Consider the following 122,391-nt stretch of genomic DNA (forward strand, 5'->3'; position numbering starts at 1 on the left):
GAGAAGCCAGCGCGGAAGGGCCCGCACCGTCTGGTTCCGTTGTAAGACCCTCCGAGAATAGTCAAATTCCCGGACACAGAAAGCAGGACACCAGCCCGGGGAGCTCGGGGCCGGGAGGGTGTCAGCATTTAACAGGGACAGAATTTCAGCTGGGAAAGATGATGAGGTTACGGGGACGGATGGAGCGGACGGACACACACCAGCGTGAATGTGTTTCGTGCCACTGAGTCATACCCTTTAAAGTGGCTGAAATGAAGGGGCGTCTGGGCAGCTCACGCAGTGGGTGACTGACTCTTGGTTTCTGCTCAGGTCATGACCTCGGGGCTCCGTGTGGGCTCTGGGCTCCGAGGAGAGTCTGCCCCTCCCCCACCCTGCTCATAAGCTCTCTCTCTCGAATAAATACATCTTTAAAAAATAAAGAAAAGAAAAAGACAACAATTGTCGGAATCGATGGGAAAATCACCATGGGCCAGGGACCGCTCTGGACGCATGGTCGGCAAACCGCCTTGCCCGCCCCCAGCCCCACTCCCCTGCATGGAGGGACCCGCGACGCAGACACCTGGGACAGCTCCCGACTCTCGGGAAGAAGGGAGGAGCGACAGGCACAAGGCTTCGCTTCTGGGGGCCGTGAGGCCCATGGGTGCCCAGAGGAGGCGCGGGGCCAAGGGAGCTCAGGGCTGGGCCCCGCGTGGCCCATGTTAGCAACAATATTTATCGCAGCGAGGAGACAGCGTCCTCTCAAACGTCTACGTGTGGGGGACACCATTAAGGGTTTTATGCTGCAACCAGTCCGCTGGGGATTTTGCAGCCATTGAAGGGTGTTGACGAACTTGGGAAGATGTCTGTTGCCGTGAGCACAAAACAGGAAACTGACCATGTGCCACATTATGCCACGGCGCCCGCGGCGCGTGTCCACACAGCTACGCACTCACACATGCACGGACACACACGTGTGCACGGACACGGAGACGTGCTTGCACGCACACGCACACTCATGCGCACCGGCACACACAGACACACGCACGCACGCACGGGCACACCCCTCCACTCACACGGGCACACACAGATGCGCACGCGTGTACTCACACGGGCGCACGCGCAGACACACACCACACACAGCCGCCATCTCCCCCACTCTGCAGAGGAGGACTTGAGCCACGGGCCCTGCTGGGCCACGGTCCGGAGCGTGACTCTGGGATCGCTCCCTCCCCCAGGCTGGCCCCAGGGTCAACCCGCGGTCTGAGGGCGTCCCCTGGTTGCTCCGCCGCACCCCCCACCAGCAGGCCTTGCCCACGGCCTGTGTAAGGACATGTAAGCAACGAGGCCGCTGCCGGACCCTCGATGCGCAGGGGCTGCGTCCCAGGAACGAATGAGACTCTTCCTCGGACCCAGCGGCCCCGAGGAAGACGGGGACCAAGGGGAAGGGGGTGGAGAGAGCCGGGATCCACCACTAATTCTTTCAAACTGCTGTTTATTGAAATGAGGCACCAGGGATAAACCAGAGGTGGGTCGATAATGGTCTGTCTAACACAATCAGCCCGGCCTCCGCCACCGCACCCCCTCCCCATGCCGGGTGAAGCCCGGGAGGACAGAGGCCAGCCCGGCCCCAGGCCTGGGTCCCCGCCGCCCCGCCCAGGGAAGTGGTGCAGCCCCCCCCCCCCAACCCTGGGCCCTCGTCCCCTCCCTCTCTCCCGCCCCACAGGCAGGCGTCTTCTTCCCAGGGTCACCCAGAGATAGGAGCAGCTCGTGGGGAGCAGGGCTCCCACCTGGCCTGAGGCTGGGTTGCCCTGGGTGCTGCTCCGGGTGCTCCAGCCTGCCCACGATCCTCGCTCCTCGCCGCCCCAGGGCCCAGTGCTGGGAGTCCTTGGCCACAACCAGCCCTGGGTAGCCTGTGCCCAGCCTGGGGCCTCTGTGCCTCACGTCTGAATGCCTGGGTCCCACGGAGCAGCGGGATGGGGCCCACGTGAGACTCCTCCTGGAGGCTGTGCCTCCCCAAAAGGGACTTGACTCTGCTGGCGGCCTAGGCGCAGACCGTCCTGCCCCTCTCGCTCAGGCCCAGGCTCCGCGGGGCCTCAGGAGTCCCGGGGTGGGGGGTGCCGGTTGCCCGAACCCAGCCCTGTGGGGTAGAGACCCCGGCCTGTCCCAGCTCCCTGCTCCCCAGAGCCAGTCCTGCTCTCTGTGCACAGGGCCCACTCCCGGCCTCCAGGCTGACGTCCGAGCGCAGCTGCCAGTGAGGACGGCGGAGGTCTGGGGCAGGATGGCGGCAGGCGGGGCTGCGAGCAGGTGAGGCAGGGCCCAGGCAGGGGCTCACAGCTCATCTGTCCTTTGGAAAATGCGCCCATGGGCCACCCGTGCGCTGGCTTCCCAGGACAGGCCGGCCAGTCTGTGGTCAGAGTGGGACGACACAGGTCAGGGCGTGGCAAGGGCGTCTTGGAGGAGCCCAGAAATACGGTGGAATCGCCCCTTCCCGCCGGCACACCAGGCCCAGCTGCGGGGACGTCTACTCCTTCCCAAGTGACGAGGGGGGATATTCGAACCCCCCGTCCTGCCAGCCCTCTGGGGTGAGGGGGTGGGGGGCTTTCTAGCGTGCTGGGCCTCAGGCAGGTCCACGGACGCAGCAGGTCCCATATGCCCCGCTTTGCCTGAGCTCGGGGGCCAAACTCAGCTTGTACTTGACCCTGAACTCGACCTTGTACTTGAACTTGTCGGGGGAACACTTTGAAGGTTCAGAGTAGGGTGACCCCAGAAGGCTCCGAGCACGTCCCGCGTTCAGCTCCTGTAGGGGGGGCGACAGCGCAGACCACCGAGGAGACAGGTGTGTTAGCCCCAGAGCTAACGGGGGAGCGGGCACGGGGCTCTGCGCAGTGGAAGGGGAAATGGGCTGACCCCCCGGGTTTCACTTCTCCAGCAGGACGCGGACACCTTCCCCTGAGGGCAGCCTTTCCCAGAGCCGAGTGGCCCAAGTAGGGTTTGCCGTGACCCCCTGCAGGGACGCGGGCAGTGGGGCGCTCAGCCACAAGGCAAGCTGCCTGGCTTCTACAGGAGCACGAGGAGCTGCCGGCCTTCTGGCCCTGTCTTCCCCTGGGAATGTCTTCCCTGGGACCGGCCCCACGTACTTCCCCCCAAGCAAGAGCACAGGACAGGGGCCTCAGAGCGACCTTGCCACCTGAAGCAGGGAAGGCCACCTCTCCCCCGGGGGACCCACGGCCAGCCACCTCTAGGCACCTGCTCCTAGAGGCCTAGGCTCCAGCGCCTTTGGTCTGAGCTCCGCAGGCAGCTGCCCCCCCGCCACCCCGAGGGCCTAGAAACAAGGCTGCCACGGGAATGAGGGCAGGCGGGCTGACACCTTCGGGGCCCAGACCTGCCCGCAACGTTTCATCTGCAGCTCCGGCCCCCAGGAGAGGTCCACAGAATCACAGAATCGGAAAGATGTGGTCAAACAGGATGTGCTGGGCGTGGCTCACCAGGAGAGCAAGGGACCGCCGCCTCCCGTAGCCTGGAGACCCCCACTCAGTGGGCCTGGGCACGAGCAGGGGTCCACAGCCTCACGAGCTCCAGGCCTCCAGGCAGCCGGATGCTCTGGGGGCGTCCCCTGGCCTGGCGGTCCCCAGGACACAGCTCAGTCCACAGACGGCCAACCCTCCAGGGCCGTCCCCATGCAGGCTGGATTCCAGCGCTCCTGTCCGTGCACAAAACCAAGCTCTCCCTGGGTGTAGATGTGCTTCTGACTCTTCCCGACCACCGTCCCCTTGGGCCTCAGTTTCCCCATCTGCAGGGGAGGGGTCCGGAGTGGCCGCGTTGGTTCTGGGTGCTGATCCAAGGGCTCGCAGTTCACCCAGGAGGGGATTCCGCGCGCTCTCCCAGGAGATGAGGCGGTGAGGCTGGGTTCCTGCGCCTCCTTCTAAGCGCCCCGGCCCGGGGGGCAGCTCCTGGAAACACGGGGCGCCTCCCGTCGCAGGGCGGGTGCCACCGGCAGCGTGGCCGCCGCCTGAGCCCCCAGCGCGGGGAGGGGAGCGGCCGAGACTGAGAGGAAATCAAAAGCAAATTATTTTCGGGATTATGGCTCTGGAGCCCTGGCTGGATATGGCCCATTTTTCAGAGCAGACAAAGCCATTTTCCGAGGGATCAATTTTGCCCGAGCGAGTCGCCTCCTCTCAGCCCACAATCCATCATATCTCCTCATTTGCAATTTCTCGTGTCTGAGTGTTTTAAGTTTCCGATGAATTGTTTCATAAAGCTTTCTTTCCTGCCACCCAAGCAGGGCGCCCGGGGCCGGCCGGAGCCGCGGGCCGCACACGCGGTCAGCCCGGTCCTGGCGCGCAGGCCGGGCCGCAGGGGCGGGAGCCGGTGGGGCGGCAGCGGGGGCCGGGCTCGGCCACGCGGAGGCGGCCGGGCGGGTGCGGGGAAAGTTTTGAAGAGATTTATTCTGATGTGCTGCGGAGGGAGGGCCATCCTTCAAGAGGCGGCGAGTGTAAAAACCCCCGGCCTGTTGATTGGTCTGTCATAGTGATTTGTGGCTCTTCCCCTGAGGTAATGGGGAGCAACTGGGCCCTTGAAAGGCAGCCGGACAGATTGCTGAGCGGAGCGGGCGGGAGGCCGTGGCGGCCGGCAAGATTTATTGACCTCGACCCTCCGAGGTCCCCTCAGTGCTTTTAATCTGGCCTTTAAGCTTGTCACCAGCCCTGATTGCAGCCGGGCAGGCTCCCCGGGGCCCCACAGGGTAGAGGCACGGGGCCACCCGGGGGCCTTGCCATCTGGCCCGCTGCCCCCATGGCTGCCCTACCCCGCAGAGGAGGCGCGGTGACCCCCTGCTGCCCGGATCCGCTGCCAGCCAGGGCCGCTGCTCTCGTGCAAATGACTTCGCGGAGCTCTGCGTCTCTTCCCATGCGGCTGGCCCAGTCACTTGAGCGTCCGGAGGTCCCGGCGGTGCTCCCGGGGCCGCGCAGCCCCCACCACAGTCCACGGCAGACGCGCTCTCCACCCCGGAGAGCATCTGGGGGCGTCTCGGCGGCTCCTGTCCTGCTCAGCAGACCCTCAGCACACAGTCCAGCCGCCGCGCTCCTTGACTTTTTTACCCAAAGGAGCGGAAAGCTCGGGTCCGCACAAAGACCTGCGCGGCTCTGGAGCACGTGTGCTCGTGGCGGCCGTAGCTGGAAGCAGCCAGGATGCCCTTCAGCAGGGGCTCGGAATGTCCACGTTGAGCCGCGGTCCTTGTGGGCCACAGAATACGATTCAGCACTAAACAGGAACGTGCTGCAAGTCCGGGACACAGCACGGAGGCCGCTTATGGGCTCCCAGAGATTGACAGAGGCCGACTGAGAAACCGCTGCGTGTGGATCGAAACCACCCTGAGCTGCCGGTGACCACGGCCATCACGACGCAGACAAGGGGACAGGTGTCGGCCAGGGCTCGGAGACAGGGCCCTGGAGCACGGCTGGGGAACACACACGGGGGCAGCCACTGTGGGAGACGGCTTGGAGCTTCCCTGAGAACTGAGAACTGGAACCTCCGTCCGGTCCTGGATACCCCCTGGCCTGGGTGCTCATCCGAAGGACGGGAAACCCCGTCGTCCAGCGGCGTCTGCAGCCCATGCTCACAGGGGCTGGCCCGGAAACAAGCCGCGTGTCCACGGACGGACGGATGGAGAGGACGCGGCTCCGCGTGGGACAGTGGAATATGCCACAAGAAAGAAGGAAATCCTGCCGCTTTTGACACCACGGACGCTCCCGGAGGGCGTCACACTGGCGACCATGTCTGACAAAGATGGACGCTGGGGCCCCCACTCGGATGTGGGTCCTAAGACCCCTGAGCCCGTAGAGGCAGGTGCCTCTGTGAGCAGAGCAGGCCGGTGTGAGCAGAGCAGGTGCCGGGGGGCTGGAGGCGGCGGAGGACGCGCTTCCACGCGCTGACGGATGGGGTGGGGTTCGGGACGCGCGGCCCCAGCACCGCAGTTTACAATGTCACAGCTTTGGAAGTGGCTATGGGAGTAGGTCTTTGAAGTTCTCATCACAGGACGGAAGGGCCATGACCCTGAGAGGTGAGGGCGTCCACCGCACACGCACGTGCCCACCGTGGGTCACGTGGCCCAGTGACCCCATGCGGCGTGTGGCCCTTCACGGGACCGTGACGCCTCTGAGGGCTGCCGGGCTGCGCTGAGCGGTCAGGGTCATGTCCTTCCCTCCCCTGCACAGGCTTCTCTGGTTCGTCTGTCATCTGTGGAGGGCACGTGGGCTGTTCCCCTTTGGCGATGGCGTGGTGCCGCCGTGGACACTTGTGGACATGTTTTCCCGTGGGGGGCCGTTGCCGTGTCTCTCGGGGGCACACCCAGGGCTGGAGGTGCCGCGCGTCGGGTGGCCCACGTGTGGCTATTTGGGAGCTGCCAGGGTGTGGCTGCCACGAGTCCCCTGACAGCGGAATCGAGCGTGCTCGTCGTCCCGCTCGGCAGGGGACAGGAGAGTGTGAAGGAGCAAAGCAAACAGCGTGTGCGCCGTGGGCCCGCGGGCCGGCGCCTCTTCCCGTCGGGCCTTGACCTTGTTCCTCCTCACCGCCAGCTCTGCCCCTCGCCTGTCCTGGCTGCGCGCCGTGTGCTCGGTGCTGAGCGGAAGGCTTTCCTGCACGCGTTTCAAACCGCTGTCGGATGTTCCGGGTGCTGGAGGCCCCGCTGTGCCTAACGGCATTCGGGGGCCCCAAGAGGTGCTGTCCATGCCCCGCGGCCGTGTGGGCCCGGGGTCTTCTTGGGGCCCGGGTCGTGGCGTGGCCATCAGCCGGTTCGAGGGCCAATGGTGGAGACCAGGGCAGACCCTCGGGGCCCAGCGTGCCCCTCAGACGTACCGCTCTCTGTGAGCACCCCATTTTCCCAGGGCAGCCCAGAGGGCGAGGTCCACACCTCCCTGACCTCTGAGGGACCAGACCCGTCATGGGCCCCCTGGGAGGTGGTGCGCTGCGGGGGCCGGGGGCCTTGTAGCCCAGGTTCATGGGGCAAGGGGGATGTCGTGGGGCAGCCCGTCTGTCACCTTCACGGCGACCAAGTTCCCTTTCCTTTCCTCCAGAAGACTGGGAAGCCTCTGGCGTTTGAAAATCAATAATAACTCCAGCGACACCAGGGGCTGGGCAGGGACACCGGAGGGAGGTGACACAGAGCCAACACGCTTCGCCTCCTTAAAGACACTGTTTCTGAGCCCCTCCCGCGGACGGGACGGCTCAATCTATTCCGAGCTCGCACTGAGAAATTAAATTCCCTTTAGCCGAATAGGAGCCTGGCTTCAATCAACGGGGGGCCTGTCCCCCTCCCCCGCCCGCCCTCCCTCCCCTCCTCTCCTGTAAGTATGCAAATACGGGCACCTTGCGGGCGGCCATCGATCCTGGTGCTCGCAAGGAAATGAGATTAAAACGGAGCTGCGGCCACGGGCTGCCCTGCTCGTGGCCCTCGGCTGCTTGGGTATTCTCGGGCATGGCTCTCCTGCCCGCCTGGCCCCTGACCCTGCTGCCCTGGCGGGGGCCTGTCCTGGCAATGGATGGCCCTGACCTTGAGAACTTCCTGCAGTAGGAACCGCCTCCACCCGGAACACCCCCGCCCCCAGCCGGGTCAGGTTCCATGAACACCTCGGGCCCTGGTGTGGGAATGCGCGTCCCGAAAGTGAGTGTCCCTCCCAGCAGGGCCCGTGACAGAGTTCAGGTCCCAGACCCCACGGAGGACCCCAGAATGGGTGGCCTGCGGTCCCCACCCCCGGGGCTTTGGCACACACCCCAAACACCATTGTTTTCATCCCGGCGCCCACTCTCACCCCACAGATGGCCTGCACGTCCGTGGGGGCAGGGCCTGGTGCCGGACCCCGGAGACATGGGAAAGACGGATGTCTGCCCTGCACTCTGCCACCCCCGAGATGATCAGAATGTGTCTGCTGGTGAGGGGCCTCCAGGAGGGGAAGGGTCTTCAGGACCGACAGGAGGCTCTGTGGTGGGGTGGGGTTTTGGGCTGGGAGCCTCTGCGTGGGACCACTGACACCAGCCCCTTGGCCGACGGAAGCAGGTCTTGGTCTCTGCTGAGGATCCCTGCCATTCGTCCCAAGCCAGAACAGGACCCAGAGCCGCTTGTGGGCTCATGGCTCCCTCCCTCCCGGCGGGGCCCCCAAGCCAGGAGGTGGATGCTCCAGGGGCAGAAACAAGTGAGGAAGTTGGGACACACTTGGTGTGAGGGGGGCCGACTTTCCCGAGCCGTTCTTGGGCCCTGTTCCCACTCAAGCAGCCCTGGGGGGCTATAGGTGGGGGCCAGACCCACCCCAGGCCACGTGGAGGGTCTCGTGGAGACAAGGGCCAGAGCGAGGAGACACCGTGAGCTGGTGCTCCCTGGGAAGGAGGCAGGACGAGAGACTGGCCAGGGCGGAAGGCCCAGGGTGGCCCCATTCTCCTCACCCCAGTCCACCAGCCCCCTCAGGTGTCTCCTGTCCCTACCTCCGGGCCTTTGTACCCGCTGCTCCCTGCCCCCAGGGCCCTGTGTGATGGGCTCCTTCTTGCCCCTGAGGATTCAGCTCTCAGGTCACAGCCTCCCACCGGTCTGGATCAGCACCCTGACCTGCACCGTCCTAGAGCTCCGTCTCTGCTTCTCCCCACCCTCCCGCTGGCTCTCTGGGCTTGTTTCTGCTGTGACCCCGTTTTACAGGGAGGGACCCCTCTAGTGAGGGGCAGAACCGGACCCAGAGCCCCGCCGCTGCCTCTGCAGGCTGCCCAAGGCCTGTCTGTCCGAAACGGGGCCTGCGGGTAGAGCTTCAGAGGGTTAAGTGAGGCTGGGAGTCGGGGGAGCCCCGTCCCCCCGTGCCAGGGTGAGGAGCACAGCCCGTCTTCGATGTAGAGCTGTGACGTTCATTGTGATGTGTGGCGCTCGCCGTAATGAAACTGATTCATTCCCAACAATCAAGGCTACACTGAATAATATATTTAATTAGCCAGATTTCCTGTGCACGTTGGCAGGACGGAACTGGCAAGTTCTCGGTGTAATACACTTAATTCTGAAATAAATCATTGTTTGCAGAGGCACACGCAAGGCCCGCCCCCCAGGGGGCCAAGGGCACTGTGCCGGGGGGGGGGGGGTGCGGGTCTGCCATTGCTGGTCACCCCGTGGGCATAGACGTTCGGGGAAGTCCTTCCTGCTGTGGGGAGGGTGAGTGAGGAGGGCTGGCTGCCTGGGCCGGGCGTGGGTGGCGGCCAGGAGCCTGCTCTGCCCAGTGACAGCTGCCAGGGCCCCGGGGAAAGTGTGCGGAGTCGTCAGGCTGTCCAGTAGGAAAACCGTCCTGTGGGTGTCAGCGGGGGGTCAGAGAGCTGGGGAGGGGTCCCCCAGTCCCAGGCTCATCCGGACCCCATGTCCCCAGGTACAGCCCAGCCCCGCCGCCCAGCTGGTGCCAGTGCAGCTCAGAGGGCCCCGGGCCTGGGCCGGCTCCCTTCCCCGGGCTGGGGCCTGGCGTCCACCCTTGGGAGCACCCATGTCCCCACCCGAGCTCTGTGAGGACCCACACGGCTTCCACCACTGACAGCCTGAACAAGGACTGAGAGACTTTTCCAGAACCAAAGCCGGCAGGCTCTGTCCCTCCCAGCAGAGTCCCCGGGACAGGAGGGGTCCTTGGGCGTGTCCTCCACACCCCCCCATGAGGGCAGGAGGGGCTTTGGCGTGCCTCCCTCTCGGGCAGCCCTCCCGCCCCGGGCTCTGGTTACCACGTGCGCCGCCATCTGCCACCTGCGGGGCTGGCCTCGTGCATAATTCAGGCATCTTGGAGCGGTCCCCACGAATGGGCTTTGACGAGGCCTGACTAGCCCGATCGGGTGTCGAGGAGACATTGGACCCACCAGCAACAGGACCTGTGTCCCATGCCCTGTCTGGGCTTCGGTGACAGGCCAGGCAGGGAGCAGGCATGGGAGCTGTCCTGCTGTGGGGGTCACACTCTGCCTTCTCCACGGCCGCGGGCCGCTCGAGCAGGGGGCGGGGCGTGTGCTCGGGTCCAGCCCGTCCCTCACCTGCCCTGTGGCCTCCGTCATGGGGTCACACCCCAGCCTTTGGGCCTCGGTTCCCATTTGCTAAAGAGACCCGGGGGGTTGGAGGGGAGTGAGATGACCTTCGGGTGGGGCTGCCCCGAGGTGCCCACCAGCCCCGGGAGGCCCAGCCGCCTGGAGACCTGTCCTTGAACCTGAGCCTGGTGCTTCGCTCCCCAGGCCACGCCCCCTCGCTCTGTGCAACTGGAGAGGAAATTCGGGCCTCTCAGGACTGACCCTAAAACGAGATCTCAGACCATGGCCTCCGACACCCAGAATCCATGACCGCCCCGACGTGGGCCACTGCAGAGGACCCACCGCTGCGGCCACTGTGCCTAGGAGCTTCCGGGCATTGTGGCTCAGCCGGGGGACACTGGGAGGCTGCCAGGGAGGCTGCGGGCGGGGCGGACCCCTAAAGGCCCTTCCTGGCCTGCATCTCGGGTGTGACCGCAGGACCTTGTGTGCGTGCAGGCCTGCCCCGCGTGCTCACCGCCTGCTGCAGGCCGGTCCTGCAGGCCCCGAGCCCGGGATCAGAGGACAAGCCTCCAGGACCACAAAGCTGCCCTCACCGCGTCCCCCAGATATGCCGGTCCCGGCAGCAGAGGGGGGCACGGCGACTGCAGACAAGGCCGGGTGGGCGGCTTCCCGGGCTCTGCCTGCGCCCCCCGGGCCGTCTGCCGGGCCCGTTTGAAGGCTGCTGAGAGGACATGGACGAGAGAGCCAAGGGCAGAGAGGGGCTCACCAGGAACCCTGAGGGCCCCGCCAGGCCTGCGCGGGGCCCAGAAGTGGCTCCCAGGATGGGGACCCCGTCCTTTTGGGGACACACATCTCGCGTGGGCACCTGCAGACCAGGTAACCCGAGCCCTCTGCTCCGGCTGTCATTGCTGTTGAGAAAAGAGGGATCCCTGCCCTTGAATAATTGATGACAGGCAGGAACAATGGACCGTGGGGAGCATCTGGCAGGCAGGGGTCCCCCCCCTTCCGTGCTGGCATCAGACGAAACTGCCTTTCGGGAGGGGTCGCTGGCCGGTGGGGGCAGAGCCCGGCGTGCCTGCTCCGTGCCCCGGCGCCGACTTGTGGGCTCTGCCCTCTCGCGGTTCCCAGGGGGCACGTGTGTGTTCCCAGAGCGGACGTGTAAGCCACACACTGGACGTGCTCGTGTTTGTGCCCCCCCACATCACCGGAGCCCTCGTTCACATGCGTGTTTGCACGCACACACACCCGACGCACACGCCACACACACGAGAACACGTCCTTCCGTGAGGGCAACCTGCCATTGCAACCCTGGCCCTGGGGGCCTCAGGGACCTCTCCAAGCCGGCGGGAAGCTTCCCTTCCATGACGGCCGTGTGCTTCCTACTGAGGCCTGAGGACTCGGCGTGGGGCGAGGGGAGCAGGGGGAGGAGGGGCAGGGGGGCCAGGTGTGTCCTGGTGAGCCTGACCTTGGCCAACCCCCTCACCCTGAGTGGCTGCTCTCGGGACAGACGAGCTGGCACCTGACCCTTCCTCTCACGTCATTCCACTTACTCCTCTCAGCTGGGCATCGTCGTCTGGGGAAACTGAGGCCCACGTGGGGAAGAACGTCCCCGGAGCTGCCCGATGTCCGGATCCTCGCTCACACTGGCGAGCTGGCCGGGGCCGGGACCTCTGCCCTCCCGGCGCTTGTCTGCGCCCACGTGGACCATGGTGACTCCCTGCTTCTGAGCTTGGTCATGGCCATCAGGCAGAGTCCCGGCAGCTCTGCCTGCAGGCCCTGGGGGTGGGCAGCCTGAGCAGAGGGCTTCCCACCCGGGACGGGAAGCCAGGGTCCCGCTCTGGGCTGAGGCTGGGCGGGGCATCCCAGCTCCGGAACCTTCCAGGGCTGGGGTACTGAGTCTAGGAGTGGTGTCTGGGCAGAAGAAACGGGGACGCTCCCCAGAGCCCGGCAGCAGCCCTGGGTGCGGGGATGAGGTGAGGGAGGAGCGGGCTTGCACCCCTGCCCGGGGCCCCAGGTGGGGGTTTGAGGAGAGAACAGCCCATGCCAGCGGGCACCTCTGCAGTGTTGGCCTTGAGGCACCAGAGTCCTGCCCAGAGCAGGCACGGCCTGGGGCCCGATGACTCCTCTGGCTTCCTCGCTGTCCCCGGCCCGGCCTCACCGAGGGGGGACTCACACTCTGTCCCCCGCGTCAGTGGTCCCCTCGCTGCAGGGCACCGGCACTGCAGCCCTTAACCGTGCGTCTTGTTGGACTCCCAAGACCATGTCCTGGTCGACGTCTCTGAGGACACCGACGCGGGGCCGAGGGCCCGGGCAGGGGCGGCAGGTGCCGAGAGCACCGGCCTCCGGGAGCTGGTGGGCCTCAAAGCTCCCCCAGGCTTGCGCTGGGAGCCAGGGTGCAGGCGGCAGCTGTGTCCCCACTGCCCAGCAGTGACCAGGGCAGACTTAGCTGCCGGGGGTGGGGGTGGGGGACATGGGACCACCGAGATCTGGGAAAGAGCCCCTGCTCAGAAGCGGCCTGTGCCTTGAGATGGAAACGGATATTTTGTCCAAATTCTCCAACGCCGGGGGCTGTGCGGAGCGCGGCTGGGTTGGCGATGGGAAGAGCAGAACGGGCCGCCGGCCTGCGACCCACGCAGCTGCCCGAGGGGAGGGGCCCGGGCTGGCTGGAGCGGCTTCCCCGCCCACTGTGGAGGCTCGTGGACATTCCCGGGCCGGCTTCACCAGCTGACGCTCTGATTTCCCAAAAATGTTCCCGCGGGCCCGAAACCTTCCCAAGTGATGCTCGCGGGCGGTGGAGGTGTGAGCCCCCCCAGGGAGAGCCTGACCCGGCTTGACCCTGACCCTTGGGAAGGACAAGAAGGGGACTCTCTGGGCATCTCGCTCGGGAGGACCTGCCTGTCTCCCCTCCTGCAAGGTTGTGGACAGATCTGGAAGGGGCCACTCCCGGTCCCCACCCTGCTCCTCTCCCCGCCACCCCTGTGCCCCATCCTCGTGGCTGGGCTGCCGGCCCATCGGGTTTGAGAACACAGATTGGCAGAAGCAAGCTCCTCGGAGTCCCCGGAGGGCCCACGAGCCTGCAGCCCTGGGAGGCGGGTGCCTCACTGCAGGTCTCACGGGAGGGGACAGTTGGGACTGCCTGTCCAGAGCCTGCCTTGGCTTCCCCTTCCCAAAACAGACCGGCAGGGCTGCTGGCCCGAAACCCTCTGGGAGATCCCGGGAGGCAGTGAGGTCGTGGGGCAGCCTCCAGACCCGGCGAGAGGAGCAGCGGGAGGGGCCCTGTTCCTGCTCTGCAGGCCCCCACCTGCCTTGGTCCTAGCCATCGGAGAGGGAGACCCCCGTGTCACTCGGGCCGGGGGCCCCGATGTTCCAGTGTTTCCATACGCCTCCAGCATCCGTGACCACACCCAGGGCAGGGCTGCTGTGTGCTGGGGTGTCTGCCGCGGGGTGGCCGCAGCTTATGCTGCCCCTGCTTCCCCAGAAGAGATCATAAGCAGGCCCGTTTCCCAAACCCCGCCGAGCGGCTGCCCACGCGAGCCAAGCTCAGAAGGAGGCCGCTCCTCCCTGGGCATCTGCCCCCTGGCCTGCCCGGGACGCCTCTGGTGACCCTCGGAGGCCACTGAGGGTAAAGGAGGCTTGGAAACATGAATAATGTTTAGATTCTCTGTCTTACGACCTGGAGACAGGCTTCCAAGTGGTGAGACCCCTGCTTTGCGGGGGTCAGGCATGCAGGCCCTGCCCCCATGGCAGGACGCCCTCCTGGTTCCCCGGGGACCGCGTGGCCGCGGGGGACCGTCCCTTCAGCTCGTAGAATAGTGATTCCATTCCCACTCATTGATCTCCCTGAGTTTTTGAAGGAAATTTTATTTGTCTGGGGTTTCTAGTCATTAAGTTAAAACCAGTAAAACAGCAAAATCAACGCACATGGGGCGCGGCCCGGCCCGAGCGTGACGAGGGGAAACAGCTGAATAAGTTGCAACGAGGACCCGGCCTGGGGGGGCCGGCCTGGGGGGGCCCCGGCGCTCACGGGGGACGACGGTCCTCCGGGCCTCGGACCTCACCGGGAGCCACTTGGGGGCCAGCGGGGGAAGGCAGTGCAGGGCCTGTGGGGCCGGGAGCGGCGGGGCTGGACCTCGAAGCCCGGCGCCCTGGGCCTCCCGCCGTGCAGGCAGCCCTCCACAAAGACGAGGGTCGTTTCCTTGGAATTCGGGATGCACATCTGAGCACGCGAGTGGTTTGTGATTCTCAGCTCCTGGGACGCCCTCGAGCTTTGCAGACGGTGCCAGTGGCACGAGGCCACCTTTGCCCTGGCGTGCGTGGGGACAGCCTGGCCTAGATGCGCCAGGAGGAGGCCCGGCCAAGCACCAGGGCTCCCATCTGCCTGCTCACCTGCCCCTGAGCCCACTGGGCTGTGAGTGCCACGTGGGTGCAGTGGACTGGGACCATGTGACAGCAGGACCCTCTGTGACAAGTGACAGGAAGGCTCCCCGTGCTGCTGGGGAGGCCAGAGCTGCCCGGTGCTGAGGGTGCCTGGACGCAAAGGGGTGGGGGACAGAGACGGCAGAGGGGCCCCACCAGGGCAGGGCAGGTCCCAGCTGGGAGCAAAGCTGGCTTGGTCCTCGGTGTCCGGAGTTCCTAGAAGCTTCTCATCACGGGAGAGCCTCGTGTGTGCCTCTGCTGATGGAACTAGCTAGAAAACCCAGGGCCTCCGGTTTCTCAAGCCCAGCACCTCGCAGGATGGGGACGGAGGCGGGCAGACGGCTTCCCTCCTTTATGGTTCACGCGTCACAATTCACCCCGCTGCGGTGGGCGGCTCCGTGGTTTTCAGTACATCCGTGGATGCGTGCAAGCATCGCCAAGGTCAGCTGGAGAACATTTTTATCACCCCAGACAGACACCAGCTACACCGCGGATGGACCTGGAGGGCGGGGCGCGGAGTGAGGTCAGCCCAGCACAGAGGGACTGATCCTAAAGGATTGGATCCCAGGAGGCCCAAGAGGAGTCGGACCCACAGACACGGGGAGTGGGAAGGACCGTGTTCCATGGGGACAGAGGCTCAGTGTGGGCAGGTGGAGAGCCCTGGGACGGGCAGAGGGACAGGATGGCTGCACGGCGGCATGAGTGTCTTGACCGTGGCCAAGCACTTAAAAAAAGGTGAAGATGAGGGGCGCCTGGGGGGCTCCGTCAGGGAAGCGTCTGCCTTCGGCTCAGGCCACGATCTCAGGGTCCTGGAATCAAGTCCCGCATTGGGCTCCCGGCTCAGCAGGACGCCTGCTTCTTTTCCTCTCCCTCTGCTGCTCCCCCTGCTTATGCTCTCTCTCTCCCTCGAATAAATAAAATTAAAAAAAAATTTTTTAAGGTGTTCCCAAGATGTACCCCAATCCAGGAGGAGAAAGTCCCCTCTCCAGAGCTGCTCTCTGGCCTGGGAGGACCCGGGGGTCCAAGGTCGCCATTGTATATGGATCGGAAGGATGCCCAGTCCCTCCGTGGCTTCAAATAATGAAAAGTCGCCGCCCACAACACCCCTGGATGTGCGGGGATTTTAATCTCACAGGTGACCTTGAGGCCCGTATCTCCTGCTGCGGGGGACGGCGGTCTCGGGAGACAGAGGAGGGAACGTTCTCTGCGTGCAAGCCCTGGCCTCTGTCCCGTGTACCCCGCTTCCCAGTGCTGCCAACACTGGGCGCTCTGCCCTCAGGGGATCTGTGGCGGGGCAGGGGACAGTCAACGCGGGTGTCCAACTCCCAGGCCCACGCCCGTCCCATCCACTGGGCAGGGCTTGAAGGGCAGGAATTCCCCATCCAGAGGCCCACCAAGTCAGAACACGCGTCACCGTCTTCTGGGATCCCTGGAGGAGACCCAGTCTCCCTGCAGGCCAGGGGCAATGCCACGGCCGGAGCCGCCGTAGGAGCTTCGATGAGGGGTTTCCAGAACCCCGTCTGCAGCGGCGGTGCAGCCTGCCAGGCCCTGCCCATCTTTCCCATCAGGGAGAACTCGTGGTTTCGAGGACCCCCCAGCTCGGGAGGGATCCGCAAATGACAAAGCCCAAAGCATGTGTGGGGGACCTGGGAAAGGGGAGGGGAGAAGACAGGGAGCGGGGAGGGCGGCTCGTGGGCCTGTCTGCTGGGCTCCGGGGGCAGAGCTCTCCCTCCTGGGAGCTCCGGGGCACGGCCGTCCGCATGTCTCCTCCCCCCGGAATCTGGGACTTCACGTGGCAGCGGTGTTTGACACTTGAATTCCATAGGAAATTAAATCAATTACAGAGTCTAATAAAGGATCCCAGGTTTTTAATTAAACTAAGCTTAATTAAATGGTGAGCACGGCTCTGTCGATGCCCTGATCAGGCCCTGGGGAGCCAGGAGCATCTGGGGAGGCCATGGGGGCGTTGGCGGGAGGGGGTCGATAGCCACACGCCTGCCGGCTCTGGCTGTCCGACGGCAGGGGTGGTGGGTGTCACGGGGCAGGGAAGGGGGGATCCTGCCCTGCAGAAGCTCAGCCACTTCCGGCCCAGCCGCCGAGAGTCTGGAGATGCCCCGTTATACAGAGGAGGAGAGGCCCCCGAGAGCCAGCAACACGCAGAGGTCACCCAGCAGCCCGGTGTCAGCGTCTCCCCTCTACGCTGTCCCGGGGCACCCTGCCACGGAACCACCTCTGCCTCTCCTTGCGGCAGGTGTGACCACAGGGCCTTCACTGGCACCCCACCTCCCCGGGCCCTGCCTCCAGCTGGCCCCTCTGCCCACAGCCCTGGGCTGGGCCTCCCTCCCCTGCCCACCTGGGCTCCCCACCCTTCCTGGCCCTGAACCTTAGCAGTTGACAGATGAAAACACCCGGCCTAGCCAGAGTTGATGGGCTGCCCGAGAAGCCATCTGTGCTGGGACCCGGATGCTGGGTACGGCCCCTCTCTTGCCCCCACGTGACCTGGAGCCTGGCCCTAGGCACCAAGCACCATGGGGACGACTGGGCAGCCAAGCAGTTTGGGGTAGCTGCCTGGCTGCCGTGGGCCAGGGAACAGACCTGGGGAGGCTTTTTGGGGATAGAGCCCTGGGGGGACCATGGGAGTGGTTTGGCCCCAGAGGCTGGGGAGGGACTGGGCAGGGGAGCCAGTGAAGGCTGTGTGTGGACAGTAAATAGACTGCGTGGGAGTCCGATCACCCTGAAGCCCCCAGTTTGTGACTTTTCATCTCTGTGCTTGTACTTACCGGGAGTAAAGTCGTGGCGTTTGCCGGACAGGCTCAGGGCCATCCTGGGTGCATACGTGCGAAGCAGGTGTCCACGATGGTGAAGAGAACAGAAGCTAAAATCAACAAAGACAGCCAGGTTGACCAAAAGGGTTCCTAACAGGACTGGTCCCGGACCCTTCCACTGCAGTGTCCCGAGCCAGCCTGAAACCAGCGGACGTCAGGATGCTCACTCCGTTGCTGCTGAACTGCCCTCACCTCCCGGACAGACGGAGCAGAAATGGTCAGCCTCAGGCAGCCCCAGGGCCACAGAGCGGACCCCTCAGTCCAGACACCGCTGGCTGGGTAGGACCATGCATCCTGGGGCAATTCCGACTCCCTGTGCCTCGTGACTCCGGCGGAAGCAGCCCACAGGGGACCGGGGGTCCCTCCTGGACAGTGCTATCCGTCCAGCTGTGGGAATCCCTTCCGGCCTGCCGAGGATGCCTGGAACCTCCAGCCCCTCCCCCACAGCTCTGTCTCCCTGTCCCTCCCTGTCCTCAGGCTCTGGGCTCGGAGCACCTCCCTGCACCCCGCCCAGGTGCCCAGAACCTGATGGATGTCTGTCAGCGAGACACCGTGTGCGTTCTACCCCGGCGCCTGGAGCCAAACTGCATAATAAAAACACAACCTTCACGGCGATTGCCTGATCTGTATTTATTGCATAACACGCAGAATTAATAAGAACCCGACTTCAGACAGCCATGGCAAACGGGTGCAGAAAGACTTGCCCCGGTGAACAAATGAATTCATAAATGACCCCAAAACACTGAGATCACCGGTCTCGGGACCCTACTGCCATGCTAAGGCGTCCTCCTGTCCCTGGGCTCGAGTCCAGGCCCGGGAATCGGTGCTGCACCCCGCAAAGGGTGACGGCCCCCCCGGCTGTTACCTGGAGCTGCCGTGAGACAGGTGGGTGTTCTGCAGCGGCTCAGACGGGAGCCCTGTGGGGTCTGGGGGTGCAGGTCAGTGGCCCCCAAGGTTATTGGGGGACACAGGGGAGTGCCAGCATCTCCCTGCATCTCTGACAGCTCTGTGGTGGGGCCCTCGTCCTGCCTTCCAGGAGCACCCAGGAGACTCACACAGGAAGCCAATCATCCACTCAGCAGAAGTCCACTGGCCACCAAGAATGTGGGGCTACAGCAGTGAGCCCTGTGAGCCAGGCAGGGGCATCTGGGGGAGTCCCTGGACACCCCAGCAGGTAACCCCTGCCAGCTGGGGGAAGGGCTGGGTGTCCTCCAAGCCGCCCACCCAGTGCTGGGACAGCCCCCTGCAGACTCTCCCTGAGCACCTGGCAGAGAGTCAAGCAGGTGCCATGGCCCCCAGGGGCCACTGTGTTCCCTGCCTCGGTCCTTCGATCTCGCCCTCGACGGTGAAACCACTCAGCACGGCACAAGGGACCAACACAGGCCACTGGGCCACCCGCAGGGCATGGCTAGGCCACGCTTCCAATGTGCGTGTCCCCCGCATGAGTCTGGGCGGTGCTTCAGCGGCGGTGTGCCCAGGTCACTGTCAGGCCTCAACCTGGCTGGCCCGTCCCGGGGGCACAGGTCCCTTCGCCGCCGAACCCACATCTCCTCCTCTGAAGACTGAGAACCCCGGCCTGGAGCCCGGGCCAGAGTCCCAGGAGAGAATGAAAATGAGAGAGTGAAGCCTGCATCTGGGGGAGGCAGGGAGGGTTCTCAGGGCAGCGAAACGACTCTGGCCGTCTTGAACGGCAGGCCCGGGGCCCCGCGCGTGTGTCCAAACCCACAGACCATGGCACACCAAGAGTGAGCACAAAGGTGAACTGTGGACTCTGGGTGACAATGACGTGTCGACAGGGGGTCCTCAGCCGTAGCAAGGGGGCCGCTGCAGCGGGTGCCGGTGACGGCGGAGGCCGTACGCGTGTGGGGCCTCTGCTCCTGTCTGTCTGTCTGTCTGCTGGGAACCGAAGAGTGTTCTCAAAGATTGCGGGGGGCGCCTGGGGGCGCAGTGGGTTAAGCCTCTGCCTTCAGCTCAGGTCATGATCCCAGGGTCCTGGGATCGAGCCCCACATCGGGCTCTGCTCAGTGGGGAGCCTGCTTCTCCCTCCCCTGCTCCCTCTGCTTGGGTTCCCTCTCACTGTGTCTCTGTCAAATAAATAAATAAAATCTTTTAAAAAATAACAAAATAAAACAAAGCGAACCCCACAGGGATATAATCCTTTTGCGAATCACTGGGACACACTTATCAGACCACCCCCTTCTAAGAGGTCTTTCTGAGCTCATGGGGTGGCCCCCGCCCCCCGCCCCCCTGCCAGTGGAGCTCTTTCCAGGCAGCGCTGGTCTGCGCGTCCCTTTTGTGACTGCAAGACTCATTGGCCAACAGATGCTGGTGTCAGACCCCGGGAGCTGGGTGGGACAGGATGGGGGGGCAGGGGCGGAGCTGTCTGGGGCAGGGGTGACCCAGCCTGTGCCCAGAAGCCCCCAGGGAGAGGACAGCGTGAGCCACTCAGCAGGGCTTTGAGACTCCCATCTGCAGCCGCCTCTGCAGCCCGGACCACCCAGGGGGAGACGAAGGGCCAACGGGGGCCCGCGGGGGCCAGCAGCCCCAGAGATGTGGAGGGCAGATGTGGGGGACCGTCTCGGAGAGCTGGCGGCTTGTCCTCAGGACCCCCGACTTCGTCAGCAGCATCACCAGTGGCTGGGCCCTGAGGGCTCCCCCCGCCCCCAGAAGCATGTGCAGCCCGGCCACACTCACCCCCTTCAACAGCGGGGCCCCACCCACAGCGGGAGGAGTCCCCGGGAGCCAGGACCCTTGACCCCGCCCTGTCCCCTTGGTAGCCGCCTGGTGCCAGCGCACCCATCCGAGCCCCGTGTCCACAGTCACGGTTCTTATCAAAGGTTCCGTCCCTCGTTTTCTTACCTGTGAATTGGGTCTCCCACCCTCTGAGAGCGTCTCCCTCTGTCTCTCCCCGTCTGTCTCTCCGCCGCGGATCAAAGGATGACCCTAGGCACCGTGTAGAGCCCACACAGCCCCCGCCTGCGCTGGGGACTCACCCCGGGCCTGCGCCGCTGCATTCCTGCTGGAACACCTGCGCCCCGCACGCCCACCTGCGCCCCGCACGCCCACCTGCGCCCCGCACGCCCACCTGCGCTGTTCCAGGACAAGTCAGCGGGCGCCCCCTGCAGGCCTCTGGGGGGACGGTCTGGGCGCCGGAAGCCGCGGCCGCGGAGGGAGTCCTGACACCCCGCCCCGGCCCGGGCCACCGGCCAGGGGTCCCAGGACCCAGGCGGGAGGGCAGGGCCGCCCCCCTAGCGCCGGAGGCGGAGCGCGGGAGCAGGGCTTGCCCGCGCGACCCCTCGCCCGGGTCAGGCGGGCAATGGCGATCCCAGGAGGGCCGGGTCAGGGCGCTCAGCCCTCTGCTCGGAGCCCCCCGCCCGCTGTGCTCGGGGACCCTCGTGTACAGGGCGTGCGAGTCCCTTCTGGGCTCGGGGCTCTGTTCACCCCTAAAGTGGGGCGCCCAGGGTGCCCCGAGAAAGCCTGCGCTCGGGAAGCGGCCGCAGCAGCGCGGGCCCCGCTTCGCAGGCGTCTGACCCCAAGAGGAAACTGAGGCCCGGCGAGAGGGAGCGACCCGCCTGGGTCCGTGGGAGGGACAGGGCAGCTGGCGGGCCCCGCGGTGAGCCCGAGTGCGGAGCGGCGCCCCCGACGGCGATGAGCTGCGGTGAGGAGGGCCCCGGGGTGCGCCCTCGCGGTCCCCGGGGCCGCACCCAGGCTGCGCGGACCGGGCGGACCGCGGACCCCGGCGCCTGCTGCCCGGGGGCGCCCTCTGCCGGCCGCCGCGCGCACCCGCCGGGCCCGGGGAGCGGGGCGCTGGGGGGCGCCGCGGGGATTCTCCCGGGTCTTCCCTTGCGGCTCCGTCACCTGCGGGCGCTGGCGGGGGGCGGGGCAGGACGCCGGCTCCTTAGAGACGCTGGCCGGCCCGCGCTGTCGCCCCTGCAGCGCGACCCTCTTCCCGGAGCCGCGGCGGGACAGTGCTGTCCTTCCGCCGTCGGCTGCGAACCAACGCCGACCTGCAGTCCGCCGGGTCTCAGGTCCGCGGAAAGCGGTGCGCAGGCCGCACCGTGGGCACCGGCGCCACGGTTACCCCCACCCAACGCGGGGAGCCTGCCCCAGGATGCCGGCCGGTTGCCCACATGCCCTTACCCCTGGGAGCAGGCGGCGAGGGAGGCAGCTCCTCCTGACCCAGACCACAGGCCCAGAGCCTGGAGCGGGAAACCGGACCGGCTGAGAAGTGTCGGCAGCAGCAAAACACAAGGTCGGCGCGCTGGTCCCGGGCTGCGTTCAGGCCGGGTTGGATCCAGCACCTGAGTCCTGCGCCTGCACACCTCTGGGGCTCCCGGGAGCCAGCAGCAGGTTCTTCTGGTGGGAGGTGAGGGAAGGGAGCAGCCACTTGGTCAGCTCTGAGGCCAGCCCAGCACAGAGGAGAGTTAAGACTCGTTCGTGGCAGACCCTGGCCCAGTGCCCACAGCAGATGGTCTGGACAGTGGCCTTGCCGTGGCACCAGCCGTCCGGTGATGTGGAGGGTTGCCCCGCGTGCATCTGTGCCGTCGGTTCCCACCTGTCCCAGTCAGAGGCACTGCCCACCGCACCGCACAGAGGCGGAAGCTGGGCCCCGGGTCCAGCGAGACCCTGGAGGTCCAGCCAGGATGTGGGGCACCGGAGGTCAGTCTGGCCCCAGCGCCCCTGCCCAGGGAATCGGGGCTCAGTGACCAGGGCTGGGAGTGTCACTTCTCAGGGGACACCGCGTTCATCTGGACAGAGGACAGGAGCATTTTCAGTGTTCAGGACACATGGTTTCTGCCGCTGTCCTCAGAGGGTCAGCGAGCCAGGCTCAGTGTCCTTTTGCTGCTCATGACGCCTCCACCAAGCGATTTCCAAGTCCTGAGAGCTCTTCCTCTCCACGGGGCCAGGGGCCCCGCGAGGACACAGGCCAGTCACTGTCACCTGGGGCGGGGCGGGTGCCTTGGACAGAAACCTGGACAGGCTCGGGGTCCCTCAGCACCAGCCTCCCTCCACGTGGTGAGGGAGGTGGTGACCGGGGCTTCTGTCCCTCCCAAGGTCCAGCACCATTTCTTTGTTTCTAGTAAACCCCCAAGCCCCGGGGGAGCTGGCAGGCCTGGGACCCGTGGTGACGCCGAGGCCCGCTGCAGGACGAGGAGGGCCGGCACGGATGTGGCGGCCACGCGTCATCCCCCGGACCCCACCCAGCCGCATGCCCCAGGCCCCAGCACGCCGCAAGCAAAGCCTCCTGAACGCACTCCCAGAAGACCCCCTGGCTAAGCCCCCACTCGCCCTCCAGCCTGCCCACAGCGCGCTCCTGCCGGGCCCTTCCCTCGCCCCCGGCCCCGGGCTGTGGGGTTGGCTGCTGCCTCGGCGTCCGCCCACGCCCTTCCCGGCCTCGACCCTCGGAGCCAGGGCCAGCCTCGCCGTGGCCTCAGGGAGCCCTGGTGGGAAGGAGGACCGAGGGTTCTGGGGAGCAGTCATGCCCTTGGGACACTGGACAAACACTGCTGTCAAGCGTGCCACTTTTAGGGACTCTGGGAGGTGACTTTGGCTCATTCTGGCCAGACAAGCCCTGTGCTGGGCATAGGGTCGTACAGCTCAACCAGACCCAGGCCCTACTGGAGTGCCAGGAGCTCACGCCCAGCAGGCAGTCCCACCGGGGAGGTCCTGAGACAGGCACCCGAGGCATGCACTTGGTCCAGCCCTGGGGGTCAGGAAGGCTTCCTGGAAGAGGAGGGATCTTGAGCTGACTCTTTTTTTTTTTTTTTTTAAAGATTTATTTATTTATTTGACAGAGAGAGATCACAAGTAGGCAGAGAGGCAGACAGAGAGGAGGAGGCAGGCTCACCGCCAAGCAGAGAGCCCGATGCGGGGCTCGATCCCAGGACCCCGAGGTCATGACCTGAGCCGAAGGCAGAGGCTTTAACCCACGGAGCCACCCAGGCACCCCTTGAGCTGACTCTTGAAGGGTCTGAAGGGACACCTCTGCGAGGCGAATTGCCCCAGAAGAGGAAGACCTCGAAGTCACGGCCCTCGTCGGGGGGTGCCAGCTGCTAGGTTTCCTGGGGTGGGGTGGCCTGGGTGACGGTGGCCAGGGTGCAGAACCTCTAGGCCTGCGGGTCGGGGAGTCTTCGAGAAGACTCCTTCCACAGTGGGAGCAACTGCAGGAAGACGCATTGGAAGGAAATGTCTGGAAGGACGGAAGCTTCTGGAAGGGTGGCAGGGTGTGACGGAGGAGGAAGGACAGATCGTGATCTGAGAGGCATGAACACCGCAGGTTCCCGTACTGGGCCATGCACTGGGTCCAGAGTCTGGAAACCCCTCGGCGTCCAGCCCCATCACCCCTCCCCGCCCGCTGGGAGCCCTCCCGCCCGCCTCCACCCACTCTTCTGGAGTTTTTCATGTGAATCGAAGCTCTCAGAAATACGGTTTTATCTGCCCCCCCTTCCGTATTTAACATTTTTTAATTTTTATTTTCTCTAAGATTGGAGAGATTGAACACGAGCAGGGGGAGGGGCGGAGGGAGCAGCATCCTCCCCACTGACTGTGGAGCCCGGACGCGGGGCTCGATCCTAGGGCCCTGGGATCACGACCTGAGCCCCCTGGGTACCCCCCTTTTCTTCTCATCGCGGTGGAACTCAGAACATTCTCCGTCTGAAGTTCTGAGCGCACAGCCCCAGGGCGTCAAGCACATTCGCCCTGTTGTTGTATTCGTCCCTAGGACGTGGTCCTCTTCCCGAACGGAAGCTCTGGCCCGTCACACACGGGCCCCCTTCCCCTCTGTGCCGGTGGGTCCCACTCCTCTGGGGCCTCTTGGGAGTGGATCCTTCAGGATCTGGGACTCGAGTCTGGACGATGCTTTCTGAGATCACGGTCTCCGATCCAATTAATCTGGTGCCTCTGTGTGCTAAGCTGCGGGGGCCGGGCTGCCCTTCCAGCAGGGCCTCGGGCCTCTCCTCCCAGAGGCGCCTGAGCCCCCAGACTGAGCGTGACATCAGCACAGGCCTGCTCGCGGACCCGCGCTGGTGAGGACGAGCCAGCTGCCCCTCTCCGAGCGGCGGGCCCTCTTTGCTGCATGCTGGGGCAATGACGGGAGGCACGACTCCCCCGGCGGTTCTCGGGAGACTGCGTCCGTGCCAGGGAGGCCGGCTGAGGGGTGGTGAGGGCAGGAGCTCGGGCAGGGAGCCCCGAGCATGGAACCTCGGCCCTGGGTCGTCTGCTGCAGCAAGCGGGTCGGGGGGCTTGCCGCGGCCGGGGGGGCTTGCTGCAGCCGGGGTCAGGAGCCTCCCGCGGTCCGCCCGCATCGGCAATCCGCCCGCAAGAAACAGGGATGTGCGCTGCGGTGTTATCTATAAGCACAAAACACGGGCACCGACACCCGCGTCCTGTCAGAGAGGAATTGATGGCGTCATAACGGAGCCCGGAAGGCCAGATTCGTGAAGCGCGTTCATTGGCACAGAAGAATGTTCGTGACGTAGCAAGGTCAAGGTTGGGAAGGACAGAATGCAACCCTGGGTGTGCAACATAACCCCGACTTTGACAATAAAGATGAAGCGTTTTGCCTGGCAGAGAACGGCGTGAGCTCTGGGGGTTCAGTGGTGCGACATCCGGGGGGCCGGGCCTGGAGCTGAGAGCCCCGCCTCCCCCTGCAGGCCCAGGCGAGGGCTTGGGCTCCTCCACAGTCCTTCTCCCCGTCACTGTCCACCCGCGCTGCCCCGGCAGGAAGGACAAAGCACACTGGAGTCAAAACCCTCAGTTGTTATTTTTTAAAGATACGTTTGTTTATTTTAGACGGAGAGACAGCGGGCGGGAGGGGCAGAGGGGGAGGGAGAGAGAGTCTTTTTTTTTTTTTTTTAAGATTTTATTTATTTATTTGACAGAGATCACAAGTAGGCAGAGAGGCAGGCAGAGAGAGAATGAGAGGGAAGCAGGCTCCCCGCGGAGCAGAGAGCCCGATGCAGGACTCGATCCCAGGACCCTGAGATCATGACCTGAGCCGAAGGCAGCGGCTTAAACCACTGAGCCACCCAGGCGCCCGGGAGAGAGAGTCTTAAGCAGACTCGCTGCTTAGGCCTGAGCCCAACATGGGGCTCGATCCCATGACCCTGAGATCATGACCCGAGCCGAAACGGACGGTCCGATGCTTCACTGACTGAGCCACCCGGTGCCTCTCAAAGCCCTCGTTTAATCAAGAATCAGAGGTTGGAATGGGCAGGCTCCGGGGCAGATGCCGGGGACAGACCATCCCAAGCACGTTCTGGAAGGGGCTGGTATCCGCAGCTGAGGCGAGCCCGGGGCATCTGGAGCCAAGCAGAGCGAGCGTGGACTTCACTCCAGACGGCCACGTCCAGGCCTGGCTCCTCCCAGTGACCCAGGTGGACGCTGCCGAGTTCCCAGGACGGCACGTCCGTGAGGCTCTGAGCGGAGGGCCCGGCCACTAGCCCTCCGGCTGGGCCAACCACTGCCCTCGTGCGACACAGCCCCTTCCTCGGTGGCCCCGACCTCCGCGCTCTGTCCTCGCCCACGGCGCGCACGCCCGCACTCACTCATCAGCTCCCGGCCTCCAGATTACTCTGGGGCTGATGAAATTAGCGAGTGCAATCATGACCCGAAGCAAGTTAGTCGGGAGAATTTATTGGACCTGCCAGTTTTATGCATGTCTGATTAAGTATTATAAGGTTTGTTTTTGATTTTGCATAATTTAACTTTACATCCTGCACTGGGGGGGCCCATCAACCATTAACGACCCAAATAAACCTCTTTTAAGACACATCTACTTATAATTTACTTCTGGATGCGGTCTCTTCCAGGTTTTTTTGGTGTTGTTGCCAAAGAGACAAATACGTTAAAAGTAACATTTTGCGCCGTTCCGCTCCCCCTATAAATCTCTCCGCGTGTGTACAATTCGTTACAAGTTCTGAAAGGAGTACAAGTCAGCACTTGTATCGCAACAAGCGACATGTAAATGCGCGTGTTTGTCTCCCCACGGGCCCTAAAACATGCGGGCGGCCTGGGCTGCTCCACCGGCCGCCCCGTCCCGCCCCGCTCCGGGCCGTGATGAGCTGCGCCGCAAATCTCCTCCCGTCAGCCCAGAAGCGCTCCATCAGCGGGAGCAGGAACGGTGTCGCGGGGAGATCAGCGCGGGAGGAAACACAGCCAGGCCCTGGGGGTGCAGGCGCTCACCTTGAAGGCGGTCCCGGGGTGGCCAGGACCCGGGTTTCGGGAGGGCACATCCACGAAGTGGCGTAAAGGCTGCAGACCAGGAGGGCAGGGCCACGCAGAAGCCGGCCACGCGGCCTCCTCCTCTCCGCAGAGAAGAGGCGGAGTGTCCGCGCGCCCGCGGACTCCGAGGCTGGGGTGCAGTGGGCATTTCTCTGCGGCTCGATGGCAGCGCCGCACAGCCCTACTCTGCCCGGCCTTGGCGAAGGCCACACCTCGCTAAACCCTCCAACAGCCCCTGGGGCTGCAGGGCCTCCTTGGCTGATGAAGAAGAACCGCCAGGACGGGCCAGTGACTCATCCAACCACAGACCCACCTCCTGTGGCTCGGCGCCGGGCACCGGTGACATCGGGCGGGTCTGTCATCTAAAGCCGTCATCCAGCAGCCCCCGACGGCCCCCAGCACCACTCACGATGGCCCCCAATGTGGCCTGAGTGCTTCCCCAGCACCCACCGCAGTCCACTTCCCGCAGGCTGTGGGCATGGGCGCCGGACCGAAGCCTGGCGGGGCAAGGGCTCACGGTGATGCCAGGCCTCTGGGCAGTCCCACCCATCCTGGGCCCTCTACAGGCCACAGACACAGCAGGGCACAGCCGCTCCCTCCCCTTAGCAGCTTCAGCTTAGGGCCGGGGGAGGGGGTGGGGGGACGGCGGGAAGAAGCAGCCAGGCCCAGGCACAGCCACGCCAGACCGGAACCCAGCTCAAGCCTGCCCTGGACCGGGAGATGGCAGAGCGCCGGCCCGCTGGGGGACGGTGAGGGGAGGAGGAGAGGTGGCATGAAAGGCCACATTCCCTCTCCTGAAGCAGGCCTGCTGACGACGGACGACCTGTCTGTCTGTCCCTCCCGCTCTGGCCGCGCCCCTGCCAGGGAGCCAACATCAGAAGACGAACGCTTCCGCGGACATTCAGACCGGCACAGCACAGAGTCCCAGCCTCGGCCTGCCCCCCCTCGCAGCCCACGGGGGCCCGAGTCAGGGGCTGAGCCCCCAGAGCGCCCGCAACACGGGTACAGGGGCCCCCGCGCGGGCCGTGACCGACGTTCTCAGGAGACGGACGACCGGAGGTGATGGGTGTGGCCGGTGCTGTCCTCAGAGCCGCGCCGGTCACCTGCGGCCACCCCACAGGCGGTCCCGGAATAGGCCGGCTAACGTGTTCGTTCGCCAGCGCGGCCGCCCAGAGCGTCACAGAGCCCGGCTCGAACCACAGAAGCGCATCTCCTCACCTCCCGGAGGCCAGACGCCTGAGAGCCGGGTGCGGGCAGGGCTGGCTCCTCCCAAGGCCCCCAGGAATGCCGTCTACCACTTCCACGGTGACCGACCTCTGGGCGCGTCCAGTGGGCCCTACCGGCAGGGCGTGCCCTGGACTCCAGGCCTGGGGCCGCCCCGAGGAGAGCACCCTGTCCGGGGTCACAGAGGCCGAGCAGCCGTCCCGGCGGGGATGGGAGATGCTGTGCCACCCACACCGAGGGGACAGGGTCACCGGACAGACAAGCAGAGGTCGGATGGAGCGCCAGACCCCACAGGGAGGCCTGCCGGCCGCTGGGAGGAGGCGTCTCAGTGCGCGTGCCGCCCAGTGGCCCCTGGGGGTGCGGGGCGCGTCCGGGTCAGAGCCGGGCCCGCCGGCCAACAGTGTCTCCTCAGGCACGAAGTGGGCGCGAGGCCGTGTGCCGGCAGGTGGTGTAAGGACCGGAAACCACGGGCTCCGCTCACACGGTTTGGTGAGACTGAGAACAGCAGTCTCTTCCCTCGGCCCGCCTGCAGGCCGGGATGCAGACCCGGCCCACCCAGGCTTCTCTGCCCTGTGCCATCTGGGGTCTCCGCCCCAGCCCCGCGGCCTCGCGCCCAGCTGCGCTCCTGCTCCCACGGGGAAAGCCGTGGCCACGGCGCTCAGCGCGGAGCCCCTCCCCACGGCCTCTCCAAACGCCCCCGTGTGCCCGTGTGTGTGCCCCAGAGACCCCGAGTACCCTCCACCGAACACCCCACACGCCATCCGCGTGGCCCCCCCCGGCCCTGCCACGTGGCCCATTAACTCCACACATGACCTCTGTCCCCCCTCCCCCCACGAATCCCTCCCTCCCATGCCCACACCGTGGCCTGCACGTGACCACCTTACAGACACCGTGTGCCGCCCACGTGCTCGCTCCACGGAACCACCACAGACCCCCTGTGCTGCCACTCTTATCCACGCTGCTGCCACAGCCCTGCCGTGGGGCCCAAGGTGACCCCCACTGGACCCACGTGCCCCCCTCCACAAACCCCTCCTCACCGCCTCCCTTCGCTTCCGGCGTGGCCCACGCAACCACTGCGGGATCCCGTGAGCCTCCTCCGCTCACGTCTGCTGCCTTTCCCGGGCACTCGAAAGCTGCGCTCAGAAGAGCCTGGCCCCGGGGCGCCTGGGGGCACAGTGGGTTAAAGCCTCTGCCTTCAGCTCAGGTCATGATCCCAGGGTCCTGGGATCGAGCCCCGCATTGGGCTCTCTGCTCAACGGGGGGCCTGCTTCCCTTCCTCTCTCTGCCTGCCTCTGCCTGCTTGTGATCTCTGTCAAGCGCCTGGGTGGCTCAGTGGGTTAAGCTGCTGCCTTCGGCTCAGGTCATGATCTCAGGGTCCTGGGATCGAGTCCCGCATCGGGCTCTCTGCTCAGCAGCGAGCCTGCTTCCCTCTCTCTCTCTCTGCCTGCCTCTCTGTCTGCTTGTGATCTCTCTCTGTCAAGTAAATAAATAAAATCTTTAAAAAAAAAAAAAAAAATAAAGTAAAATAAAAAAAAATTAAAAAAAAGAGCCCAGCCCAGAGCCCCGAATGGCGTCCCCCACATGCGCCTCACATGCCTGTCACGTGTCCCCCGCCTCCCGTGGCCCAGCGTCCACCAGCTCGGCAGCTGGGTTCCGGGGGGGAGCATTAGGACATCGAGGGGGGTGGTGTGTGGCTTCTCTGACCCAACCCGGGAGACGCCACAGGGTCACCTGGGCCTCAGGATCTGGTCGCTGAGGCAGCCCGTGCACTGGTGCCGGGAGACTGTGGGGTGTGTATGAGGACCCCGGAGGTGGGGCCCCTCTGGGAGCTGGGGGCTCGCTCGGGCCTCGAACTGGGGCAAGCACGCTGCCCGGCGTCCAGCAGACGTCACTGTGACCACGAGCTGGACGCCACGCGGACCCCTGCCAAGGACGGGTGAGTTAAACGTGACCCCAAGGGTGACGCTCCTCCCCGTTTAAAGTGGGGAGCAGGGCCCTGCGAACCGTAAAGGCCGAAGGGTAGAGGATCTCGGGTTTGTCGGCCTTTGGGTGTCCTCCCGGGAGCCCACTCCATTCTGCCACGGGAGCTCGAAAGCAGCCCCGACCGCACAGGGGCCGGGCGGGCCCAGGACAGCGGCTTTAAGGCCTGGAAGCCCCCGGCGGACTCAGAGCCGCTCTGCAGCTACGGAAACCGCCCGGCAGGTGGCGCGCGGCCACTGCCCGCCGCCCAGCCCCGCGGGGACGCCTGGGGACCGGGTGCTCAGGAGGGTGGAGAGCGGGATCCCCACCGGGGCCCCAAACGAGGACCTGCAAACCGACAGCAGGGTCGGAGGCTTCCCCTGGCCCTGCCCCAAGGCAGCGCTGAGGACACAGCCCGCCGGGCTCCTTACCTGCGAGCCTGCGCGGCCCGTGGGGACGGACCAGACTGGCTCAGAGGGCTCGTTGGTGAGGCTTCTGGGGTTGGGGGACCAGGGTTCGTGCGCACCGGCCCGAAGCAGGAGCACGTCGCACCGTGGCGGGCAGAAGACTGGGCTGACGGGCGCGTGGGCCTGTCCGCGAGACGTGTGCGGCGCGGGACGGACGACGGCGCAGAGCAGGCGGCAGCCCGCGCACACCCGGGGACGGCGCGGGTGCCGGGGACGGCGCGGGTGCCGGGGACGGATGCCGCGCGGGCGGAGGCGGCTTTCCGGAGGGGAGCAGGAGCGCGGCACGCGGCTGAGGCGGAAGCGAGCCGGCGGGAAGGCACAGGTCGTGTACCGAGCAACGCGACCTCCGCACAGACCTGGAGGGGCCGACGGGGTGCCCCGGGGGACGGGGCTGGAGCGGCGCGGCGAGGGCCCGAGTGCGGCGCGGGCGGTTACTGCAGAACCCAGCCGGCAGAGGCTGCATTTTGAGGAACATTTACTGAAATATCCTCCTTTTCTGCCACCTGCTGCCCCTCACGCCGCTCGGGCCCCTTTCCGGGCTTCCCCCGCTCCCTCCGCGGGCGCGGCCCCGCCTCCTCCCCGAGGGCCCGGAGCGCAAAGGCCGGGACGCAGGAGCCCGCCGCAGGGACGCGCAGCAGGGACGGGTGCGGCAGGCGGGCCGGAGGCGAGGGCCGGGGGCTTCGGGCCTGGGACGCGGCGGACCGGCAGCGCGGAGGGGAGCCCGGCGGCGGCCCCCAGCGTCGGGGACGCGGAGCCGCATCTACGAGGGAGCGACCCGGAACCCGGCAGGCCTGAAACCCTTCACGAGTCCGCGCGCGAGCCTCCGGGTCCCGCTGGGGCAACGCCGGGCGCCGCGGCGGCAGTGGGCCCCGCCCGGCCGCAGCTCCGCGGGCCGCGGACACGTGAGGACGGCGCGCGCGTGCGCAGAGGGGGCTGCCCACGGTCGCACGCGCAGGCCCACCATCGGCGCCTGCGCAGTACAGACCGAGCAGCCGGCGGCGTACGCGGGACGAGGCGTCGGGCGGCAGTGCTAAGGACGGCGCGCACGCAGGCACGTAAGCACGCACGCCCTGGGGAAGTGTCGAGTTCCGGCTGCTCAGAGTCTCTCCGAGCCGGGGGGAAGGGAGGCGCTCTCGGTGACGGCTCGGGCGGAGGGGGTGGAAGGGAAGTGCTACGGTGGCCGCAGAGGGACGGCGGTACGGCTCCCGCGCTGGGCCAAACGCCGCCGGCCGCCGGGCGCGCAAGCCCCGGGCCCTTCGGGGCGGCCTCGGTCAGGGACGTGTGAGCGGCTGGGCCCCGCAGCCGCCGCGCCGTGGGCACCATGCGGCCGCCCTGCTCCTGGAGCCCCGTGGGCCGGGGGAGGCCGCACGCTCTGCCGCCCGCACCGCCGGCCTTCCCCGGCGCCGGCACGGAGAGGGCACCTGGTGAGCGGCGGACGGGCCTGCCCGGGGGTGGCTCGCGGGTCCGCGCCAGAGCCCGCCGCCTGCCTGCCCCGGGAGCCCGCGGCGCGGACGCTGGGGCGGGGGTGGGGGGCGTAGCGGCGGCGGGCCCGGGGCGGGAGGGAGGCGGGCAGGGAGCCTAGCGGGGTCCAGCGGACGAGGCCCGCCGGTGCAGGTGCGGCCGGACCGAGGCAAGCGCGCGGAGCCGCCCGGGGCTCAGACCAGGCTCTGAGGTCTGACGCACGCGTCTCCCGAGCCCGTAGCCCCCCGGCTGCCCCGCTGTCCACACGTCCGCACGTGCAGCCGTCCCCCCACGAGGGGTTTAGGCGGTCAGCAGAGACCACTCGGCGTGTGTCCTTTCCTGGTGCCCGGTCCGCAGGCCTGCGATGTCCTCTGATTGCCAGGCGTGGTCCCCAGCGTCCCCCCCCCACCCCCGCGGGAGCCCTGGACGGGCAGGGAGGGGAGGGGGGCGGACCGGCTTCAGGTCACTCCTAGGGAGCCTCAGCGCCAGGCTCCGGACCCCCCCGTCTGGTCTTCGCGCTTGGCTCCTCGGTCTGCGTCCGGTGCCTCTGTAGCGTCCGTGCTTCTTGTGGCGAGAGCGGCCCCCGGGCACGTGAGCCGAGGGGGCAGGTTCCCCGTGGCCCCGGGGCTCACCCCGCTCCTGTCTTTGTCGCTTCCCCGCAGGCCGCGGCACCCCCCGGGGCTCAGCTGCCGCGCGCGGGCCTGGGTGCCCATGACGCCTGTGCCGACCGCTGCGCGGACACCGTGCTGCCACCAGCTCGCCGCAGCGCCCGGGCCCCGATGCCGGTCATGCCCATCCCGCGGCGGGTGCGCTCCTTCCACGGCCCGCACACCACCTGCCTGCACGCGGCCTGCGGGCCGGCGCGCGCCTCCCGCCTGGCGCGCACCAAGTACAACAACTTCGACGTGTACGTGCGCGCGCGCTGGCTGTACGGCTTCATCCGCTTCCTGCTGTACTTCAGCTGCAGCCTGTTCACCGCCGCGCTCTGGGGCGCGCTGGCCGCGCTCTTCTGCCTGCAGTACGCGGGCGTGCGCGTGCTGCTGCGCTTCCAGCTCAAGCTGTCGGTGCTGCTGCTGCTGCTGGGCCGCCGGCGCGTGGACTTCCGCCTCCTCAACGAGCTGCTCATCTACGGCATCCGCGTGACCGTGCTGCTGGTCGGGGGCCTGGGCTGGTGCTTCATGGTCTTCGTGGACATGTGAGGGCCCGGCCTGGGCCTCCGCCGCGGGCTGTCTTCCCCGCGGCCCCTGCTTCTCCTGACCGGCGGGGTCGGGACTCCTCCCGTCTCGCGGGTCTGGGCGGGGAGGTGCTGAGACTGCTCCGGGAAGGGGACGCGGGCGCCCCCTCTGCCGCTCGTTTTCTGCCCTGACCCTCCTTGTGTGTCCCTGGGGGGTCAGCGCCTCGCGGCCGCCAGCCCTCGCTTTCCCAGGCCGTGCCAGGGTGAGGCCCGTTGGCCCCCCCGCCCTTGGAGAGCCTCTGTGTCCCTGCTTCCTCCCCGGGACAGGGCATCCCAGGCTGCGAGCGAGGGCCTCCTGGCCAGCTGCACCGCCCCTCCCCATGAGCCGCCAGCCCCAGCCTTAGGGCAGTGTCAGGCTCAAGTGGCTGGCGTGCACACTGCCAGAAAGCTGCTCGCTCTGCCCTGGGCCGCCCACGTCCCGGCACAGTGCTCAGGCACTCCGTCTGTCCCCCTGAATGGCCGCGGGGTCCTGAGTCCCAGGCCCGGCTTCTGGGCCACGTTGGTTTGCTTAGAGGCGGTTGAGTGGGAGTCACAGGCATCCTTGGCCAGTTCCCAGATCGGGGACCAGCCCTGCTCCAGGGCGATCTGCGTTCCTCTCGGGCAGGTTTGCTGAAAACGTCAGGCGGGATCCCATAGTCTCTCCAAGTGTAGAATTCTGGGAGGCCCCTGAACTTCTGGCTGGGGGTGGGGAGGGGAGCCGAGCTTTGGCCTCTCTCCCTCTGAGGGATGGCTGGCATTGAGACGTGCGTGCTGGGAGCTGACGTCCGCGGTCTGGAGAAGCACCACAGTCTCTGTGCGCCTGTCCCCGGGACACGAGCGGAGCTGCTGCTGAAGGAGGCCCTCTTGGGCGTGCGTGTGCACGGGCTGGGCTGCCCCTGTGTTCTTGCCCCCGTTGAGAGCCGCTGTTGAGGGACAAGCAGAACTGAATGTGGGGCCGGAAGGAGCGAAGGGCCTGTTGGTCCATCCAGGGCCCCATGTCTTGTGCAGACCCCTCGCTTCTCTGTCAGAGGAGAGGGTGGCCTGGTGGCCCCGTACTCACAGCAGGTCTCCTTGGCAGGTGAGAAGCCACTCGGGATAATTGTGCTGGGACGACAGGAGAGACCGGGGACAGCAGACAGCCCCATCCTGGGGGTGACCCCTCATCCCGAGTTGTCCCTCCCCACCCCCCCAAGCATGGGCAGTGGCCCCTTTGACCTTGTGTGGCCAGGCAGTCCAGGGGCCAGGGGAGCTGTCGGACTGTTGGGTGCCCCGGGAGGAAGACTCCAAATTCAGGGAGAGAAGGTGAAGAAAGCTCGGCTGTAAACCACACTCTTTGATTTGTAGCCGGCTCCTGTCCAGCAGTTGCCACCGTGGGGACGGTGGGAGCGCTCCTGGGACAAAGTCCTTGCTCGGGTGGAGTCTGCGGGCTCCCTGGATGCCCGGCGGGGAGCTGACCTGCGTGTACCCCACTTCTCAGCGCCGCAGAGAATCTTTTGCACTAAATCATGCTGTTTCCTAAAAGTTTTGTTCTGTGTTAACTCAGATCCCCCAGAGCTCCCGCCACAGAGGTGGACACGTGTCCGTGCCGTCAGGACGGCAGGAGGGGTGTGGCCGGGCTGCCTCGACGGTGGTTGCGGCCGCATGAGCTAGCGCCGTGAACACAGGTGCTCGGTGAGGCGAGCGCATGTTAGATTCTTTACGAGATGAGCCACCTGCATTAAACTTATTTTTTTAATACGTTGACGGAGTGATTGCTTAAAGCTCAAGAGCTTTGTTCTTTCTGTAAGGGTCTGACCGACCAAAGATGCCACGGAAGGAGTCTGTGCCAGGCAAAACCAAGGACGCTTTAAAGCAGGCGTCTGCGGTGCCAAGGCAGGGATGCCCATGTGGGGCTCAAGGGGCCCACCTTGACCTTGCGACAGGGGGTCTGTCGGGACGGCAGGGACAGTGTGGCCGTGCCGGCAGCGGGTCCCAGCAAGGTCCCCGGGGCCGACTTGTACCCGCCAACAAGGGTGTAGAGTCCTCACAGGGCCGGGGAATAGGTCCCAGAGCCGAGTGCACGTGTGAGCTCCCTCCCAGGGAAGATCCGTGTGCACGGGGAGGACGGGAGGACGCTGGCTGCAAACCAAAGCGTTGGTTCTTGTTTAACCAAAAGCCTTGGAAAAACGAGAGACACATGGTTACTTAGTATCTTTATTTTGTAAACGTCTCCGAGCTTCCATGCGGGGACGCTCCTGTTCCCATGACAGCGACGCCCCACCACGCTGCTGCGCTGGCCAGAAAGTGCCACGGAAAGGCCGCCCGGCTGCAGCTTCCGGGCTTTTGTGGAACTGGGTGTTTTCCCAGCAGAAAACAGTCCTAAGTTGTTTCGGGGTTTGGCTTGCGGTGGCAGAGCTGGGAAGCGGCTGTGGTGGCCGCGGGCGCGGGGCACTGGCAGCTGCCAGGGCAGCGGCCCCAGCAGGCCGGCTTAGGATGGTGCTTGGTGAGCGCAAGTCCTCCTCCACCAGGTGGGCCTCCGGCCAACTCCCCGATCCCATCTTCAAGGACAGCCTGTGGAGCCATGGGCCAAGCAGTGGGAGAGCAGGGCTGGGACCCGAGGCTGCAGTCCGGACGCTGCCACCCAGAGAGGGGTCTCAGCCTCAGAGCATCATGGGGTGGGGGGGTGACCTGTGAGGCCAGCGGCTCCCGGTCAGCAGCATCCTGCTGAGATGTCATTTAGAGCAGAGCATGTGCTCGTTATGCGCTCCCTGTCTTGGGAAAAAGGACTGACCTTAGGCCTGAGCGCAGGTCCCAAGGCCGGGCGGGCAGGTGCCAGGAGCTGGAGCGGGCTTGGGAGCCAGGAGTCATCCTCACAAAGCTGCCAGGCCTCCGCGGCTCCTGCGCCTCCTCCCTCCCAGATGGCCCAGGCTGCCTTCAAGGTGGGTGGGGGAGGGAGTGACCCGGGACAGCCACTAGGTCAGACCGAGTGAGCTGGGAGGGCAGGGAGGGCCCCCGCTGCTCTTGCAGGACCCCCCGTGGGTGAAGATGGGCCCAAGGTGGGGCGGGAGGGAAGAGAAGAGGGAGGAGAGCGCCTGGAAGGTTCTGCAGGCGGCAGGCGGCCCCAGCGACAGTACCTGGATGCAGGTGGTGGCAAGTTTGTCCTTGATTGGGGAGGTGGGGGTGAGGAGCCGGGGCTGCGCTAGAGAGGGCGTGGGAGAGGGGGGCTCCGGGAGGTCTCCTAGCCTGGCAGGGGGATGGTCCAGTCAGGCTCAGGCTGGGTCTGGAGGTCAGGGTTAGGACAGAAGTGAGGGGGGCAGAGAGGGCGTGGGGGAGGAGGGAGGAGAGAAGCAGAAGCAGTTCCCCTGAACAAAGAGCGGAGGCGCCGAGTCCCCACGTCCCTGGGAGCTGGGTGCCGGGAGGCAGGAGGAAAAGCCTCAGTGGCCACGGCCACGCCCTCGCCCTCCGGCTGGTTTCCAGCCCGTCCCTCTGCTGAGGGCCTCCCAGGGTGCGAGGGGCTGTCAGGAGGAGGGAATCAGCCAGCAGAGGGGGCAACGGCGAGGAAGGGTGGTGCTTTGGGAACTTCCAGAAACCGGAGGTTTCTGTGAGCAAGTCTGGGCACCATCCAGACCCAGGGCAGTACGGACATCTCAGGAGATGCGCTCTCTGGCCCTGCGGGCACTCCCAGCAGCCCGCAGGAGGTCACACCTGGAGGGGCAGTTGGACTGGTGTCTTTCCCGGTCCCCCCTCCCCCCTGCAGTATGGTGGGGGGCTGGGGGGGAGGGACACAGCCCCGCCCCGGACGATGGCTGGGCAGGCGCCACCTGCTCTGGACCAGAGTGTGAGCCCAGTACCGCTGCGGAGGACAGGGCGGTCGACTGGGGCTGGCTGCACCGACATCGGATGGTCCCTGACCTTGAGAGGTCCCTGTCATTGGCAGCCTGTGATTGGAGGAGGGAGCGGGCGGAGGGCAGGCGCTCGGTGCTGAATCAGCCCTTTCTGGGCCGGAGCGAGCTTCCTTCCCTCCGCAGAGCCCAGTGCTTCTCCTTTCCCCCTCCCTGCTGCTGCTGGGAAAGGGCCTCTCTGGGCCAGCCCCTCCCGGACGGCCGGCCGCCCCATCCCCTCGAGGCCCGCCTGCCGCTCTGCACCAAGCTGCACCCTGGAGCCACTTTGCAGAAATCCCAGCAGTCTGGCACGCCTCCCTGACAGCTCCCAGAAGAGGGAGCGCCCCGCCTCACCAGCATCCTCGCCCAGAGGGGACAGGGAGGACGGGAGGGAGCCGCTGATTCAGCGGCTCGTGGGCTGCGCCCTTCCCCCCGCCCCAGCGGGCAGCGTGCCCGGGCCTGCTGGCCGCTGTGTCACACGGGGCCTCTGGCAGAGTGGCTGTGGCTCTCGCTGTGTGGCCGCCTCTGCGCCTGGTGCCGGGGGAGGGCCTGCCGGAGGGTGCGTGGCAAGACGCCTGCCTCGGCCGTAACCATGGCCTTACCCAAGAGAGCCAGAACGCCACTCCTGGCCGCCAGGCTTGGGAGCCCAGGCTGAGGCAGACCCCCTCCGCCTTTGGCCGGTTCAGCCATGTCCCCTGCCACCTTGCCCTGGGATTGGACGCCCCCTGAGCCCTGGGCTGGGGATGGGCTGCTCTGGTGGGAGGACGACGAGGCTGGGTCACTGGGTGGAGCAGGGCAGGGCCTGGGCCCCCCGCCCGAAAGTGGGCATCGCTCTAGAGGGGACAGCCATGCCCCAGCCTCTGGAGTCGGTCAGTGGGAGAACACCTCCAGAGGAGAGCCCCGCAGGCCTGTGTGCGAGCCGGAGAAGCACACGGCCACCGTTCTGCGGGGAGGGGCCAGGACTCCATTCTGCTTTCCCAGCACACGCGTGCCTCGTCCAGGCTGCGGCATGAATATTCATGTAGAAATCCGTCAGTCCAGGCTGACCGCAGTGGGTGATGGCTGGGGAGAGCAGTGGGGGGGTGGTCAGGTGGCCTCCCAGGAGGCATGTCCCCCTGCCCCAGGGGGTTGGCACCAGGTCGCCTGGAGCCCCGGGGGGCCCTTTCCTTCCAGGGGCACCCAGAAGAGGTTGTGCAGGTTTTGCTGTGGACGCCGCTTTCTCGGGTGGGCAGGGAGGGGGGCCCTTCCCGCCCTCACTCGGGTCAGGAGACCTGGAGACACAGTGTACGTGCCACTTGGGGCCTACCCTGACCCCCGTGCCGCACTGGTGGGGGTGTTTCTGCCCACGCGCAGACCTAGTGAGCAGAGACGGTGGGTGTCCAGGTCTTTGCAACGGCCCAGCCACACCCCTGCTCCAGGGCCCCTCTGCCTTCTCTCCACCCTCCACCCCTCAACCCCGGCCCCTAGGCGCTCCTCCTCCAGGACTGGAATGCTGCCCAGCAGCTGACCTGCCCTTCACCTTTCAGAGCCCAGGGGAGGGGGGGGCTCCGCACGCTCCCTGCCAGCCCACACCAGGCAGGGGCAGCCCTTGGACAATACAATTCTGAGTTTTAATTGTGAACTCGCTATTTACAACAACATCCCGACATAACGTCCTGGGAATTATCTGTGTTTTTCCAACTGAGCTTCCACCTCCCGGTCCCTGCGTTCCTGGCTCCGGGGGGCGGCGCAAGGACCCCCCCCCTCCACGGCGCCGCCTGCCGCTGAGTCAGCCCGAGCTCGGCACCACCTGCGTGGGGAGCCGCTCTCCTCTGAGCAGCTGCAGCCCCCTCGACCCGCCGAGACACTGGGGCGTGTGTGTGCCTGCACGTGCACTCACACGTGTGCGTGGTGCTGCGTGTTTGCCCGAAGTTCCGAGCCTGTCCCTGGGCACTTGAGCGCGGGCAGGGCAGGGTGGACCGGAGCTGGGCCTGCCTCCCTGCCCCTGCGGCTCCCTTTGCCCCCAGTGGCTTGCTCCCTTTGCCTTTCCCACGTTTGGCTCAGACGGCACGAGCCGACCGCATGGAGGGCATTGTGTCCTCGCCACCGCCCTGTGCCGGTCTGTGCGCCTCTCCGGGACCAGCTTTTCCTGCGACATATGGGAGTGGAAAGCAAGAGCAGCTAGACACAGTCTAGAGCGGGCAGCTCCTGGAAGGAGGCCGGGGTTTGCTCCTGGGAGAGCTTCACACGAGGGTGGGGGACTCCCGAGGAGCCCAGACTGCCGCAGGGGCTGGAGCTCCGCGTGGCCCTCCCCAGGGGCAGGTGCTGGTAGCCAGGGGCTGAGGCTGGAGCCCTGCCGGGGGGTGGGGGACATGCCTTTCTGTCCTTTGCGGCCTGGACCTCTTCCTGGTCTTGACCTCAGGGGCAGGCTGGCAGACCGTCTCCGGGGGCGCGATGCGCTCACACAGTCCTCAAATGAGCGAAGGGCCGCGGGGGCTGTGCTGTCTCAGTCCGCCCCTGGCGGCTGGGACGGGCCACCGCGGCAGGGCGCACCACCACAGCTCCGGGGGCTGCTCGTCCAGGACCCCGGCGCCCGCACAGTCCGCGTCCGGTGGGGCCGCTGCCCAGCTCACAGACGCGACTTCTCGCTGTGTCCTCCCGCGGCGGGAGGCGGACAGAGGCCTCTGGGGTCCCTTCCTGCAGCTCCGCCCTGTGACCTCCTCCCCTCCCAAGGGCGTCCTGACACCTTCACCGGGGGCGGGGTTAGGCTTCAACCCAGGACTTTGGGGAGAACACAGAGTCTTTTCTTTTTTTTTTAAGATTTATTAGTTATTTGAGAGGGAGAGAGAGACTTCATGTGTGCAGGGTGAGGGGCAGAGGGAGAGGGAGAGAGAACCGGAAGCACACTCTGCACTCAGAACCGATGCCGCGCTCCATCCCAGGACCCTGAGGTCACGCCCTGAGCCCAGGACACACATTCTGAGGACAGCAGCTCCTCGTGCCCCGAGGGAGACGGTGTCCAAGGTCGCACAGCGCCCCGCAAGCTTGGCCTCGCAGGTGGGACGCCTCCCTCCAGAAGCGTCCGTGGGGACAGGTGCCTACAGTTGGCGGACTTCTCCGGGGAAGGTAGTGCCCCCCCGCCCTGGAACTGGCCCTGGAGCGCCTGCCCTTAACTCGGCAGGGGTCCCCCGCTCTCCGCCCCGGCCGTGTGGGTGCCCGGCTCACCTGTGGCTGCCCCCAGCGGCTGCGCCCACCCTGGCATGTCCGGCCAGGCTCTGCGGTCCCTCCCGGGGGAAGGTGAGTCACCGCCGCCACCCATCCCTCCGCCTGCCCCGCGGCAGGAAGCAGCAGCTGCGTTACAGCTGCACAAAACGTTAGAGAGAAATTTAGGACAGAAGAAGAAGATTGGAGCATCCAGTTTAAACCAAGGGGAGGCACACGGAAGCCGACGCGGTGCTGCCCTAGTTCACTCGCACGGAGAGCCACGGGCTCCGCAGCCGCTGCCGCGGAACCAAAATATTCACCCAGTTTCCTTCTGTGGAAGGGCCCCGAGCCGGCCTCCGAGGACTCACAGATGTCCCCGGGCCCCAGGGCGCGGCCTCAGATGGCCCCGGGGCTGGCAGAACCCCGGGCCCGGGGTCCCAGGCAGCCCTGGCTACCACCTATGCGTCTGGCCCACAGGAGTTCGCGGCGCACCAGCCCTGCACACTCCTCATCTGTCCATCACTCCCTGCCCGAGCACGTGTCGGCCGGCCAGCCAGCTGGCTGTTCCCAGCTGGGGGAGCCAGTCTGGTGCAAACAGGGGCTGCCCTCGGAGAAGGGCTCTTCAGGAGTCTGGGTAGGTAAGTCTTCATCTCCAGGGCGGCTGTCGGGTGTCTCCAGCCACCACAGGAGAACCCACCGTCAGCGCAAGCATGGGGCCAAGGGTGGCCTGCAAGCCAGTGAGGGGGAGGCGGGCGAGCCACAGACCGAGCGCTGAGCTCCTGGTGCGCCCTCCAGCCTGGAGCGGGGAGACCATCCCTGCCAGAGCGGGCGCGGCTGCAGGCGCACCCAGCCACCGCCCAGCTCCCCACCTCTCGGGGAAGTTCAGGGACCTCTGGCCTGCACTGCGACATGTTCCAGCGACGAGAATTAACTTCCCAACAACGTGCCGGCTCTGCCTGGGGTTTGAAGGAGAGGCGGATTACAGGACAGTCTTAAAGCCCGGGGTCTGTTCAGTCCTTCAGCAAAATGCCCTGGGCAGATCATCCCCCCGGCAGCTTTGTAGGGGGTCGAGGAGAGGCGTCCGTACCCGCTCACACGCCCACCGGGAGCCGGGTGCGCCCCTGCCCAGGAGAAGCCCTGCTGTGGCAGGCGGGCCCCGCACCCTCACACATCTTCCCCCTTGTGGGGAGCCTGGCAGGGGCTCTCGCCCTGGCTCCTCCAGCCTCCCGAGTGTGTCGTTCCAAGCTCAGGGCAGACACGACCCTGTCGCTGTGCTCCCTGAGATGTATTCCTGGGCTCCCGGCAGGCGAGGTCGGGGATGGGCAGGGATGCAGTGCTGGGCCTTGCTGGCTTCGGGACCCTGCCCTGCGGCCTGTGGGATTGAAGCCAGTGCCCCTGCTGGTGCCCCCCACATTGCACAGAGGTACCAGCGCCTTCTCAAAGTGCTCTGGAATGTTCCAGGATGCATTCCCGGAAGCCTGGCTTCCCAGCGGTGTTGTAAGTGCCTTGAAGGTCCCAGGACCCAGCAGACACAGGGCTGGGGCAGCGGGGAGTTTGCTGGTGGGGCTGGGGCTCCAGCAGCCAGGGGGACTTGCCCATTAGCACAAAGCCCAGGCCTGAGTTAAGGCCACACCTGGTGACCGAAAGGCCAGCTCTGGCCCGTTCCCCAGACCGACCGCCTCATGTGGTTGGTCCGAACCGGAGCCGCCAGGTCCTTACCGAGAACCTTCCAGGACAGGGGACAGATGAAAAGGACCCACCCGCAGCCCCAAACACCACCCAGAGCAGACGGCTGAGTCCTCGAGGGGCCGGGGCTGTCTGTCCGTCCCTCACTCTTGGCTCCTTTCCCTGGGGGACCCTGTGGGCCACATGACCCATGCAGGCCGGAGAAGGGGGACAGTGCACAGCCCTTTTGACTCCTCCTGGGGGGTGAGCTTGTAAGCAGGAGGCCCCTCCCCTGGGCGGCCACATGGAGTGACTTCAGGAAGGTGCTCAGTTCACCCTCCGGCCAGCCCTGGGCCACGCTGCTCATGAGTAGCTGCGGGCCACGGCTCCCGCTCCTGCCCGCCCGAGCCCTGGAGTCTCACCTGGGTCGGGGCGGAGAGTGGAGCCCTGCCCCCGTGCTGCTCCTCTGAGCAAGACCCTTGGCCAGACTGGGGACATGGAGCCGAGGACGCAGTTCTCCCGCAAGCCAGAATGAGGGGAGGGGAAGAAGGAGTGGGAGTCACACCTGGGGTGTCCCATGGAACCCCCCGCTCACCTCCCTGGCCCCAGACCCCATGCCATCTCCAGAGGCCCCGGTCTCAGGGTCAGGCCATGGCTGTGGTGGGCCTAGGAGCAGGGACACGTCTGGTGGGGGGTTGCAGGGGCTACGCCCCACACTGTGCCCAGCTCTGAAGGGATGTGCCCATCGAGGGACATAGCCCTGAGCAGGAGCTCCCAGAGTGGGAGGGCTGAGTGGGAGCTTGTGGCGAGGGCACCGCTGCCCCCTCAGGAGGCCCTGGTTCATCTGATTCATCGTAGCCTTCACCCCCAGGGCTCCATCTGGGTGTGGTTCCTCCTGCGAGCGCGCAGACCTCCCCCGAGGTCGGGTGGGGGGCAGCCTGTCCCGGAGGGTTCTCCTGGTGGGCACCCCTCGGATCCCAGTGCAGACCCCACCACCCCTGGCTGGCCCTTGAGAATGAAGTTTAGTCTTCCTGTGCTTCCAAAACCCTAAGCACCCGGTCTTCCTGGCAAGACCAGAGCCAGGTTTGAATCTGCAGGGCCCAGCCGCCCGCGGGCTGCCTGGCGGCAGGAGGAAGCTCCTGGCGAATGTGCCGTAGTGTGTACGCGCGACCCCAGACCCAGTGCTCCTGCCTTGCCGTGCTCCATCATGTCCAGCCTGCCCCCCATCATCCCCGAGGGCTCTGGGTCCACGGCTGGCTGCCAGCCCCGCTCCTGCAGTGGGGAGAGCAGGCCAGGCCGGACCCCACGGCACTCCGCATGGATCCCAGCAAGAACAGGCACCCTCAGACCCTCATGTGCACCCTGGCCACCTGGGGGGTCCCCTCAGCAGGACAAAGGACTAGGGGTGGGCAGAGGAGGAGGGGTGGGAGGTGGGGGACCACGCAATGCAGCAGCGTGGCCCAGAAGCCACTAATGCTTGCGGAGGCGGGCGGTCCCACCCTGTGGCCAGCTGCTGAGACGTCAAGGGAAGACCGGGGCTCACCGCTGGACGTGGGGCAGTGATGACCCCCAGTGACAGGAGGGCCCCGCCATCCCCGTGCACTGAGCCCTGGCCCCATCTGGTCTGATGCCTGGGGCCGTTGACTCAAGTGGGAACCGCCCAAGGATTCCTGCAGCCCACAGAGGAGGCTTGATTCCCCCAAACTTCCTCCATCTTCCCATCTGGGGGAATGGGCATCACAGGCCTCCCACCTGGGTCCTTCTGGCTCCCTCTCCTAGGGTCCTGGGAGGATCCCTAGTAGTTCTCCTGGAAGCCAGCAACTCGGAGACCCCTTCCCCACATGCATGGGGTCAGGAGCTTGCTTGGCGTGGAAGGAGCAGAATCCCAGCTCCACTGTCCAAGCAGTCCCTTCCCTCCACCCCTCCCACCTCCCCCTGCACCACTGGGAGCCTGTCCCCCTCCACGGACACTCAGCCAACGCCTGGCAGGCTGCTTCCTCCTCTCATGTCCACGCACGGCATTTGGTGTTTTCTCGTGGAAAACGGGTATCAGATTCATGTCTTCCCTGCTTTTAACCACAGAGCTCTGGGGCAGCCCACATGCTGGGCAGCCGTCCCCCGCCGCGTTCATCTTCCCGCAGTGAACAGTCGCCATTGAACGTGGACCCCTGCACCTCCTGCCCCCCTCCAGCAGGTGACCCCTTAGGTATTTCAGTGCGTGGGATCTGGGCACGGCTCCGCTGTGCGGGGCCACGTCGGGTGTTCCGTCAAAGGAGGCCAGGTTGCGTCCAGAGGCTGTGAACGGGGCCGTGCACACGGGGGCGCAAAGAAGGCTTTGAGACCCTGCTCCCGATTTTGACTCCCATCAGAAGCGGAACTGCTGGGTCGCGTGTAATTCTCTTCAGTTCGGGAAGAACTGTACGCCTTTCCCCACGGCGGCCGCTCTGGCCGGTTCCCGGTTCCGGCTCCACGATGGCCTCTCACCGCGTGCGCATGGCTTTCTGGGCCGTGGCATTCTGGGCCTTTAACTGACTGTGCCCCCGCCTCAGACAGAAGGCCCAGGCAAGCTGCTCCGGCCCACCCTGCTCTCCCTGCCCCGTGTCCCAGGGCCGAGTCCCGGGCCTGGCGCGCGGCCCTGCTCACGGACGACCTGGCCTCCTGCTCTCTGGGGGCAGGTGTGCAGCCTGTCTACCCCCCACCATGGGACAGGCCCTGCCGGCCACCCTCCTGGGCTGCCTGCGCTCTGGCCGGGCCTGTCTCCGCAACTGTGTCTCCTCACCCTAGTGGCCAGATTCAACCATCTGCTGGGGTGTGGAAGTGCACCCCAGGAGGGAACCCAATGCTGTGAGAGCCCGCTGCGGGGTCCAAACGGCTTCCCTGAAGACCTGAGTAGGACAGAACCTAAAGTAGGGCCTAAAGGATAAACGATCAGAGTTCACGTGCCAACACAGGGAGAGGAGGGATCCCAGGCAGGGGGACTGCAGGTGCAAAGGTCCTGTGGACATGGGCACAGACTGGCGGGCCCGTGTGCTACAAGGACAGGGTGGGTGGGTGGAGGACAGAAGCTGGGCAGTGGGCAGAGGCCGGCTGCTCAGGCCTGGAGGGAATTCACTGAGCACAGGGTGAGGCCCCATCAGCCCTTCTCTCCACTCTGGCTGCCCCTTGCCCTCCTCCTTTCCCCGTGCTTCTCATCCTTGGACACCTCCCTAGTCCCCAGCTCCTGTGTCTGCAGGACAGCCAGACTCTCCACCAGAAACACGGAAGTTTGAAATGCCCCTCGTACGGGGTCTTTGTCATCTGCAGGGATGCGTGGACTGATGCAGGTGGGGGACCACGGCCTGAACCCCAGGAGTCTGTTGCCAGATTCAGTACAGAACGCCCTTGGTCCCCCTTCCGGTGTGGGCCGATGCCTCCTAATGTGGACGCCGCACAGACAGGATGCAGGGCCCGGCAGGCAGGGCCCGGAGCCGCCAGAGCTTGCACGCCGCCCTGGGCTTCTGAGAGCACTGCGATGACGCCCGAAAGGACCACCGGAGACCGCCTGTGCCCCTGTGTCTCAGGCCCCCGTGAGTACCCGCAGCCCGGCGTGTCCCCAGAGGGGAGAGGGGGACTCCCAGGGGTGGGGGGCTGCCGATTCTCCAGAGCCATGGTAGGAGGAGGAATGGCAGAAGGACCCGGGGTCCTGGCTCTGGGGCAGCCGAGTTGCTAGCCCCTTTGCTGGAGGGGTCGGGCCTGGAGCCTCAGGACCTGTTAGCACCCCCCATTGTTCTTCCCCTCCTACAGGAATGCACACGTTGCTGCCCTGCACGCAGGCCCCCCAGCGCCCAGTAGCCGGGCCAGGAACAAAGCGAGGTAGTTTCCTGGGGAGGGGTGCGGGCTGTGTTCAAGGTTGCCCCCTGACAGGAGCCAGGGCCTGATGTCTGGAGCAGGGCAGTGGCTGGATGGTGGCCCGGGGCCCTGGGGCAGATGGCCCCTGGGCGTCCCTGCCCGGTGTCCTGTGCCTTGTTGAGTCAGGGACAAGCAGGCTGGGTAGGGAGAGAGGAGCAGGGTGCTAGTGACCGGGCACAGAAACCGGATGTGAAGAAATGTGATGGACGACATTAAGGACGGTGGGGAAGGCGGGCCTTGCTTGTGCTCGCGAGGCTAGAACAGGCCGGTCCCCTTATGTGATACAGACAAGACATTTACCATGTTCTCTGGTCAGTGTTCTAAAAAAAGGCCTGACCCTGGAGGCCCTGCAGGCGAGCCATGGTGGACGGTCCCTCGAGAGAGCTCCATTTCTTTCCTTTCTGTTCTCACCTTCACTTTATAAACTTTCGCTTCACCTCCCCCTTTGGTGGCCCCGAGATCCATTCTTCGACTCCACGAGACCAGAATCCTGCAGCTCTGGGGCCCAGGGCGGCCACGAGTGCGGCAGCTCTTGTTCCCTCCATCCCGCGGACCTGGCTGCCCCCGAAGGCGTCCGCAGTGCCGCCCTGGGGTCCCGGGCAGACGTGCTGAGGGGCGCAGGCCACCGGATCCCGTGCGACCGCTTGCTGGCCTTGATTCGAATCCAAAACTGGGGATGGGGCAAAACCCGACAGGGCAAAGTGGGGGCCGGACTCGGCTGCGAGTCCTGGCTTGGGGTCTGTGGCATCGCTGGCTCCTGCCCCGCTTAGACGGACGAGGCAGGTCTGCTCCCCGAGTCTGGGGTGAGACTGGGGCTCCAACCCTGGCTGCGAGGGGATGGCCCGAGCGCCCAGGCGTTCAGCGACAACGCCCCCCCCTCCCCCCCGCTGCTCGGTTGGCACAGAGCAGGATCCTAACAAAGGGGTCCTTTGTGGACCGCTGGCGTGTGGCCGCACACGGGCGGCCAGGGCCTCTCCCGGAGCTTCCCGGGGGAGGGGCCGGAAGTTGAGCTTCATGGCTTTTCTGCCCGCTGCCCGGTCTCGGGGTCAGGGTCGTCCCTGAGTTAGCTTCTGCTGGGAAGGCGGGTGCTCGGGGCGATGGCGGGACAACCGTCCACTGGCCGCTCCCCATTGGGGCTGAAGAAGAGCCCACCCGGGGCAGCTTCCCAGGGAGGGTGAGGGACCCACCGTCACTCAGGTGTTTTCTTTGGCTCGGGTGAACTCCTCCTTGGACCATAGAGAGCAAACGCCATGGCGCCGAAGGCTTTCCAGCGTCCTTGCTTCTGTGCCGACGGGCCGGCGTGGGACAAGAAGGGCAGACACCCTCCTTCACTGCCCCTGCGCGGGCCTGGCCCTGGCGCCCAGGTGCAAGGACACGCGGTGGGCACCCAGCTCCCACTCGGCTCAGGCCAACAGGACTCTGCGCGCACCTGCTGGGGAGGCTCCGTTTTCCTGCTGGGCTGCTTGTGGGGCTGGAGTCTGTTCTCATGCCAGCAGACCCGGCCAGGGTGTGACCCTGGGGACCCCTGCCTACTGCTTCCTGTCCTGCCAACAGAAGACTCTGGACACTCAGGGACCCCCAACTCCGGCAGGTGGACATGGGCTCTGGCCCCTCATCACTGAGGGCACAGCACCCCTCAGGCTCCCACACTCTGCAGACATCTGTGGTCACCTGACCCATACCAGGCACCCCACTGGGCCAGGGCTAGGGTGGTGGACAACATGGGGAGCTGGTGCCTGTGGGGGCGGGGGAGAAGGTGGCTGTGAGTGTCAGAGTGGATTAGCACCCGGGGTGGGGTCAGGGAGAGTCCGCGGGCAACGGCCCATCTGTCACTTTTATATGGGAGGGTTGGGAAGGCCCAGTCTCCAGGGTGACTGGGCAGAGACCCAGAGGAAGTGAATCCTCTCAAAGACATGGCGGGGGGGAGGGGGGAAGGTACGGGTAGTGGGAACGGCAGGTGCAAAGTCCCTGGGGCAGAAGGAGGCCAGCAGTTGGAGGGCCCATGCAGAAACCAGTGAGGCTGGAGTGGAGCTGCGTCAGGACCAAGTGGGGGGAGTGTGGGCTGGGGACCCAGGTCTTGGCCGTTGCCAAGACTCGGGCTCAAGTTCTGTGTGGGAGGGAGATGGTGGCGTGGAGGGATCTGAGCAGAAGGGATCTGTGATCTGACATGTTTACAGGCATCTCTGTGGTCCTGCGTGGTCCAAGACCTGGACGGGCCACGGTGTGGGGGGAGCCGGGGGACCCCAGCTTTGGGGCTGCCGCAGTAACTTGAGGAGAAGGGGATTGGACGGGGAGGGTCTGCGGAGAGATGGCGGGTGTGAGAAGGGGTCAGCTGTACGGTGGAGCTGCAGGCCTAGGGGACCCATGGGACCCGGGATGGGAGAAAGTGACCCATAAGCTGGTGTCTGGCCTGAGCTTCCCAAAGGGTGAGCGGCCATTTGCTGCAGCAGAAGAGGCAGGGGGGAGCAGGTCTAGGACATGGCGAGGGACTCTGTCCGGCCATGGCACGGAGACGGCCATCAGCCACCCAAGCGGGCAGTCGAGGAGGCAGCTGGTGAGTGCGTCTTGAGTCTAGGTGTGTTTGACCGTCCTTAGTCCTTCCAGACATTGGATGGAGGTCAGTGTCTTCCAGAATGGACGCGGCGCAGTGCGCAGACCTGACCCCCGAAACCGCTCACGGAGGACGCCCAGGCCAGAACCGCGGAGGAAGCAGACTTCGGGGCATGTGTGGCTGGAGGGGCCCTGGGAGGAAAGAGGTGCCCCCCAGAACCCTCCTCGACGGATGGCCAACCCCGGGGTGCTCAGGTCTGCACAGAGCACTGAGCCACCTGCAGGACGCGCCGAGGCTTTTGGCATCCGGGGGAGGACGGACAGGTGGCCAGGCACTGGTTCTCTGCCTTGCTCCCAAGTGTCCCCGGGCCCCCACCCAAGACACCCCCCCCCCCCGTGGCTTATCTGTTTGCAGATTTAACTCTCCTCACCTCCCTCTCCCTGCCTCTGCCCGCCCCCAGCCCTATGCTCTCTGCATTCGCGAAGGACCTGACACCAGGCCGGGCCTTCCTGAGCTGAGGAAGCCCCAGTTGGCCCAGCAGAGGGGCTGCGGCGCTAATCAGATCCCTCAGGAGGGGACTGTGGCCGCCCCGCCCCTCTATCAGCCCACACCAGGCTGATGGCGCACACGTCTAACTCTCGACGCTCACTGCGGAGGCAGGAGGCGCTCGGGCCCACACCCTGAGTTCCTTGGTGACCCAGGCTGGGAGCCCTGGCTGAGCGAGCCGGGGGCTGGCTGCACGTTCGTCCAGAGCTGCGTTATTCTCACTAGCAAAACAGGAGTAGGGACAGAGCTAACCTCACAGGACTGCCGGAACAGACAGAGCGCCCAGAGCGAGCCCAGGACACGCAGCCCAGGCCTGGAAGTGAGTTAACCGGCAAAACCACTCGTATTTAAACGCCTGGGTGGCTCAGTTGTTAGGCAAATACCTTCGCTGGGGTCACAATCTCGGGCTCCTTTCTGCAGGGAGCCTGCCCCCCCCCCCAGCTTCTGTTCCCTCCCACTGTCTCTCTCCCAGTCAAATAAAAAATCTTTGTTACAAAATAAAAAACAAAACGTGCCCGTGCTGCAGACTCACACCCAGATGCCCAGAAACCGCACGGAATCCTGGTAGTTACCCTTGGGGAATGGGTTTCTGGTTCCCTGTTGTCTTTTAAAACTTCTCAGTGTTTTCCAAATGTCCTCCATTAAAGAAGAAAGACTCCTTTGATATTTAGAAAACAAAGTGAGGGAAACGTCGGAATGTGCGAAGTGTGAACCAGCTCCCCAGGTGAGCAGGGTCCCCCAGGGAGTGCGCAAATGGAGGTGGGGTGCCCAGTCTTCACTGCCTGCTGGGGGGCGGCCACCCCTCCAGACCTTCTGTGGGCCTCATGGACCACTGGGAGAGGACCTCGGGGGGCCTAGTGAATGGCTTCTGTGGCCTCACCCTGGGCTGGAAGTGCCCAGAGACTAGTCTGTCCCTGTTCACCATGTCATCCGTAGAAGCCCTGATCTCCAGAGGGCTTGAGGAGAGGGGTCAGGGCTGGGGGAGGGATGCGGGGGCGGGGCTGGGGGGTTTGTGTTTCCACTGCCCAGGTGGTCCGTAGCACTTAGGAGCCTGTGGGAATCTCAAGGCTGCAGGGGTGGCCTGGAGGCACCCAGCCCCCGGCCCCCACCTGTTCCAGAGCCTTCTGCAGACAGCCCCTGGGTGGGTGCTGGAGGTTTACCTTCCTCTCCCTCACCTTACACCTCTGGAACCACGTGACCACATGCCAAACCACATGACTGTGTCTCTAGTGGGTAGAGAGAGGCCCCCTGGACATGTCAGACTGCCCCATGGGGTTGGAAGGGGCAGTAGGCTGGACGGGTCTGGAGGTGAGGAAACCAGAACCCTGTTTGGGTCTGAGTGGTGATCTGGGGGTGTCTACTCATCCTGCCAGAGGGCAGGGCAAGGCAAGAGTGAGCTGGTGGGAGGATGTTTTCTGTGCAGACCCACAAGTTGGGGTTGGTGGTCCGTCTATGATCAGGGTGAGGGACCCAGCTTGAGGTTGGGGATGGAAGTACTTGGACCAGCTTCTGACCATTGTCCTATGAATGACCTTGGTTAACTGGCAGGGCTTTTGCCCTAGCCTCTGACTCCCAAGGGGTCTAGAACATTCTCTGGGAAGGCCAGTGGACACCTTGTTCTCCACGCTAATCCCCTCCTCCCGACCCCATACTCAAGATCACTGTTCTGGTGCCTCGCTCATTTTCCCAGGAGGACCCTTGTGGGAGGGAGGGAGCCACGCTGCCTCTGGCCCGGGAGGACCACCGTGGCCTGTCCTGACCCCAGACCCCAGATTAGGATGGGGGCGACTGAGAAGGGGGCGTTCGTGGGTCCCTTCCGATGTGCGGCCTGTTTCACTCAGAGGCGCAACTCTGTCCACGGGAGCGAACCTCGGACGGACCTGGAGCCGCAGGGCTGGGAGGGGAGCGGCGGACGGCTGGGAACGCATCCCAGTAGGCGCCAGTGTGCCCGGATCACGCCACGCCTGAAAGCAGCCCCGGCCAAGCTCCCGGCGCGAGCGGGAGGCCCGGGTGCCCGGCGTCGGGTTCGCCCGGCGGCGCTCGCGCATCCCCGCGGTCCTCGCACGCGCTCCCGCCGGCGCCGCCTCGCGGGGGCCGCTCGGGGCAGGCGGGGCCGCCGCGGGGAGGGGGCGCTGCGGGGCCCGGCCCCCCGGCCCCCCCCCCGGCCCCCCCCCCCCGCCGCCGGCTGCGCGGGTCCGTTCGGGGGTCGGTGGGCGGGCGGGGGGGGAGGGCGTGGGTCCGGCGCGGGGCGGGACGCTGTGGGGGGGACGGAGGGCGGCGCGGAGGGGCCGAGGACCCCCGCCCCCGCCCCGCGCCCCGGGACGCCCCGCGCCCCCTCCCCCCTCGGGCGCCTCCCCCGGCGCGTGCCGGCTCCCACCTGGCGGCCGCGCGCACCCCGGGGCGGCGGGTGCGCGCGCGGCCGGCGCGCTGTCCCTTTAAACGGCCCGCGGCGCCTCCCCGCGCCCCGCCCGCCGCGGTGCGGCCGGTGCTGGGCGAGGCCGGAGAAAGTCCATGTGAGCCGGAGCGCGGGGACGAGACTTCCTGCCGCCGCAGGCCGGACCGGGCCGGGCGCCCGCAGGTACGCGCAACTCGGCGCCTCCGGCCGCGCCCGCCGCCGCACTTCCCGCAAACTCCGCGGCCGCAGCCCCGCAGCCCCGCGGCCCCGCAGCCCCGCGGCCCAAGTTCGCGCGCGCCCGCCCGCCGGCCCGGGGAGGCGGCGGGGCCCGGCCTGCGGGGCCGCCGACCCGCCCGCGCCCGCCCCGAGCGGGGCCCCGGGCGCCTCCCGGCCGGCGGCCGCGGGGCCCCGCTCGGGACGCCCGGCCCCCGCCCTCCCGCGCCCTCCCGCGCCGCCCCGGCCCGGCCCTCCCGCGCGCCGAGGCCCGGGGCCAGGGTCCGAGAACGGCCGCGCGGCTGCGCCTCCGCCTCCGCCGGGCTGCGCCTCTCCCTCCCGGTCCCGGGGGTGGGGGGGCCTGGCTGGGGCGTCCCTGCCCCCCCCCCCGTCCCTCCCTCGTGCGGCCCGCGGCCCGGGGAGAACTGGGGGTCGGCTGCCCCGGGAGGGGCTCGCACCTGTCATCCGCGGCTCCGACCCTGCGGAGCTGAGGTCTTGGTGCTCAAGCCCCTTATCCGAGGACCTCAGAGGTGACCTCCGAGGCCGCTGCCCGCGCCCACGCCCGTGACCCAGGGGGACGACCCAGGTTCTTCCGAAGTCTGCGGCGTTGGGGGGGGTCATGAGGTCACAGGTCACCTCCCGGTCTCTCTTCCCCGCCTCTCAGAAGTTTGGTCTTGGGGCTGGTGATTGCCAACTCTCTCCGGCCGCCCTTTAATTAAACTGCGGGCTTGCAGGTGGTAGGTGCCCTGGGGCTGGCCCTACAGGCCGTCCCGCACCACCCTCCTCCTCCTCCCTCTCAGGTGGTGCATCCAACTCCGAGATGATGCTGGCCATGGGCAGTCGGGCTCCTCCTTTCTAGCGGTAGTTCTTGGGGCTCCCGGAGCACCCAGCTGTGTGTCCCCTTTTGGGCGTGTTCTAGCTGAGCCTATCCCCTGTGGGGGGAGCTGGGGGGACAGTGGGCCCTGGAGGCCGAGGTCCTGCCTGCCCCCAGTGTGCTGGCCCTGGAGGAAAGCTGCTGGTTCTCTGCGGCCTGCAAGCATTCTGCTGGGCCCCTCCCCAGGCAGAGGGGGCAGAGACCCAGGCCCACGGCACCCCCCTTCCTGCATCCTGCCCCACAGGCCACGGGCCCACCCTCCCAACTGGTCTGGTCTGGTCTGGTTCCCTCCGGGGGTCTTCTCTCTGCACCCCTGCCCCTTCCTCCTCCTCGTCTGGAGCCCCTGAGCACCGTCCCCTCCCCCTCCAGCGTGCCCAGAAGACGGCAGCAGGGGCTCTCTGCACTGACTCACTGAAGTCTCCTGAGGAAGCCGGAGACACGGCCTCTGTCACTGGCTCTGTTTCACAGGTGAGGAACCAGCTTGGCACGCAGCAGCCAGGCAGCAGGTCAGGCAGTGGGCGCTGCCTCCCACCTCCTGAAGAGCCACCTTGTGGCTTCTCCTGTGGCCCCCTGTGGCTCCTGTCCCTCCCAGGAGGTCCTTTGGCATTTCGGTAGGGTCATTCCATTGTTGGGTGGCACCTTGGTTGGAGCCGGAGCCAAGGAAACAGGAGGAGGAGGCCCACGGTGTGGGGCCCCTGCTGGCTCCGCGAGCCTGCTGGGAGGAGAGCTCGACACCAGGTGTCACTTGTCACCTCGCCCAGAGGTCTGAGCTCAGTAGCCACACCCAGGGCAGAGGCGGTGCTGACCAGAAGCCGGCTCGGTCCACCCCCTCCTGCAGCCCTGCAGAGGCGCCCCCGCTCCGATGCCCCCCTGCACGAGGCTGTCTCTGGGCTCTTTCCCTGGTTTCCAGCTCAATCCCGGGCGCGCGTGTCTCACTGGCCGGGGTGTCGGCACAGGCTGGTGGGCATCTGCAGCCAGGGTTCCTCGTGAAGCTTGGCCTCAGGGTCCCACCTGCCTGCCTTGCGTCCTTGGCTAAGGTGGGCCTCGTACCCACCAGGGGACAGGAGATGAAAATTGTGGCATTGACCCTTTCTAGAACTTTCCCAAGGCTCCACCCCACACCACTGCCTCTGAGGCCTGTGCTTCCTGGAATGCAGAGCTGGGGGCGGGTGGGGAGGGTCAGCCCCAGGCCTCCGGTTGCAGGCCCCGGCACTGGCCATCACCAAGGGAGAAGTCTCCATGTCCTGAGGCCTCGCTTTCAGGTGCCCCCAGCTGCCTGGCCTGCCCCTCCACCACCACCCCGCAGCGCAGGCCCTTTCCACCGGGGCGTCCCGTACCTAGGTCCTCCCTGCACTCTGTTGCCTGGAGGGGGGGCTATCGGGGGTGGGAGTGGCCCCCCAGGCTGGGGGCAGCTGTGGTCAGGGTCTGTTGAAGCGCAGCCCAGGGGGCCATGGGGAGAGGCGGGAGGCAGCGCCCACTGCCTGACCCTCTGCCTGGCTGCTGCGTGCCAAGCTGGCTCCTCACCTGTGAAACAGAGCCAGCGACAGAGGCCTTGTCTCCCGGCGGTGTCCTCGGGAGACTGAAGTGATAGTGCCAAGAGCCCCTGCTGCCCTTCTCTGGGCACCTTGGGGGGGGGGTTGGGCTCTGGAGGAGAGGATGGGGAGGGAGGGGGAGGGGTGGGGAGAGGGAAGACCTGGGGAGAGACCCACACTACCCCAGGCCACACCGGGCCCTTCACCCGGGAACGCTGCACGTTGACCTCCGTGCAGTGGGCATGCTGGGGAAGTTTGGCGGAGGCTGGGTTCCGGGGACGCCCTGAGCTGCCTTTCCGTTCAGGGTAGGGTCAGCCACTTGGTTTCTGCCTGAGGCTGGTCTTCCAGGCCTGGGCTTTTGGAAGGGAGCAGGGACCTGTGCTGTGCTGCTGCTGCTGGCGGGCGGGCGGGGGGGGGGGGGGGGGGGGGGCGGGGGTGTCCCAGTGCAGGGGCAGGCGCGGCTGGTCTGAGCTGCTGCTGGGAGCCGCGCCAGCTCTGGCCAACCGGCTTTGGGAGCTAGTGAGGTCCAGGTCTGGGCTGGGGTCTGCCTGGGGCTGGGGAGTGCCTCGGGGCGGTTGAGGGCTGGCTGGGTGGGGCCTCTTGCCTGCCCCAGCCTGCAGGGTGTCCCGGGCCCTCCCAGAGCCCCTCGTCCAGCACCCTGCTACAGCCCTGCCTGGCCTGCTCCCCGCCAGCCGCCCAGTCTTCCCCGAGATGAACAGTCGGGCTCTCGGGTGCTTCTGCGGCTCAGCTTGGGGCTACAGCCTGTTGTCCGTTTGGGTCTGCACCTCGATTCAGGGGTGTGTGGGCCCCACCCTGGGACCTGTGGGCGAGGAGGGCAGCAAGCACCGCTGTCCTTAGGGCAGGGCAGGGGTCCTGGCGATCGCGCCTTCTAGTGAACACTTGCTGTCACCAGGCCTGGCTCTCCGGCTCTTCTGCTGGCCAGGGCTCCTCTCCGTGTCTCCTGCGGCTGCTGCCTGCCGGGAGCTGGGCTTCCTCCGCCGTGACCTCTGGCCTTTGTGTTTGTGGGTTCAGGTTTTGGAAGTGGGCCTTGATGGGGCATTGGATGAGAGTCTGGCGGGCTGTGGGTGAACACAGAGGGGTCTGGACGTGGTCATAGACGTTTGGGACGTGAACTTTGGAGTGAGGCTCCCTGGTGGCCGCCGTGGTGGTAGCATCTTCAAAGCGGGGCAGTGTCCTTGAGGACAAGGGCAGCAGGAGCACATCCGAGTGGGAGAAGGCAGGGAGGAGGGTCTGACCATGACCTGGGGCTCCCCAGCCTCCTACCACGCCTGCCGGCTGGCCCTGCATCCAGGCAATGAGGCCGTGGGGCCCGACAGAGAGGCAGGGGCTCTCCCAGGTCACATCCCGCCCGGAGCTCTGTGACCTTGGATGCGGAGCGCACCCTCTCTCCACCCCACCCTGACCTGTGTGTTTCCCTGTCGTAGCTTCCTTGTTGGCTCGGCTAGAGGTGAGCGCAGCGGCCTCTCGCCTCTGCAGGTCTGCAGGTCCGGCCCAGCCTGGAGGCCCCGTCGGGGTGCCCCTCCCTGGAAGTGGGCCGGAGCCGGGGAGGGACACATGTCCCTTTAAGGGGAGGCTGCTTCTCCTTGGCTCTGGGGAGGACGCAGGCATACTTTCCTCCGAGGCCTTGTTCTCCTTCCCAGGGGGAGGAGAGGCTGGCCCCGGGTCTCTGAAGGAATCTGCCCCCTCCCCCTCGGCCCGGGGCCCTGGCATCCAGGAGGGCACATGGCCATGGATGGGCCCCGCCCAGCGCCTGCCTGTGTGCCGGGGAAGCAGGCAGGTCGGGGGCGGGACCGCAGGGGCCTGAAAGTGCCCATATATAGTCACTGGGTTTGAGCAGAGTGCCGTTGAGAGCCATGTCCCAGGCCCGGCCCCCTGCCCGACTCCCAGGTCCCCCGGAGGGAAGCCTTGCCTGGGGGTGGGGTGGGCTGGGGGGTGTTGCTGAGAGGAGGTGGATTTGGGGTGACGCCATCCTGCAGAGCTGCGGTGCTCTGTGAGTGTTTGTTGATTGCAAATAAAAATTTCTGGAGCCCGCCCTAGTCGGGACCAGGTGCATCTCTAAGAACTGTCTTGGGAGCAGGAGCGAGCGCTCTGTGGCCGCCACACCCAGGAGAGCTGCCCGGGCTCCTCGCCTGAGGGTGTTGGGGGTGGGATGCCCCAGCCTCGGCCCCACAAAACCCTTGTGTTATGGGGATGCCCCGGACGCCCGCTCCCCACCCCCTCAGCACCAGGGCCATGCACTCTGATGGCTGCGTGCTGTCCTGGTCTGCCGGACGCTGATGGGACTGAGGGGTGGCCCCGTGCCTGTGGCTCGGGAGCAAGAGGACGTTGCCCTGGGTGTTTGTGGCCTGCAGGCCTTCCTGGGGCTCTGCGGCCTGGCTTCCAGCTTCTGCCCCTGCTGTCTCCTTTCTTTGCCCCGTCCCAGTCCCTGTGCCAGGAAGGGAGAAGTACCCGCATTCCTGACTTTTGTGCCGTTAAAATATCACAGTGTTAACATAGTTCTGCTCATTTAATTTAGTTTCCATTGCGGTGCCGAGCGCCTCTGAAATTGAGCATCCTGCTACTTTTGTCCTGTCAGCAGTTTTTTCTTCCCTTTTTTTGGGTATAAAACCATTAGAGAGGCAAGATTAAAAAGATACATTACAATTAAAATGTTAATGAAATCTGCATCATACAACTTTTGGAGCCCTTTAGGCATTAATCTTGCCTCTGTCCTGTCCATTAACTTCGGCTAAGCTTGTTCCACACTGACCCCTGCTGAGAGATTTGTGCTATAATTGGATTTTTTTTTAATAAAAAGGAAAAAAAAAGGCTTTTAAGAAAATAAAGGTTGAGTGGCGGCTCTGGCTCCTAAGCCAAGGGCGGGGGGAGCAGGGGAGTACGCCGCCTCCCCCGAGGGCTTCCCCTCTGAGCAAGGTGGGGACCCCTGCCCCCCCAGCTCCAGTGCCCCCGCGGCTGCCCCAGGGTCCCTCGGACCATCCATTTTGTGGGGGGGTGGGTCCCTGGGACAGGACGTCCTCCCTGGGGTGTTGGACGAGCTTCTGTTGGGGTGTGGGTGTGCACCAGTCAAGGCTAAGCTCACCTGCCTGGGGAGAGGGTGCAGAGCCCAGGTGCTGGGTGCGGGGGGGGGGGGGGGGACGGGGGCATTGCCAGCCGGGCCCTTGGTGGGACGAGGAAGGGCCGCGGGCACCAAAGCCTGGGGTTTTCTCAGGATTGTGCCTCCCCGGAAGGCTGGCCTCCTGGGCACGGGGGTCTCCAGCAGGAGGCTAGGGCTGGGGCCTGTGGGAAAGGGGAGCCCCTCTGGCCTCCTGTCAGGGCAGTTGGGATCCCTGGTGAGTGTGGGTGGTAGGTGCCCCCGCGGAGTTCTCTGTGCGGACTCGCCCTGGCCGGGGGCGGCGCCGCAGCTGGGTAGGGTGCCCCAGCCTGGGTGAGGCTGGGGTCCGGGGTGGCCAGTGGCTGGTGGCGTCTGGGGCCAGCGGGTGGGGAGGGCTTTCCCGGACCCCAGCGCCGCAGTCACAGCCGTCACCGGGAAGCTGGTCAGGTGGTTGGCAGTGGGCTGCTACAGACAGATTTCATGTCTGTGTGTTTTTGCAACACCTTTCTATAAAGGGAAACATAATTTAAAATATGATTACTTAGTGTTGTAACAGCCGCCTCAGCGCTCCACGCTATGCCGAGATCATTATCAGAGGCTGATATTAACTTGCAAAGAATATTATGCAAATTGCCTGCTGGCTCCTCCGGGAAGCCTGCTCCCGGGATGGGCGTGGGGCACCGGCCAGTGCCTCCAGGGGGACACCGAGGGACACCAGGCGCAGGGGCAGCCCAGACCTGGTGGAGGCTTCAAGGGGTGTCGTGATGTTTGCTGAGCGCGCATCGCCTCTGTGCTGGGACCTGGCCTTCCCAGGGGTCCCTGGGATCCACGCAGACAGCCCCATGGTGTGGTTCACTGTGACCGGGTCTGGGAGGAGCTGGACCTGGGGGTTCACGAGCCCCAAGCACTTGTCATTCCCTGAGGGAGGGACTGAGGTCACAGGACACCCCCCCCCCCCTGCTGAGGCTGACTTAGCCCCCTGGCCCAGCCCCGGGGGCCTGCAGTTTAATGGCTTCAAGATTTCCTTCCAAGTCCCTTCTCCCTGTGTCTGGAAGAAGTCGGACAGAGCAAGTTTGGGGTTAAAAACACCCCTGACAAAAAAAAAAACCAAAAAAAAAAAAAAACACCCCTGACCTCATGGGGCAGACAGTGTCCACCTGGAACTGGAAACCTGGTGGCGCCCCACAACCTCAGGTCCCCCGTGCTTCCCGTGAGCGTGGTCACAAGTGGGCAGGTCAGGAAGGCAGGGACCCCCCACAGTGTGGACGGGAGACTTGCTCTCCCCGGGGTGATACGGCCAGGAAGAGGCCTGGATTGGAAGCCGCTGGGGCTGGACGGGACCGTGACTGTGCCCAGGATCCTGCCAGGGCTGTCCCTGGGCTGCGCCCCACCAGTAGCCACTTTCTGCGGAGTCTGGGCGTGTCATCTTGGGGTTTCTGAACTCCGTTCCTCACGGTGCTGCTGTGGGACCCTGGGTAAACACGGTGGCCTCCCCAGGCCTCGGTTCCCCACCTGTAAAATGGGGGAAGAGCTTTGAAGAGATGCAGAATGGGGCACATCCCCCTTCTGGCTGCCGGGATGGCGATGGTCGGGGCAAATTGAGGCTCTGGCTGGCGGGCCGGGCCGTCCCCGGCCCGCTCTTGCCCCCACTGACTGACCCGGCAGCTGCTTCTTTCTTTCCTGCAGAGATCCTCCCCCTCAGCCCTCCCATTTTGTGACTGCTGCTCTGAGGGGCTCCCTTGGGTCCTGTGGGCTCCAGGAGGGGAGTGATGTGTGCGTGTGGGGGAAGTCAGGCGGGCAGGGAGGAGGGCAGGAGCCGTGTGGGCACCTGGTGGGTGTGGCCTTGGCCACAGCTGACCCTACCCCTGGTGGCTTACAGCGACACAATTTGTTCTCGCCACCATTCTGGAGGCCGGAGCCCAGAGTCAAGGAGTGGGCCCGGCTGGCTCCTTCTGGGGGCTCAGGGCCGAATCTTGGCCTCTCCCCGCTCCTGCTGCTGCCGGCGGGCCTCGGCCTCCCTTGGCTCGTAGCCCCATCCCTGCTGTCTCTGCCTCGATGGTCACACGGCTGTCCTCCCTCTGTGTGTCTGTGTTCAAATGTCCCTCTTCTGACGAGGACACCGGTCACGGGGGCCGGGCCCGCCCTAAGTCCACGACAGCCTCGTCTCCGTCCTTAACTGATCACGTCCGCGGAGACCTGTCTCCAGGGAAGGTCCCGTCTGAGGCCCCGGGTGGACGTGAGCCTGGCGGATGCTGTCAGTCCAGTGTGTTCGGGGTGGGGGGTGGTCACAGGAATCCTCCCGTGCCTGGCGGCGAGGAGGGGGGCTTGCTGAGACAGGCCGTTTGGTTCTGCCCCGTGCTTGCCTGGGAGAGTGGGCTTCCAGACACACGGACGGTGGCCACTGCTCCGACAAGTAGCGGATGGCGGAGCGGAAGGGCCAGTATCATTTGGGATGTCTAGAAAGACCTTTGTTTTCGGGCCCGAAGCCGGGGTCGAGGGCAGGAAATGGGGCCGTGGGCGGGGGAAGAGTTTCCTGAGACAGCGTCTGGTTATATAAGTTTCGGGACGGGAGGCAGAATTTGTGTTAATTGTTGTAACCTAGTTTAGTTGGCCAGTCCCTGTCACGTGAAGGGTCCAGGAAAGGTGTGTCGGTCACAGAGGAGTCCTCAGGGCTGGGCCTGGCTGTGTGCCGGCTCCCAAATGCAGCGCAGCCCTCTGGCCTGTCCTCCATCCCCCAGAAGAAAAGTGAGCTCCTGAGGTGAGGGCCAGGTGATCCAGGAGAGGAGGCGGGTCCCCAGAGCGGGCTGGGGCCGCGGGGGGTGGGAGCAAGAGCGGGTGCTGTCCTTGGGGTCCACACCAGGCCGGACCTCGCGGGGCCCCCCACTCCTGGGCCCCCCCACTCCTGGGCCCAGGACTACAGGAAGTCGGCGGCTGGCTCTGGAGAGATGAGATGCGGGCCTGGGGCCTTCCTTGGTGGAGGAGCAGGGTCCCCAGTCTCTGCCCCTGCCCTGGGGGCCTCTCCGAGCCACGCAGACCCACCTGGGCCAGGCTGGGCTGCAGAGTGAGGGCCCCAGGTCGTGGGGGGCTGCCCTGTGGTTTTGCTTTCGGTCTCTTGTCAGATTCTTTTTTTTTTTTTTAAAGATTTTATTTATTTATTTGACAGGCAGAGATCACAAGTAGGCAGAGAGGCAGGTAGAGAGAGGAGGAAGCAGGCTCCCTGCTGAGCAGAGAGCCCGATGTGGGGCTCGATCCCAGGACGCTGGGATCATGACCTGAGCCGAAGGCAAAGGCTTAACCCACTGAGCCACCCAGGCGCCCCTCTTGTCAGATTCTTAATAACTCAGGAAAACGACTTCTGGGATGAGGTGAGAGTAAGTTGCCCTGAGTGGTCACCACGTGCCGGGTGCGCGGCCCCTGGCAGAGTCTGAGCGCGCCCCCCCGGGTCACCCCTCGCAGCTGGGGCAGTGCTGTGGGCCCGCGGTCCAAGCAAGGGCCAGGGCTGCCTTCAACGTTGTAATTCAGAAAAATTCTAGTTGCTTATGTATAAATTTTGTCATTTTAACCAGTTTTAAGAGCAGTCCAGGGGCATCAGGCCACTCACACTGTTGTGCGCCGTCCCTCTGTCCGTCCCCTCCGTTGGTCCCCCACCATGGTCCTCTGCCCAGACTGAACCGTGTCCCGGTACACATGGGCCCCTTTCCCAGCCCCGCCCCCCAGCTCTCCCCCCCCCCCCCCAATCCGCAGCCCCAGTGCCGGCTCTCCGCCTCTTGCGTCTTTTTCTTCCCGGAGCGCTGCGGGAAACACAACGTCGCGTCTGCTATCTTGACTGTTTTTGAAGTTTTGTGGTTCAGTGACGCCAAGTGACCGGCCACCGTCCACCTCCAGGACTTGTCCTCGGGCAAGTAGGAAACGGGTCCCCATGAGACAGCAGCTCGCGTCCCCGTGTCTGTGGGTCCCACGGTCCCGGAGCCTCACGGGGGCCGATCCTGCGGCGTTTGTCCCTCTGCGTCCAGCTGCTCTCGCGGAGCGTAGTGTCCTCCTTCACGGAGCACCGCGTGGGCTCCCACCTTCTAGGGCTGAGCCACGTTCCACGCCGTGCACGGACCACGTCTGCTTGCCCATTGCTCTGTCGATGGACACTTGGCTCATTTCCACGTCTGGGCTCACTGAAGAACGACGCTGTGAGCATGGGTGTGCTGTGACGTGTCTGAGCCTTCCTGTGTCTCTTAGGCTCCCTCAGTCTGGAACCTTCCATGCTCTTTCTTGGCTCTGGAATCCAGGCTGGTTTTGCGGAATGCCTCCCAGCCTGGGTTTGTCTGAGGCTAACGTGCGGTAGCCGGTGGGCAGTACATCTCGGGTGGGGAGGCCGTGGTGCGTGACTGTCCTGTCCGCCGGAGGTGGCCTCATGTCGCCGGTGGACACTCTGTCTGCTACGTGTGTTTCCACGGGTGGAGGGCAGTGGGTGCCCTCCACCCGTGGGCTCACGCCGCACCCCTCCCATCCTCCGGCCGCGCTCCTCTGTGTGTCCCAGCTCCTTCTCAGGAACCCCTCGAGCCGGTGAGACCTCCTTTTGACTGGACTGATCACATGTGCAGAGCCCGTGGCTTCGGTAAGATCACATCGTGAGCTGGCGGTGTGGGGGCGAGGGCCTGTTCCCGGTCCCGCCATGCCACCATCTCGCTCTCTCCTGCCTCTAGTCTCGGAGCAGCAGAGCTGGCCCTGACCCCCTGAGCAGGGGGATGTCCCTCTGTCCCTGGTCTGGGCTTGTGCCTCTGACCTTCCTCCTAGGCTCCCTTCTGCTGGGCGTCGGGGAGGGTCGTCTCCATCTCTGGAGCTGAGGGGGACTGCAGGGTTTCCAGCCTGGGATCGGGCCAGCATGTGGAGTCCTGCTCTCGAGTGAGGCCGCCGAGTCTGGGGACCGTCGTGTCTGCCCAGCTCAGACGGCGGAGGAGGTCCTGTGGCCAGAAGACAGGGCCATTCCTCCTGCTCCAAGATTTGATGGGATCGAGGCAGTCAGCAGAAAGTCCTAGTCCTAAAGGGGACCAGACACGAAGGTGAAGTTAGCAAAATGAAGTTAGCCACTCTTGGAAGACATGTTTCTCTTTGGGAAGAAGGAAGGACGCCAGCATCCAGGGCTCGAGGATGGCCAGAAGGACTGCTCGGCTGCCAGCCAGCCCCACGGGGAGTGTTAAGCCAGGTGCACAGGACAGGCGGCCGGGGGTCTGCATGGCCCACCGGCCGCCGAGGGGCGCTGCGCACCGTGGACCTGTCCCTAGGGCTCCAGGAGGCCCACATCTTCCTTCCGAGGGCCCTAGGGGCCATGGTGCTCTCAGGGAGGTGCTGCCCGGGGCAGGCTGGTGCCTCTCCCTGACTGTGGGTGCTGTGCTCTGGGCGTTATAGGCAAGGGCGCCCCAGGCTGGGGTGCGCATGGGTCAGCCTCCCCCGGAGTCAGGCTGCTGTCCCCAGTGAGGCATTGGGAGGAGACGGGAGCCCTGGTGTCCAAGAGGTCCAGCCACCAGCTTAGGGCTGCAGGCCGAGGCTTGGGATGGCCCTCCTGGCTGCTCGCCTTGTCTCGGACACCTGTGGCCGTTTTAAGAGGGCCCCCCTCCCCCAACAGAGGGGCTGGGCAGTCACGGCTTTACTTTTGAGTCGGCCCAGAGCTGCTGGCTGGGGGTCTCAGGAGCGCGTCTGATGCTCCCCTCATTTTGTGGAAGGGACAGAGCTGAGCAGGGGTGGTGATGACCGTCCGCACTGATGGTTTTCTTGGGGTCCCAGGGTGCTGCTCCGCGGGGGCTGGGGTGGTTGCCAGCTGCCCACCCAGCCCTGCCCCCATCCCGGACCTGCCTGGTTACATGGGCTGGTCCTCCAGCCAGGCAGGCAGGATGAACGGGGGGCTGCTGCCGGGGTCAGGACGGCCCCACCGGGGACCCTTAGGAAGGGGTGGGTGTCCTGGTCTGGGTGGGGTGGCACGGCGGTGGCTGAAGCCACGGACACAAGGTGGGGCCGCCCCTCTGCTGGCCGGCGGGTATTCCTGGTTTCCGTTAGTCCTCCCTGTTTCTTAACTGCACTTTCGTAACGGTTTTAACTGAATGGAGCCACGGGGCGGGCTCGTTCGAGCCCCAGCAGCTGTGATTACATTACAGTCGCTGATTTCCAAGAAACCCCACGAGGGAATTCGTTCGAGCCCGCCGAGGAGGCGGGCACCCTGCACATCTGAGCTGCCAGGCCTGTCCTCTGGACTGCCACCGAGCAGGGACACCGCAGGGACAGAGGCCCCCGCCAGCTCCTGGTGGCGACCATGTCGGCAGGTTCTCGGCTACCACACAGGCTGACCCCCGTCTAGCCTCCGCTCGGAGCCCCTGCTGGGGGCTGGCCTGGAGCTCCGGCCACCTCTCTCCCTCTGCGTTTCCAGTGGCTTAGGGGCCTGGAGGTTCCCCAGGTGGGCGTCTGGGTCCTGAGTTTGGTTCGGTATCCGCCCTTGGGGACTCTTTCCCAGGTTCCTTATCCTGGAATAGATGAACACGCGTGGCCACGTCATGTCGTTTCCCCCGAGACTGTTGGAGATCCTTGACCTTGGGCTATGGTGTTCTAGGTCAGCCCCTTCTGCTCGTTGGAGCAGCCACCCATGGGGTTAGCCGTCCCTGGGAGGGGCTGTCCAAGGCCGTCCCCATGCACACTGGCTCTTGCTCACGCCGCTGGGCCTGGGCTAGGGGCTGCTCATGGTGGAGGGGAGACCAGTGGGTTTTCCTGGTGCCAGCCCAGGGCCCAGAAACACTGTCCCTACGGCGATCAACAACACAGCCATGCGGTTACTGACTTGTTCTAGAATGTATAAAGTCAGCTTTCACTCATGCTGGAAACGGGGTCTGTTCACCTGTCACTGACGTCCCGGCCAGTCTGGGAGGCCGTGGTGCCCGCCTGCCGCATGGGGTGGGTGCTTTACTGAGTCCTACGGCGGCCCAGCTCGGGTCTGGCTGGCTGTACTCTCCCCGAGTTCCTTCTGTCTGGGAGACCAGAGGGCCCCGCCTGTGTCTGGAGAGGAGACCCCCCACCTGGTCTGCTCTCTGCCCCCCCCAGAGTCCTTTGGTAAATGAAATGAAATGAAAGCCCCACACAGTTTCCTTTGTCGGCTGCATTCGCACAGCCCGGGTGGGGGTGGCCTGTACGTTTCCGTAGGGTCGATGACGGTTTAAGAACCCAGTGCGGTGGGCTGACTCGGGGAGCGCTGGCCACGCAGCTTTCCCTGGACGGAGCCCCACAGGGCGGCGGAGGGCGGGCGGGCCCCATGGCCGCGAGTGGGACTCTGCTGTGCATGGACCCAGCCTCCGCCTTTGTCCCAGAGGCCATGCTGCTTCCCCCCTTTCTTGCTTGAGGGGCAGCGGAGGCAGGAGGGGCAGGCCAGGTGTCCCTTGTCCAAGCTGTACCTTGACGTCACGGGCTGGGAGCCAGGGAGCCGGGCCCACCCGAGGGTGTCCTGGGCAGCCTGGGGTCTGCGGTCTCTGCCCCACCGCAGCCGAGCCGCTGTGAGGCGTCCCCCTGTGAGAAGCCAGACGGCCACACTGGTGGCTGGTTCCATGGGGAGCTGGCTGGCTGGCCTGGCCCCGCATCCCCACAGGCTCCTTGTGGCCCTTGGCCCTCACTGTGGCTCCTTGTGGTTCCTCGTGGTTGGTCTCGTCCAGGAGGAATGCCCAGACGTTCGAGTGGGTGGTTTTCAGGTTCTCTGCCCTAAACTGAGCGTGCACTTTGTTTTAAGAAGCCACGATTGAAGTCAAATTAACATATTTACCTTCAGTGCTCCCAGGGGAACCATCAGGGACCGGGGAGGTGCGGCAGCGGCGGGCACAGTGACGGTGGCTGGCGGCGGCGGCGGTGGCGGCGGGGACGGGTGCGGGTCCTATGCTGGCCCCTGGACTCCCCACCGCGTCGTGACGTCTCTTGCGTACCTGCCCCCGGAGGAGGTGGCGACCGACTGCGCCCTGGCCCCCCATGCCTGGGCCCTTGTCCCACTTGGTCTGTGGCACTGGGCTGGGTCCCTCTGTCCCATATAGCCTCGGTGGCTTGTGGCCCAGGAGCACTTAGTCCTGGAGTCCTTTCTGGACCAGGAGGCCTGATGTCTGCTCTCAAGATGCAGGTCCTGTTCCTGGGCCACCGAGCCCGTCCCTTCCCAGCTCAGACCCACGGTTTCCCGGTCTGTAAGAGCGGGATGGGGTGTCGCTCTGGAGCTTGGGTAGAAAAGCCAGCAGGACCTGGACATTGCGGCCACAGGCAGTAAGACCGGGATCCTCGAGCCCCATATGTCAGCTTTCCCCGGGGGACATGGAGTTCTGGGGTCTTGGGAGTTTGGCTGAGGGGGTGGCCATCCTGGGGAGCCCCCCGCAGCTGCAGTGCAGGGTGGGGGTCTGGGGACACAGCCTCTGAGCCCCCAACAGTAATTTTGGAAAACGCGTGCATTGACTGCTGAGATAACTTGCAGAAATGTTCTTCGCAGAAGCGGGAATGCAGTGACATCACGTACCGATTTCCTGCCCTGAAAGGCTCGGTGTGGGGCGTGGAGTGCGCCGCGCTGTCCCCCACCCTGCGGCGCTCACCTGCTCTGTTCGGTACGGACGACGCACAGAAACCGCCACGGATCCCGAGTGCGGACTTGGATCCGTTCCTCCGCAGCTGACACAGCTGGGTGTGCGGGTGTGCGGGGGGAGGGGAGAGTCCGGGTTGGAGCACCCTCCCGGACCCTTGTCCCTGCAACCCGCCTGCCAGCCCGCCGAGCTCCCGGCACCTGGATGGGTTTGCTGGTGTTGAGTCTCCGGTGAGGGCGTGGGGTGCGGCTCCCTTCGCTCTGCGCCCCGGCCGTCACCACGTCCCCGTGGGCACCTGTTGTCCTGGGCGTGCTTGTTGGACAAGTGTCCCTTGGGGACTCCCCCCGCCCCGTCTTCAGCAGCTGATTTGTTGTGGGCTCTGGGGTTGGTCCTGCTTGGGGGTGCTGGCAGGCAGCCTCTCCTGGGGCATGGGGGGTGCAGGTAGGTGCCCCCCCCCAGGCCTTGCTCCGTCTCCCCGGTGACTAACCCTACCCTGCCTTCTGTTTGGTGCCTTCGGATGTCCCACCCCCGGTGTCTGGTCTTGGCTCCCCCCTTCCTGCTGACCGGCTTGTGGAGTTCTTGAGACGTTCTGATCGCGAGTCCTTGGCTTTACAGGTCCGACACGTGTCTCTTCCTCCTCGTCGGTCCTGTCTCCACGCCAGTCTTTCGAATTCACGATTTCTCTGCAAGGCGGTTCACCAGCCTCTTCCTTAATGGCTGGAGCTGTGTGTCCTGCTTGGGGCCTTTTTGCCAAAACCCACGTTTTTCTTCTGTGCCTGACGTTTGACTCTCGCACCTTTCACACAGAGGTTTGACGGATTATTGAAAAATTTTAATGGTGAAATAGACATGACATAAAATTTATCATTTTAAGCATTTCTAAGTGCACAGTCCGGGGGCGTCAGCCCGTTCACACCGTTGGGCACCGTCCCTCCGTCCATCCCCAGAACGTGGCCGTCTGCTCACGCTGGACTCTGTCCTGTTAGACGTTGACCCCCGCCCCCGCCCGGTGTCTGTGGGTCCGACTCCTCCAGGGCCTCCTGGGAGTCGATCCTTCGGGATCTGTCTCTCTGTGCCGGGCGGACCTCGCTGGGGACCCCGTCCTCCTCGTTCATCCGCGGTGTGGCCGGTGTCCGGATTTCCTTCCTTTTTAAGCCTGAATTATGTTCCGTGGTGTGGACGGGAAAGCTGGTTCAAAGAGCATTTGAGGAACTGAGTATTTATAGTCACTGAAGGAAGAAAGCTGGGGTCCGGCTGTTCGGTTAGTTACGAAATTGCTTAATGTCCCCAAGGACAAGAAAGCCAGAGCCTTCAGGGTTCCCTTTGCTCCTGGACAGAAATCATCATTTGTGTCTCTTTCAGGCACAAGTCTAAGAACCGACACCACATGGTCTGGGGCGTAACAGACGTCAGACAGCAGGTCAGGCGGGGATCTGAAACGATCTCTGCATGAGGCCGTCCTGGGTGGGCCTGTGACCCTTCCCCCTGCTGCACGGGAACGGCACACAGTTAACCCTCCGCTGCCTTTCCCAGCTTCGGAAAGTTCTTAGCGGGATCCTCTTGTGCTCCTGAAAGATCTCCAAATACAGTTCTATTTATTTGTTTTTTAAACTTAAAAAAAAGATGTATTTTATTTATTTGACAGAGATCACAAGTAGGCAGAGAGGCAGGCAGAGAGAGAGGGGGAAGAGAGGGGGAAGCAGGCTCCCTGTGGAGCAGAGAGCCCGATGCGGGGCTCGATCCCAAGACCCTGGGACCATGACCTGAGCCGAAGGCAGAGGCTGTAATCTATCGAGTCACCCAGGCGCCTCCAAATACAGTTTCAAAAGGCGTGGTTGGCTGCGTTCCGTCGGATCCATTGCACGGGGCGGCAGGGGCCCCGGTGGGTGCAGCTGGCAGCCGCAAGGCCCAGGTGCCGGGCACCTGCGAGCCCCAGCAGCCTCGATGACGGCAGGGGACCCTTGTGCTCTCCTCGCTCACCCCTGCAGAGCCCGGGAGCCTGTTGGTGTTCCGGAGACCCGCCTGGGCCTCGAGGTCAGCCTGTGCAGTCGCCTGGTCCAGCTCGTCAGGTGCGAGGGGGGCGGGCTCTGCAGGGCACCGCACGTGGCTCGGGAAAGGGCGAGCGGCCCCGGAAACGAGGAGCAGCCCAGGAAGGGCATTGGCTTCTGAGTTTGAGACTGGGGAGAAGGCACTCGCGCAGGGCACCGCGTTCCCATGGGACTGTCCCCACACATGGACAGAAGAGGGGCTCGGGGCTGCTCTCCGCAGGGAGGGAGGGCTTTCGGGCCCAGGATTTCAGGACCAACTCTCAGGTTCCGCGTCACCCTCCCCGTGGTCGGTGTAGGCCTTGGTCTGCGGCCCATGTCCCCGTGGACGGAGAGGCAGCTGGACGCCAGGTCCCCTTCTTAGAGGCGGCCAACGTGGCACACCTCTTCCTGGGTCACCCGCTCCCGGCCAGCGACTTCCGCGGAGTAGAAGCCCCCGCCGATGAGCACGCAGGCCCGTTCCTCTCCCTGGGACCCTGCAGCGCCAGCGGGACGGATGGGAAGGCCTGCACGTGGCTGGGGTGTGACGGCAGTGAGGCAGTGCCCCGGCCGGAGCTCCTGGAGGGCCACGCGGGAGGACTGTGCCCAGGAGCGCGCTGGCTGCAGGGCAGGCGGGGAGGTGGTTTGGAGGCTCGGGCGCAGCGAAGTTTCCTTACAAAGGCGCTCGTCATTTCTAAGATCACTTAGGATTATTCGATCCACGACACCCAGCCAGAGCCAGGCGCTGTCCCGCTCCGTAGAGCGTGGGTCTCCCCTGACGACACGGATTTTGTCTCCTCTGAATCAGGGCCTTAAGTGACGCAGCTGGACCTCCCCCCACGTGACACCCAGACCCTCTTCTGTTGTTCCCATGAGCCTCTGTCTGCCATGTGTGGTTTGGGGCCCATGGGTGCTCCCGCTGCGTCCGAGCCTTTATTCATTCATTTATTTATTTTTTAAAGTGTGCATAAATATTTTCTAAAGATTGTATTTATTTGTCAGAGAGAGAGAGAAAGAGGGAGCGCACAAGCGGGCAGAGAGGCAGGCGGTGGGGGGGGGAGTAGGCTCCCGCTGAGCAGAGAGCCTGATGTGGGCCTCAATCCCAGGACCCTGAGATCATCACCCTCTCTGAAGGCAGAGGCTTAATGACTGAGCCACTGGGGCTGCCTGAGAGAGAAGAACTTTAAGTTTAAAAAAAAAAACAGTCAAGATCTCGCCACGGTGGGGTGGGGGGGGGGGAGGACACGCCTGGGTGGCTCAGTGGGTTGAGCCTCTGCTTGCAGCTCGGGTCATGATCTCAGGGTCCTGGGATCGAGCCCCGCATCGGGCTCTCTGCTCAGTGAGGAGCCTGCCCCGCCCCCCACCTGCCTCTCTGCCTGCTTGTGATCTCTCTCTGTCAAATAAATAAATAAAATCTTGGGGGGAAAAAAAGTGTCAACATGGTCCATGCAGAACGGCCAGAGCTGCTCGGAGATTGGGGCTCCGCCGTGGGGGCTGCGGGTGAGGCGCAGCGGCATCCTGCCGGGGGCGGACGCCGTCGTTGGTGCAGCCCTGCGGCCGGGCTCACGGAAGTGCGATGCTGGGCAGCCCACGACTCCCAGCACCTTAGAAAAAATTCTGTTCTGTGATAATCCACCAGGACAGAGCAAACTTGCCAAACTTTTAGTATTCCGTGCCTTCTTTTCAGTGGCTGCTGACGGGCATCACGAAGCAAGGGAAAGAAAGGTCACCTCCCGCCGACCTCCTCCCGTGCCCCGTTTATCCGTTTGAAGCATTTTGTCCTCTGTCCCTTTCACACTCTGGAACAAGCAGACGTCTGACGTAGGATGACACGCCTCTTCTCCCCCGACAACAGAAGCCCCCGCTCAGTGTCCTTGCATCCGCATCTGGGCCCATGGTGTCCCGTGCTCTGACGCTTTCAGACTCAGTGACTTCCTTCTCTCTGGCAAAGGGACTGCGGTGAGCCGTGGACCTGCCCGTCGTGCACCGTGTCCCAGCACTGGTCCCAGCACCGGGAGCCCCTCCAGCGTGCGAGCGTGCGTGTGCAGGCAGACACACACACACACACACACACACACACACACAGAGACACACACACACACACACACACACACACACACACACACACACACACCCCGTCCCAGTGCCTTTCCCACCTCATCAGAGTGGCCAGGAACGAGCCCATCGCACCTGCGGTGAGTGAGGTCAGCCGAAACACCTGCTTCCTGGTCGCTGTCTCGGTCGTGCGGAGCTGGCTGGACACGGCTGGATGGTATGGACGAGTGGTGCTCCGAGGTGTGGAAGGGAGCAATGACTCTGGAATCCTATTTTATGCTGACACCCCAAAAACCAACACAGTTGCTTTTTTTTTTTTTCTTTTAAACTTTGTGTTTTGAGATGTTCCTAGATTGACGTGCCGTTGGGAATGGTCAGAACAGAGAAACAAGGATGTTGTGTAACCCTGTATGGGAATGTTATCTGATCACAAAAAGGAGTGGGTGAATTTTACGGTATATGGATCGGATCTGGCTGACCATCCCCAGGAGTCGCACGGGATCCCTCCAGCCCCGGTCCTGTTAGCCTCTGGCGGCGACCACCGCGGTCTCTCCGGTCAGCCATCCGTCTTCCATCCTCACCGGCATTTGGTGGTTTGGTCGTGTGTCTCGTGGCGGCATTCATGTGCGTTTCCGGTTGGCTGTGAAACCTTCCGCGCGCTTGTCTGAGGTCTGTGTGTCCCGTGCTCTGAAATGTCTCCGTGTCTTCAGCCGATGTTTAGGCGGACTGTGTTTTCCTGTCGAGATGTGTAGCCTGTGTACTAACCCTTGGTGGCGTATGAGCCCGTGCTGGGTCTTTTCATCTTCCTAACGGTCTTTGGCTGAGCAAAAGTTTAAAATTTTGATAAAGCCAAGTTTACGAGTTTTTGCTGTGTCTAGCCCTAGATTCTGGAGTTCCTCCCCTGTCCCTTTTTCTCGTTTTCGGTCACATGCAGATCTCAGTCCATTTTGGATTAGTTTCGTACATGGTGTGAAGTCAGGGTTCATCTGGTCTGCCTCTGGGTGTGCACTTGGCCCCGCACCATTTGCTAAAAAGGCTAGCTGTCCCTCACTGACTTCGCTTTTGCATCTTTGTCAAGGGTTCGTTGGGCTTCTTCCTGGGTCGTCTTCAGGGTTCTCCTGTTCCCTGATCTCTCTCTGTCTCGCACTGTCTCTGTCTATCTCGCACTGTCTTCGTTAGTGTAGCTGTCTGGTAAGCCCTGAAATCAGGCGGCCTGGTTCCTCCCACTGAATTCTTCTTAGAAATTGTCTTAGGGGGGTGCCTGAGTGGCTCAGTGGGTTAAGCCTCTGCCTTTGGCTCAGGTCATGATCCCAGGGTCCTGGGATTGAGCTCCGCATCGGGCTCTCTGCTCAGCGGGAAGCCTGCTTCCTCCTCTCTCTCTCTCTGCCTGCCTCTCCAACTACTTGAGATCTCTGTCTGTCAAATAAATAAAAAAAAACAAAAAGAAAGAAATTGTCTTAGGTCTCTTGGGGGCTCTTGGGGGGCTCAGTTGGTTAAGTGTGTGACTTCAGCTCAGGGCATGATCACGGGGTCCTAGGATCGAGTCCTGCATCAGGCTCCCTGCTCAGTCGGGAGCCTGCTTCTCCCTCTCTCTCTGTCCCTACACCTCCCCCTTGCATCCCTGTACCTCTCCCTGCTTGTACTCGCTCTCTCTCATATAAATAAGTAAAATCTTTAAAAAATTTAGTTCCTTTGCCTTTTCAGATAACGTTTTGGGTTAATCTTGTCTATTTCTATGAAAAAATGTGCTGGAGGCTTGGTGGGATGTCGTTAAACCTGTATTATCAATCTGGGGAGAACTCTTTGGGGGAGAATCTTTCCATCCATGAATATGGTATAGCTCTCTGTTTACTCAGATGTAGGTTTCTTCCATCGGCGTTTTGAGGTTTTCGGCATATGAGTCCTGTACATCTTTTGTTTTTATTTACATGTCGTGTTTTTTAAAAACTCTACTCCCTACATGGGGCTGGAACTTAGAACCCCGAGATCAAGTGTCGTATGTTCTACCGATGGAGCCAGCCAGGCACCCGTTACATGTAGATTTTTTGGAATGATCATAGGTTAGTATTGTATTTTTAATTTTTGGAAATTAATAGTATATAGAAATATAATTGTTTATGTTTTATCTTGTAACCCTGATAAAGCCACTTACTAGTTCTAGGAGTTTTTTTGGTGGATTCCCTGGGATTTTCTATGTAGACAATCCAGCCATCAGCAAATAGGGACAGCTTTATTTCTTCCTCTCCAATCTGTGTATATTTTCTTGCTGTATTGTGCTGTGTTAAGAGTAGTGAGGGCAGATATCCTTGCCATGTTCTCCATCTTAAGGAGAAAGCACCAACTGTAGGATTTTTGTAGATTCTCTTCTGTTAAGTTGAGGAAGTTCTCTGAGAGTTTTTATCACGGGTGGATGTTGAATATTGTCAAATACTTCTTCTGCATTGAATGTTATGTTCATGTGATAGTGGGTTACATTGACTGATTCTAGAATATTGAATCAGCCTTGCATCCATCCCTGGAATAAATCCCACTTGATCATGGTATATAACTTTTTAAATATATTACTGAATTCTGTTTGTTCATATTTTGTTAAGGATTTTGCATCTATATCATGAGGAACATTGGTTTGCAGTTTTCTGTCTTTGTGCCATCTTTGTCTGGTCTTGGTATCAGGGTAATACTCATTTCATAAATGAATTGGGAAGTGTTCCTTCCTTCCTTTTCTATTTTCTGAAAAGATTGTGTACCAGTAGCGTTAATTTATCTTTTGATGTTTGGTGGAATTCCCCAGGGAAACTGTCTGGCCTTAGAGATTTCTTTTTTTGACAATTTTTAAAATTACAGATTCATTTTTCTTAATAGTTAGAAGGCTATTCAAATGTTGTGTTCCATGTTAGGTGAATTGTGGTAGGTTTTTATCCTCTTAGGAACTGGTTATTTAATTTATGGTGTTGGGTTTATGTGTGTGAAATTGTCATTATTCTTTTTACGTTTGTGGGGTCTGTAGTGATATCCCATTTCATTCCTGATACCGGTAATTAATCTGTCTTCTCTCTCTCTTTTTCTTTGTCGGTCATGTGGGAGGGTTGTCAATTTCATTGACCTTTTAAAAGAACCAACTCCTTGTTTCATTGATTTTTTTTTTTTATTTTCAATTTCGTTGATTTCTCTCTTATTATTTCCTCGGAGTTTATTTTGCTTATTATTCTAGGTTCTTGAGGAGAGAGCTTAGATTATTGATTGGAAATTTTCCCTTTTTTCTTTTTTTTTTTTTTTTTTTAAAGATTTTATTTATTTATTTGACAGACAGAGATCACAAGTAGGCCGAGAGGCAGACAGAGAGAAAGGAGGAAGCAGGCTCCCTGCTGAGCAGAGAGCCCGATGTGGGGCTCGACCCCAGGACCCTGGGATCATGACCCGAGTGAAAGGCAGAGGCTTTAACCCACTGAGCCACCCAGGCGCCCAAAATTTTCCCTTTTTTCTACTGCAAGCACGAGTGCGATACGTTTTCCTTTCAGCTCTGGATTGGTGTTCCACACATTCTGACAGGTTGTATCTCCTCTTCACTTGACCTCTTGAGACTTCCTCCGACACGTGGGTGACTTTGAGGTACAGGTGTTGCTTCTTCCAGATGTCTGGAGATTTCCTTGTTAACGTTTCTGCTGATGCATTTCTTTTTCTTTTTCTTTATTTATTTTTAAAATATTTTATTTACTTATTTTACTGACAGAGATCACAAGTAGACAAAGAAGGAGGCGGGGGGTGAGGGAAGCAGGCTCCCCGCCGAGCAGAGAGCCCGACGTGGGGCTCGATCCCAGGACCCTGAGATCATGACCTGAGCTCAAGGCAGAGGCTTAACCCACTGAGCCACTCAGGTGCCCCGCCGATGCATTTCTAATTTGGTTTTATTGTGGGAGAACACACGGTGTGATTTTGGTTCTTTTAAATTTCTTGAGATTTGTTTCTTGGCCCAGGATATTGCTCGTCATGGTGTAGGTTCCACAGACACTTGAAAAGAGTGTGTATTGTGCTGTTGTTGGGTGGGCGGCTCTGTGACGTGCTCATCCTGTTAGTTGACTTTGGTTCTCTGTGCCTTTGCTGATCTGCTATCTAGGACTGTCTGTTGTTGAGAGAGGGTTGTTGAAGTCCCCAGAAATAATCATGTATTTGTGTTTCTTTTTTAGCTGTTCTGTTGTCTGTACACATTAAGGATCTTTGTGCCTTCTGGGTGGATTAACCCTTTGATCCTTGTGAATTGTCTTTCTTTGTCTCTGATGATTTTCTTTGCTGAAATCTACTTTATTTGATATAGCAACCCGTTTTCTTTTGACTATTTTTGCATGGTTTATCTTTTCCAGTCTTTTTCTTTTCAAATGGCCTGTATCATGTTTGAAAGTGAGTTTCTTGTAGACAGCATATAACTGGATCTTGTTTTTCCATTATTCTGCCAATCTCTGTCTTTTAATTGGTATAATTATGCCATTTTTATTTGATAGAATTACTAATATGCCAGGGCTTAAGTCCACCATTTGACTTTTTGACACGTTTGTTTTGTCCTTTTGTTTGTTTCTCTGTGCCCCCTAGACATTAAAATTCCGTTTTGATGTATCTGTGATGTTTTTCTTTTCAGAAGATAGCTTTATTAAGATATAATTCACATACCATACACTTAACCATAAGGTACACAATCCAGTGTTTACTCAGAGTTATGTGACCATCATCACAGTCAATTTTAGAACATTTTCATCAATGCAGAAAGAAACCCTACACCTTTTAGCTGTCACTCCTATTCCCTCTTTTCCTCCCTGATCTTTTGCCACTTCTGGCTCTAGGCAACCACTGATTTGTTTGTTTGTTTTAATTTTATTTTTTTAAAAGATTTTATTTATTTATTTGACAGAGATCACAAGCAGGCAGAGAGGCAGGCAGAGAGAGGAGGAATCAGGCTCCCTGCTGAGCAGAGAGCCCGATGTGGGGCTCGATCCTCAGACTTGAGATCATGACCTGAGTCGAAGGCAGAGGCTTTAACCCACTGAGCCACCCAGGCGCCATAGCCCTGTTTTGTTTTTTAAAGATTTTACTTACTTGGCAGTGTACCAGCAGGGGGAGTGGCAGAGGGAGAAGTAGGCTCCCGGCCAAGCAGAGAGCCTGATGAGGGACTCGATCCCAGGACCCTGGGATCATGACCCGAACTGAAGGCAGAGGCTTAACTGACAGGCATCCCCACTGACCTGTTTTATGTCTATAAGTTGCCTGTTCAAGACATTCATATAGATGGAACCATATAATAACGTAGTCCTTCATGGCTTTTTGTACTTAGCGTGATGTTTTGGGGGTTCATGTTCACGCAGCACGTATCACTACTTCATTCCTCTTTGTGGACGAATAATACTCCATCGGGTGGCGGTGCCACATCGAGAGTTTATCCACGCATTGGTTGGTGGACCTTTGGGCTGTTTCCACCTTCCGGCGATTGCGAGTGACGCTGCTATTCATATACCGGTTTTTGCACGGACTTTTGTTGTAATTTCTCTCGGTCATACCTAGGAGTGGGGCTGGGTACAGCATACGGCAGCTCCATGCTTCACCTTCTGAGGAGCTTCCAGATTGTTCTCCAGATTTGGCTGCACCCATTTCCGTTCCCGTCACATCCTCACCAACACCGTTCATCTGTCTTTCTGACGATAGCCATTCAGCTGGTGTGAAGGGTGCCCTCGTTACAGTTTTGATTTGCGTTTCCCTGATGGTTCGTGATGTGGAGCATCTTTTCACATGCGTGTTGGACATTCGTGTGTCTTCTTTGGGAAATGTTACCGATGCTTGGCCCATTTTTAAATTGGGTTGTCCTTTTATTATTGAGTTGTTGGGGTTCTTCCTATAGTCTAGATACAGATTTCTTATCAGAAGTACGATTCCAGATATCCCCTCCCATTCTTTGTCTTTTCAGTTTCTCGATGGCGTCCTTGGATGCACAAAAGTTTTTAAACTTAATGAAGTCGAGTTTATCTGGTTTTCTTGTGTTGTTGTGCTTCTGGGCTCTTATCTCAGAATCCGTTGCCTGACCCAGGGTTACAGAGATTTACCCTGCATGTTCTCTCAAGAGTCCTATAGTTTTAGCTCTTACATTCTGATCTTTGATTTGTTCTAAGTTAATGTTTGTATGGTGTGAGGTGAGGACCCAACTTCATTTTTTTTTTTTTTTAAGATTTTTTATTTGACAGAGAAAGAGAAAGCACAAGCAGGGGGAGCAGCAGGGAGAGGGAGAGGGAGAAGCAGGCTCCCCACTGAGCAGGGAGCCCAACACGGGGCTCGATCCCAGGACCCCGGGACCATGACCCCAGCTGAAGGTGGACGCCCAACTGACTGAGCCACCCGGCGCCCCTCCGACTTCATTCTCTTGCATGTGGATGTCCAGTTTTCCCAGGACCATATTTTGAAAAGACTATTCTTTTCTTATTGAATGGTCTTGGCCCCCTTGTTGTCGGATTCTGGACTCTCCCTTTCACTCCACTGATCTGTGGGTACGTCCTCATGTCGGTACCACACTGTTTGGATTACGGTAGCTTCATAGTAAGCCTTGAAATTGGGAGGTGTGAGTGCTCCAACTTTGTTCTTTTTGAATAATCTTTTGGCTGTTCTGGGTTTCTTTTATTTCCATATGAATTTTAAGATGGGTTTGTTAATTTCTGTGACGAGATCCGCCGGGATTTTGGTGAGGATCACACTGAATCTGTGGGTCGTTTTGGGGGGCACTGCCACCTTAACAGACGTTAGCTCTTCCAGTCCCTGGGGTGTCTTCTCGCTTCTTTAGAGCTTCAGTTTCTTTTGACAGGATTCTGCAGTTTTTAAAGTGTAAGTTTTTACACTACTGTTAAATTTATCCCCAAGTATTTTATGTTTTTTGATCTTATAAGTGGGATTATTTACTAAATTCGTGTTCAGATTGTTCCTAGTGTGTAGACATTGTTTTTGAGTTTTTTGTACTGATCTGTCTTGTAACCTTGCTGGATTTGTTTATCAGCCCTAGTAGTTTTTGGTTGCTTCCTTAGAATTTTCTGTTTCAAGATCATGTCCTCTACAAATAGAGATAGTTTTACTTTTTTCTTTCAAACGGTTTTTATTTCATTTCGTGCCCAGCGGCCTCTGCTAGACCCTGCCCTCCAGCGTTGACCTCCTTGTGCTCCGCCACACCCTCGCCGAAGCAGCCATTCTTCTAATGAGTGTGGTATCGGTTGTGGGTTTTCCCGTATGCGCTGTCTTCAGGCTGACGGCATCTCCCCGATTCCCACTTCGCCGAGTGTCTTTCTGTTGCTCATGAGCCCCGTGTCTGTGGATGACAGGTGTTCGAATGACCTGACAGACTTCAGAGCCCCACTCCAGGACCCCATCTTCCCGGAACTGGAAGTCTAACACAGTGTTGATTCCAGTTTTTGCATCCGTTTGAATCATTTAGTAGAGTTGACAATAAGTTTTCTATTTCTTTGTGGTCTCGAGCATAGTGTTAGAGTAATGCCACCTTCTCTGGTTGGTCAACAAGGAGTTTGGAAATAAGGGGAAATAAGGACTTTGGGAAATTCAGATTAGCCACTTTCCTCGTGAGAAAACACATCCAGATCTTGAACAAAATGCGTGCTGGATTTTTAAGTCAAAGAAAAGACATCAGCGCCCCCACCCCACCCCCTCAAGGTATCAGACGGTCTGATTTGTTAAGGATTGTGGGGATTCGGAGTTTTATAGGGAAATAACTTTTCGAACTGGTTGATTCTCTGAAAAGGGTCCCCTCCCCCTTAAATGCTAGCTCATTTACATTTGAGGTTCCTTTTCTTTATGTTTGGCGAATTCTAAAGGTTTTAGATTTATAAAATTGTTTACTATCTACTAATGTGGGAGGAAGACACAACTCTTTCTTTAAGAGACTCTGTAAGTCATGAACACCCATCAGAGTTAGGAAAAATCCCAGCCTGGTGTGCGAAGGGGCTCATCTCGGGTCTAGACACAGAGAACCTGCAGTGTTAACCACGGGTCAGAAGTAAACAGAGAGCAGCTCACCTTTCCTTGTCTGACAAGAGAGAGCGGTTTCTCGCTGCCGTGGACCTGAGCTGTGGCCTTGAGTGATGAACAGACATGACGGGCAGCTCAGATGAGACCCCTCGTCCGCCCCGCACAGTCTCATCATGCTCAGACCAGGAAGCCAGACCTCAGGCACCTCTGCCTCCACCCGCTCACTGGCTCACAGCTCTGGGGGCGCCTCTGGACGGGCAGCCCGGACTAGCCTCAGTCCTGGTGACCGCTCCTCCCTGGTCCTTGCCCTGGAGAAAGGACGTGGCCCGAACCCCGAGTGACACAGGATTCAGGGGGGCAGACCCACGAGGCCAACAACCAGAGATGAAATGGTCTTGGAGGAAGAAAGGAACTGCAGAAGCAGAAAGATAGCTTGGGCTCCCTCTGGGAGATGGGGGGGCTCAGCGCTGTCCCCGCAGGCGAGGCCACTGGTGGCTGTGTTTTATAAGGTATGAATGAGAGTCGGGGGCCGGTACAGCACTGCGGAGGTGTGTTGCCCCTGGGGGAGGGGCGTGCAGGGCCGGAGGCTGCCTGGGAGGCAGGCACGGGGCGAGCAGGTGGTCTCCTTACCCCATAGGTTAGTGTCCTGCAGAGCAAAACCCCTCATCCTTGGGGCTGTCTTTTCCTGTAGGGAGAGAGCTTTGCGTCTTTCCTGGACAGAAACGAACGTGCTGGTGTGTAACTTGACGGAGCCTAGCGGGGCAGTGAGTCGGAGGGTGTCCTCCCAGATGGTGGTCATCTTGGAGCCGTCTTGGGGGAGGCCCTGCTTCCCCGTGATGGCGAGGGGACATCTGCTTCACCTCCAAGTGTTTGGTCATTCTCGGAACAGCGTACCAGCCATCGGGACCTGATGCTTATCTCCTGAGCCGCTCCCCTCCCCTGCTGGCCTGCCTGCTCGGAGCCTCGCGGCCCTTTCCGACCTGGTGGTCTCGGGTGTCTCCATGGGGCGACCCGCTGGCTCCAGGTGCCACACGGGTCTCGGGCGGGCAGAGGGCAGCGTGTCCCCACCATCCACCGTTCCCCATCCTGCCGCTCTAGGGTCCTTCCTCTGCGGTCTTGGAGCTTCCCTGGCCCTCCAGCTTCTTCCGTGGGGCTGAATTCCCAGCTGTCCCCTCAGTGGCCAGGGCCCCCCAGGGAGAAGGCCAGACCTGGGAAGCCTCGTGTCCTGCAGGACCAGGCCAAGCCTCGTCGTGGAGCGGGTGTCCACTGTGGGTTCGAGGGGCTGGAGGTGGCCTGTGGCCAGGCCGGTGCTGCTGGGACAGCAGGAGCCCTGACCCATCCGCTCTACCCTTGACAGGCAGGGAGTTGGTGGCCGCGGCCGCCCCAACCTCCATGGGATTCCAGGGCCGCCCCCCAGCCCCTGAGCGGGGCCGCCTCCGTGCTAGAACGTGGTACCGGCGGGCCTCGTCCCGACTCTGACATCCAGGATGAGTAGCGTGATCTGGGGAGCGGGTGTGTTGCACGCGCATGCGCACCTGTCCCCACCTCCTCTGCCCCCTTCCGCCTGTGCAGACCCCATCCACAGGCCCTCGGGCAGCGTTCGGGTCCAGGAGGGCTTCGGTATGCGGGGGAGGTCGCGGTGAAGGTGCCGGACCATAGCCGGGTTCCCACGGCTGGACGCCCAGATAGCCGCTGCCGGGCAGGGGGATGAGCCGGGCAGGGCCGGGGCCCCGGAGTCCGGAGGGTGGTGAGGCCAGGCCTCTGGGCCCTGAGGGTCTCCGGGGAGCGTGGTGCCCACCCAGCAGCGTCCTCCGTGGTCTCGCAGGCGTGTCCCGTTGCTGTTTGGTCCTGTGTGTCGACTTCCGTCCTCGAGGTGTGATGGGCCTGTGGGTAGGGGTGGGCCGGGCCTCAGCCTGGGGGCCCAGCGGGCATGGCTGACCCTCGGGGACAGCACAGAAGGCCTTTCACCCCCTTGGGTTGGCTGGCCAGCCCGTGCGGGGGTCCAGCCCCTCCCAGGGGTCCTGCCCTTCCCGGTGTGAGCACTGAGGCCTCCGTTCCCGGACACACCGGCCGGCTCGGCAGCCGTCTGTGCCGCCGCTTCTGTGAGGTCTGGGTGTCTGCAGCCCCAGCTGCCGGCTTGCCACGGGAGCCACGAGACACAGGGGGTGGGGACTGATGTGAGCCCGGATGGGAGGGGAGCGAGGTCCTGCCCACGGCCCTGGCGCTACGCAGCATTCCCCGGGCTGTAAAGTTTGGTATTTATGGTCTTTACTTTTCATATCAGTAATTACCTTTTATGGCCCCGGCTTTGAGCCGCGGCCCAAGCCTCTGATCGTGGGTGGAGCGCAGGCCCCCCCACCCCCCGCCCCCACGCAGCAAGACGCGTCCGCCTCGCACGAGGGCTCGGGGAGACCCGGGGTTTGTGGTTTCCAGCCTCACACTGCAGCACGATCCCAATTACGTGCGGCTTTTATCCGGCCCCCAGGATTCTTAGTGCATTATCCGTATTTCCTTTAATTTGTGGGATTTCTAGTAAATGGGCTTAAAAATAGGTCTGGGCGTGATGCCAGGCAGATGCGGGCAGCAGGCATCTCTGTGTCTTCTCTGAAGGCAGCGTGGGGCAACCCCTGTGTCACTTGGGCCCGTGCCTCCCACGGGTCCCCCGAGGTAGTCCTGCCACCGCACCCAGGAGGAGCCGGGCTGCGCCAGCCCCAGCATCCTGCTCCTGGACAGGGCTGGCTCTGGGCTGCGGCTGGGGGCCAGGACGGGGCCGGGCTGTGCAGCGAGCTGGTGCCTGGGCTGCTCAGGAGGCAGAGCCGGGGGCTTTTGGGGTGTGGGTGAGGGGTGGTGCCGGCCGGGCGGAGGTTTCTCTGTGTTCCCCGGCTGGCCGCTTTGCCCCGGGGCTGCGCACGTGCCCGCTGCAGCCCGGCCGCGGGGACCGGAGGTCTGCCCCTCAGTGCCGCCTACTGGGTCCTGGATGCCCCTTTGGTGTCCACCCATGAAGGTGGGCCCTGTGTTGGGCCTTGAACAGCTGGTGTGGCCTCTGTCCCCCTCCCTGGCCCAGACCCTCCTGTTCTCTAGGCCTCTGTGCCGCGTCTCCCCGCAGACGGAGGCTGGGCCCAGACGGCAGAGCCGAAGCCCACCCAGAGCGGGCGCCTCCTCGGGACTCGAAGACCCGCTGGGCCATCCCCGGCCCTTCAGTAGCTCAGCGCTGGGGCCGGGGTTCCATCCCCCAAGTGGGCGTCACCCCAGGGGTGGCACCTGTCTGGCTCTGTGCTCTGCCGGGCCAGCTGAGCAGGCAGGAGGGCCAGAGTGTCCAGGGGTTAAACACGGGGACAGGGTGATGGAGACAGCCCCGACCCACAGGGTACACCCTCATGGGCCTCGGGGGCCTCCGTGAGCCGGGCGGCCACGTCAGGTGGGTAGCTGGGGGTCCTCGGGCAGGGAAGAAGGCGCGTGGCTGGGAACCCCTTAGGGAGAAGCTGAGGCAGCCTGGCCGGCCCGGGGGGTGCCCCTGGGCTTCTGCAGGCCTCTCCCAACCCCACACTTGTCTCCCACTTTACAGCCAGCAAGGCTTAGGTTGGCCGGGGAGAGGCTGGGGACAGTGCTGCCCAGCCCTAGGTCAGGGGGGCCACCGTCACCAGTGGGCAGCTTGCCTGGAGCCCCCAGGTGGGGGCTGCTGCGTCGTGGCCCCCCGGCTCTGCGTATCACACCCCCCCGTGGCTGATTTAGTATTTCTGTGTCGGTCTGATTTACATTAGGTTTTTAAGCATAATTAGAAATGCGGGGAGCTTTGTGTCTTACCTCGACTATTTATGGCACGATATGCAGATGAGGAAGGGCTATGAATATTAACGGACGGGGGTGGGGGCCGGTGCTCCGCTGAGTCCCTGTGGGTGAGGGGTTGGTGACCGGCCCCAGGCGGCACCCGGCCTCCGCCCGCCGGGGACCCCCACCCAGCCCCCCAGCTGCTCTGGGACCCTCCTCACCTCCCCCCACGGGCCAGCGGCCGGGAGAGCGCCCCGTGGGCTGAGGATGGGGTCCAGCTCCGGGGGCCTGGCCAGCTCAGGCTGGGCAGCCCCCAAGTGTCCCCGGGGCCAGAGGTGCAAGGGGGGCCCCGTGTCAGCCAATAAGGGAGGAGGCGGCCCGTCCGCAGGCGCGTGGAGCTGCTTTTTAAGTTACTAAACTATGCCCGAGGGACACGCTCTTCCCGCTTATGTCACTGAAATTACAAACACGGCGAGGGAGATCGTGGGCTCCGTTCAAAACACGGCTTCCTTTTCCGGAAGCCTTCCGCAGCCGCCCTGGGGCCCGTGTGCGCCGGCCCGAGGGACCGTGCACGCCGTGCTCTTGGCCCCCAACCCCGCACCCACGCAGAAGTCAAAACACCGGAGAGGGCGAGGGCTGGTGGCGGGCGGTGGCTCGGCGGAAGGAGCCCAGTGGAGCCGGGCTCGCTGGGCCGCACCCGCCACTGGACCGCACCCGTGTCAGAGCCCGCGCCGTGGACGCCTGTCGAGAGGCAGGACCCGCGGTCTCGACCGAGGGGTGTCTTCCCAGCCTGAGCCCAGCCCCCTGGCCCTGCCAAGTGGCTCTGGTGGCCGTTGGTGGCCTGCCCGGCGCCCCGGGTCCTCGGGCGTGTGCTGTCTCTCTGAGCACCAGCCCCGTGTCTGTGGCTCTCTCCTTGGGGGGGCAAGGGGGAAGGATTGATAAGCACATGTTTGAATTTGCAGATTCTGGCTTGCTGCCCTTTTCTGTTGGGGAAAAAAAATGGTTCCAGGCAAACGTGTGTTAAAACTGGCTCTGAGGCTTGATGCTGTCCAGGCTGTGGTCTGAGACGGAGGCTGAGCTTTCCAGGGGCCTGTGTGCCCCTTGCCCTGGGGGCCAAGTTGCCCCTCTGTGGCGGAGCTGGTCTGCCCTCTCTCTCCACCACGGACGCCTGCCCCGGCTGGGTGCGGGTGCGGGAAGCTGGAGAGGGGCGGGTCCCGGCCGCCGGGCCTGTGCAGGGTCACAGTGGGTGCCGCGGTCCCCTCGTCTCCGCACCCACCCGGAGAGCAGGGGCTGGGACGCAGGTGCAGCTGGCTGAGCGCACAGTGGGTGTGTGGGGGGCCTGTGCGGGACTGGCTCCTGGCTGCGGAGACCCCACCCCGGGGGCCTGCTTCTGCTCGCCCCCGTCCGGGAGGGGTGACAACGGGCCCTTCCATTAGCGAGGCCGAGGCTGCGCAGCCTGGTTTTATGATGTACTAAAAGTTTAATGCAAACCTGAGGCCTAAGCTGGCTGGGGCCTCGCCCGGTCTGGGGGCACCCGGCCCGCCCCGAGCTGGGCAGCGGTGAGGAGAACCAGAGAGCTGGCCCGTCGACCCCAGAGGGGACTGCGTCCCCCCCTGCTCCCGCAGGCCTGAACCAAGCCCGCACTGTCAGCTGGAACGCTGAGGCCAGGGTTCCGCGGGCCCCCGGGCCTCCATCCAAAGTGAGCTGGCCTCCCCGCCGACCCCTCCTCACCCTCCTCGCTGCCCTGCCCTGCTTGTGCTCATCACTGTCTCCGAGGAGCACCTGCACTCGGAGGATGCGCCCTTGTGGCTGGCTGCTCCCAGAATGGGGGGGCGCCGCGGGGCAGGGAGGCAGGGATGGGTTCCACTTGTCCTGGTGTGCCTGCCTGCCTCCCTCCCCGCCGCCGTGCACGGGCCCCCGTTTGCGCAGGCCCGGGTCTCTTACGAGATGGGAAAAGTTAAACCCTGCGCGATGATTGTATTTAATGCCAATTACCTTGCCTCTCCTCTCCTCTCTGGTGGTGATCCTGAAAAAGATAGACGGTACATTCCTCTGCTGTGGGTGAGGGGGCTCCTTGGGATGGAGGGCAGGGCCGGGAGGGTGAGGGGTGGCGGGCCGGGGTCCTGTAGGGCTTTTGAGGACGTCTGGCCAGGACCTACCTGCAGACCTTGGGGCTGTGTCTCGGTGGGGGCCTGGGTAGGAGGCCCCTCCTCTTGGACTGTCCATCCTCCTCTGGTCCTCCGGACCCCAAAGGGAAGTCCTTGGCGTGCTCCTGGCACCTGTTAGAGCCCAGTGTGGCTGGTCTCTGCCTGGCCACACCCCAAGAATCCGTACCCTACCTGCATCCTCCCTAGGGCCTCGGGCCTGTCGGGGGGCCTGTTGGGCCTGTCGGGGGGCCTGTCTGGGAGCCTGTCTGCAGCTCTGGGGACCCGTGGCCCACCCGCTTCTCCGCACGCTCCTTCCCTCGTCCACCATCCACCGGCAGGCGGCGCTGCGCTTGGGGGGCTGGGAGGGGCTTTGGTTGACGACTGTGACCCCAGGTCCTAGATCCTGGCTCTCCCTGAGGGAGGGGTGTGTGAGAGGAGACCCCCCCCCATTACTCATGTTTCCTCATTCTGGGGGAGGTCTGCATGGGGTGGGGGCCCCTGGGGCTGGCTCAGCTGCAGGGCCTGGACTCTGGCTCTGGGATTTCCCAAAGTGGGTTCCATTCTGCAGGGCGTCATGAGGGGGGAGGGTTCAGTGGCACAGTGGTTTTAAAGATGGCCAGAACGATTGGAGAGATCTGGTGTTCCCGGCTCTTCAGAACCTTCCAGATGCCCGCGGGCGTAGTGACTCCTGCTGTTGGGGGTACCGAATGCGCGTTGCTTGGGAAGCAGGGAGATGGGGAAACTGAGGCATAGAAGGGGCAGGTGTTCTTGGTAGAGCTGGGCCCCGCCGCACAGGGAAGAGTGGGGGGGACCCCGCTGCCCTCAGCCCTCTCAGGTCCCGGGGCCCTCCTCTCTGGCCACCGTGCGCCGGTCGGCTGCGGCCTGTCCTGCTTTCAGGGTTCTGGGCACGTAAACCAAGCCTTTATTTTATTCTTTTCTCCTAAAGTTCAGCTTTGTTTGCATCCCAGCCAGGGCTTCTAAGAAAGAATCTAACACCAGCGGCCCGGGGCTCGTGGGGGGGTGCCGGGCTGTGGGGCAGCAGCTCCGGCCTGCAGGTGGCTTGAGGACACACAGGCAACACCTCCACGGGCCTCTCTCCCCAGAGACCAGAAGGCCTCATCACCTTCCCAGGGAACAATGGGCCGGCTCTGGCGCCTGCCGTCCTGGGCTCGGGGCTGGGGGCGGGGAGGGCGGTGGAGGGGGAGACACCCACCTCCACTGCCGCCTCCCCTCCAGGTCACAGCGGGTCTGCGTCCTCGCGGTGCCGTTTGCTAACACCCTCCGCCCTGTGGTGACCGTCCAGGGTAACCCTGGCCCCCACTTCCCAGACGAGCTTCCCAGGTGGGGCCCCATTTGCTTGAGGCCGCGGGACAAGGACACAGCATGGTCGGGCGGGGCTGGCACAGGGGCTTGTCGTCCTGCTGGGACCCGAGATTCCAGCCCTGCTGACCAGGCAGGACCTGCCGTGTGAAGGGACTGGCTCTGAGGGCCTCACGCTGTCCCTTGCTCTCAGTCGTGCACCTGGTCACTGTCCTGCCCGGCCCCAGGCAGTTGGGACCCTCTAGGAACTGGTGCCCGGTGCTGGCCTCTGTCCGCCCCTGCCAGCCTGGGGCCCCCCCCTCAGCACCAGAGCCCTGGTCTGGCCCAGGGGAGCCTCCCTGGCTTTCCGGGAGATTCCTGGCAGCGGGAGCTGCGGGTCTGTGAAGGGGCCACGCGGGGGGCTCCCTCCCGGGCGTGCCCAGCATTGGCTAAACAAACATCCACCAGGCACTGAGCAGGTCCCCTTGGCCTCGCTCAGCTCGAGAGCGGCACCTGACAGGCTTCTCTGAGGAGGTGACGAAGAGGCAGAGTCCTGAAGTAGGCAGGTCTGTGTCAGGGAGTACGGCTGTGTCCTGGGGCCCAGGGGCCTGAGTCCTGCCCCCAGGCCAAGGTTGGCCCCCCCTCCCCTCCCCTCCCCTCCCCTCCCCTCCCCAGCAGGGGTTCTACCCGGTTTTTGGCCTCTGGGTGTCCTGTTTCCCCAGGTCTGCTCTGCCTGTGGCCTAGTGGGCCTTCCTTTGTGGCTAGGTGGCATGTGGGGAGGGGGGCTGTGTCCCCACTCCCCACCTCATCTGGGGGCCGTTGGGCCTCTCCTGGGCCCCAGGAGAAGGAGCCTGTACCCAGTCTGGAGCCTGACAGGGCTTCTCGTTGGGGCTTCCCTGGGTCGGTCCTTCTGGGTCTGGATCAAGCGGGCTGGCAAGGCCGCCCCCCACAGCCCCCACCCTGGGGTTGTGCGGACTCGAGCATCCACGTGAATGCCCGCTCGGGGCTGTTGGTGCCCAGGGTACCGAGTGGCCGTCCCCCAGGACCAGGGCAGTGGGGACCAGGCTGTGAGGGGCGTGTGGCCTGAAGCCCGCCCGGCCGCCAGACTTCATCTAGGTAGAGGCAAGGGGGGGCTGGGGTTTGTACTCGCTCAGTCATGGGGCGGGGGTGTGGGGGGCTGAGGGCTGGGCCCCCATGTCCCCCGGCTGGCCCCCGGGTCCCCAGAGCAGTGAGTGGGGACCGTTGCTGCCATCGCACGGCTTGTCGCCCTCCCCCCAGGGTAGGCCTCCGTGCCGTGCCGTGGGAGGCCCAGAGCTGCCCGGGGGTGCTTCCCCACACCTGGATTTCTCCCTGTGCTGCCTTGTGAATGGGGAGGCACCAGATGGCCCTTTCTTTCTCCGGATGCCACTGGCCTGTGGGAGCGCTGCTGCCCACCACCCCCTGCCGGCCCCTCCCGGCCGCGCCCACCAGGGTGTTGGGCTGGCAGCCCCCCCCCCCCCCACACCGCAGCCACCGCCAGCGTCATCCCTGCCCCTCTGCCCAGGACCACGGTTGGCAAGAGGGGACACCGAGGCTGGTGGGTTACAGGTGGTGTGAGCCCAGAACGGGACCGGCGGAGGCAACGCGCTCGACGCAGCCTTCCCTCCGGAGCGAGGCCGGGGAGCGGGGGCTGGGGGGAGGCCACGGGCCCTGCGTGGCAGCCTGGCCTCCTTCCCACCATCCCGTCCCATCCCGTCCCCTCCCATCACTGATGGTGACTTTGCCCACCTGTGGGGGATGGGGGTGCGGGGTTAGGTCCTGCCCATCTGCAAGGTCTGTGCCCCCCCCAACTGCACTCACAAGTCTTGACGAGATCCACCTCAGGGCTTGGGGGGCAGGGTGACTCCTGGGTGAGTGGGATGGGGGCTGGTCTGCCCTGTTTGGGGCTGCTGCCCCGGGGACCCCAGGGAGAGGGGAGGTGGAGCAGGGCACTGTGGGTCGCTGCGGGGCGCTGGGCCTCCTCTCCTCCTTCTTCACCTCCTTTCTCATCTTCTCACCTTCTCACCACCTCCACTCCCGGGGTCCCTGCCCTCATCCAGTTCCTGCCCTGTTCCACCCGCCCCCTCGCCCCCCATGCCCTCTGGTCCCCCTTGTCCCCGTGCCCTCATCCCCTTGTCCGCCCCATCCCCTTCCGTCCTCCGTGTCCCTCGACCCCCGCCCTCCATACCCATCACCCCCTTTGTCCTCCCGCCCTTCCTCCTCCTGCCCCTACCCCCTCGTCCCCCCATCCTGACATCCCTCTACCCCCTTGTCCCTCTACCAACTTGTCCCATGCCCTGCCTCCATCCCCCACATCCCCTACCCTCTTGTACCCCGTCCCCCTCCTCCTGTCCCGCCCCCTTCTCCCACCCTCTTGGTCCCCCATCCCCCCTGTTCTCCTTCGTCCCCCTTGTCCCCCATCCCCTGCGCCCCTGTCCCCCATTCTCCCACCCCTCCACCCCCTTGTTCCTTACCCAACTTGTGCCCTGTCCCCCTGCCTCCATCCCCCTCATCCCCCTCCCTCTTGTCCCCTGTCCCCCTGTGCCCGGTCCCCTTGTTGTCCTGCCCCCCTCCCCCACTCTCATGCCCCCAGCCCTGGTCCGCCCCGCCCCCGCCCGCCCTGGCGGAGTTGGCGGCTCTGACGGGGCCCGCAGACTGTTTGGAATAGTTTAAATGCTTTGACACTCGGTCGTCCTGGATGGCAGCGCGGCGGCTGACTGGGTAATTCGCATGCAGAGCTGCACCATAAATCTGGGCGCTCAGTTACCGTGGCACCGCGGAGCCCTCCGCGTACAGTACAGTATTTCTGCCATCTTTGTTTGCATTGCGGTGAGTCATCAAAGTCTGTCTTGTACCAACACCCGGAGCGTGCATTCCTGTGGCACCAGCACTCCACTGTTTTGAAAGCCGGGGCTGGAGCTGGCATTTACTGGGCTCCCAAATCAAAGGCGGCATTCATTCCGGAGAGCCGCCCGAATGTCCGTCTGCATCCGGCCGCTGCATTTAGATGCTGTGCGCTGCCCCGGGAGCCGGGCTGGGTGCAGCTGAGCTGCGGCCGAGCCCAGCGCCCAGACTCCCTGCCCTGCTCCCTCCCTCCTCCTCCTCCTCCTCCTCCTCCTCCTCCTCCTCCTCCTCCTCTCCCGGCTCCGCGCGCCCTCCCCACCCCAAGGGCTCCCGCTCCGTTTGCTGCATTCCCGGAGCAGCTGGCGAGCCTGCCCCTGCCAGGCTGAGCGGGCAGTGCCGGGCCCCCTGCGGCTGCCGCCCAAGGTAGGTCTCCCCCGCGGGCCGGTGCCACGGCCTGCCGGCAACTTCTCTGTGGCGGGGGCGCTGCGGGCCCTCCCCCAGCAGCCGCCCATCTGCCCAACTCCTGTCGCCGGGGTCTGGCGCTCCGCCCTCCCCTTGCCCCGGGCGCCTCCGCGGCCGCCTGCACTTTCCTCCCACGGGACAGAGCGGCCCTTTGTGCGGGCGCCGCTGTACGGAGTTGGGCCGGCGCCTCCTCCCCCGGCCGGCCGTCCCCAGCCCCCCCCACCCGTGAATCCGGCATCAGATCAATCAACCTCCCGGAGGTTGCCCCGTCCCCAGCCCCTGGGGCACCCGGCGAGCCCTTGCCGGCCCCTCCCCCGTCTCCCCCTGACCCCTTTAGTCACCTGGGCTGGGGCTGACCAGCCGGGATTGGCCGGTGTGGGGAGCCGGGGGACTGGGAGGGCGGGCAGGTGGGGCTGCGCCAGGCTCCCCAGTGGTGGTCCAGCTGTGGTGCGTCCCCGCGGTGCAGTGGCCTGGGGAGATGGTCCGGGGGAGGGGCGGCGGTGGCGCGCCTGACTTCCAGCTTCGGCTCACTTCCCTGGGCGCCCCACCCTGGCCCTCCTCGCAGGGGGACGTGGGCTCCCCCCTTGGGACCTCTGTGCGGCACCTCCAGGGGAAGAGGAGGAAAACAAATGAGAAACCAAAATACCCCCTTGCAGGACCCGCTTGGTTTGGGTTCCGGCCCCCCCAGGGGAAGGGCTGTGTGGGGCCCTTTGCTGCTAACTTTTTCCCGGGGAGAAGAGCTTGCAGACGGGACCCGCCGCCCTCACCCCTCCTAGCCTCCGTGGCTGGCTGTGCCCTGATCCGTGTTCTGTCCTCCCTGTCCTCTCTGTTCCCCCGGAGTGCAGGCCTCCTCTGCTGTCTGCTGTTCCTGACTTCTAAGACGGGGCGTTCCTGCCCGAGGGCTCTAGCGCTGTCCTGGGGGTGGGCTCTGGGAGCTGCACAAGGTGTCGGGGGCACCCCCCCGCTGGAATGTGGCTGTGCAGCTCTGAGTCCCGTGGGGTGCTGGCCCAGCCAGGGTCCCGCTTGTGAGGAGCTCTTCCCCAGGACCTCCCCTGGGCCCTCTGTCTGCTGGGGAGGGCCCTGCTGCAGGGCCTGGGGTGGGCAAGGAGGAGGGACGGGGGGGGTGGGGTGGGAGGGGTGGGAGGGGAGTTGTCGCGGGCCTGTTGGGGTGAGCCCTGGCTGTCCAGCAGCCTGACCAGGTGTCCCTGCGCCCTGTCTCCCTGCAGATGTGCCCCCCTCGGGCGCTCCCGCGCTGAGTGTGAGGCGAGCCCCCCCCCGCCGGCCCACCATGTCGCAGGTGCTGCACATCGAGATCCCCAACTTCGGGAACACCGTGCTCGGCTGCCTCAACGAGCAGCGCCTGCTGGGCCTCTACTGTGATGTGTCCATCGTGGTCAAAGGCCAGGCTTTCAAGGCCCACCGGGCCGTCCTGGCCGCCAGCAGCCTCTACTTCCGGGACCTGTTCAGCGGCAACAGCAAGAGCGCCTTCGAGCTGCCGGGCACCGTGCCGCCCGCCTGCTTCCAGCAGATCCTGTCCTTCTGCTACACGGGCAGGCTGACCATGGCGGCCAGCGAGCAGCTCGTGGTCATGTACACGGCCGGGTTCCTGCAGATCCAGCACATCGTGGAGCGCGGCACGGACCTCATGTTCAAGGTGAGCTCGCCCCACTGTGACTCACAGACCGCCATGATCGAGGACGCCAGCTCGGAGCCCCAGAGCCCCTGCACCCAGCTGCAGCCGGCCGCCCCCGCAGCCCCCCCCTACGTCGTGTCCCCCTCCGTGCCCATCCCGCTGCTGACCCGCGTGAAGCACGAAGCCACGGAGCTGCCGCCGGCCGCCGGCCCGGGCCTGGCCCCCAAGCGCCCGCTGGAGACGGGGCCCCGGGATGGCACGACGGTGGCGGCGGGCGCCACGGTGGCGGGCGCAGCCCCGCTCAAGCTGCCCCGGGTGTCCTACTACGGGGTGCCCAGCCTGGCCACCCTCATCCCCAGCATCCAGCAGGTGCCCTACTCCCAGGGAGAGCGGACCAGCCCGGGGGCCAGCAGCCTGCCCACCACGGACAGCCCCACCTCTTACCACAACGAGGAGGACGAGGAGGACGACGAGGCCTACGACACGATCGCGGAGGAGCAGTTTGGCCAGATGTACATCAAGGCCGCCGGCAGCTACGCAGGTACCACGCGGTGGGGGCCCGGTCTGTGCCCCACCCGCCGCCGCCCGTCAGTGGGGGCGGGTGCTCCTCTGGGCCCCGCGCGGGCACCGAGGTGGGGCTGACCTCTGGTCATGAGCGCTCGGGGTGGCCGCCGTGCCAGGGGAGGGCAGGGGACAGTCCCCAGCCGAGGCTGAGGACCGGACGCCTGACGTTGGGTGAAACCTCCCCCCGGAAGTCACAGCCTGGGGCTCATGAGAGGACAGGGAGGACCTCAGTGGCCCAGGGACCTGCCCGAGGGCTCATGGGGTATCGTGCGACTGACCTGCTCAAGGCCTTAGTGACCCAGTGGGGCCCCATCTGCCTGACCTTTGACCTCAGCCCTTCCCTGGGACTCAGGGAGGCCAGAGACTCCCCTGTATCTGGCTTCTGTGCTGCTGCCTCTCGGGGTCCAGCCCCAAGGGACAGGCTGGAAAGAGCTTGTTGAACTGAGTATTTGGGGGGTCGCCCACTGGGGGCCTGTGTTCCGGGGGTGCCTGACTGGATGTGGCATAACATACTACGTCCCGGTTCCTGGAGACTGTTTGGGGTCCGCTGGGCAGAGGGTCCGGGAGTTGGGGCCCCGGATCGGGTGTCCACCTGCCTTCCGTGTTCCCCGAAAACTGGCTGTGTGCCTGGGCCCGCTGCCTGCTCATTTGCATGCAGGGCCCGTGCCCGGTGGATCGGCTCTGGACACGTGGTGCTGGCGGGAAGTGACGTCCCAGAGCTGGGGCCTGAGGGACAGTGTGTTGACTTCCCTCCCCTCTGGTGCCCTGCGTCCTGGTGCCCTGATGGGGTGGGTGCTGCCCCCTGTCCCCATCTACTCCACATCCAGCCTGGAACTGGCCAATCCGACCTGCTGGGAACCTTGGGACGGCCTCTCCCCGAGAGCAGCCGAGGACGGACGGGGGGGAGGGGGTCTGGCCAAGTCGGCGCCCTCTGTGGGGAGCAGGGAGGCTCTGCCGGGGGCACCCGCCTGCCCTCCTCAGGGCTGTGGGTGGAGGGTTTTTCCATTGGGCTCATGACGTCGTTTGAATGCGCGTGGTGGTAGTTAAGTAGCTTCCACAGGACAGGACTGCAAGGACCGCGTTGATCTGGGCGTGGTTCTTCCTTGGAGTTGCAGAGGGAGGGGCTTGGTGTCCTGGTACCAGGATGCCGGCTCTGGGCTCGGGCCTTAGGGGGCCTCTGGGAACCTGTCCCATGTGTAGTTCCCTCTGCCCACGCTGACAGCCACTCTGGGGGCCGGGGAAGGGCCGCGTGGAGCCCCAGCCTCAGCCGGAGGGAGCCGGAATCTGCCAAGGGTCCAGGGGCAGGGACTGTCCACTGGTGGCCACCGTGAGACACCATGGAGCCAGGAGAGGACCCCAGTCTCCAGACGTCTCCCTCCAGTGTGTGGCCACGGGCCTTGGCCGGAGTGGGGTGCTGAGGGAGAGGGTGAGGTTTTGGGATTGCGGAAATGAGTCTGGGACCTTCCTCTCAGCTGGACTGTAGCGGCCTGCCTCTGTGCTTGGGTTTTCCAAGGAACCAGGGAATGGTGCCATGGGAAGGGCAGGCCGGGGGTTGGAGGCCGAGCTGCCCTGGACTGCTCCTCTGCCTTGACCGTGACCCGGCTTTCCCACCAGCATCCCCCCGAAACCTCCCCCGAAGACAAGATGCTGGGGTACAGGCCTGGCCCAGGGCCGTGGGCCTGCGGGGGTCACTCATCCAAGGAGCCCCTTGTCGCCTCCTCCCTGGGGGTGTTGGAGGCAGGATGGGAAACGGGAGAGGACAGGAGGCCTCGGCGGGCAGAGCCTGGGGCCGGCCTAGGGTGCTACAGTCTGGGTTTTCTCCTCGGTGAGACCATAAGTGGGGCAGTGGGGGGAGTTCTTGGTTAAAATCTAGGTTATTGGCAGTGACGTCGCTGGCATCGCCGGGCGCCGGGTGAGCTGGGAAGAGGGCGGTGGGGCGGGGGCCGTGGGGGTAAGCAGGCGGGGGGGGCTGCCCTCAGAGGATGCCTGCCCGCACCCCAGGCTCCCTCTGCGCGCCTGCTTGGTCGGGTTGGGGGACATCCTCACAGCCCCTTGGGCGGCTGGGCAGTCGCTGCCCTCAGTCTGGCGCCCGGATTCGGGTTGGGCAGGCTGTTGAGCTGAGGGCACCGGGATGTTCCAAGGCGCGCCCTGGAACCTCTTCCCAGCCCATTTCCCCACCTGTCCAAGGAGAGCTGGGCCCGGGCGACCTCCCAGGGTCTCTGGGCCAGCACTGTCTGTGCAGGAAAGTGTGGGAGCCCACAGGTGCCCCCATGTCCACCCTCCACCTTGTCACGACCAGCTCCCGCACCCCGAGCCTCCTGTTCTGGAAATGAAGGAATTGAACACGGCAGATGAAGTTAGGGGACCGTCCCTCAGTGGCCCCGCCGTGTTCCCGCAGGGCCTGTGTGTCCTGTGTCCCCTGGGCTCCTCGTCCACCGGGCGGGGACACCACAGCTGACTTCCTCGTCCCCCAGGACACCGGGGTTGTTCGGAGTTGCTGCTCTTAGCACTGAGTGACCAGGAGGGTGCCGAGCGGGGGCGGGGGGCATCGGTAGGGTGGGTCAGGCTCCTTCCCGTCTCTCCACAGCCCCTGGCTTGGAGCGGGATCTCCTGGGGACCTAGGAAGCCTCTGCCCCAGCTTTGAGCCAGGGGAGTGAGTGGAGGAGGCTGCCCCTCTCGGCGGTGGGGGTTGGTGGTGTGGTACAGAGGCGCGGGGTCTGCTCCCACCGGCCACCCTTGCCACTCTCCTTGGGCACATGTGCACCCACGGGCCGGGAGCAGTGGTGGCCCAGACAGGGAGAGAGACAGCGAACAGGGCCTCGAACGAGTAATTAATCTTGGCTGGGGGTCACCCTGAGGCAGGATGGGCGGGAGTGTCGCTTAGGGGTGGGAGATTGAGCCCACCGAGGGTGCCCTGGGAGGGCGTCCTTGTGCCACCGCTGCAGGTGGGGCGGGTCTGGCTGGGGCGGCCACTTTCCGCACCACTGGCCCCCCCCCCCCCCCCCCCCCGTCAGGGCTCCTGTGGCACCTTCTGCCACAGGCTCAGCCCCTCCTCCCGTACCTGTGGATGTCAGAGACCAAGGCCCCGAGCCGGGCACTTCCACTGGGCCCCGCTCGCTCCCGGGAGGGGACCCCCGTGGGCCACTGTCCGAGGTGCGCAGTGGCCCCACCCGGCCTTGCTTCTGCTCCCTCGGGGGCCCGGCCAGCTCCCCGGGGGTCAGCCCGTGTGCCCGACGCCGACACGGCATGGGGTCCTGGCTCGCGCCCCATGTCTGTTCCCGGTTCCGCCTGCCGGGAGCAGAAGCTGCAGGTGACCCCCGTGGCTCCGGAAGGACAGAGAGTGTGTGCTGTGTCCTGGACCAGCCTGCTCAGCGCCACCCGTGAGGCCGGTGCCGTGCCATCCCGCGGCTGTCCATCCCCGCACCCCAGCCCCCTGCCTGTCGGGGGCCGCGCCCACCTGTAGCCCCGCTTCCGGCTTGGGGGTCTCGCAGAGAACGGGAAGGCAAGGTTTGTTCTGCGAATCCCAACCCCAAGCCGCCCTCCCTGCTTCCTGGCCTGGGTCAGGACGTCCACACTGCCGGAGCTCAGCCCCAAGGCTGGGAGGGCCCGGGGAGGAGTGGGGCTGTTCGTCCCTGGTCTGGTGAGGGTGGGGGTTCCCTCCCTTTGAAGGCAGTGCTCCAGCCCGGCAGGGGCGGTGCCGGCCCTGAGGGCAGGGGGCTCGGCTGTGCACTCCAGCTGCAGTCTGGGGCTCGTCCCTGAGAGCCTCCAGCGGTGGCCTCCCTGGTTCCCCGGTCCTCAGCATCTCCTGTCTCGGGGACAGGACAGAGCCCGTCATATGTCACGAGTAACCCTCCAGCCCGAGGACCCCAGGGTTTCCTGCTCTGTCTGTTCCCGGGGTCTCAGTCTACCTCCGTGCAGTGGGTGTGAAAGGCGCCTGTCCGTGTCTTGGCTGTGGTGGCAGAGCGTGGTCACTGCCCACCCCGGCGGCCTCCCAGCGGCTCTGTCCGTCTGGACATGCCGGCCTGTTCTAGAATGTCAGGGGAAGCGTCGCGCACTGGGCGCTCCCGCTTCTGTCTGGGCAGAGTGCGTGCGGGGCTCGTCTGTGCCAGGAGGGTCAGTCCCTCGGTTCCCTCCCCAGTCTGGTGCTCAGTCAGCCGTACGGCACCCAGCCGGTTCCGAGGGTCATGGGTCTGGTGACTGGGAGCAGTCGGGTCCCGCGGTCACCGTGGCACAGGACACGGACCTGGGCTTTGACCACATGGGGCTGTAGCTCCTTCCACGCGCCCTGGGGTTGGGACTGCGGGTTCCTGCGGTCCCACCATCCGTCTTTTATCCGAGGCCCTCACGTCCACGGGGTCGGACTTGCCATGGAGCCGCTGCAAGTCTGTCCTCACGGCCCTGTTCCCGTTCTCCTGCCGACACCTCCTCGCACCTGGGTGTGTTTTACGATTTTATTCATCATTTGAGAGAAAGAGCGGGTGCGTGAGAGGAGGCAGGGGAACAGAGGGAGAAGCGGGCTCTGCATGGAGCGTGGAGCCCAACACGGGGCTCAATCCCACGACCTTGAGACCATGGCCTGAGCCGAACTCATGAGTCGGACGCTCAAGCTCCCCTGCGGACCCCCGGTGCCCCTCTGCCGGCACCTTTCGGTTGAATGTTTCCTTCTTGGCCCCGCTGTTGACGGGATCTATGCCTCGGACGCCTCCCCTCGGCCGGTCCGCTTCCTCTGCGACGCTGTCCCTCCTGCCGCCGCACTCCCGTCCCCGCTGGCCTGGTGTGCAGCCACGTGCTCCCCATGCTCCCACGCAACGGCCTCCCCCTGCGCCGCTCTGCCCGCCAGGGACAGCCGACTCTCTGGGTTCAGTTTCTAGTCCGTTTTAAAAAAAATCTAAGTTCGGGGCCGCCTGGGTGGCTCGGTCTTGAGGGAAGCCTCCGACTCGATCTCAGGGCCGGGAGTGCGTGCGCCGCGCTGGGCTGGGACCACGTCTGGACCCGGCTTAGAAAGAGATGGCAGGTGACGGGTGATGATTCGTGAGTAACTGACGTCCATCCTGCCGCTCGGTTCTCCGGTCTCACCGCCGCGGGTGGTCTTGTCACGGCCTCTGCACGCCAGAGCCCCTCCCCACGTCACCCTCGTCCGGTCCCCGGGGTCCCTGCTTCCCCGGCTCTTGCCCCGCTGCTCTGCGTTGTCCTGGGGATGGCCCGGGGGAGCCGGACCGCGTGGGTGTCCCGGGCGCCGTGTGAACGTGTGGCCACAGCGGTCGGGCTGCTCCTTTACTGGTCACGGGGCGTTTCTGTGGCTCCTAGTTCCCAGTAGTGAGAGCGAGGCCGTGTGCACGCTCGTGCTCCCACGCTGGCGCGTGCTGGAGGCTCCCGTCCCACGGCGTGGGCCCCCGCAGTGAGGCGGCCGTCGTGTGGCAGGCGTGCGTCTGACTGGGGGACGCTGCCCGGCTCTCGTGGGTCACGCTGCAGCCAGACGGGCCGTGCTCGCGCCGAGGCTGGGCTCGCCGTGTTTTAAAGCCGCTGCTGCTGGGCCGCAGTGGTGTCCGGATGTCGGATGTCGGCTTCCTCCCTTGTGTCCAACACCCTCGTACCACCCGCCGCCGCGCCCCGACCCTCGGCCCTTCTTCCTGCTTGTTCGGCTCCCTGGGCCCTGGCGGCCGTTGTGCGTTCCTCGTGGATTTGGGGGAAGCCTCTGCTGCGTGCGTGAGTCACCGACGTTTCCTCCTGGACTCCGTGTTGGTTCGTCCCCTGACAGAGTCTCTGTAAAGCACATTCTCAGGGCGCCCGGGGGCTCCGTCCGTGAAGCGTCTGCCTTCGGCTCAGGTCGTGATCCCGGGGTCCTGGGATCGAGTCCCGCATCGGGCTCCCTGCTCGGCGGGGAGCCTGCTTCTCCCTCTGCCTGCCGCTCCCCTGCCCGTGCCCGTGCTTTCTCTGACAATCTTTTTCAAAACATGAGAAGACCCGTTGGGTATTTACCCACATGTTTATTTTGTGTGGACACGAGTTTCGTCTGGTGCCGTTTTTCTTCCGCTTGAAGAATTTCCCGTGACGTTTCTCACGGCGCTGACGCCGGACCAGCGATGAGTTCCAGAAACTCGCGGACGGTCTCAGAGGCGCCTCCGTCAGTCAGCCTCGCTGGCGCGGGACGTGCAGGGGCGCCCCTGCCCCGGGCACGGTCTGTGCTGGCGTCCCCGGCTCGCACTCGCGCGTGGTGGGCGCCGGCCTCCGGCTTTCCTCCCGGGAAACCGCAGGAAGGTGCTGTGTCTCCGCGGGCACCCGTCTTCATGGCAGCGCCGTTTCACTCCTGGTCCGGCTGCCCACAGCTCTCCTCCTTGGCTCCTCTCGGCTCGATGGCGGCATCGCGGTCGGGTTCTGTCGCTGGGCTCAAGCCTCCGCCCCTCGTGCCGTCCTGCGTCATTTCTTCACCGGTTTTCCTCCTCCTTGGGGCCACCTTTCCAGGTTGGTCCCGTGTCTGCTCATTGTCGGTGGATCTGGGACTTGGCGCAGGTCGCCGTGTGGGGCACCCGCGGCTCGTGGTTCCAGGCCCCTCGTGGTGGCACCGAGCGGGACTCAGTAGCGGCCTGCGTGGTGGCCTGCGCCGGGAGCGTCCCCTCTCGTGGGGGGAGCTGCCTGTCCTCACTCTGCCTGTCCCGGGTGCATCCGGAGACCTCCCCGCCCGGCCTCTGCCTTCCTCTCGGACACGAGAGGTTTATCCGCTTTTCCTTTTGATCAGTCGGTTTTTGTGTTTTGTCTTAAGAAAGACCTTTCTCTCCACAGCGAGGTATTGTGACGTTCCTCTGTGCTCCTTGAAAAAAAAAAGCCAAACTTTAGATTTGAAGTCATTTTAAATGCGCAGAAACGTCCTGATAGGCGCCTCTGCTCAGACGTGCTCGTGGGCTGGAAGGTGCCGGGTTCGCTCCGCCGCCCCTTCGTCTGCAGCCGGAGAGGCTGTGGGGTGTCCGACCTCCCGAGAGCACGTTGCCAGAGTCACACCCTTCTGCCCCCTGGGTGAGCGCTTGTGACACACAAGGACAATGTCCCATGGAAGCACGCACTCCCGCCGGCTGTGGAGCAGGGCCCCTCCGAGCCACGGTCCACGGGGTGTCCCCGTGGCCCCCTCCGCCCCCTGCAGCTCCTCTTGGATCTCTTGGATCCTCTTGGATCCCGGCTCGGGTCAGAAGCATGCCGCGTGTTGGTGGCTGTTTGCCGTCCTCCCTGTAGTCTGGGACAGTTTCTCGCCCCTTGTCCCTTGGGACACTGGCCTCTCTTGGAGCGCGGCTCAGCCCCTGTTTGGGTTTGGCGGGTCTTGCCTCATGACTGGGCTCGGGTCGTGCGTGTCGGTGGAGCTCCGCGGAGGCCACGAGGGTCCCTCCCGATGGCGTGTGCTCCTCGGTGGTGACGGGTGACCCCTGCCAGGGAAGGTGACCCCTGCCAGCGAAGCCACGCTCTTCCCTTTGCAAGACGAGACCGTGGCCCCCTCCCCGCCCCGCAGGTTCAGCGCGCGCCGAGATTCCTGCCGCGGCCGCAGTCTGGCTCCTCAGCCCGGGGTTGGCTCACCGGCGGTCCCCGCGTCCCCACGCATTCCGCTCTTGCACTGACCACTAGTGTACAGGGTGTTTACAGCACGTTTCACTCTGTCCCGCTCTGCGAATGTTCCAGGATCGACTCTTTCCTTTCAGGGGGACGGGGCACGTGCCGCCCTCCCGGCCCTCGGAGCTGGATTCCTGGATTCAGACACGCGGTCAGGCCAGGGTCTCCAAATCCGGTTCAGCCCCGGGTCGTCCTGGCCTCCCCTTGCGCGGGTTCCCCTCCTCCAGCCGGGACTCGGACGCAGGGAAGGCTTTAGAGTCTGCAGCACGTCCGGGATTGCGGCTTTAATGGGCTGCGACGGGGCCAGCGCGGACCCTCACCCCACCTGACTCCCCAGTGGGTCAGCCGCGGTCCGCGGGCGACCACCTCCTCCCACGGCGTCACTCCGCGAGCCCACCTGGGACGTGCCCTCCCCTGCCCCAGCGCGTCCCCCTGTCCCTGGTTCTCTTCCTTACAGTGGCCGGGCCTGCCTCCTCTTTGCGTTCTTACACACACGCCTTTTAGAACCGCGTTGTCAGACGCCACAGCAGCGTCTGCCGGGGTTTGCCGTCGCCTCCGGCCAGGCCTGGGGCGCGCCCAGGTCCCTGCGGTGCTCGCTGTTTCCGTCCACTTACTTACGCCTTTTCCGGGCTTTTCTTGGGACTGTGGTGGTGGCCTCTGCCCGCCCGTTGTCACATTAATTCCTAGAAACTCATTTTTTGTTTGAATCTACATGGTATTTAAGTTTCTTCTTTCTTGTCACTGGTTGTTGCGAGTGTTACAGGAGCAAACGGGGTTTATTATTTAAGAAAAAAATCTGGCCGGAGCTCACTTACGTGTTCTGACCGCTCGCCTGCGGATTCTTCCGGACTCTGCGTGTGCAGCCCTGGCGTCGGCCCGCCCCGGGGGTTCTGCTGCTGCTCCTGACCGTGCGTCTTCCTCTCTGCCCGGCTGGACTGGCCAGGGCTTCCCGCTCGGCCGCCGCCTCTCCAAACGCGGGAGCAGCCTGCCATGGTTCGACTTCAAGGGGGGTCTTTGCTCCAGGTGCTTGGCGTGAGCGTTGGGAGAGGAAGGACGTTCTTTTTGTAGATGAAGTGTTTTTTCTTCTTTTTTTGTGTTAAATTTTAACCAAAGCTTCGTCTCTAAGTACCGAAACGGTCCCGTGGTTCCCCTCTTCTCCTCTGCTACTTCTCCGAGCTATGGACGGAGCCCTCTCGGATATCCGAACAAGACAGAACCAGAACCTCGTGCTCCTGGAATCCGTTCAGCCTCGTTGCAGTTGAAGCTCGCGATCTGGCTTCCTGATTTCTTTGTTTTTTTCCCCGTTTTGGGTGACTGCTGGGGGGCATGCGGCGCTGCCCGGGATCCGACTCTGGAAGGGGGGTCAGGCGTACTGGGCGGACAGAGAGGGCAAGTGCAGGGCCTGCGTCCGGCTGCTGGTGAATGGGGGGGGTCGCCCGCTCTGGTCAGAGCCGGGCAGGGGCCGCGTCCTGAGCGCAGCCGACGCACGTGCAGCCCCGACGGCCTCTTTATGTTGGAACTTCGCCGAGCCCTGTCCGGCAGGCTCCTGCCCCGCGTCCTGAACCCTGTTGATTTCTGCCCTTTCTCCTTTTCTTTCTCTGAAGAAAGATTCTGGGAATTTGTTTCTCTATTTTACACCTTTATGTATGTTTCACTTCAGTTTCCTTCCACTTTCCGGGTTGCGCCGCCTGTTGACTCCCCAGTGCCCAAGGCAGCCGTGGAGACAATCGGCTCCTCCGACTCTCCACCGTGTGCGCCGAGGGCCGTGCGCTCCCTGGTCCGTGCGGCCGCCTTCTGGGTAGTGCCTTTCCCTTGTCGATGGCGCAGACCGCGTCCCCGTGTCCCTGAGCTGACCACAGGGCGGGCGGCCGGGGTGCGGCGCTCGGCTCCCGGACATGTGCCGGGCTTTCTGGTCACCTCTTTGCCCCCGGCCAGAGGGTGTTCAGAGCGGCTCTGTGCTCGGGCGTCCGTCGGCTGTCCGTGCCCGCGCACCGGCCATACCCGAGAAGAGCACGAGGAGTCGTGCAGCCTGGTAAACCATCCCGGCCGGGCGCGCCCTGCACACTCTGTCGCGGTTGCTGTCCTCTCCCGTTGAAGTGGCCGTCCTGCCGCTCCGGCACATCCTCCAACAGCCGGCGGGGAGGGTCAGCGCGCTCTCCGGCTGGTGTGAGCTGTGGGGGCGGATGCCGCGGGTCCGCGTGTGGCTTCCAGCCTTTCCTTGTCCTTCTGTTCCACGGGCTTCGCGGACTTGCCGTTTCTAGTCCTTTTTAGCCCGGTCCGGTTACATTTCGTGTAATCACTGACAACTTCGGGTCTCCTCTCCCATCTCGCTGCTTCCCGTCTGTCCCGCTGATGCCCCGTGTTCCTGTGTTCCCGCTTTCTGGTCAGTCAGCCTGATTCTGTTTCTTTCCCTTTTCTTCTCTTGTTGTAAGTTCGTGCGCTGCTCCAGGTTAGGGTTTCACGTCCATCCCGACGGACGCTTCTCCTTCAGGGACCCGCAAGGCCTCCTGACCGGGCTCTGTCTTCATTCTGGGGACGTTTTCAGGGCCCCCAGCCCTTCCTGGCCGTGTCCCAAGTGTGCTGACGCTTCCCCGCACAGTGTCCCGGGGCTCTTTCCCTCTCTTCCCTCTCCCTCTTCGCTGGCGCCTCTCAGCCACGATGGCCTCCCGTGCACACTGCCTGCTTCCTGGGCTCCCGGGACACGGGGTCGTCCTCTCCCCCACTTTGACTCTTTCTTGGGACTCTCCTACTTCCCTTCCCCTTCTCTGCTTCAATCTGGATTGTCTTCCAGGGTGAAAATCTCGTCACCTGCTCTGTTCCATCTCCAGCACCGATTCCCGTGTCCAGGGTCTGATTCTGGTTTTCCAGTGAAGTTCTCCGTCACGTCCCCACACTCCCTGGTGTGTGCGGAGCTCTTGTCCGGGACGGATCCCCAGGGGGTCTGATCTCGTGTCTTTTTGTAAATTGGGGTTTTATTACTCATTTTCCCGTGTTCCTGGTTATTTCTTACTGAACGCCGGACCGTGTGTGAGAAGATCCAGGAGCCCCCACCGGGGCTGCTCCAGAGACGGTCTGCCGGGCCCTCGGGTCTCCGCTGGAACTGGCAGGATGCCGGCGCCGTGACCAGTTCTGGGTATCGGCTGAAGGCCTGCGGTCCCCAGAGTACTTCCTCCTGGCGGACCCCAAGATCCGATGTCTGTTTATCTTGTATGTGGACACCACGTTCTTGATTTAACTTTTTCTTAGTTCTTGGTGGTCATTTTTCTGAATCTGGCCTCCACGTGAGCTGCTTTGTGGTGGAAGGAAGTTGAAGGAAAGCCAGGAGGTCCCCCGGGCTGGGGCACCTCGAGTCTGCATGCTCCAGGCCCCACGCCCCTGCTGCCTGGCCCCCACGGCCGTGGACTGCTCAGCTCAGGGGGCCTGGCCCTGAAAGTTAAGCAACTTTTATGCAGCTTCTGGAGTTGATCGTGTTGGAGGGACACTCCATGGCCGGGCGGGCATCTCTGGGGAACCTTACAAGTCAAACACATTTATTTATTTATTTGACAGAGATCACAAGTAAGCAGAGAGGCAGGAGGGGGGGTAGAGCAGGCTTCTGCTGAACAGAGAGCCCAATGCAGGGCTCGATCCCAGGACCCTGAGATCATGACCTGAGCCAAAGGCAGAGGCTTTAACCCACTGAGCCACTCAGGCACACCTAAGCACATTTATTTTGGGGGCGCCTGGGGGCTCTGCCGTTAAGCATCTGCCTTCAGCTCAGGCCATGATCCCAGGGTCCTGGGATCGAGTCCCACATTGGGCTCCCTGCTCAGTAGAAGCCTGCTTCTCCCTCTCCCACTCCCCCTGCTTGTGTTCCCTGTTGTCTCTCTATGTCAAATAAATAAAGTCTTTTAAAAAGTCAAATCAAATAAACACCTTTTTTTTTGGCATAGCTAGTGTACGTCCATCATCGTGAACGGAGACCACACTGGGGAAGGCCGTTCTCCCAGCTGACCGTCCGCCTCCCGCTGTCTCCCAGAGGCCTGGCGTCTCGTCTTTGTGCAGCGCGTGCACGCGCATTGTACCTAAACACGTTCCCCGGGCACAGAGCCCTCCTGGGTTTTCATGGTGACCACTGTCTCCTGGTGTCCTGGGCCGTGACCTGTCCGGTCGTGTGCAGGGAACAGGGGATGGAGAGGCGACTTGCATCTCGAGGCCGGTGCTGGACGAGCCCTGGGAGCAGACCCAGGGGTGGAGGCAGGAGGAGATGGTCAAATGCACAGTGACAGATGCCCCTGGCTTTGCTGGGGCTCCGTTCGGGACTTCATGGGGTCTCCCAGGGCCAGACCCAGGTGCTGGACACAAGACTAGCAGGGCTTGTGGAGTCTGGGCCCAGGCAGCGGCTGCGGCAGGTTTGAGCTGGACGGGGAGCTGCCCAGAGGACGTTTTGGGCGTTTGGAGCTGGAAACAGAGGGGCGGGGGCTGCGGCGGAGGACGCGGCTCTGGGCGGCACCGGGTGCTGTCCGGGCGGAGCCGTCTCAGTGCTGCGTCCCCCTGTGGCTGCCCCTGTCTGTGCCTTCGCGAGCAGGGGACCCAGAGGCCTGCCGTGTCCCTCTCTGTCTGTGCCCCGGGGCCCTGGGGCCCTGGGCAGCAGCGTCTGCGCACACGTCCTCCCCACTCCCGGCCGCACATTCCCAGCTGTGTGTGTTTCTCCTGGGCCTTCCCGGCCGGACTTGCCTGTGCCCGGCGCGTCGGTTCTGAGACGCCCTGTGTCCTTGCCCTTGAGCGTCCACAAGACGGGGTGATCTTGCTGTCGGTGGGGGACGTGGCTTCCCCACGTGGAGGAACACCGTCCCGGATGACCCCCAGCCCCCAGGCCCAGGTGCACCTTGGGGAACCGCCACCAGCCCTGTTCCGGGGTGCTGAGGTGGTCGTGTCCTGGGGCTGCCGGTCTCGGGGGCCCTTTCAGAGCTGCGGGTCTGGTAGGTGCCGAGCGGGGAGGCCGCCTGGGGCCGAGCGGGGACAGGGCGGGGCGGGCGTGTGTTCACTGTGCAGAGCAACTGCGTCGCCCTCCACACGGCTGCCGTCGGTCCCCCGGCCCCACGCTGTCCCTGTAGTCACCGCCCAGTTCTCTCTCCCCAGAGTCCTGTGTTCGGGACCCTGTCCCACACACCAGGTGTGTGACCGTGGGAGATCGTCCCCTTCTGTCCCACTGGCGAGTTTGAGGCTCCCCTGCATGGTGCCGCTGTCTTCCCGACGTCTGTGTGGTGGTGACCCGCTCTGCGGGCGCTCGGCCGTGTCCGCCTGCCGCCGCGGGGCCCAGGCTGTCTCCAGCCTGGCGTGCTGGTGAGCGGAGCGCGGTGAGCCCCCTCGTTGGGGGCCTGTGTGGACTGTCTCCGTGTCTCGTTTCTCCCGGGTGAGTGCCTCAGGTGGGACTGCCGACTCCCGGGAAGCTGTGCGCCTGTGTCCCCGCGAGTGCGCCCGCCCGCCGGGGCCGGTGCCCAGCTGCTCCCTCCCGCCGCCCGGTACGCCTGGGGTTTGCGAGGTGCTCCGTACGCGTGAATTGGGGTCTCTGTGTGGTTTATGTGCCGCTTTTCCACAGCTGATGACGTGGAGCATCTTTTCATGTGCTAATTGGCCATCTGGGTCATCTCTGGCCGAGTGTCTGTTCAGATCTTTTGCCCATTTTAAAAACCAAACCATCCGTCTTCTTGCTGTCGAGTTTGAGAGTTCGCGCTGGATTTTCGGGGCAAGTCCTGGGTCATGTGTGGTCTGCGGACCGCTCCTTCTGGCCTGGGGGCAGGCTTGTCTGTACCTCGTTCCCACACGGGAGGTTTTCGTCCTCATCTGGTCGGTTTTAACCCATCGATTCTTTTGTGGGTTGTGTCTGAGCTTTTAGCTGAACCCAAGATCACAGAGATTTTCTTCCAAAAGGGTCACGCTTTTGTGTTGTACGTTAGGTCCATGACCCGTTTTTACTCTCTGTCGGGCGAGGTGTGAGGTTTAGATCGAGGGTCATTTTGTGGATTCCTTTTGCCATTTGCCCACACACCACCCGTTCCAGGGCACCCCGCGTCGGAGCAGCTGTCCTTCCCCTGCCGTGGTGAGTGACCCTTTGTCACAAGTGAGCCGAGTGTGTTTGTGTGGGTCTGACCCGGGCCCGTGGACGGGGGTGTCCCTCGCTTGCCCTCATGAACCTCGCAGGCTTGGTTACAGTCACTGCAGTCGTGAGAAGTGGACGGTGTGATTCGGCGTTTTTCTTTCATTGGGTTCTAAGTTGTGTTTTCCCATAGAGTCACGGATGGGGTCCCTCTCCTTCCCTGGCACTTTAACAAACAGCGTATGCTCTCGTAGGGTGGCAGTCCCCTTCTCTGTCCCCCCACCTGCCCGCCCAGCCTCGGTGGCGCTCCATCCTCTGCAGGCGGCTGCTGGCCGTGGTGGGGGCTCCCCATGCCGTCCTGGGTGCACCTGGGGACAGGAACAGAGCCGGCCCCTGGGGCCCCGTGGCGCGCTGGCGTCCTGCAGGCTGGGGGATCCGGGTGGTGGGGAGCGGCCCGGCACGTTCTCTACACGCCCAGTCAGGGAGCCACGGGAGGGAGAGGAGGTGCCGGAGAGGACGGGGGGAGCCTGCCGGGGTCCCTCCAGGCCCGCCTCGCCCGCTCTGCCCTCTGCCGGCCCCCCACCCCGTTGTACCGAGGTTGAGCTGACGGACGTCACCGTATGACTTGCAGGGTGAGGGCCCAGGTCCCCACAGTCACTGTTCATCTCTCAGGAGAGTGGTTCTGTTGCACCAGCACGTACGCACGGGGTTTCCCGTCCCGCTGGTGGCCGGTGCGCCGTCCAGGGCCCGTGCGCGCCCTCGCGGCTCTGGTACTGTCCCCTCGTCCGTCTCAAGGACTCTGCATCTTCCCAACCCGAACTCTGCCCCGTTCCACACGGATCTCCCCTCCTGCGGTCCGTCCCCGCGGGTCTGAGCCCTCTCGGGCCCACACGGCGGCGGAGTCTGGCGGGATCTGGCCTCTGCTGGACTCCTCTCCTTCAGCGCCAGGTCCTTGAGGCCCCGTCCTTCCTCGGCTGGACTCTGCGGCGTCCCCGAGTCTGGGAGCACTTGGGGCCCTTCTCGGTGCCCAGAGTTCCCCCCAGGGTCCATCCTTGTGTCTAGTCACAGCTCTCTCTGTCCAGTGGTCTAAGGGGCACTGTTTGCCTGTCCTTGGTCGCTGTCCCCTTCGGCCCAGACCAGCTGCTGCTCCAGATTTTCCGTGCAGGCCCCGTTGACGGTGAATCACGTTCCCCGCACTGAGCGACTACTCCCCTCTCGGTACAAATAGCTAATCGCTCTTTCATGTGCTTCTCCACATTCCACGGTGCCAAAATATTTGGAGCCCTCAGTCCTGAAGCCGGTTAAAAACAAGGCCATGGATGGGGAAGGGGGTCGGGTGCCTCGATGTGATCTGCGGGGCGGCCCGTGGGCTGCTGTGTCCCTTCCCACAGCCCACCCAGCACGCCTGCCGGAATGCCCGCCTGAAGGCCGTGGGGATGCCCTAGGGACCCCCCTGCTCCCCTGTGCCCTCATGGCCCCCGCCTCCGTGCCCTGGGCCCCCTGCGCCCCCCTCCCCCTGCACGCTCCCCCGGGTCCGCCAGAACCTGGTCGGAAGCCGCCCGCTCCGCTCCGCTCAGCTGTGGGCTGCTGCGGCGGGAGATCTGGGGCCAGGGAAGGGGCGGGGACGGACTCCAGAGCACCTCTCCAGATGAGCCACCGCTCGGGCTCGGTATTTTTAGCCGGCGCGGTATCCGGCGCTCAGCAGAGCAGAAATAGAAGAGGCTCTTTTGGATGTTCTGGATATGCCGCTCTCTGCTCTCGGGAGCCGGGCTGGGGGCTGGGGGCTGGGGGCAGGCGTGCCGGGTGCAGACAACTTCTGCTGTGCAGAGAGACACGGCAGGACGCGCGGTGGACGGCGGGGTTTCTGCCGGTGAGCGTCCTGCATGTACGCGCGGCGGGCCGGCCGTGCTGTGCTGCGTCTGCGTGTGGAGTCACAGCAGGCCATGGGGGGACGGGGGCGGCTAATTATGTTTTAAAATATCCGGGTTGTTTTCCCTGTGCTCCCTGAGCCCCCGGACGCTCCGGGTTTAGAAGAGTCTCTGGTGCTCTGGGCGGCTCCATCCCACCCGGTGCCACGCACACACCTGCTGGGAGGTGTGCCTGGCCCCCAGAGCGGCCCAGCACCCTCTGACCCATGTCCCGGTCCGTGCTGGACCGGCTGGAGCTGCAGGCCCCCCTCCGCTCTGGTCTCAGCCGCCTGCCCTCTCCGCAGAGGCCTGCCCGCCATGTCCAGGATGCCAGTCCCCAGCGGCTGAGTGGTCCTCGCCACTCCCCTCCGGGAGCTTGAGGCCGCACCAGGGTCTGGAGGCCTGGGGGTGGGGAGGGCCTGCCCGGAACCCTTCCTTGCCATCCTCCCTCCCAAAGCCCCTTCGCAGCAACCCCCCATGCGGCTTCCCCAGGCGCCTGGCCCAGCCTGGCCCCTCCTGCCCTCAGTGCCCACAGGTGCTGATTCTTCCTCGAACCCACTGCCCCTAAGGGGCAGTGGGTCACAGTGCAGAGGGGACAGCTGAGGGGACAGACTGGCCCAGCCTCAGTGGTGGCTGGGTGCACCTGCCCTGGGCCTGCCTGATGGAGAGCAGGTTCCCACGGCCAGACCAGGCCTGGGGGTGGGGGCGGGCGGCGGCCACCTCCATGCCCACAGCCTGCTGCCCTCCTGCTTCCCTGTCCCCCGCCCCATCGGGGCTGCTCCCGGCCCGCACTCCATCCTGCAGAGGGGCCGTTCTCCCTGGTCAGACCACGGGTCTGGCTCCCTCATACTGGCCACTTGTTCCTGCCTTGTCTGTAGGCCTCTGCCTGGGGGACACCTTGCAGGAGCCTCCCAGGCCCTCCCAGCTCGTTTCCAGGTCTGGGGGTAACAGCCCTCCCCTGCCTTCCTCCGTTCGCTCACTCCCTCTTGTCCTCCCCGCCGGGGTCAGGACCAGGTGGGCAGGGAGAGAGAATGGAGGGCGGGCATAGAGTGGGTCTGACCGGGTCTGGGCAGGAGGGAAGGGCGTTGTCCAGCTCCGTCCATGTCCTGGCGCAGCCCGAGCGCGCCCCTAACCAGATCGGGTCTGTGTCCACAGTGCAAGAGAAGCCGGAGCCCGTGCCCCTGGAGAGCCGCTCCTGCGTCCTCATCCGCCGTGACCTTGTGGCCCTGCCCGCCAGCCTCATCAGCCAGATCGGCTACCGCTGCCACCCCAAGCTGTACTCGGAAGGGGACCCCGGCGAGAAGCTGGAGCTGGTGGCAGGTGAAGGGTCCCCCCCACCCCCCGTCTGTTGTATGGAAATGCGCCCTCCTCCTTTCTCCTCCGAGCTGTGAACAATGTACTCATCACCAATCAGTCAAAAAACAGAAGATAGAACATCTTAAATTTCCGCTAATTTCCTTTTAGAAGAATGTGTCATTAAGAGGAGTTATTCAATTGAATTAATTTAGCATTTTAATTGAATCCCCTGGGCCGGCCGCACGGCTGACTGGCGGGGCCTGCAATCACGATTGTGTTTTAATTGAGATGGCAGAGAAAACCAGATCGCATTCGCACGCTGGCCCCTCCCCCAGCCCCCACAGTGTCCCCGCCGGACGCAGCTCAGCGCCGGAAACGGAGTTTGATGGAAACAGACGGCACCCGTTGGGGCCGAGTGCCTTTGTCGGCAAGAACCCTCCTCCCCGCGTGGGGCCGCGTGGGGCCTCGCTGCTCCTAGCAGATCGAAGGCTGTTCGCGGGGAACAGTCACCCGTGCTGGGGGAGGAGGAGCCATTTTCTGGGAGTGTCCTCCCGTGGTCACCGGGGGAGCCCCAGACAGGCTGGCCAGGACCCACGGGCACCGTCCCTCCTCCGCGGTGCTGTTGTGCACCCACTGGGAGCCTCTGGGTTCCCCCAGTCCTGTTTGCTCCTCCTGACCGCTGTACCCGGGGCAGCACTGTGGGGCTCTACCTGACCGTCCCCTCTGTTGGGAGCCACAGTGCCAGGGGGCAGCAGTAGAGCAGGGCAGAGGGGGTGGGGCACACCTGTCTGCCAGGGTGTGGGGTTGGGGCGGGCAAGGGCCGGCCTCCTTCCCTGGCCCGACCCACAGCTAGACATCAGGGGGGCGGGCCCCCCGGGACCCCAGCCCCTTACGGAGTCCCTTCAACGAGGGAGCGCCCAGCCTGTGTGGCCCAGATGACCGCTCTGCTGTCGGCCTTGAGCCTCTGCAGACGGGAGACGGCCTGACCGGGGCCTTCATAGACGCTCGGTCAGACAGCACAGACCCAACGCCCCGATGGGGTCTCCATCCAGGGCCCCCCGGGGTAGAGCACGTCCGCATGTCCGCGTACCTTCCTTCCACCCTGCCCCGCCCTTGCCTTTCCTCCCAAGGTTCAGTGCGGGATGTGATGGCGGGTCCCCAGGGAAGGCCTGATGGGGACGGTGGGTGTCCTGAGGCCCCCACGCACGTGCCCTTGGTGTCGTCTTCTCCAGAGTTGGGGACACTGAGCGACACGTGCGTCCGCTCCTTTCCCCGCGAGCAGAGTCTGGTCTGACAGAGGCCGCCCCATGCTCTCGGCAGGCTCTGGCCTCGCCGGGCTCTGGCCTCGCCGCTGCCGGGCCCTGCTGGGCGCCCAGGGCTTGCCAGGCTCTGTCGGATGAACAGCGCCGTGTCAGCTCGCTGAGCGCACCCCTGCCTGTGGCGAGCTGCACCCTCCCCCCGCATGTGCTGGGCTGGCTGACCTCCCGGATCCCACCTTCCCCCACGGCCTGAGGGGCTTTGGTTTTGGGGAAGGGACGGAGAGGCGAGGAGGCAGAGCAGGGGATGCCCTCGAGGCCGGAAGGGCGACCTGGGCACAGCGCTCGGGCCTGTGACTGAGGGCACTCCTGCAGGTGACAGGGCCTCGGCACAGTGAGGGATGCCTGGAGCGATGTCCCCAGCCTGTGGGGTCCCAGGCCCCAGGGGGAGCGCTGCTGCTGGAGTTGGGGTGGCCCGGCGCCGCCCCCTGCTTCCCAGCAGCCCCCGGCCCCGGGCGCACCTGCTCTGGCCCCCGCGGCCCCGGGAAGGTGTGGGTCGTGGGTCGTGGGTCACAGCCTCTGTCTGGCGGTCGCAGGCTCCGGGGTCTACATCACGCGCGGACAGCTCATGAACTGCCACCTGTGTGCGGGCGTGAAGCACAAAGTCCTGCTGCGGCGGCTGCTCGCCACCTTCTTCGACAGGTGGGTCCCGGGCGGGCGCGGAGGCCGTTCGGGCCTCTTGGCCTTGGGTCCACGGCCCCCCGCCGTGCTGCTGTCCCACCGCGGATCGGGGATGTGCGAGGGCACACGCCCATCGGAGGGGGCCTGGCTGGCCTGGACGCCCCCTCCCCGTAAAAGAAGAGCCACGCTTCGTGAGTGGGTCAGAGGAGCCCGGCCCCGAGGGGCTTTGCTTCCCTCCCGTCTCTCGGAGAGTGGTGGGGTTAGGGTCACCCCGACCCCCGGAAGTCAGTAGCAGTGCAGAGGGAGGCCGGGAGGGCAGGCCCCCCCGGCCGGCGGCCTCACTGCCCTCCCCGCCCCAGGAACACCCTGGCCAACAGCTGCGGCACCGGTATCCGCTCCTCCACCAGCGACCCCAGCCGCAAGCCCCTGGACAGCCGGGTCCTGAATGCCGTGAAACGTGAGTGCCCCGGGCGCCCTGGGGGGCTGGGGGGCCACGGCTGCGGGAGGTGGCTTCTCCTGGGCGCTGCGCCGGCCCTGCGGGGCTTGGGGGCGGAGGGGAGAAAAGAGCAGCTCGCGGGAGCCAGGTCTCGAGGTGTTAACGTTCTTGGTGGGTTTCCAAGCGTGATGCATTCAGCTGCGCGCGGAACTATTTTAATATGTGAAATAGATCTAATTTTCCTTTTTGAACAAAACCCCTTATTTACATTTCGAGGTTATTTTGAGCCTTTGCCATCTGCTCGCCGGCTTCTGCCTCCCGCTCCTGGGCGCGGGGGCGGGGTGTCGTGGAGCCGGGTCCGTCCCCGCAGCTCGCTGCTGCCCCGTCCCAGCCCCCCGGCCCCAGGAGCCGCGGCCGCCCTGCTCGGGCCACCCTGGCCCTCCCGCGGCCGTCAGCACGCAAAGCGCTGTCTCACTTCCCTGCTTGGAACACGTGTCTCGTGAGACCGGTTTTGTTCCAGAGCAGAGAGGGCCCTTTGTGATCGGTCATGACCGTCCCAAAGCTGGCGGCCGCTGGGCTCCGGGAACGGGGGGTGTGCGGCGATGCTGGCGTGAGGGGTTCGCCCCAGGGACCTGCGTCCGGCCCCCAGGCTGCTTGCAGAGCTGGGTCCTGGGGCTCCCGGGGCAGGGGACTCTTCGTAACGGCGGAGTGCGGATATGGCCCCGGCTGCCACTTCCTCCTGGTGGGGCCTGGGTGCAGGACAGGTGTGGACCGGCTCCCACCACCCTCCTCATCCAGCCTGCGAGGAAGAGCCTCTCTGAGGCCCCAAGAGGCCTGAGCCTCACAATGGGAGGTGGGAGGACCACCTCCCTTGTGGCCCTGCCCCGGTTGCCCTTCTGGCCAGAGCAAGGTCACTGAGCAGGCTCGTCTCAGCAGGCCCTGGGACCCAGGCCGGGTGGGACAGAGCAGGAAGGTGAGGCCCAGAGATGCCAGGGACCTGCTCAAGGCCACACAGCCAACCGGTGCTCAGGGAGGGCCCACGGTCTTGTGCTCTGACGCTGACTGGCCCTCTTCCCCTGGACATTCCGGCCTGAGGGAACAGGGCAGGGCCTCCAGGATCGAGTGGTGAGAAGGGTGACCACGGGTCTGCCAGCTGAGGCCAGGATGGGCCCCGGGGCCAGCGGTCAGCAGGGTGGAGGCCCCCTTCCCCGCTGGCACAGGAGGACGGCGGCAGCACACGAGCGCCCCGACCCCGGGTGGCTGACCGCGCCCCTCCCCGCCCCGTGTCCGCAGTGTACTGTCAGAACTTCGCGCCCAGCTTCAAGGAGAGCGAGATGAACGTCATCGCGGCGGACATGTGCACCAACGCCCGCCGGGTCCGTAAGCGCTGGCTGCCCAAGATCAAGTCTATGCTGCCCGAGGGCGTGGAGATGTACCGCACGGTCATGGGCTCCTCGGCGGCCGGCATGCCCCTCGACCCTGACTTCCCACCTGCGGCGGCGCAGGTCTTCGAGCAGCGCATCTACGCGGAGCGGCGCGGGGACGCGGCCACCATCGTGGCTCTGAGGACTGACGCCGTGAACGTCGACCTGAGCGCCGCCGCCAACCCCGGCTTCGACGCGGCCGAGGAGGCGGATGGGGCTGGCTCGGTCATCCAGGAGGTGGCCGCGCCCGAGCCGCCGCCCGCCGCGGCCCCGAGCCCCCCGCAGCCCTTCGAGCAGGCGGGTGCGAGCTCCAGCCGGCCGCAGACGCCCGCCGCGCCCCGGAGACCGGAGGCGGCGTTCGCGGGGACCTTGTAGAGGGGCCGCCGGGAGGCTGGCGGCCAGTACTAAAGCTGCTTGCATGCGTTACTAATACAAACATGTGATCAAGCCACTTACTACGGAACTGCTACTGTTGCCTGAGAAAAATGTGATTTTTATCCTGCTTGTATTTAAAGTTTATGAAGGAAACAAATGCATTCGTTATACTGTAAAGGGTTAGTCCGCTGGTGACCTAGTTGCGAGGAAGGTCCCAGGGCTCCTTTGATACCTGCGAGGTTTGTCTCCAGGCCACGGGCCCCTGACCCCGCTCCGGGAGGGGCGAGAGCCTGCGGCCCCCGGTGCCCGGGAGCCGGATCGGGGGCCTGTGGCCTGGGCCTGTCTCCCGACCCTCGCTGCTCACTCGGGGGACCCCACCCGCCCTTTGGGGCCAGGGGCCAGGGCTGGGCCCCCAGGGGCCAAACTCCTCCTTTTCCCTTCTTCCTGAGACTCGGGGGTCAGGCCTGCCGGGCCGGCCGCGTGCGTGGGGCGCGCGAGCGCGTGTGTGCGTGTGTTTGAGCGTGTGCGGGGGCAGCGGTGTGAGCACAGCAGGGAGGAGGAGAGTTCCGTGCACCTCCGTCCTCCCGCCCTGCGCCCGGGGGGCCCTCCCGGGCCCCTCAGCTCCACGGCCTCTGGTACCCCTGGGCCCCACGGGTGCGGCCGCTGCCCCAAGTGCCCGCCGGCTCTGCCCGGCTGCCCGCTGTCCTGTGGTGTAGCCGCGCCGCCCTCGGCCATGTTGGGATTACATTTGTTTGTTTGTTTGTTTTTGTCTTAAATCGGACCTAGTTCATGTATGGTTTGAAAACTTTCAGACCCAAATCAGCAAAAAATTAGGGACGATTTGGTGCCCCTGCCCTCAACCCTCTATGCCTGGGTCTGGGTCACCTGTGGACCGCACCCCTCCCTGCCCTGGCCCAGGTCCCGGGGCCCAGCGGGGGTGTGTGACGGAGGGGCTGGAGTCCCCGTGGCCGGGCTGGGCCTGAGCGTGTCCCTGATCCTGCTGCAGACCCTGGGCTCGGGCGGGGGCGGGGGCAGGGGGCGGTAGGAGCCGGGCAGCAGCAGGGTGGACGATCCGGGGCGGGGGCGCAGTGAGGAGGGGCCTGAGACGAGCCGGGGGTGGGTGAGGCTGGAAGGCTCACTTGCAAGTTGGGGTGCCGGTCTTCGGTGAGCAAGGCGCGGGTTGTGCGCACGCAGCTAGTGGTCGGGAGGCTTCCTCCTGAGTCCCAGCGCCCCCCCTCCCCGCACCACCAACCGCCCGCGAGACCAGACGCCCTTCCATTCCCAGATGAAGGGGTCTGTTGCCCCCCCACCCCCCGCACGCTGCCTCCCCCGACCAGGTGCACAGCCGCCGGCAGTCCCTGTGCTCAGCCTCCCTGTGACCCACAAACCTGAACCTCCCCCAGCTGCGGGCCTGCCCTGCGGGGCTGCGGCTCCGTGTGCTCGGGGGCCCTCTGACCGCGGTCCTGCGTGGAGAGGCTTCCGGGACGCCCAGGCTGGGCGTGGAGCCTCCAGGCCTCCTCCAGCCAAGGCACACATGGGCCTGCCTTCCAGAAAGATCTGAGGGCTCCCAGGAGGGAGTGGGGGTACCTCGGGCAGGCCCCTGGGAGCTTGTCTCAGCCCCTGTGCCCGAGAGCAGCGGTGGGGGCGGGGGGCGGTCTGGGTCCGAAAGGGGCCGCACTCCTGCTGGGGATCCGAGCCAACCTCCTGGCCCAGAGGTGAGCCACACTGTCTCCATCTCTTTCTCCCGTGACCTGGGCCCAGCTGGGGCTGGAGCTGCATGGGCCTGGGGCCCCAAGGCCACTCAGGACCTAGCCCTCCTGGAACTGAGAGGCCCAGCCCCCGGCATCCTCAGGCGGCCGCTGGGGGTGTGGAGGGGAGGATGGGGAGGCTTGGCCCCCATCCCCCCCTGCAGCTTCCATTCCCGACCCTGATGTGCACTTTAATTTGACCATCCCTGAGGACCCTGGGGAGACAGGCGGCTGGCCTGTCCTGGCCATCAGCAGAAGGGCTCTCGTGCTCGCTGTCCCTGCCCCCCCAACTCCAGAGTGGGAGCGGCCCCCAACCTGAGGCCAGGACACGAAGGGGTGCCCGTGTCCCGGTGACGGTGGCGGCGCCCACACAGAGAAGGCCTGACCGCTGTTCAGGCCAGCACAATGTCCCGCGACCTCGGTCCCTTAATCGTGTGTAACCGCCGTCCGTTTCTTGTTCTGGGTAGGGAAGGCAGGAGCGATGTGTGGAACTTCAGTACTTCAATGTGAATGGGTCCTGAGCTCCCCCTGCGCCCCGGGCGGGCCAGGCCGAGCGTTTTGCACTAATGTGTCCCGCGGCGGACGCGGGTCCGGAGCGTTTGCGGACGGGCGTGGCTGATGATTGTATCTGCCGGGGCGCTCCCTCCGCGTCCAGAATGTTCCGCGGGGCGGGCAGCGGCGGGCCTGGGCTCGGAGGGGCCTTCCAGAGTGCCTTAGCATCTTCTGATCATTTTTCCCAAGGAAAACCAGTTAAAACCGGACCCTCCCCCTCCTCTGTTTACAAGACGACTAATTCCTGTCCTGTGAGCGTGATCCCGACTCACCCAGACCCCGTAGAGCGAGAGACAAGCCACTCAGTATTTATGACGTGTCTGCACCTGACCCCCAGCTTGACTATTAGCAATACACATACACTATGTAGACTAATGCAGAGCTGAGTTAGACCCGCGCCTTTCTGAGAGGAGAGAAGGGACTGGACCCCGTCGGGGCGGACGTGGCGGGCGGCCGGCTGGGCCCCCACCCTCGCCCGCCCTCCCTGGCGGACGGGCTGTGCCGCAGGAGGCAGTGGGACGGAGTGCAAAAGGTCCAGAAGTGGGGACGGGGAGAGGGGACAGGATGCCGTGAGCTGGCGGGGCCGTCCGGCCGGCGCGCCTCGGTGCTTGAATTCCGTCTCGTGTTCTGTGCCGTGTCACCTAGAGCTCTCTGTGGCGCTTAACTTCGCGTTGGAGTCAGGCGTCTTGCCTTGCCCCCGACTGTGGCTGTGGCTGTGGATGCGTGGCCGCGGGGAGAGACGGTCCTGGGAGCCCCCCGCCCCCGGCTGCGGTCTGGTCCGTGGCGTCTGGTTCTGGGGCGGTTGTGTTTGGAGCTGGGAGGGGGGCAGGGGATGGGAGCTGGGTTGGGGGGGACGGGGACTCTGGGGTGCCCGGCCCTGACTTCCCCTTGAAGGGCGGAAGGTTCTAGAGGCAGCCCTGTGCCACCCCTGGCCACTTACTGCTTAGCTCCCCCTCTCGGGTTATTTTTATGGATGTATCTTGATGCCAGTGGAAGGCCGATGGCCCATTAGCCACCTGAAAACTGTGAGAAAACCTCTGTTTGCCTTTGCCAGCAGTAAATCCTAAACACAGAGCTGGGAGTCTGGAGCTGCTGTTTCACAATGTTGCTGGTGCGTGAGTGTGTCCTTCTGCCAGCCGGGCCGCTCCGAGCGTCACCTGCCGCCGGCCGGAGAGCATTAGGGCTTTGGTACAAGATGTTTCTAACGCGCCAAAAGGTTTTGGGTTTTGTTTGTTTGTTTGTTTGTTTTGTTTCTTTGGAAAAAAAAAAACATGCAAAGGAAAATTACGCAGAATCTAAAGCATTCGGATTGGACAACCTGCTTGAATTCCGATCAACTCCTTCGTTGTTAGCGTTTTGCACATGATTGTAATTTTTATGTCAAAAGAAGCCAAAACTTGCAATACTATTTTTAGCAGACAAAAAAAGAACTAAGTATAAAATGTATAAATATTTTTGACTTGAACATTGGATGGCACTGGGTGCAAACAGACCGTTCATCCTCTGGACGGAGCGTTTGGGAAAAAGAGCCTTTTTACAGAGACACGGTTCCTGTCCAGTCTGGGAGGGGTTAAGTCCTGCTGTAACTCACGACTGTTAAACAATAAATAAACGAAATCACTGTTCCTTGTGCCGTGGAGCAGGTTTGTTTTCCTAGAACCACCCCACCCCGTCCGCGCCCCCCCTTCCCGCAGGTGCGTGCTCCCTCCTGCCGCCCGGCCCCCGCCCCCGCCCCGCTACTCCGCAGAGTCAACCCTGTCTGTTGCCTTTGCTGCCGCACTAGTCACAGCCTGCAGAGACGTCCGCCGGCCGCCAGGAAACCCAGGGCTTCCGCGGCGCGCCGAGCCCGAGCAGGACGTGGAAGTCCTTGCAAACAGAAGGATGTGATCGTTACTTGTAAAGCGCTTTGTAAAATTCACATTTACAGAATAATAAAGTCAGTTCAAACCCAAGTGGCTTGCGCTTTGCTCCGTCAGTGGGACTGGGGGAGACATTGCGGAGCCAAGGAGGAAGCCGGCTGTTGGGCAGGGTGGCCCGGTGACTCGGGACACCCCCAGGAGCCAGGCTCACCGGGTGGGGGCAGGGGCTGCCCAGGTTTGCTGCCCAACAGGCACTGGCCTCCCTTCCCCCAGGGACGTATCTTCCATGGACGGGGGCTGGGTGGGCAGGATGCGGGGAGGGGGGGTCGCGTGCCCGGGCAGGGCCTTGGGCTGGCCTGGGAGGGGCCCCTTTTCTTTGTATTGTCTGCAACCCGGAGAGCCGCCTCACCTGGCTCACCTGCCTGCCCCCGCCAGGTGTGAGGCTACCTGCTTCCGGTCCCCCGCCGCCTCCTCCTGGGCCAGGTCTGCCCCCATATGGACAGAGGGGGAATTGCAGATGAACGGCCGGTCTCCTGGCCTGACCCTGAGCCCCCGGTGCCCACCGGGTCCCCACCAGGCCAGCTCTGGACTGGGGTCCTCAGATCCAGGCCGGGCCACTCCCTGCCTCCTTGGTTTCTCTGCCACGTCGCAAGGACGTTTTTGCGTGTGCTTCCCACCCCGGACGCCTGCGAGGTGGGCTCCTGCCTTCCTTCTCCGCTGCACCGCTGGTCTCTGGCGGAGCTAGACCGTGGGTCTATGTGCTCCCTTGTCTAGCGAGCTTGTCCCAGGGACAGGGTGCTTCATGGTGACGTCCCCAGAATGGGGTCCCCTGTATCCACGGCCAGCACATCACACTCTCTCCCCAGGAATGCCCAAGGAGCCTGGCCCTCACGGCTGGGGAGCTGGGTGTGCGTGTCCCCAGCCCAGCTGACCACTGTCATCTCAGGCCTGTGCCAGCCCCTTCCCACCCACGCCTCCAAGCTGCTGGACTGGGTGGACTCCCCCGTCACCTCCCTGGGCTGGTAGAGACACCCGCCTCTGGGCCACGGGACGCCCACGGACCTCCAAACGCCCGATCCGGCGGCCTAGGGCCAGCTGAGGCCCACGCGGGACAGGAGTACGAGGAGGGTCTGGGCTTGGAACCCAGTTCTGCTGGGACCTGTGACATGGGGCCTCCTGGTGTTTTGGGAGGAGTGGCCGGGCATCTGTCGGCCATCCCCCCGCTGCCGCCCCTGCCCTTCAGCCGGCCTCCCTGCCCTCACAGTCTGGGCAGAGACTGCGGCGTCAGCTCAGCCCCTCTGCTCAGCCCTTTGTCCCTCCTGGGAGGAGGGTGCGGCTCAGCAGGACCAGAGGCTCTGCCCGGGGAGTCCTTTGTCCCCAGCATAAAGGATCAGAGCCCCTGGGGTGGGGGCGACCCTGACCTGCGGAAGGAAGGCCTGCTGGTCCAAGCTGTGCGGCGGTCAGGGTGAGGGCCTGGCCGGTGCAGGGGGCGGTGCAGGGGGAGAGCAGGGAGGAGGGGGGCAGGGGGCTGGGAGCTCCCACTCGTCATTGACGAGCTTTGATTGCCGTGTTCTTCACAACCCCACTGGGTGGGCCCCGTCTGTCCCTGGAGGGGGACTGCGGGCCTGCCCCGAGCACCCAGGGCCGTGCAGGCAGTGGCCTCCACTGCAGCCCAGGAGGCTTGGGGCGGGTCAGTCTCAGCTCTGCGTCACGTCCGCTCTATCAGGTGGCCCAGGAGGGCTGGGCAAGAGGGTCTGCCGGGAAGTGGACACAGACACTTGTGTAGGGACCCGGGGGATCTCTGTTGGGACAGAAAGGGGAACGGTGGCCTGGGGGCGGTAGATCAGGGCCCTGGGCTGGGAGGGAGGGGCGGGGGCTGAGAGGCCCCCGGCTTGGAGACACTGTGGCTGCCGCACACACAGGGGACGAGCCCACAGGGGGCAGGAGACGACTGAGCTTTACAGAGGTCTGGCCGCCTGTGTGCCTGGTCGGGGGTGCGACGCCATTCCCCCTGCCTGCTGCTGCTTGGGCTCCCCGAGAGTGTCTGTGGCCAGGGGTGAGGGCCAGGGCTGGGCCCTGGGTAAGGTGCAGGTCGGGGCACCCCGGGTAGCCTCAGCGGAAAGGCAGCCCTAAGGGCGGGCTGGAAGCGACCTCTGGTCCCGGGCTGTTGCTCTGGCCCTATGACCCGCCTCGAGGGGCCTCCATCCGTCCACCGGAGGCCGTCCGGGTGGGCCAGGGCTGTGAAGGCTGCTGTGATCCCAGGTCCCCACCCAGAGCTTCCTGGGCCCCCTGGCAGGGACTGGGCCTGCAGAGAGAGGGTGCGGGGCGGGCAGAGGCGCCACCGTGGGCAACATTCTGGCCCAGGAAGCGCTGGCGCCGGGGGGGGGGCGCTCCTCGGGTTCCCCCCCACCCCTCCCACAAACACAACCCACACCAGCGAGGTAGGTCTCACTGAGCAGAAGCTGCTCCCAGCCCCCAGGGGATCCATAATTGACTAACTGCTCCAGACAGACTGCGGAGCTGGGAGATGGATGGTGTTGCCTCAAGGGGTGGGGACGTGTGGAGGCCCCGATTTCCCCGGAGAGGAAGGCAGCTTCTCCAGGGCTGGACATCACAGGCTGGGGAGACCAAGGCCTTGACCGGGGCCAGCCAGGCTGGGATGGAGCCCGTGCCCCAGGCTGCCTGCATGGCCTGGGGCGGCCGGCTCCTGGCTGGGCTCCCCGCTTCCCGGAGGGGAGGGCTGGTGTGTGGCTGTAGCCCGGCTCTATCAGGTAAGGACAGAAGCCACCCTGGCCAGGAGCCAGCCATGTGTGTCTCTCTTGCCTCCCTGTGGCGGGGCAGGTTCTGGCAAAGGGCTCCCCCAGCAGCACTGGGCACCCGTTCAGGAAGCAGCTCTCCCTGGCATGGGAGGTTCTGGGGGCCCCGCCCGCTTGTAAGCCACCCCTCGGGGCATCCAGCTGCGTGGCCCTCACCCTGCTCAGGCCCGTGGCCAGCCCTTCTGCAGCGGGGCAGGGGCAGAAGCTCACCCGGAAGGAAGAGGTCACGGCCCCCAGCCGGGGGCTGCACTTGGGGGGAGGGCAGAAGTCCCCCCTAGGGGAAGGGTGTTCAGGTCCAGGCCCTGGGCAGCCCCCAGGGACAGCCTCGGTGGCAGCGGTGGGGAACATGACCTCCAGGGGCCCCGGAGGGATGGATCTCCATCCTGAGCTGCTTCCTGAGGCCCCTCCTTCCCCTGGGCGCACGGAGGCCTGGATGCAGCTTGGGGCTGGGAGAGCGTTTCCTGCCCGGAGGGAATTCGCAGCCCCGTGGACCCCGAGCCATCCCAGAATGATCACTCCCAGCCTCCCGGCCAGCTGGGACCCTGGTGGTTCAACGGTCCCGTCCCTTCATCCATCGGCCGGGCCCCTCTCCGGGCCCCCCGTCCTCGACGCGCCAGTGATGTGGCTGAAGAGACCCTCCGATTTGAGGTCCGGCTCAGGGCCACGGGCTGTGAGACCGGCACACGTCTGCCCATCCCCCGACTGCGGCTTCAGTCTCCGGACCGCAGGGTCTCTGCAGTGGGCCCCGCCCACAGGGCTCCCGGGTCCCTCATGAGGCCACCCTCTCCCCTGTGCCCTTCCGCCTGCAGAAGTGGAGGCCTGCGGAGGGGCAGGGCCACGGGACAGCCCCGCCCCGGGCCCCCCCCCCCCCCCGCAGGCGGGGGTCGTCCTGGGGGCTGATGCCTGGGGCAGACGGGCAGGTGCTCCCGGCATTCTCTTCCGCAAGGCTCCCGCCACACAGACAGGGCATCGGGGGTCATAGGGAGGGGGATTGGGGTGCAGAGCTTGGGGCGGAGAGGGATGGCCTTTGGGCCAGGAGGGACTGCAGTCCTCAGGAAGGGGCTCCAGGCTTGGACTGGTGGCTTCTCTCCCTGCCCATGAAGCGGGGGTGAAAGGGGTGGGAAGGGGGGGAGGGGAGGTGGGCAAAGCTGGACTCACCACCTGGAGGCTCTGCGGGGCTGCAGACGGTCCCCCGAGACTCAGGACCGGCTGCAGGGGTGCTGGCCTCTGTCTCCACACAGGCCCTGGGCAGCCACTCGGCTTTACAACCCCACGCACCCCTTTCAGGGCCTCCCCGGGCCGGGGCTCCGTGCAGACCCAGAGCTTGCCTAGGTTGGAGGGCCGACTTGTGCCCTGGCTTCAGCCCTCATGGGGACTCCAGTCCCAGGGGACATGCCAGGAGGATGTGCACTGCCCAGTGCTGGTCCCAAGAGCATCTTCAGGACTGAGTGGGGAGACCCTCCTGCAGGGAGCCCTGGACTTGGGCTGGAAGGGAAACGTCAGGCCCCCACAGCTAAGAGAGCAGGACCGGCAAGGCGGGCATGTCTGGGAGGGAAATTAGGACCTGATACCAAAATGCTCGGAAAAGCCCGGCCTTGATCGGATGGGCTTTGCCGTAGACCCACCCCAAGTGGGAATACATCAGTGATTAGGCCTAAAAGCTCGGGCCATTTAGCTTTTATTCGATTGGCAGAGAGGCCCTCTGTGCCCTCTGCTTTTTGCCGTTTGATTATATGTCTGTGCTCAACATGCCAGTCCTGGAACGCAGGCTGCCTGCAGGACTCATTGGGATGGAAATCAATCTGATTAGTGAGCTTCGATTTCGATTTCGTGAGGACCGTGAGGACGGAGGCTGTGATCCAGGCGGAAGCCAGCTCTGCAGACTTGGAACTTTCTGAGGACACACCTGTGCGGAGGGACTCACGCCGGAGGAGCCGTGGCTGGAAGGGCGGGTACGCGGGGCCCCTGGGAGCACCCAGGGCTGGTGGTGTACAGGGCTCCCTGCTGCTTTCTCCCTCCTTGGCCTTGGCGAGCTCTCAGCTCCTCTGGGCCTCAGTTCCCACACCCCCATCAGATGGGATCTGGGGAGGGGTAGAGGGCAAGACAGCCATCCAGCAGGCCAAGGGAAGGGATCAAGGAGCCAGTAGACTCCCCGTCCCAAGCCCCCAGGATGTCCCCACATGACCTCCACCCGTTCCCAATGTCCGCGTTCATCCCTGAACCCCAGCCCCTACAGACTGTGGAAGGAAGGTGCTCCATCCCCCCAGGCCTGTCCCCCATCTTGTCCCCCTTCCAGAGAGGTTCTGGTGTCGGCCCCTAGCCACACAGGTGTGTGGAGAAGCCCCGGTGTCCCTGAGTCCAGTGTCCAGGGTGGGCTGTCGGGAGGTTTCCCTGCCGAGGCTGCGGGCCCACAGGCGCCCCCGGCGTGCTTGCTGGACACCCTGCGCGTCTCCAGGGTCCATGGCGCTCTGGGCAGCGGCTGAGGGCCAGGAAAGGCTTCCTGTGGGGGTGCCCCAGAGCGGGCACTGAAGGAGGTCAGGGCAGAGGCCCAGCAGGAAGAAAGATGGGGTGCCCAGCCTTGGAGAGAGGGGGTCTTCTGCGGCCTTGAATGCCAGGCCCACGACACCCCATCTCCTGGCAGACTCCCCCGGTCTGGTTCTGGGTTTGCGCTCCCGGAGACAGAGGCCCAGGCGGGCGGGCCTCATGGGGCGGGGGCGGGGGGGCCCCAGGAGCCGCAGCTGCTCGGGCAAGTCCCAGAGCCCCGCTTCTGCGCCGCCGAGTCACGTGCGCCCTGCGTCTGTTTCGTGGAGCAGATGGTGGGCGCAGTAACACTTTAAATGAAGGATTCTAGAAGCACATTAAATTTAGATTTAATAAGACAGTTATTGTATGGAAATTAAAGACCCATTGATTATTCTTTGATTATTGAGATCCAGGCACCTACGGCACGAATCAGTTGCAGGAGCGTGCGCGGGAGGCACGGAGGGAGCGGGCCTGGGGGGCGGCTTCTCGGCCCAGCTGCCCCGCCCCCGCCTGGAGTTTCCAGAGCCCAGTCCCTCCGGGCTGACCTGGAGCACAGGGTGGGATCCCGGGTTCCTTCAGCCTGCGGGGACCTGGGGGAGGCGCGGGGAAGTCTGGGGCCCTTCTCAGCACGAGGACGTTGCGCTACAAGGGACGCTGCCCGGGAGGGACGCCTGCAGACCCAGGTCACCGGTTAGGAACATGAAACTGAGGCACCTGGGTGGCTCAGTGGGTTAAAGCCTCTGCTTTCGGCTCAGGCTCTCGTCTGGTTCTCCGCTCAGTGGGGAGCCTGCTTCCTCCTCTCTCTCTCTCTGCCTGCCTCTCTGCCTACTTGTGATCTCTGTCTGTTAAATAAAATAAATAAAATCTTAAAAAAAAAAAAAGGAACCTGAAGCCAAGAGGAGAGGCCAGGGGAAGCCCAGGCCCCCAACCCTCCCCGTCTCTCTCCGCTCCCTCCTCTGCCTTACTCCATCTCCTACCCCACACTGGAGTCCCCTCACCCTCCTGGGGGCCTGTGGCGCCTCCTGGGATGCTCCCCGCGATGCCCGCCATCCCTCCCACACTCACTGAGACCCCGCTGCGCGCCGAGGTCCCAGGCTGTCGGGGGGCGGCTGTCAGGGACACGCCCTCCCTGTCCGTGGGAGGCCGGTGGGCCGCATGACGTTGGCCTCCGTAGAGAGCAGGGCCAGGACCGTCTGGGAGGCAAGAGAGGTTGCCCTCTACCCCTCCCTGGAGGAGGTCGGTCAGCTCAGCCCACCTGGCAGCCCACCTGGGAGGACAGAGAGAGAAGAGACCCCCGGCAGGAGGTCCAAGTCTCCTCCCCCAGGTCTCATCCAGGTGCCCAGCAGCCTATGGCCCAGAGGGTTGGCCACCCTGACTGTCCACAGAGGTGGGGAGGGGAGAGCTTGGAGGGTTCGGGCCCCAGCCTGGCACCAGAGCCCAGGCCAGGCTGCCCGGGGTGGATGAGGCGCAGAGGGGAGGCCCCCCCAGCATCCCGGCCCCCCAGGGACGCGGCCTCTGCCTCTGTACCGTGCCTGCCTCCTCCCGGTGGGGATCTGCCTGTGGGCACTGCTCACTTCTTCTGTTTAACCAGCGCGGCTTCGGCTGGGAAGCTGTCGGCGGCAGTCTGCAAACATCCCTTCCCGCCTGCCAAGCGACACCAGCCGACAGCTTGGCTGGCAGTCGGCTCACACAGGCTGCCCGGCCTGGCACACGGCTTCTTGCCCGTGGCCGGGGAGGGCTGTCCCCCGCGGCGCTCCGGGTCTTGCAGCCCTGCAACAGGGCTCTGGACCCCACCTGTCCCCCGGCCTCATCCCTGGGGCAGCCTCGGCAGACCTGGGAGGACGGGGAACCCC

The 122,391-nt window shown here is 64.1% G+C and overlaps 3 protein-coding genes across 7 annotated transcripts; all 3 read left to right on the top strand.

Annotated features, from left to right (window-relative positions):
- Nucleotides 1-27,179: 27,179 nt before the first annotated feature.
- Nucleotides 27,180-29,623, top strand: LOC123953095 (collagen alpha-1(I) chain-like). The gene is made up of 6 exons (XM_046023023.1): nucleotides 27,180-27,208; nucleotides 27,324-27,518; nucleotides 27,580-28,040; nucleotides 28,216-28,471; nucleotides 28,654-28,858; nucleotides 29,426-29,623. The coding sequence occupies exons 1-6, from the start codon at nucleotides 27,180-27,182 to the stop codon at nucleotides 29,621-29,623; spliced, it is 1,344 nt and encodes a 447-aa protein (XP_045878979.1).
- TMEM250 (transmembrane protein 250) lies at nucleotides 29,229-34,518 on the top strand. Of its 3 annotated transcripts, none has more exons than XM_046023857.1 (2): nucleotides 29,229-31,160; nucleotides 32,233-34,518. In XM_046023857.1, exons 1-2 carry the CDS (start codon nucleotides 30,345-30,347, stop codon nucleotides 32,767-32,769), a joined length of 1,353 nt encoding a protein of 450 aa, XP_045879813.1. In that variant the 5' UTR covers nucleotides 29,229-30,344; the 3' UTR covers nucleotides 32,770-34,518. The 3 variants fall into 3 exon arrangements, with proteins under 3 accessions (XP_045879813.1, XP_045879815.1, XP_045879816.1); XM_046023859.1 differs by having other exon boundaries at nucleotides 31,053-31,164; XM_046023860.1 differs by lacking the exon at nucleotides 29,229-31,160 and adding an exon at nucleotides 31,189-31,533.
- Nucleotides 34,519-50,849: 16,331 nt separating this feature from the next.
- On the top strand, nucleotides 50,850-114,970 carry NACC2 (NACC family member 2). Of its 3 annotated transcripts, XM_046023856.1 has the most exons (7): nucleotides 50,850-51,054; nucleotides 65,091-65,202; nucleotides 89,023-89,970; nucleotides 106,728-106,892; nucleotides 108,721-108,826; nucleotides 109,165-109,262; nucleotides 110,535-114,970. In XM_046023856.1, the coding sequence occupies exons 3-7, from the start codon at nucleotides 89,085-89,087 to the stop codon at nucleotides 111,038-111,040; spliced, it is 1,761 nt and encodes a 586-aa protein (XP_045879812.1). In that variant the 5' UTR covers nucleotides 50,850-51,054; nucleotides 65,091-65,202; nucleotides 89,023-89,084; the 3' UTR covers nucleotides 111,041-114,970. The 3 variants fall into 3 exon arrangements, with proteins under 3 accessions (XP_045879812.1, XP_045879810.1, XP_045879811.1); XM_046023854.1 differs by lacking the exon at nucleotides 65,091-65,202 and having other exon boundaries at nucleotides 50,851-51,054; XM_046023855.1 differs by lacking the exons at nucleotides 50,850-51,054; nucleotides 65,091-65,202 and adding an exon at nucleotides 87,149-87,757.
- Nucleotides 114,971-122,391: the final 7,421 nt, after the last annotated feature.

Source organism: Meles meles, chromosome 11 (genome assembly GCF_922984935.1).
Source record: "Meles meles chromosome 11, mMelMel3.1 paternal haplotype, whole genome shotgun sequence".
NCBI lineage: Eukaryota > Metazoa > Chordata > Mammalia > Carnivora > Mustelidae > Meles > Meles meles.

Excerpts from the sequence above, each read along its gene's own strand:
- LOC123953095 (XM_046023023.1), top strand. The coding sequence starts at position 27,180 with ATGGCAGAGCGCCGGCCCGCTGGGGGACG. Across the intron at positions 28,041-28,215 it reads CCGCCCAGTGGCCCCTGGGG|GCCGGGATGCAGACCCGGCC; the intron begins GTGCGGGGCGCG and ends GCCCGCCTGCAG. Across the intron at positions 28,859-29,425 it reads CCGGGGCGCCTGGGGGCACA|GATCTGGTCGCTGAGGCAGC; the intron begins GTGGGTTAAAGC and ends CCTGGGCCTCAG.
- TMEM250 (XM_046023857.1), top strand. The coding sequence starts at position 30,345 with ATGCCGCGCGGGCGGAGGCGGCTTTCCGGAGGGGAGCAGGAGCGCGGC. Across the intron at positions 31,161-32,232 it reads TAAGGACGGCGCGCACGCAG|GCCGCGGCACCCCCCGGGGC; the intron begins GCACGTAAGCAC and ends GCTTCCCCGCAG.
- NACC2 (XM_046023856.1), top strand. The coding sequence starts at position 89,085 with ATGTCGCAGGTGCTGCACATCGAGATCCCCAACTTCGGGAACACCGTG. Across the intron at positions 106,893-108,720 it reads GAAGCTGGAGCTGGTGGCAG|GCTCCGGGGTCTACATCACG; the intron begins GTGAAGGGTCCC and ends TGGCGGTCGCAG. Across the intron at positions 109,263-110,534 it reads GGTCCTGAATGCCGTGAAAC|TGTACTGTCAGAACTTCGCG; the intron begins GTGAGTGCCCCG and ends CCGTGTCCGCAG.